This window comes from Camellia sinensis, chromosome 5 (assembly GCF_055761805.1).
Source record: "Camellia sinensis isolate YWXY chromosome 5, ASM5576180v1, whole genome shotgun sequence".
Lineage (NCBI taxonomy): Eukaryota > Viridiplantae > Streptophyta > Magnoliopsida > Ericales > Theaceae > Camellia > Camellia sinensis.
In genome coordinates this window covers 108843039-108981723 of record NC_138965.1, presented here as the reverse complement: position 1 = coordinate 108981723, position 138685 = coordinate 108843039, and the positions used below count along the sequence as shown (strand labels likewise).

The 138685-nt window shown below is 39.9% G+C and overlaps 4 protein-coding genes and 1 long non-coding RNA gene across 21 annotated transcripts; 2 read left to right on the top strand and 3 right to left on the bottom strand.

Annotated features, from left to right (window-relative positions):
* The first annotated feature begins 66973 nt into the window (after positions 1 to 66973).
* Positions 66974 to 83350, top strand: LOC145790787 (uncharacterized). The gene is made up of 2 exons (XR_014329963.1): positions 66974 to 69162; positions 83144 to 83350. It is a non-coding gene; the product is annotated as an uncharacterized LOC145790787 (long non-coding RNA).
* LOC114258170 (protein transport protein SEC16B homolog) lies at positions 68139 to 94327 on the bottom strand. 9 transcript variants are annotated; one of them, XM_082869494.1, is made up of 9 exons: positions 94059 to 94327; positions 93839 to 93967; positions 93478 to 93636; positions 85870 to 86021; positions 85357 to 85491; positions 85012 to 85103; positions 83841 to 83931; positions 83427 to 83686; positions 68139 to 68441 (listed from the first exon to the last, which is right to left on the bottom strand). In XM_082869494.1, exons 3-5 carry the CDS (start codon positions 93610 to 93612, stop codon positions 85464 to 85466), a joined length of 315 nt encoding a protein of 104 aa, XP_082725620.1. In that variant the 5' UTR covers positions 93613 to 93636; positions 93839 to 93967; positions 94059 to 94327; the 3' UTR covers positions 68139 to 68441; positions 83427 to 83686; positions 83841 to 83931; positions 85012 to 85103; positions 85357 to 85463. The 9 variants fall into 9 exon arrangements, with proteins under 9 accessions (XP_082725620.1, XP_082725621.1, XP_082725619.1 ...); XM_082869495.1 differs by having other exon boundaries at positions 85012 to 85141; positions 94059 to 94234; XM_082869493.1 differs by having other exon boundaries at positions 68139 to 68455; positions 85012 to 85491; positions 94059 to 94234.
* LOC114311759 (ABC transporter C family member 4-like) lies at positions 70371 to 75100 on the bottom strand. Of its 5 annotated transcripts, none has more exons than XM_082869482.1 (9): positions 74256 to 75100; positions 73575 to 73880; positions 73320 to 73383; positions 72965 to 73204; positions 72551 to 72639; positions 71902 to 72072; positions 71174 to 71315; positions 70917 to 71086; positions 70371 to 70669 (listed from the first exon to the last, which is right to left on the bottom strand). In XM_082869482.1, exons 1-5 carry the CDS (start codon positions 74403 to 74405, stop codon positions 72605 to 72607), a joined length of 795 nt encoding a protein of 264 aa, XP_082725608.1. In that variant the 5' UTR covers positions 74406 to 75100; the 3' UTR covers positions 70371 to 70669; positions 70917 to 71086; positions 71174 to 71315; positions 71902 to 72072; positions 72551 to 72604. The 5 variants fall into 5 exon arrangements, with proteins under 5 accessions (XP_082725608.1, XP_082725609.1, XP_082725610.1 ...); XM_082869483.1 differs by having other exon boundaries at positions 71174 to 71267; XM_082869484.1 differs by lacking the exon at positions 70917 to 71086.
* Positions 76581 to 81754, bottom strand: LOC145790785 (uncharacterized). Of its 5 annotated transcripts, XM_082869477.1 has the most exons (5): positions 80804 to 80991; positions 80564 to 80655; positions 79515 to 79564; positions 79223 to 79278; positions 76581 to 77931 (listed from the first exon to the last, which is right to left on the bottom strand). In XM_082869477.1, the coding sequence occupies exons 1-5, from the start codon at positions 80900 to 80902 to the stop codon at positions 76633 to 76635; spliced, it is 1596 nt and encodes a 531-aa protein (XP_082725603.1). In that variant the 5' UTR covers positions 80903 to 80991; the 3' UTR covers positions 76581 to 76632. The 5 variants fall into 5 exon arrangements, with proteins under 5 accessions (XP_082725603.1, XP_082725604.1, XP_082725605.1 ...); XM_082869478.1 differs by lacking the exons at positions 80564 to 80655; positions 80804 to 80991 and adding an exon at positions 81524 to 81754 and having other exon boundaries at positions 76582 to 77931; XM_082869481.1 differs by lacking the exons at positions 79223 to 79278; positions 79515 to 79564 and having other exon boundaries at positions 76584 to 77931; positions 80804 to 80851.
* Positions 94328 to 103417: 9090 nt separating the features above from the next.
* LOC145791607 (uncharacterized) lies at positions 103418 to 103819 on the top strand. Its single transcript, XM_082871982.1, has one exon. It carries the CDS (start codon positions 103418 to 103420, stop codon positions 103817 to 103819), a length of 402 nt encoding a protein of 133 aa, XP_082728108.1.
* Positions 103820 to 138685: the final 34866 nt, after the last annotated feature.

The following is a 138685-nucleotide window of genomic DNA, read 5'->3' as shown; positions in this document are numbered from 1 at the left end:
CTTGTGACCCAGCTGGCCACACTTGTAACAGGTGAAATCCCCCTGACCACCTCTCCCGGAGCCTGCACTCGGCACTGGGAAGGTCGATCTAACAACACCACCCTGCGACTGCTGAGGGTTAGAACCCCTCTGCCTCCTGCCATCACCCTGACTATCCTGGCTCCTCTTGGAGCCTCTCTGCCCCTCATCCTCCTCCTGCATCATGAGCTCCATATGAGCTGCAGCATCTACCAGGTGTCTATACTCTCGGATGTAAGACCCACCAACCCTCAACTTGAGGCCTCGCCTCAATTTCCGCTCAAACTCATAGCAACGGCGTTCCTCAGACGCCACCAGTTCAGGTGCAAACCTAGACAGACTGGTAAAAGTAGCCTCAAACTCGGCCACTAACAAGCCCTGTTGATTAAGCCGGCTAAACTGATCCCTCAGCTTCTCCCTAGCTGCTGCAGACAAAAACCTCTCCTGAAAAGCATTTATAAACGCCTCCCAAGTACTACCAACACGAGCCTTCTCGTACTTCCACCACTGACCCGCATCTCCCTTCAGTTGGAAGGATGCCAAGGTCACTTTCAGTGCTCCGTCCTCGATGCCAAGCATCTCAAACGTCTTACTCATTTGCTCTAGCCAGTCATCAGCCTTCAGTGGCTCCTTCGGATCCCCGACAAACTCATCCGGATTAGACCGGAAGAACTCCCTCTTCAAGAAAGAAGGCCCTGCCTCAGTTGCCTGATTCCCAGCTCTAAGAATACCGAAAGCTCCTGCTATCTCTCTGGCCAAGGCACCCATGGCCTGCTGACCCACTGGCTCGGCCACATTGGCCTGACCAACTCCCTCCTGCACTGCCGGAATCTCACCCGGTAACGGTGCTTCCTGCCTCGCAGGTCTACCACGCCTAGCACCTCTTCCTCGTCCTGACATCCTAATAAAGGTAACACAAAACATTAGCACATTCATAAATGTGCCGATACTAAACACTCACGTCCTAATGCATGGACAACTGTAATTCACTCCATGTAAGCACATAAACACATAAGCACTTACGAATTTCATTTCTGGATAATGATAGTCCCGAGGCGTTACTAGAGTTCCGGTTAGAAATAGCATTGATCAAGTGCTTTTCCAACAAGACTCCCAGAAACTCAAGAATCCAATCAACATCGCAGAAATTAAATCCCATACCCACATAGTCACATAAGCATGTTATCAATTAAGCACATAGCATATGATACTACATCTAAGTCTCTATCAAGCGAGACAAACCCATTGTGATCCTAATCACTTCCCACGTACCCAAAGTATTCGAACCCGGTACGCTCTGATACCCAGTTGTAACGCCCTCAAAATAACAACATTAAACCCATCAGATAAGACATGCATTTACATATAAACTATCCACATTCTTTTATTCATTAGAGTTCCATTACAGAAGTATTACATGTTAATCAAAACAAATTGCCCTACGGGCTTACAGCTTTCCAAGTTAACACTTGGTTACAACAAAAGAGTACTAACTCGTTTACACAATAAGCCCTTGGCTTGAAGTTACATGTAATACATCAAAGTTAAGCGACAAAAGTATGTCCGCCTCTAGCCTCCCAGCTATGTCCTTGGAGGTGGCATGCTACCCGCACCTGAAAATGATGTTCCCATATAGGGTGAGCCACAGCCCAGTAGAAATATACTAAACCAACCATGAACAATGACTAAAATATTAGCAATTGATAGATGGTCAACACTGATACAATCACATAAATCACATATTTATGTCATACGACTTATGAGTCCAAGTTACCTTTCATTTTCCCTTTTTCAACAGATAGGCATATAAACTCTATCCACATGCTCAACAGATATGTATAACAACGATATCCACATTCACAGATAAGCATATAAGCTATATCCACATTCACAAAGATAAGCATATAAGCTCTATCTTCACTTCTTTAGACAAGCATATGAGCTGTATCTACGGAGTTCATCCCCTATCTTCTCCCAACACTATCCGGTTTAGAGGTACATCCCCTATCTTCCCCTAAACCGCGGAGTACATCCCCCATCTCCTCCTCTACACTTAACGTATATAAACACATTGGTTCTATATACAATCACTCAATACATATATTTAATGTATTCTATCAACCGTCAAGTTCCATGACACACTTCATTGATTAGTTTCAGTTTGCCTAATCATCATGCATTGTCTACAACAATCACGACTATCCTCCACCGATAGCCCAAAGCAGTTATTTCTAAACAGAAAATAAATGCACAAATGGATATTCAATCAACATTTCTTTTCCTCATTTCTCACCATTAATTATCCCAATTAATCAAACAATGTAATTAGGCCATTTTCCATAATTACCATTTCAACCCTTAGGTCCCATTTTCATCAATGATTTAACATCAATTCCATTTCTCTATGCCAAACATGCATCTAGGTTTATTATGAATAAAACCCCAACTTTTGTAAAATTACACAAAAGCCCCAAACTTTCACAAAATTACCAAACCAACCCCAACATCTCAAAATACCAAAATTTAAAGACAAAATCCATAGAGAGGAGTAGGATATCCCTACCTCGAAGTTTAAGCCAAAAAGGAGAAGAAGACTCGAAGATCAACGTGCTCCAAATCCAAACTTTTTCAGATTAGAACGATGCTCTCAACGCCCTCTATCTTTTTAACAAAGGCTCTAGGCTAGATTCACACCCTAGGGAGATCAAATCTTAGAGAGGGTCTCGGATTTAGGGTTTGGATCAAAAAGAAAGTGAAAAAGTGAAGTTCAAAATCGCTACTGTCCACTGATATAAAACACTCTCGCTCGAGCGAAGCCTTGGTCGCTCGAGCGACCAGACACAGAAAACTCTCGCTCGAGCCAAGAAGTTCTCGATCGAGCGAAGAAAAATCCAGACCGCTCGAGCGAAGAAATCTCGCTCGAGCCAAGAAAGGCAACTCTCAGGTCCAGAACCAGATGCAACACTCGCTCGAGCGAAGCCACCCTGGCTCGACCCACCAGACACAAACTCAACTCTCGCTCGAGCGACAAACTCCTAGCTCGAGCGAAGGGCCAAAAATCTGGGCAGCAACACTAGGCTCCCAAGCACAACCAACCTGAAACAAACCTGCCCAACACATCCTATAACTTAATAAGAAGCAAAAAGGATGCAAACAAGATAATAAACAACTACCAACATCCACGGACACATGTCCGGATCACTGTACAACAAGGGTAAACCCGGGATCGCTATAAAGTCTGTTTGGAAGATTTTCAAGATACAGCCGCCCCACCAAGAGTAAAGACATACCCACTGGTGGACTTTGAGTCTCTAGTATCCGATATCTAATTTGTATCACAGTATCCTTCAAGTACTACTAGATATCTAGTATAATTAAGTCCAATGTTACGAGTAAATCGAAGATATCTAAGAACCCTTATAATAGCTTTCTAGTGTTCTACTCCTGGATTACTCGTATATCTACTTAATTTACTTACTGCATAAGCTATATCTGGGCGAGTGCAGTTCATCAAGTACATTAAGCTTCCAATAATTTGGGTATACTCTAATTGAGAAATACGTTCCTGTACATTCTTAGATAGAAACAAATTAACATCTACAAGTGTTTTAGCAAGATGATCATCATCTTTGCTAAATTTGTCAAGTATTTTCTCAATGTAATGAGATTGTGACAAAACATAACTGTAGACGCGCCCTTAGGCTTCATGCTACAGTTCGGACTCAAATGTCACGGTTTTAAATCTAATCGCGCAAAGTGCAATGCGAGACCGACAAATCACCAAAGAGTCCAAATCCGGCAAATCGTTTTAGAAAACTGATTTTTAAGAAAGAAGTGCCAAACATGGACTGCTTTGCCAGATACAGAGTCGCCACCTAGATGTTTTATTTTGGAGAATTTAGGAAACTCTGACTCGTTGCCTAAGGCCACGTGTGCGTCATCACCAAAGTTGCCTCGGCTCGGGAACTTGGGTACGATTTGGGAAGGTCATCTATGAGCACCCCTGCTCGCCCGATCAAAGATCGGCCTGTACTAAACATGATATTTTGTTTTGAAAACACATGTGTTCTTATTCTGGTGTATTAACCTAGAATTACTATGTGATGCGCACAACACACAAGTATAGACTAGATCGCCTAAGCTGGAACAAATCATCTCATGTTTGTTTGTTTGAAAATGGTTTGAAGGTGCTACTCGCAAGTAGGCTAAGACGTGAATTTGCCACCCTCAAATGGGCTTAGAAAACATGATTTTGCCACAATCAAGTGGGCTTTAAAACTCTCATTTCAATGAATTGTTCCAATTCAAGTAATCTAACCTTCACCCACAGGCATTCAGGCAGTTAATCACGTAAGCAAATAGCCTCATGGCAAGCATGCTGTTATGGCAACATTAACACACATGCAGTATGTTAAAGCGTAAACACTTACCTAGTCCTCCAAGCCAAAACAATAGCTAGTTAGAAATCATGCATGATCCTAGCTATGTTAAGATGGCTAATACAACACATGTAAAATGCAACTAGAAATAGGCTCGGCTATTCTAAAATGGCATATGGAATGCAACTTGACAATCATGTATTTAACTTGGAATTGAAATACTATGCAGTTAGTATGATGCGCCGAGCTGGTGCATGCAATACAAATGAATGATGCAAACATGCGAGCATAGGAATGCTAATTGAAACATGACCTAAAACTAACCACTGAAAGCAGGTAAGTAAAAGGGAGAAAGACGTGAGGTTGGAAGACATTCACACACTCACACACACTTATTACAAAGTTCACCCTCTCGACGGAGTGTCCGAAAGAATAATACAAATTGACTAATTAACTAACTAACTAGCTAATTAATTATTATACAACACTTAACTAATTAAAGAAATTAATTAAGCTACTAAAGCGGTAAAGAGGCCTCGGAAAGAGGGACAAATGCATGCATGCTCGGCTCCGCTCGGAAATCTATCACCATGTACATGCTGCCTTTGTTTACATTGCTCTGCACCTCTGAAAACTGTGCAAGTCTCAAGGATGCTTCTTAATCACCTTCTGGGTGCTGTGAGAGGCCATCGACCAAGGCTAACTGTTCATCGACCAATAATGGGGTTCTCGGCCAGACACATTTAGCCGATCAGCACTGAATATGGTCGACTGACCATCTATTCCTGCAGAATGCTCCTGTTAGAGCGGAGGACAAACAGAGCATGACAATGCATTTTTCAAGACAATGTTTGCACAATCACCCTCCCTATCATGTTATGAACTCAAGGGAGTGTAGTCCTCGACCCCCGGGCCATCAATCACGCATTTCAACACATGATGGCCAAAGGAGCCAAGTGTGCAAATGGATATGGATATGGAATGAATGCACAAAACACATGAAGGCCTCACACTCTATCATGTTGGATCAAGAGCGTCGGCGACTAAGGATTGAGGCATGTTTCGTCACTTCAAGTACGAACGTTCCCCGCTCCTCGTGTTTGGTTTGACACCCCAAACCAAACACAATGCAATGCATGCAAGTATGCCAAATACAATGCAACATAGAAATGTAATGCTATGCAACCTAAGCATGCACAAGGCTAAGGTAACAGGCATGCCAAATGCAATGCAACCTAATCAAGCATGTAACAAAATGCAAACTAGCAAGCATGCAAAATGCAACCTAAACGTACAAACATGCAATGTGATAGGCATGCGACAACAATACCAATAACAAGGATGTGACAACATATGATGCGATAAGCATGCAACGACACACAAACCACATGATCCATGGACTTACATTGAAAATGGATAGGCCTCAGCCACACCAAAAATAGTGGCCAAGGCGATAAAGTGATAGAATGAAATGCACAATGAGCATGCACATGCAATGGTCCAAGAGTTAAGGCATAAGGTCACAACACCCAAACATGAGCGAGGGGTGACAATCATGGTAGTATGGTGACACCATAAGCTCTGAAATTATGTTACGAGTGATGCCAAATCAAACACATAACACAAGCAAGGCATGCTAATGGACTTCAAGTTCAAAGTTAGCCAAGGTACTTGAACCATGGCCATGCCAACCAAGCCCCAAAGGACCAAGGTGACCCAAAACAGTCCCATGGAAGTCCAAAACAAGGCTAGAACATGCATGAGATGAGGCCAAAACATGCTAGAAAGGTGAGCACAAAACAAGACGCATACAAGGCCAAAAGGGGCAATTGAACTACACCTATTACAACCAAACATGGCATGACTTAGGCCAATAAAATCAGAGTTATGGCATGTTAGAAAGAGCCCAAAAACCCACTTAGATGGCATCCCAAAGGCCTAAGTATGATGGCATGCACAATGACCTATTCTTAAGGCATGAAACACAAACTATCCAAAGCATGGAATAGGTGATAAATGCAAGTGTGTGACCATGAAACATGGACTGAAATTACATTTCACATGATGCCAAATCATGAAAATACTTCAAGTGACACATGCTAATGAACTCAAGGCACAAAGCTTACAAGCTAGAATGAACCAAGACTATGCAAAACAATGCATGCATGACCAAGACAACACCAAACAGAGCTTAAACATGGTGAAACATGACTAAAAGCTCCTTTGAGTTGAGCCAAAACATGCAAGAATAGTGATCTAAACACAAAATGCATATTATGCCAACATGTAAGATTACTCTACAAGTATGTGAAGCATGCAAAATGCCATCAAACCAACATGGAATAGAGTTAAGGCAGGTCCTAAAAGCCACTAAAAAGTGCTGATATAGAACCAAGGCATGCTAAGTAAACATGCTACTCTTATAAGCTAACAACACAAGCATATGAGACATAAGGAGAGAGGGGTGTCCCCCCCCCCTATACAAGACTCCAAAACCACTTCTCCACCATTGAAAATCCTCTGGATTTCAGTGGTGGAAAGGTCAAAATAAGATGATCCCAAAGCTTAAAAGTAAAAGCACAAAACAATGCCAAACAAGGCCTAAGAGCGGGTAGACAATCCCCAACCAAAAAGTGACCTTAAGCAACCATAACAAGCATACCAAATCAAAACATTTTTTAGTTTAGAGTTAAGCTTAAAACAATATAGAAGTATGTGTAAAAGCTTAAGCCAAAATGGGGTATCAAAAGCAAGTTGACTCACCCTTGAAGAACAACTTCAAGAACACAACTCTAGCAATCTTCTTGGATCAAAAACAACCCAAGAACTCTAATATTAACCTTCTAGTGCCTCAGCAACCAAGGGTAGTGTAACTCTAAGTGTTTGTGTGCAATAGAAAGAACAAAACACACTTTTGAGCTCAAACACACACACAAATCTAGAGAGAGGGAGATATAGAGAGAGAGATTTATCTAACTTGTATGTCAGATTTCTAGAACCCCTGGAAAGGGAGAGGAGGCTCTCCTTTTATAGAAAAACAATTTTGCAAAGCTTCTTGGAGAAGCTAAGTAAGGCTCAAATCCCTCCATACACGTGTATGGAGGGGGGGAATTATGCAGCTGGCACAAAATATCTTCCAAAAGCAGATGAAAAGGGCTCGGCCGGAAAATATGGTCAATTGACCAACAAGGGTGGCCGACCGACCAAAAATAGTGTCGATCGGCCAGCACCTTTGGCCGATGGCAAGAAAAGCGGCCGATGGCTTCAAGCCTTGGCCGATGGGTTGAAGGGATGGCTAACAAGCCACCCTCTTCCCTCAAAAGCAAAAACACAAGTCTTTGGTCCACAACCAAGCACAAAACAGACAAGTTGAGAGATCTTGAGGCAAAGCGCACGGCCGAGACCTCCGGGAACTCAAAACGAACACGAGCATGGATGATCATCAAGTGTTCAGACGATGACGTCCAAGTCTTGAGGACGGTCAAAAATGGGGTGCCTACAGTTGCCCCTCTTTGACAGAACTCGAAAGTCATAACAATGATGGGAGTGAATGTCAAAGCTCAGAGACGACCCATTTTTGACAAGGCCGAAGACTTAGACAAGCATACAAGAAGCAAAGATATGTGCCTGTAGGCAGGGGCGAGATGCAAATGACATGCACAAAGCCGAACATAACTTATGATCATGCAAAGAGAGCTGTAACGAAGCAAAGCATGCAACAGTTTAAGCAAGCGAATAAGAATCAAACTACAACTCATGCAGAAAGGATGTAAGAGAATTATATAATTCTCGCTACGTCTCACGTGGAGAATATAATACCTATCCGGTTCGTCTGGTCGTGCCAGCTTCAAATGAACCGTACATACAATATCGTGCCTGAAAAAGAAAGAAACTTAACAGGTACAACATCGTTAGAAACATGCATGGCAACGCAAGTGAAGAGGTGCAAGACAATGCAATCCCAAGGGTGCGAGACAACGCGGGTAGAACATGCATAACAACGCAAAGAAAACATGCGTAACAGTGCAAGATAGAGACATGTGCGAAACAACGCAAATAAAACATGCGAGACAACGCAGGTTATAGAAATGCGAAACAACGCAAATGAAATATGCGAGACAACGCAGGTTATAGAAATGTGAAACAACGCAAATGAAACATGCGAGACAATGCAAGTTATAGGAATGCGAAACAACGCAAATAAAACATGCGAGACAACGCAAGTTATAGGAATGCGAAACAACGTAAATAAAACATGCGAGACAACGCAGGTTATAGGAATGCGAGACAACGCAAATAAAACATGCGAGACAACGCAGGTTATAGGAATGCGAGACAACGCAAATAAAACATGCGAGACAACGCAAATAAAACATGCGAGACAACGCAGGTTATAGGAATGCGAGACAACGCAAATAAAACAGCGAGACAACGCAGGTAAAACATGTTCAGGTTATAGGAATACGAAATAATGCAAATAAAACATGCGAGACAACGCAGGTAAAACATGCGTAATAGCGCAGATAAAACATGCGTAACAGCACAGGTAAAAGAAGAAGACATGCGTAACAGCGCAAGTAAAACAAGTAAAGCATGCGTAACAGCGCAAGTAGAAGAAATAAAACATGCGTAACAGCGCAAGTTGAAGAAGTAGACATGCGTAACAGCGCAAGTAAGACATGCGTAACAGCGCAAGTGCGTGACAGTACAAGATACAAGAGTGTGTAACAACGCAAGTAAAATGCGTGACAGTGCAAGATACAAAAGTGCATAACAGCGCAAGTAACAAAAGTGCGTAACAGCGCAAGATAAATATGCAAAACAATGCGAGATAGATATGCATAACAACGTAAGATAGATATTCATAACAATGCAAGATAGATATGCATAACAATGCAAGAGAGATGTTCATAAGAATGCAAGATAGATATGCATAACAATGCAAGAGAGATGTTCATGACAATGCGAGTAACGCGCGTGGCAACGCATGTGAAGAGTGCATGACAATGCGGGGGGAAGGGGTGCATAACAATGCAACCTAAGTGTGCGCATAACAATGCGATTTGAAACAAGCATAACAATGCAAGGAGGGCATAAACACATGCAAGTAAAGCAATACGCGACAACGCATGCAATGTATATAGTAGGAAAAGCATGAACACATGTAAGTAAAGCATACGCGACAGCGTATAGCAATGTGTATAATAGGAAAAGCATGAACACTTGTAAGTAAAGCATACGCGACAACGTATAACAATGTGTATAGCAGGAAAAGCATGAACACATGTAAGTAAAGCATACGCGACAACGTATAGCAATGTGTATAGCAAGAAAGACCTATGTTCAGCATAAGTATGGTGAAGGCACGTCACTCACGATGTTGAAATGCAACTTCAAAACAAGACAAGGCATTGTTCTATGCCAGACGCGTAACGAGCGCGTTTATTACAGTCAAAACAAAGCAATGTAATACAACATATTTAAACAGTTTGCGGAACTCGCAAGATACAAAAGGATACGAGAAAGGATACTCCTTGCGCGCACCGAGCATCACACACAGAAGACGCGGCTCGAGGTCAACACGAAGACCGGTTAAGGTTCAAAAGTGCACTTTCTTGCACTATCTTGAGTAATGAAGGTCCCAAACCACATAACTGACCCAAAAAAGGGTGTGGGAGGTGCATCGACCACAAGGGGAGGCCACTGGCCATCCATCAGCCACAAAAGGAGGTCATCGGCCAACTGTTTAGCCGATTGGCTAACAATTTGGCCGACCAGCCAAAAATGGCAATGTCGGGGCAGTTTTGTCCTTTGGCCACGGGTTTTTAAATATAAGGTTCCAAACCTTATATTTCTACTTCACCCTAGCTCGAAAATCCCTCACCTTTCTTCCTAGGTGATTTTTCTTCCTTTGATCCGCGTTTTTCTCTTGTTTTTGACCCTTTTCCATCGTTCGATTCACGAAACCCTTCCCGTTTCGCACACTTTGAACCGAACAAATCTTGGTTTCGGTTCCCTTTTCTTGGTTTCCACTAGTTGAGGTCTGTTTCCCCCAAGTCATACTTCAATCTTTGTGCTTTTTCTACACTCCGACCCTTTTCTCCCATTTTTCACCCTTTCGGGGTTGACTTTTGGGTTGACTTTTCACATTCTCGCCCATTTTCCGCACTTTCGGCCATTTTTGCACTTTTCTTGAGATGACAGACGACATTCCAGGCGGTGGGGCTCCCCCAGAGATGGACGTGGACCCCGAGGTCGAGCTTCTACCTCTTCGCATCCAACCATTCGACCCGGCGACCTACAGGCCGGCGATTCATGTGCTTCCTCTCGATGGCATCCGCCACTTTAAGAGCTATGCGCGGGGCACGCCATTGGAGCTTTTACTGCGCGAGCCTGAGTCGCATTTGTCCTACAGCGCTGCTGAGGTAAACTCCTCCTCTGTTTCATTTTCCGCAATGTAGAATGTATAACTGCAATAGTCAATATTGTTCTTTAACTGCTTAACCTAGACAGACTGACACACCACACGCTGTAGTTCACTGTGAACACATCCACACCCGAAGTCTGTGTAGTTTTGAACACATGCATCCGCACTGCAATTTTATGCATTCTGAACACATTCAAACACATGCACACACACTGCATTTTCAACTGAGTGACCCAAACACACTGATTCATCATATACTGAGTTCACGGTGAGCACATCCGCACCCGGTATTTATATAAACTTGAACGCATGCACCCACACTCCATTTTCATCAACTCTGAACACATTCAAACACATGCACACACACTGCATTTTTATCAATTCTGAGTGTGTTCAACACTGTATTTCTAACACTGCTTCGCAACTGATATATTTCAAACACAAGGAGATTCCTATGCCTTCCGGGGGTATGGGAACACTGTCGCCTGAGGTTGGTATATGGAGCTGCCCGACGCGGTCCGTCATATTGTCAACCAGGCCGGTTTTGAGACTTTCTGCATGGGGCTCTCGCGCCTCACTACGAGCAGGCCCCTTCTTGCTGCTTTGGTGGAAAGGTGGTGGGACACTACAGACTCCCTCTACCTTTCCGCCACCGGGGAGATGACGATGACTCCCTTTGACTTCTCCATGCTCACAGGCATCAGAGTAGGGGGTGATCCGATCCCCTTTGATACAAATATGGATGAGTGGGACGCCGCTCAGCTATACTTGCTTGGCACTCAGCCACCTCTTGCCCGGGCAGGATTCGTGAGGTACTCATGGTTCGAGGATCACTTCCGAATCCAGGCGCCTATTACTCGGGAGGAGGAGGAGCAGTATGCCTGTGGCTTCATCATGTTCCTGCTGGGGACCACGCTCTTCACTGATCGGGCGAATACTGTCGCCCTCTACCTACTGAGCGCACTTGTGGATGTGACGCGGATCCGCAGCTACGACTGGGGTGGCGCGGGCTTGGCCACCCTTTATGGATATATGAGCTCATCCTCCCGCCTCAGTGGGCAGTTGCTTGGAGGCTACTAGCGAGCCTGGGAGGTATACTTTCCCTTTCTGTTTTACGATTCTACTTTACATTATCTGTATACCATACACACTGCACACATGCAATCTGCTTTATCTGTATACTGCTTTATCTGACAAGCATACTCATAGCTGCTTTGTTACATTCTGTAGTTGTGGGTGTATGCCTACGTTCCTAGGCTTGCTCCAGTGCCGGATGAGGAGATGCCCCCCATGGTTCCGTTTTCCCACCGCTTTGATGTGAGATACGAGTGGAGGCCACGACAGTCCTTCATGTTCTTCCGTCGCTATTTTGACACCATCACCGCAGCCGAGGTATGCCAAACATTACAATTTATTTAAGCTTCCCTTTATATCGTACTCTCAATAACAGTAGATAACAAATTGTGTTTTATTTGCAGATCACCTGGCAGCCTTGGGCCCCATTGCCTGACGTAGTTCGGGAGCGGTATGTCAGTGCTCGAGAGACTGCCCGGTTTAGGGTCTTGCTAGAGGGTCCAGTCTACCGGGTGTGGTACTTGGGTGAACGCTTTTTGCAGCAGACCCTCAGCTTACCAGAGCAGGTAGTCCCGAGGCCGCCTCCTACCCATATGAGGCATACTGAGAGGTATACCTTTGAGGAGATGATGGATTATACGATTAGCTGGGACTCGGAGCGCTTTAGAGACGAGGCAACGGCGCCGACAGCAGGAGCACCGAGGGCGACTCAGGCCCGTTGTAGCAGTGGATCTCGGAGGGGACGGGGTGCTGCGTGGCCAGCACTACCCACGACGATCACATGCCGAGGGCAGGGTGGGGAGACTTATTAGATCCCTTTCGCTCCTCCTCCTACTGATTATGAGCTTGTCTGAGTCTATGGCTCGACCCCGGTATGCACTACTAGACTTTGCATTCTGTGCAGTCATTTCAGTTCATTTGATATCTTGCAGAATACTAATGACTTCAACACTTTTGCAGGCTTCTGTCGAGTACACTCGCCAGTCCCTGGAGTTGACAGCCTCAGCGGTAGGGATGCTACAGCGGTGCATTAACTTGTTGACCATCTACAATATCCCGGTAAGTTCTTTCAACCGCAGTTTCAAACCCTGCCTAATCTGTTTCATACATAATCTGATGCATCACACTATCAACACGACACTTGATACACAGCACTCACGGCACTGATACCTTATAACCCACATACTGCTCACAGCGTTGCTCACGGTATTCATACACTGGACTCATATACTACATTCTGTACTGATGCACTGCTCACAACATTTATATACTGTTTTGCGTAGCATGACTGATGCATTCGCTATTTGTGCTTTTCAGGCCCATTCCAGATTCTGGCTGCGGGAGGTGCTCCAGCTAGACCATCTGTTCCTGCTCGAGGAGGAGGGGGAGCCAGGCGGGGGATGACATTCCACAACTGAGGCAGACACAGGCGTGCCCGTACTGAGAGCAGTTCGCGAGAGCCTACTCCAGAAGACGATAAATCAGATGAGGAGGTAGAGTCATCTCAGGGCAAGGCTGGAGATAGCTCAGATTCAGACTGCGGAGCTGGCGGCGGTGATCCTGGACCTCATCCAGGAAGAGGACCAGGACGGACTCCCGTGCTCGAGATGACTGATACTGATCCAGACATTTGCTGCTTTTCTTCTTTTTTTGCTCTATTTAGACACTTTGTTGCTTTTCTCCTCTTTTTGTTTTGCTTTATTTTTCTTTTTACTGGTAGTTTGAGCACATTGTACTGCCTTAGGCAGGTTTTACTTTCTTCAAAACTATGTGCTTTTTGCAAAAGACATGATGAAATGAAACAGTTGTTTTGTTCAAAAAGTGTTACATTTGTATATTCTATGCATCGCATCGCATTATATAACAATGTAAATGAGATTAAACTTTTGTTTGAAAATTAAGCACTTGCATCGTAATAATCAAGTAGTGAACCGAGTAATGACAAAAACAACTCGATAATCAAAACAAAGAACTAGATAAGCTAACCAAGTGTAAATACAACTCGATAAGCAAAGCAAAGACTTAAAGAATGTGAAATACAACTCGATAAGCAAATGTACAACAACTTGATAATCAAAACACAGAAACGCAGGCGTGACTTTGCAAAATCATCAACAGAAGGCATTGGAAGTGGTGCCAATCACAAATTCTCAGCATGTTCAATACATAAGCAGCTCAGGGAACAAGAAGGAAGGCCATCGGCCAAAGGGAAAGCCCACTGGCCATAAAAAATGGCCATTGGCCACCATTTTTAGCCGATCGGCCAAAAGGGATGGTCGGTTGGCACTATTTTTGGCCGATCGGCAAAAAATGGCAAGCGCCTCCAGAATGTTGACACCTGTCTTCCACTCACCACCTTATCCTCTATAAAAGCCTCAACTTCATAGTTTTCCTCATTTCAACACTGATCTGCCCCAAAATGGAAGGGTTTCTTGCCTAAAACCTCACAACTTGGATTGCCAACTTGGATGGCTCGGAAAGACTGAATTTCTGGTGTTTCGGCATAAATGCACTATTCACGCTGGGCCGCACCCCGCTGCGCTTTTCATTCCTCCATGCCGCGGCAAGGTTTTGGAACCCGGTAACACATGTCTTTAGTTTTGGCGGTCAAGAGATGTGTCCCACTTTCGAGGATTTCCAAGCTTTAATGGAATCCGAGCGCGACGAGGAAATCTTGCCTCAGTTCCGGTTCGGCCATGTCCAAGCCTTAGGACGGATGTGCGGCCTTACTGTGCATGACGCTCGGTCATTGATTCACAATGGAGAGATGGACATTCCGAGCTTGGTTTGTCAAATTTCTGATGCTAGTAACCTCGACGACCATTATTGGCAGGGTTATCGACGACATGCGCTTTGCTTGTGCATGTTGTCCCATTTTTTACTTGTCCCAAGCTTTGGTGGGTTTAACACTCGTTTGATTGAGGTTGCCGAGGGCTTGAAAGAGGGCAAAAGCTGCATCGCCATGACATTGGCCAAGACATTGATGGGCTTAGACGTTTTTCATCGCCGGGAGACAGCTAGGTTTGCGGGGAGTCCACTACTATTGCAGGTAATGTTTCCCACCCCATCTTACATATGTATCTCACATCACACGGCCCTCAGGCTCGATTTTTCTCTCAAAACCTTCTGCTCACTTTTTCTCTCAACGTACATCTCTCTATTCTTTATTCTCTCATTTTTTATCCCTTCCCAGGTATGGTTGATGGACAAGTTAAGAGTCGTGGACTCGTGTCCAGCATATTCAGCTCGCGGCTATTTCTCCCGACGACGTCTAATTGATGTTCCGGATAAAGGATGGTGGTACAACTGGATGTGCAATTTGTCTACGGACCACATTGCTTGGCGCTGCCCTTGGCTTAACCTGCCGGCAATGAGTTACAGCATGACCTGTCAGCCCGGGATTTAGTTGATTGGCATGACACACTGTGTCTTCTATTTCCCGTTCCGGTTCTGGCGCCAGTTCAGACATGATCAGACTTGCCTAGAAGAGAGGATTGAGTACCCTGCTACATTTCCGGTCCGAGGCACGCAGCTAGCTCGGTATGCCGCAGCCTAGAGGACGAGAGAACTTCTGGCCCCTGCTCCTACTTTTAGCTACACCCTTTCTGATGAGTGCTTAGATTGGCTCAATGAAGATGCATAGATCGGGCCCAGCTTGGCATCAGAAGCTTCGACCGGCTCTGGGAGGGGACGCAGGAACACCTAACTATGCCCCGGATTTATTTGCTTTTAATCAGAACTTTCAATTTTTCTTTATGAATGTAATGAAAAGCAACTTCAATTTTGTATTCAAGAGCAGGAGGACTCTGTATTGAAATCAATAAAATTGGAGGTTGTGGGTACTGAAAATTCTCCGTTTGGTTCAAAAATGGTCTAAGTTATAAAAAGATTAATTTGAGCAAAATCAACTTTTATTAAAACTTTTCAAAACCATTTTCGATATGGATCAGAACTGGACACGCCTGAGATCTGTCACTGAGATGCACAACCCGGATCCCAGCATCTAGAAAGTTGCCCCTAGTCTGAATAGCACTGCACCGGAGATCACGACCGAGCTCTTGAATGCTGAATAGACAAAGATGACCAAGGCGATCGCATGGACAAAGTTGATTGGGGAAGTGTTTATGGCTGGACTTCAGGATGAAGTTGCCTACGTATCCCAAAGATGGGAATCAAGCCTTACGTAGTTCGGCTTGGGTTTACTTGAGTATTAACTCTCTCCTTTTGCGCTCTAACTTTTGCCAAGGCCGCCCTTTGCGGGTTTTCAACCTTGCGAGCTCAGTTTTTATAATTTCAAATTTCTCATGCTCTAACTTTTGCCTAGGTCGCCCTTTCGGGTTTTCGGCCTAGCGAGCCACTCAGGGGTAATATTTCTTCAACTTGTCCATGTTGATCGGTTGGGAGAACTCTAGGCCATCTAGGTCCATCAGAACGACAGCTCTGCCTGACCAAATAGACTTGATGATGTAAGGGCCAGTCCAATTGGGTCTGAACTTGCCCCTAGGGTCATGGATGGGAGCTCGGTTATCTTTGAGCACCAAATCTCCTTCCTTCAAATTCTTGGACTTAACTTTCTTGTTGAGAGCCCTAGCAATTCATCGTTGATAACCTTGAACATGGTACAGTGCTTTCAGTTGTCTTTCATCAAAGAGCATGAGTTCTTCGAATCTGCTCTGCTGCCAATCTGCTTCCGCTATCTGACACTCAGCCAGTACTCGCAATGACGGAACCTCAATTTCGATAGGTAGAACGGCCTCCATCCCATAAACCAATGAATACGGAGTCGCTCCAGTAGAAGTTCTAATTGACGTCCTGTAGCCCCACAGAGCAAATGGCAGCTTATCTGGCCAGTCCTGGTAGGTTTCCACCATCTTCTGCAAAATGTGTTTGATGTTCTTGTTGGCGGCCTCGACTGCTCCATTGGTTTGCGGCCGATATGTGGATGACTTGTGAAAAGCCACATTATATTTTTCCAACAAGTCGATCACTTCCTCCTTGAAGTGGGAACCATTATCTGAAATGATCTCGTTCGGGATCCCGTAGCAACAGATGATGTTGTTCCTGATGAACTTTGCAAAGTGCGACGCCTTCAACACCGCATAAGATTGGGCCTCAACCCACTTTGTGAAATAGTCCATCGCGACCAGAATGAACTCATGCCCATTGGATCCCTTTGGAGTGACAGCCCCGATCACATCAATCCTCCAGATGGAAAATGGCCATGGCGAAGTCATGTTATACAGCTTCGACGGCGGAATGTTCATGCAGTTTGCATGGATCTGGCATTTGTGGCATCGCCGGACAAAGCCAATACAATCCTCCTACATGGTGGACCAGTAATAACCCTGTCTAAGGATTTTCCGGGCTAGCATCACCCCGTTCATATGCGCTCCGCACTCTTCTCCATGGATGGCCTCCATTAGGCGCTTGGACTCTTCGACATCAACACACAACTTATGCATCCCGAGATGACCTCTCTTGTATAGCTTCCCTCCATAGACAATGAACTGAGCAGCCATTCTTCGGATTGCCCTCTTGTCTTTGGCATTTGCTCCTGGTGGGTATGCCTCTTTCTCTAAGAAGTTCCAGACATCGTAATACCAGGGGTTCTCATCTTGAACCTCATCTATGGTAGCAATCAGCTCATAGGCCAGCGCAAATTTCTGGTCAATGATGATCGGACGCATCTGGACTCCAAAAGGGATGTCTATTATAGAAGATAGAGTTGCTAGTGAATCTGCAAACCTGTTGTTCTCTTGTAACAGATGAGCGAAGTTCAGCTTCTCAAACCGAGGAATCAACAAGTCCAAGGTCTGGTGGTATATTCTCATCTTTTCTTCTTTGACTTTCCAATCTCCTTTAGCTTGAGATACAACAAGGTTCGAGTCCCCGATGACGTCTAATCGTTTCGCCCCTAATTCTAGGGAAGCCTCTAAACTAGCAATACATGCCTCATATTCTGCTTCGTTGTTCGATACTTTGAACCGGAGTTTGAATGCTAGAGGGATACGGGAATTGCCGGGCGCTATCAGCAACACCCTTATCCCATACCCGTATTGGTTTGACGCTCCGTCAAAGTACATCGTCCAAAACTCGTCTTCGACATGCAAAATGGCCTCGTCTGGGAATAGGTGCTCAACTGCTTCATCCCCTTCAACTGGGTGATCGGCTAGGAAATCTGCTACCGCTCTTCCCTTTACTGACTTGCACGTCACATATTTCAGATCGAATTAGGAAAGTAGAAGCAACCAATGGGCTAGCCTACCCGTAAGTGCCGGTTTCTCGAAGAGATATTTGATGGGATCTAATCTTGAAACCAACATTACAGAGTGAGCTAACAGGTAGTGCCGCAACTTCCTGGTAGCCCATACCAAGGCCAGACAAGCCTTCTCCAGCGGAGTGTAGCAGGTCTCATAATCCAGCATCTTCTTGTTCAGGTAGTAGATAGCTCTCTCCACCTTGTCCTCAGACTCCTGTGCAAGCATGCAGCCCATGGTAGTTTCAGTTACTGAAAGGAACAAAATCAACGGTTTCCCCGGCTTAGGCAGTGACAACACGGGTGGGTTCTGTAAATATTGCTTGATCTGTTCAAAAGCAGCTTGGCATCGGCCGTCCCATTGGAATTTCTTTCCTTTCTTCAGGAGGCCAAAGAGTGGTTCACAAGTCAAGGTTAATTTAGAAATAAACCGTCTTATGAATTGCACTTTTCCCAGAAAGCCTCGCACCTCCTTTTTAGTCCTTGGTGGTGGCATTTCTAAGATGGCCTTGATTCTGGAAGGGTCGACTTCGACACCTCTCTGTGTAATCAAGAACCCCAGCATATTCCCTGCTGTAACACCAAACGTACATTTCTGAGGATTCAGTCGCAATCGGAATTCTCTGATCCTTTGGAAGAACTTTTGCAAGGCGGTGTAGTGGCCCTCTCTTTCCTTGGACTTGACAATCATGTCGTCCACATACACCTCAACCTCTTTGTGGATCATGTCGTGCAATATTGCTGTCGTAGCCCGTTGATATGTAGCTCCAGCATTCTTCAGCCCAAACGGCATCACCCTATAACAATAGGTCCCCCACGGGGTGGTAAAAGTAGTATTCTCCCGGTCTTCGGGTGCCATTACAATCTGGTTGTAGCGTGAAAAGCCATCCATGAATGAGGGCAACGCATGCCCAGCAGTAAAATCCACTAACTCATCGATATGCGGTAGAGGAAAGTCATCCTTCGGATTGGCTTTGTTCAAATCTCTGAAGTCCACACACCCGAATTCTGCCATCCTTTTTCGGCACTAGAACTATGTTGGCCAACCAAGTTGGATATTCAGACACCAGCAGGAACCCTGCGTCAATTTGCTTGGTGACCTCTTCTTTGATCTTGATAGCCCAGTCCGGGCGGATCCTTCTGAGCTTCTGCTTAACAGGTTGGGCCTCTAGGTCAAGAGGGATCCGGTGCTGTACAATCTTAGGATCGATTCCAGGCATATCTTTGTAGGACCACGCAAAAACATCTTTGAAATCTTTTAATAAAGCGACTAAGCACTCGCGCTCCCCCGAAGACAACGTGGACCCGATCTAGACCAGCCGCGGGTCCTTCTCAGTACCAACATTAATTTGGATAATTTCATCAACCAGTGGTTTTACAAACCTCTCCTACTCCTGATCTAGCAAATATTTCAAAACCGGAGGAATTTCTTCCTCGTTGTTTTGAAAGTCTGAATTAATGCAATAAATCAAAGGCACAGAAAAATACTCAAAGGCCACAGCCATTCCATTCTCATTAATCACTTCCAAGTCGCTTGATTCCTCTGTTATAACAGACTCAAAGGAAAAAGAAAAAGACGATCTAGACAGGACTGTGGCATTCGGGTTGTCACCCCCAGGAATACCAGACTTAGACTCAGACGAGCTGGAACCTGATTCCGACTCACAAGACTCAGTGGAATCAGATTCCGGCTCACTACCTGACCCGGTGCTGCTCGATAAAAATCCCTCCACGTATTGCTAGACGAGGGAGGGTGCGATGGACGCATCCAAAATGCTTGAAGATAGGCCCGCAGCCGTTTCATTCCCAATCATGGACACTGAGAGGTCATCCCCCAAGCACTCATGTACGATTGGAGGATCTGATAGTAGACAAGCCAGTGCTACCCCCATTTCAATCTCAGTGCTCTCGGAATCCACTTCCTTACACTCTTCAACCTCAGCTGATGGGTCTGTCTGCTCCTCGGCAACATCATCCCCAAACAATTGTAAATCGAAGAAGATCTCAAAACCCGGCAGGCGTTTCTTCTCGGCATTCAACCATGGCTCTGGGAAGCCGCAGAATGGAAAGTCTTCTCTCTCCCGGACAAAGCGTCCATTCAGGGTACCCTGAATAGGTCGGTGCATCAACTCAAAATGTTTCCCCACCTGCTTAGCTCTGGCCTTTCCGGCCATTTCTTTGCCTTTCCTCACCTAGTCCTCATTGGTAGGCAGGTAACCTAGACCAAAGGTATGCGGGTTATGCGGCACTTCGGCCGATACTGCAATGCCTTTCCGGCCACTCTTTCCTAGTCCCATCCTAGGGATATGCTGGAGCTTGTTCATGAGGTACACTGACTGTGCGCTGACATATAACCCCTCATCATCAGCCAAGATATTTTGAACAACTCGGGCCTCGACTAGGGTGAATCTTGATAAGAACACATCCTCCGTGCCATGCTTGATTTCCAAAACCGATGTAGACACCTCTGGTGGCAGATGGATTGACGAATTCCCAAAAACTATAGCCACTTCCTTCCCGTGGGGGTATTTCAACATCTGATGCAGGGTGGAAAAAACCACCTTCACCTGGTGCAGCCACAGCCGCCCTAAGAGTAGATTAAAGGTCGCGGGAACGTCCAAGACATGAAAGTAAATCTCGTGATGTCCTGGACCAACTTGGTCTGAATCTGCACAGTCCCCATCACTTCTCTGCTAGTATTGTCATAAGCCCTTATCACCTGGGCAGTTGGCACAAAGTCCGTGGGATTCAACCCGATTGCATATGCCGTTCTCGACGGGCACACGTTAATGGCGGATCCCGTGTCGACAAGAACTACCGGTACCCACTTGTCTCTACACTCTACAGAGATGTAGAGCGGTTTGCTATGGTTTGCGCCTTCAGGCGGCAGTTCCTTGTCGGTGAAGGTCAATGTCAGGGAAGCTCCTCCCGGAAAAACCAATCCTACCAGCTGCTCAGGCGTGGTATCTATTGAAAGTTTGGCCTTGTCCATAGCAGAAATGACAGCTTGTCTATGGACTCGTGAAGCCATAAGCAGTCCCCAGAAGGAGATGTCTGTCTGTATCTTCTTCAGCTGTTTCAGTACAGCCTCCTCTTCGAGCAATTTATCCTTCTGCTTGTCTGCCTCCCTGTCCTTTCCGGACATTTCTGGTTGATCTAAGTGCAAGGGCTTGAAATACCGTCCGCTCTTAGTCATGTGATCAACTTCGCCAATATACCAGGTATCATCCGGCTGGTTACTCCCCCAGTCCTCATCTGTGTGGGCAAGACATAGATTATCATCTTCCTACCACATGCCATTGGCAGCCGACAGACACCTGTCCGACTCCGTTACAACTATTCATGTGCCCACAACACCTTCCATTCCTGTGCCCGCAGCACGCTCTGCTTCTGTGTACACAGCATGTTCTGTCCCCACAAGTGTGATACCCCTGTTCCGTAATATGCTAATTGGTCCTTAATTTAAACAAGATTATGTGCTTGACATGATTTTGTGTGCCAATTATGCGAATATATGTGGTTTTGAATTTCTATCTGTTCACCATAGGAATATCTGTTTGATTATTGGCTTTAGAGATTAAATTTGAGGCTTTATCGGCCACAGAACCCGAAATTGATTGCGCCATTGTGATTGGCATAATTTTTAGAGCCTACGGTGAAATTTAATTGAAAATTTATTCGGGTTAGATTAAATCGCTTAAATTGATGAATTAGTGCCCAATTGTTATTAATATTATAATGGACTTAGTGGAAGTTGTTGTAAAGAGAGGCACTGCACCTCAATTCTCCTCCTTTAGTTGCATTGTGGCTGATCTTGGACTCAAAATTGAGAGAGAGCCGACTATAGAGAGAGAGAAAGAAGAATTGTACAATTTTGGTCTTGAGACTTGGAGATTTGAAGTCTAACTCAAGATTTGATCATAAATTGGGAGGATTAAGGCTCCTAGGTGGGTGAATTTGTACATCTTAGTTTGTAATCATTGTGAATTCAAGTTGAATATTGATAAGGATCATAAGATGAATTGATCATGATGAAATTGAATTAGTTTTGTTAGAATTAAAGCTTGATATATGCATGCATGTAAGAAATTATTGAATTTGCATGCTTAAGCTTGAACCACATGATTCATGTAGGATTTTGGTTAGAACTCATGTTTTGATCACCTCTTCACCAATTAAGTTGTAAATGATGAGCATCTCCCACATGCATGTGCAAATAATGGGGGTGTAAGGCTTGATTGTTTGAATTTGAGCATGTTGGTGTTGAGTTTGAGTTAGTTTGAGTCATGCATGCGATTAAATTGTGAAATTAAGCTCCATTCTGATGTAATTTGGTGTTTGTACCATGTTAGTACATAAATATATGAAGTTTGAGCCAAAAATCATGAATTGAGACCTTTGAACATCGAATTTGAACTCCAAGAATAGTTCTGGAATTTCCAGAAAGTTTGATTACCGCTCGAGCGGGGAAACCGCCGCTCGAGCGTGAATTTCGTGTTGGCCTACCTTGGACTTCTCGAGGTATGGATTCTAGTTGGGTTGTAGTTGATTGACTGACTAAGTCTGCACATTTTCTGCCAGCTAAAACTACGTTTAATGCTTATTGATTGGCTACTATCTATGTTGAGGAGATTGTCCGTTTACACGGAGTTCTGGTGTCCATTGTATCGGATAGAGATCCAAAATTTATATCTAGATTGTGAAAGAGTTTGCAGGAAGCTATGGGAACAGAATTGAGGTTCAGTACTGCATTTCACTCACAGACAGATGGGCAATCGGAACGAACGATACAAACTTTGGAAGATATGCTTCGAATGTGTGCTTTTGATTTTCAAGGGAGTTGGGAAGACTATTTGCCACTGGCAGAATTTGCTTATAACAACAGCTTCCACACCAGCATCGGTATGGCACCATATGAGGCTTTGTATGGTAGGAGGTATAGATCACCTATTTGTTGGACAGAGGTCGGGGATAGGGCTTTGCTTGGGCCTGAAATTGTGCAAGACACTTCTGAGAAAATCAAGGTTATTCGATAAAGGCTCAAAACAGCTCAAGACCGACAGAAGAATTATGCAGATGTTCGGAGAAGACCTGTTGAGTATGAGGTTGGTGACCACGTGTTTATTCGTGTGTCCCCAATGAAAGGCCAAGTCAGGTTTGGGAAAAAGGGCAAGTTGTCGCCCCGTTACATTGGATCGTTTCAGATTCTAGAAAGGCTTGGTCCAATTGCCTATAGAGTTGCCTTGCCACCGGGATTTGAGCAAATCCATAATGTGTTTCACGTGTTGATGTTGAGGGGTTACCTCCAAGAGCCGTTTCATGTGATTGACTATCACCGGTTAGCTTTGGATGAGAATATGGAATATGCCAAATGGCCGGAATGAATTGTTGATCGGCAAGTGAAACAATTGAGAAGCAAGTCCATCCCAATGGTGAAAGTAGAATGGAAAGAACACTATTGGACGGATGCTACGTGGGAAAAAGAGGAGGAAATGCGATTACGCTATCCACATTTTTTTTCCGACGAAGGTAAATTAAGTTTGAAGAACCAAACTTCCTAAAGGGGGAAGACTGTGATACCCCTGTTCCGTAATATGCTAATCGGTCCTTAATTTAAACATGATTATGTGCTTGACATGATTTTGTGTGCCAATTATGCGAATATATGTGGTTTTGAATTTCTATCTGTTTACCATAGGAATATCTGTTTGATTATCTGCTTTGGAGATTAAATTGGAGGCCTTATCGGCCACAGAACCTAAAATTGATTGCGCCATTGCGATTGGCATAATTTTTAGAGCCTACGGTGAAATTTAATTGAAAATTTATTCAGGTCAGATTAGATCGCTTAAATTGATGAATTAGTGCCCAATTGTTATTAATATTATAATGGACTTAGTGGAAGTTGTTGTAAAGAGAGGCACTGCACCTCAATTCTCCTCCTTTAGTTGCATTGTGGCTGATCTTGGACTCAAAATTGAGAGAGAGCCGACTATAGAGAGAGAGAAAGAAGAATTGTACAATTTTGGTCTTGAGACTTGGAGATTTGAAGTCTAACTCAAGATTTGATCATAAATTGGGAGGATTAAGGCTCCTAGATGGGTGAATTTGTACATCTTAGTTTGTAATCTTTGTGAATTCAAGTTGAATATTGATAAGGATCATAAGATGAATTGATCATGATGAAATTGAATTAGTTTTGTTGGAATTAAAGCTTGATAAATGCATGCATGTAAGAAATTGTTGAATTTGCATGTTTAAGCTTGAACCACATGATTCATGTAGGATTTTGGTTAGAACTCATGTTTTGATCACCTCTTCACCAATTAAGTTGTAAATGATGAGCATCTCCCACATGCATGTGCAAATAATGGGGGTGTAAGGCTTGATTGTTTGAATTTGAGCATGTTGGTGTTGAGTTTGAGTTAGTTTGAGTCATGCATGCGATTAAATTGTGAAATTGAGCTCCATTCTGATGTAATTTGGTGTTTGTACCTTGTTAGTACATAAATATATGAAGTTTGAGCCAAAAATCATGAATTGAGACCTTTGAACATCAAATTTGAACTCCAAGAAAAGTTCTGGAATTTCCAGAAAGTTTGATTACCGCTTGAGCGGGGAAACCGCCGCTCGAGCGTGAATTTCGTGCTCCCAGCACTTTTTGCAGACATGGTGTTCGCTCGAGCGTTGGAGTTCATGCTCGAGCGTGGAGCAATGTAAAGAGGCCTTTCGCTCGAGCGCCAGAGTTCGCGATCGAGCGTAATTTTGATGCATCCAGTACTTTTGCAGGCCTTAAGGGTCCGCTCGAGCGGGGAAGTCCACGCTAGAGCGGGGATCCTGTTTTCTGAAATTTTATTTTTGCATTCTGTGTTCTTTTTTCCTTTCTCTTTCACTTGCTAGCACTCTTAGGCATATGTTAAGCATTGTAAATGAGTTAAAGAAATAAGAATGAAGCCTAAAGAGGAAAATGTGAATTTTGAACGGATTGAATTGTTAGTGACCCTTTTATGTTCATGGCATGTGTAGGGTCGAGTTCCAGGGCGAACCAATCAACCGATCACTGTGAGTAATATCTGACATATGTTATTGTCCAATTACTACTTCTATGTAAGTTTTGTAAAGTTCATTAATTTGAATGGTGGACACAGTTTGATATAAAGGCATATGAGCCACTCTACTATAAAGGCCTATGAGCCAGTCTGCTATAAAGGCCTATGAGCCAGTTTGATATGAAAGGCTTATGAGCCAGTTTGATATGAAAGGCCTATGAGCCAGTTTGGAACGAAAGGCCTATGAGCCAGTTTGAAATGAAAGGCCTATGAGCCAGTTTGATATGATAAAAGTTTGAAAAGGCCTAAGAGCTAGTTTGACATGAATGAATTGGGCCCAAGGCCGTCTGTTATATAATGTTGCAATGCATTCCCTTTACTTGATATTATTCACTAGGCTTTCACGCTCATTCATGTGTTTGTAGGTGAGCCAAGGGAGGTCCAGACCCAGCCCTAGTGAAGCTTAAGTGGATCAACATAGGTTTTGGAAAGTCAGCCCTTGTGTCTCACGCACGAGACCCATCTTCGCCCCTTTTGTTCTGTAATCGTATTTTGTCACGTTGGCGAAGTTTTGTGTATGTCTGTACATAGTTATCTAGGGTTGACTTACTTTTGGATGATCCTGTTGTACAGAATTTATGCTACTGTTTTGAGTTGTGAGTTATTAATGTCTATGCGTATGGTTTGTTTTGATGTGCCATGTAAGCACAGCTCTAAGGACAAAATTTTTAAAATTGCTTCCGTTTGGCCCCCATCAACTCTGTTAAGTACGTTTGGTTTAGATCGAGGCCGTAGGTAATCTCATGATTACTGGCCGGTTATGTCCTTAACCCACGGATTCGGGTCATGACAACAGGGGCCTTGGCCTTTCTGGCCCTCTCAGAATCCTCGATCCTTTCTCGCTCAAACTACTTCAGCGCAGCTTTTTGTCCAACACCTCCTATATTCAAATTGTTCGGATCTCGAGCGAAATTCTTAACACCGGCGCTCTCCGGTGATGCATCTAGATTCCGAGCCCTTCCGGTCATAGTTGATGTCCCCGTCCCTGACGGACCCTGTTCTAGCTGTGGTTGTTCAACAACATCCGGCTGGTCGTCAAGCCACCCAGTAGACTCTGCTGCCCCATTCAAATCAAACCAGTTGACTGTCACGTCTCCTGGATCTTGCTCGTTGAAAACTAAAGGTTAGTAATGTCCTCTTCTAGTTCTGCCAGGTCATCTAGCCCCTGATTAAGTCCACCCTCCCGTACTACACAAATCTCTACCTCCACTAGCAATTCCACATTCGGCCTAGCCTGGCCTGCTGATGTAATGTAACCGCTCGAGTTGTACATGAAGCTTGTAGACCTCTCAGGCTTTGTATTTGCACTCTCATCTGCCTCCGTAGTCGGCCCACTTCTATCTTCGATAGCTACCACCACCAGTTCAGGTTGGGTTTGGGAGATGTCCAACACGCACAAGTCAGTGCTGTCAGGAATGAACACCTCTGGCTAGGGTAGGTGAGAAGGGATAATATATATACTAGGGTCGTATGACACAACCCCTGTTTGGATCAAATTGATGCCTTTGGGAGGTGGAGCTTGGTTATGTGGTGGGAGAGGGTTGGTTGTGACATTCGGTTTCTCCGGAGGCACGATCACCCTATTGTCGATGAGATCCTGAATCTCATGACGTAATCGAAAGCACTGGTCAGTGTCATGACCATGTTATTGGTGATAGGCACAGTACTTGGACGGGTTATGGGAAACAGAGAGTCTGTCTGGTAGTGGCCGCGGCTCTAGGGGCTTCAAGTGCCCTTTCCTGATCAAAACCCCCAGAGCCTTGGACAAAGGCATGTATAGTGGGGTAAAGGTTCTTTGGCCTCTGGGTGGAAACTTGGTTGTTTGTGAACTACTTCCGGACACACCAGTGAATGGTGTAGCTGAAAGGGTGGTGGTGGTGGTAACCATACTCACATCTGAAGCTCTGGCAACTGTAGCAGTGCTTGTGCCTGCATTCGTACTGCGGTTGAATGCCCTCCTGGGCTGTTCTCTTTCATGATCAATGAGGCCTTGCTTCATAGCGTCCTCGATCTGCACCCCTATTTCATGTAAATCTGCAAAGGTAGGAAGGGGGAGGACGATCATCTTCTGCATAAACTTGGGCTAAAGGTTGCGCACAACCATCCGAATCTGATCTTTGTTGACAGGCCTGATGGTCATCATCGAGGCCTTGGCCCTCCATCGGGTCACGAAATCAGAGAAGCTCTCCTTCGGCTCTTGCCTAGTTGTCTCGAGATCATGAGTTGTGACCTCGATCTGATTATTATAGGAGTATTGAGCCACAAAGGCCTCAGCCATCTCATCCCAGTTCCTCTTAACAGAGTCTTCCAGTTTTGCATACCAAATAGCCGCTACACCCGACAGGGTCCGACCAAACAGAGAAAGTTTCTGCAATCTAGAGAGGCGCATCGGCCTTAGTATGTCCGAGAACAGCTGCAAATGCACCATAGGATCCCCAGACCCGTCAAAGCGGTCGATCTGCGGCATTTTAAACTGATCTGGCAGTGTCACGGCCGAGTCAGTGTATCCGTCCTCATTATCTGGAATGGACTTCACACCCTGAGATTTCTTGAACAACTTTTCAAGCTTGCTCACTTTCAACGCTGTGGGGTCCACCTCAAACTCAAAGGGAGAATCCGGTAGGTTGGTAGGTGTTTTGGATAGTTGGGGTAGGATTGGGGACGGAGCCGGCCCTGTCGGAACATCCGTATCTTCCTGGACATTTGGTGTCTCCCCGGGAATTGGAACTCTTGGTGGGGGAGGAACTTGGTGTAAAGCAAATGCTCTGATTTGCTGCTGTAACCTGGCGATTAATTCTGCCTATTGGGCCATGACTTCAGCCTGTTGGTTGGCAAATTCTGCTTGACGGGCAGCATGCTGCTGCATGGCTTTCATACTCTCCTAAAGCTGACGCATCATTTCTTCTACGCCTGCCATATCGCGCTGATCTATCTGCACAACCGGTATATCTATCCCTACAGTAGAAACTAAGACCTCAGCCTGACTGTCCACTGATGGGGTAGACCACTGATCTGACGACCGCTGTACTGATACACTGTGCCCTTTTGACCTCCGTCTGGTAACCAGGGGTAAAGAAAGGAACACTGCTTGTCCGTCTATCAGATCCCTAGATCGATTAAGTCTACAACCTCTAACCCAGAGTGCTCGGGGGATATCTGCTTGGTCGGAATCAATGGTGCTAAACTACCTTGCAAAAAGATAAGTAAAGCAATAATAAGGAAACAATGAACAGAAAAACGGATAGCACAATAGCTTAAATAAAGACAACACACAGTTGGCAAACACAAGCTGAATGAATAATCCTCAACCACTTATCACTGTTCCCAAATCACTGCCCCAAATCTGAATCTGATACCCGCAGATATCACTGATTCCCAAGTACTGATGCCCACAGGCCTGATACCCAAACTCGCAGACTAATACGTGCATTCCTGTAGAGGCCAACTCTAAAAGAACATAACAAGCAAGTGAGAGCCAAAACACCCCTATGTTGGGGTAGGGTTTCCCTGTCCTATTTTGTCAAGAGCTAGGGTTTCACTATGCACACAGCGGCTTCAAACAACCTGTAATCGGATAAGCAACCTGTCCTAACTTGGAATAGTCACTATGGATTCCGATATGCACTAGGTCGAATGGGCAAAAAAAAAGGGTGCCCCGATAAAAATCGACGTTTGTGTTCCCATCGTGGCAAAGCCCGCAACCGGTCAGCCTTATGGCATGCTTCTCAAAGCAAGCCTCCGGCAAACCGTTTAGGAATAACATATGGCAAACACGGTGTCCTAGGCGCACCAATGCAAATGCAATGCAAAGAGACACATAAGTGTGAACAAAACAAGATATCATGAGTTTGAGTCAAGTTCTCTAAATCCCTAGCGGAGTCGCCAGAAATTGTAGATGCGCCCATGGGCTTCATGCTACAGTTCGAACTCAAATGTCACAGTTTTAAATCTAATCCCGCAAAGTGCAATGCGAGACCGATAAATCACCAAAGAGTCCAAATCTGACAAATCGTTTTGGAAAACTGATTTTTAAGAAAGAATTGCCAAACATGGACTGCTTTGCCAGATACAGAGTCGCCACCTAAATGTTTTATTTTGGAAAATTTAGGAAACCCTGACTCGTTGCCTAAGGCCACGTGTCCGTCATCACCAAAGTTGCCTCGGCTTGGGAACTTGGGTACGATTGGGGAAGGTCATCTATGAGCACCCCCGCTCGCCAGATCAAAGATCGGCCTGTACTAAACATGATATTTTATTTTGAAAACACATGTGTTCTTATTCCGGTGTATTAACCTAGAATTACTATGTGTTGTGCACAACACACAAGTACAGACTAGATCGCCTAAGTTTGAACAAATCATCTCATGTTTGTTTGTTTGAAAATGGTTTGAAGGTACTACGCGCAAGTAGGCTAAGACGTGGTTTTGCCACCCTCAAGTGGGCTTAGAAAACATGATTTTGCCACAATCAAGTGGGCTTTAAAACTCTCATTTCAATGAATGGTTCCAATTCAAGTAATCTAACCTTCACCCACAGGCATTCAGGCAGTTAATCACGTAAGCAAATAGCCTCATGGCAAGCATGCTGTTATGGCAACATTAACACACATGCAGTATGCTAAAGTGTAAACACTTACCTAGTACTCCGAGCCAAAACAATAGCTAGTTAGAAATCATGCATGATCCTAGCTATGTTAAGATGGCTAATGTAACACATGCAAAATGCAACTAGAAATATGCTCGGCTATTCTAAAATGGCATATGGAATGCAACTTGACAATCATGTATTCAACATGGAATTGAAATACTATGCAGTTAGTATGATGCGCCGAGCCCGGTGCATGCAATACAAATGAATGATGCAAACATGCGAGCATAGGAATACTAATTGAAACATGACCTAAAACTAACCACTGAAAGCAGGTAAGTAAAAGGGAGAAAGACGTGAGGTTGGAAGACATTCACACACTCACACACACTTATTACAAAGTTCACCCTCTCGACGGAGGGTCCGAAAGAATAATACAAATTAACTAATTAACTAACTAACTAGCTAATTAATTATTACACAACACTTAACTAATTAAAGAAATTAATTAAGCTACTAAAGCGGTAAAGAGGCCTTGGAAAGAGGGACAAATGCATGCATGCTCGGCTCCGCTTGGAAATCTATCGCCATGCTCATGCTGCCTCATTTACACTGCTCTGCACCTCTGAAAACTGTGCAAGTCTCAAGGATGCTTCTTAATCACCTTCTGGGTGCTGTGAGAGGCCATCGACCAAGGGGAAAGGTCATCGACCAAGGGTAACTGTTCATCGACCAATAATGGGGCTCTCGGCTAGACACATTTAGCCGATCGGCACTGAATATGGTCGACCGACCGTCTATTCCTGCAGAATGCTCCTGCTACAGCAGAGGACAAACAGAACATGACAATGCATTTTTCAAGACAATGTGTGCACAACCACCCTCCCTATCATGTTATGAACTCAAGGGAGTGTAGTCCTCGACCCCCGGGCCATCAATCACGCATTTCAACGCATGATGGCCAAAGGAGCCAAGTGTGTAAATGGATATGGAATGAATGCACAAAACACATGAAGACCTCACACTCTATCATGTTGGATCAAGAGGGTCAGCGACTAAGGATTGAGGCACGTTTCGTCACTTCAAGTACGAACGTGCCCCGCTCCTCATGTTTGGTTTGACACCCCAAACCAAACACAATGCAATCCATGCAAGTATGCCAAATACAATGCAACATGGAAATGTAATGCTATGCAACCTAAGCATGCACAAGGCTAAGGTAACAAGCATGCCAAATGCAATGCAACCTAATCAAGCATGTAACAAAATGCAAACTAGCAAGCATGCAAAATGCAACCTAACGTACAAACATGCAATGTGATAGGCATGCGACAACAATACCAATAACAAGGATGTGACAACATACGATGCAATAAGCATGCAACGCCACACAAACTGCATGATCCATGGACTTACATTGAAAATGGATAGGCCTCAACCACACCAAAAACAGTGGCCAAGGTGATAAAGTGATAGAATGAAATGCACAATGAGCATGCACATGCAATGGTCCAAGAGTTAAGGCACAAGGTCACAACACCCAAACATGAGCGAGGGGTGACAATCATGGTAGTATGGTGACACCATAAGCTCTGAAATTATGTTAAGAGTGATGCCAAATAAAACACATAACACAAGCAAGGCATGCTAATGGACTTCAAGTTCAAAGTTAGCCAAGGTACTTGAACCATGGCCATGTCAACCAAGCCCCAAAGGACCAAGGTGACCCAAAACAGTCCCAAGGAAGTCCAAAACAAGGCTAGAACATGCATGGGATGAGGCCAAAACATGCTAGAAAGGTGAGCACAAAACAAGACGCATACAAGGCCAAAAAGGGCAATTGCACTACACCTATTACAACCAAACATGGCATGACTTAGGCCAATAAAATCAGAGTTATAGCATGTTAGAAAGAGCCCAAAAACCCACTTAGATGGCATCCTAAAGGCCTAAGTATGATGGCATGCACAATGACCTATTCTTAAGGCATGAAACATAAACTATCCAAAGCATGGAATAGGTGATAAATGCAAGTGTGTGACCATGGAACATGGACTGAAATTACATTTCACATGATGCCAAATCATAAAAATACTTCAAGTAACACATGCTAATGAACTCAAGGCACAAAGCTTACAAGCTAGAATGAACCAAGACTATGCAAAACAATACATGCATGACCAAGACAACAACCAAACAGAGCTTAAACATGGTGAAACATGACTAAAAGCTCCTTTGAGTTGAGCCAAAACATGCAAGAATAGTGATCCAAACACAAAATGCATATTATGCCAACATGCAAGATTACTCTACAAGTATGTGAAGCATGCAAAATGCCATCAAACCAACATGGAATAGAGTTAAGGCAGGTCCTAAAAGCCACTAAAAAGTGCTGAAATAGAACCAAGACATGCTAAGTAAACATGTTACTCTTATAAGCCAACAACACAAGCATATGAGACATAAGGAGAGAGGGGTGTCCCCCCCCCCCCTATACAAGACTCCAAAACCACTTCTCCACCACTGAAAATCCTCTGAATTTTAGTGGTGGGAAGGTCAAAATAAGATGATCCCAAAGCTCAAAAGTAAAGGCACAAAACAAGGCCAAACAAGGCCTAAGAGGGGGTAGACAACCCCCAACCAAAAAGTGACCTTAAGCAACCATAACAAGCATACAAAATCATAACGTTTTGTAGTTTAGAGTTAAGCTTAAAACAATATAGAAGTATGTGTAAAAGCTTAAGCCAAAATGGGGTATCAAAAGCAAATTGACTCACCCTTGAAGAACAACTTCAAGAACACAACTCCAGCAATCTTCTTGGATCAAAAACAGCCCAAGAACTCTAATATCAACCTTCTAGTGCCTCAGCAACCAAGGATAGTGTAACTCTAGGTGTTTGTGTGCAGTAGTAAGAACAAAACACACTTTTGAGCTCAAACACACACACAAATCTAGAGAGAGGGAGAGAGAGAGAGAGAGAGAGAGAGATATCTAACTTGTATATCAAATTTTTAGAACCCCTGGAAAGGGAGAGGAGGCTCTCCTTTTATAGAAAACCAATTTTGCAAAGCTTCTTGGAGAAGCTAAGTAAGGCTCAAATCCCTCCATACACGTGTATGGAGGGGGGGAATTGTGCATGCCAGCTGTTTCAGTTGGCACAAAATATCTGCCAAAAGTAGATGAAAAGGGGTCGGCTGGAAAATATGGCCGATTGACGAACAAGGGTGGCCGACCGACCAAAAACAGGGCCGATCGGCCAGCACCTTTGGCCGATGGTAAGAAAAAGGGGCCGATGGGTTGAGGGGATGGCTAACAAGCCACCCTCTTCCCTCAAAAGCAAAAATACAAGTCTTTGGTCCACAACCAAGCACAAGACAGACAAGTTGAGAGATCTTGAGGCAAGGCGCGTGGCTGAGACCTCCGGGAACTCAAAACGAACATGAGCATGGATGATCATCGAGTGTTCAGACGATGATGTCCAAGTCTTGAGGACGGTCAAAAATGGGGTGTCTACAATAACCTTCTGATGTTTTGGTAATTTTCATACCAAGAATTACATCAGCAATGTCCATGTCTTTCATGTCAAAATATTTATTCAACATTTTCTTGGTAGTTTTAATCATATCATTATTACTACCTATAATGAGCATATCATCCACATAAAGACATACAATGGCATAACCTTTGTCTGTGTTTATAATAAAAACACATTTGTCACAGTCATTAATTTTAAAATCATTGGACATCATTGCTTTGTCAAATTTCTCATGTCATTGCTTTGGCGCCTGTTTTAAACCATATAATGATTTAACCAATTTACACACTTTCTTTGCTTTTCCTGGAACAGAAAAACCTTCTGGTTGTTCCATATAAATTTCTTCATCTAACTCACCATTTAAAAAAGTGGTTTTCACATCCATTTGATGAATTTCTAGATTATATAGAGATGCAATGGCAATTAGCATTCTAATGGATGTTATTCTAGTAACTGGTGAGTATGGTCAAAGTAATCAAGACCTTCTTTTTGTCTAAAACCTTTGACCACAAGTGTTGCCTTGTATTTGTCAATTGATCCATCCGCTTTCGTTTTCCTTTTGAAAATTTACTTGTACCCAAGAGGTTTACAACCTGGTAGCAAATCCACCAATTCCCAAATGTGATTTTGCAAGATGGATTCAACTTCACTATTGGTAGCTTCTTTCCATAAAGGAGCTTCAGGACTGGACATAGCCTCTTTAAAGGTTAAAGGCTCATTTTCTAACAAAAATGTTAGAAAATCTGGACCAAAAGATTTTGAGGTTCTAGCATGTTTACTACGTCTAGGTTCCTCTTCCTCATCTTCATCTATCTCTTGCTCTTGATCTTGTTCATGATCATTACTAGTAATAGCATCAAAAGATCTTTTATTATTACTAGTCTCTTGTCCATTTGGAAACACATGTTCAAAGAAAGATGCATTTCGAGATTCAATAATAGTATTTACATGCATTTTGGAATGTTCTGATTTATGAATCGAAAACCGATATGCACTACTATTCTTGGCATAACCAATGAAAATGCAATCAATGACTTTTGGACCTATCTTAGTCTTTTTAGAACTAGAAATAGCCACTTTAGCTAAACACCTCCACACTTTTAAGTATTTGTAGGATGATACTCTTCCATACCACAATTCATAAGGTGTTTGATTCATTTTCTTTCGAGGTACTTTATTTAAAATATAATTAGCAGAAAGTATTGCTTCCCCCCACAAGTTCTGAGCTAATCCAGAACTTATTAACATGGCATTCATTATTTCTTTTAAAGTCCTATTTTTCCTTTCAGCAATTCTATTTTGCTGAGGTGAGTAAAGAGCGGTGGTTTGATGAATTATTCCATGTTCTTTGCAAAACTCACCAAAAGGTGATTCATATTCACCACCTCTATCACTTATTAGTTTTTTGATTTTCTTACCAAATTGATTTTCAACTTCATTCTTATATTGAATGAAAGTTTTCAAAGCTTCATCCTTGGTTCGAATTAAATAAGCATAACTATATCTAGTATAGTCATCTATAAAAGTGTTAAAATATTTTTTCCCACCTCTAGTTTGAATTGATTTAAAATCACAAATGTCACTATGAATTAATTCAAGTGGTTCCGTACTTCTTTCAATTGAATGAAAAGAAGTTTTGGATAATTTTCCTCAACGTAAATTTCACGTTTATGATTTGAATCAATGTCAAATTTAGGTAAACATTCTATATTAATTAATCGACGTAAAAATCCATAATCAACATGTCCTAATCTACCATGCCATAAATTTGAAGACTCAAGCAAGTAAGAAGAAGATGCATTTTTATTAATAACTGAGGGTACAACGATCATTACATTCATCTTGAAAAGGCCATCAGACATATAACATTTTCCTACATATATCCCATTCTTAGTAAGTACAAATTTATCACTCTCAAACACTAACCTAAACCCATTCTTACTCAGCAAAGATCCAGAAACAAGATTCTTGCGAATGTCCGGTACATGCAGCACATTGTTGTGAGTGAGTTCCTTTCCAGATGTCATCTTCAGAACAATCTTCCCTTGTCCTTCAACTTTGGAAGTTGAGGAGTTGCCCATAAAAAGTTGTTCACCGTTGTCCACTATAGAATAAGATGTGAACATCTTTTTGTCAGCACAAATGTGGCGAGTAGCACCAGTGTCCACCCACCATTCTTTAGGATTTTTGACAAGATTTGCCTCGGAAACAACTGCAGAAAGATTGATGTCATCTACACTATTGAAAATATTGTCCACTTCAATCATATGGGCTAGAGCAGGCCTCTTACTTGTTTTTCTTTTTCTTTTGCCATTGCTATGGCAATCTTTGGCCCGATGTTCCTCTTTATCACAGATGTAACATTTGCCATTAAACTTGTACATTTTAGCTCCCCCTCCTTTAGAGCCTTGTGATGAACTTTCTCCAGAAAACTTCCGTTTCTTTGCTTTTGGAGCATGTTCCACCACATTTGCCTTAGACTCCATAGGATGCTTACCAGCCCACTTTTCAAAATTGCAGTTGTCCTCCTCAATCCTCAAACGCACAATTAATTCTTCTAAAGACATTTCTTTGCGCTTGTGTTTGATGTAGTTCTTGAAATCCTTCCAGCCTTGTGGTAATTTCTCAATTAAGACTGCAACTTGGAAAGATTCACTGAGAGACATGCCTTCTATGTGAATGTCATGCAGAATGAGTTGGAGATCTTGAAATTGGTTGATCACAGTCTTAGAATCAACCATCACAAAGTCTAGGAATTTGCCAACCACAAGTTTCTTTGAGCCGGCATCTTCCGTTTTGTTCTTTTTCTCCAAAGACTCCCAAAGTTCCTTTCCTGTCTTGATAGGACTGTAGACATTGTATAATGTGTTGTCAAGTCCGTTCAAGATGTAGTTCCGGCAAAGGAAATCAGCATGTTTCCAGGCAACGACCGCAACAACCACTTGCCGGTCAGTTTTATCCTCATTCAAAGTAGGAGCATTCTCACGGAGAAAATGAGCCAGGTGCAAAGTTGTAAGATAGAACAGCATTTTCTGCTGCCATCTTTTAAAATCAGTTCCAGAGAACTTCTCTGGTTTCTCACCGTGATTTACCGATACTATCACAACAGGAGAGGGGGTTGGCGCAATTGCAGCCACCACACTAGTACTTGTTTGGGCACTAGTTTTAGTAGCCATGAATTCTAAATTATAAAAAAAATTATAATTAGAATTTATACTACACAAAAAATTAATCCAAATTTACATAATTAAATTCTGTAAAAATAAAAGAAACAAGAACGTAACTTTTATTTTTCAATTAATTTGGAAATAAAATAAAATTTTATTTAACCAAATTAATTTCACACAGAAAATTAAATTTCTGTAACACTTCAATAATTAAAAAAAATGAATTTATATTTAATTAATGAACACTCAGAAATAATTTTAAAAAAAAATCAAAATTAATTTTTGACAACCTTCACAAATAAATATTCTAAATTGTTAATGACACCAGTATATTACTACTAATTGTCAAAGAAAATAGACAGTATGTTACTACTATTTGTCAAACAATATATTACTACTATTTGTTTTCCAACCAGAATATTATTTTGTAAACTCACAGAAAATAATTTCTATAAGAAGAAGAAAGAAGAAAGGAAATAAACGAAACATTATGTAAATAGAATATTTCGATTCTGTCTTAAGATTATTGGAACAATCTTCTGTGTACAATAAATAAATTGAAACAAAATCAAACAAATAAAATAAAGAACGTACCGAATTTATTTTTACCGAACCAAATGAATATTTAAAGACCAAGTTGAGTGTGTACACTCCGTCCTTAAGACAGATTGACCCCGCTACGATGCTTACGGCTATGTGGTGTCTATCTCCCAAGATACAATGATCTTCACAAATTTGTAGTACCACTCCAAACAAATTTGTCCGGCGAACTAGAACCTAGTGTTCTATAACTCTCTAAAATTTTTCTTAAAATAATATGAAGAATAAAGAATGCAAGAGAGCAAAATGAAAGCAAGGAAAATGAATTTTCGGAATGAGAGACTGCTGGAAAATGGCCTGCTATTTATAGACCTAAACAGGTTCAATTATTCAAACTGAACAGGTGGAATTTGAATCCAACAGGTGCAGCATTTAAACTAAACAGATACAGCACTGTTTCAACAGATAACTGCTGGGCAGTTAAATCTGTTGAAACTGCAGTAGTTTAAAAACTTGTCTGGACCATTTTGAATCTGTCTGGCTGTTTGAAATTGTCTGAAAAATTGAATCTAATGAACCTTAGTTTGAATCTGTTCAATCTGCCTAACAGATATGTAACTGCTTTGAACAGATGTAGTTCAAAAAACTAGACATATCTACAGAACTGCTGGATAGATTTGAATCTGTCTGGGTAGTTTTCTAACCGTTCAACAAATGGGAAATTTAGTGGAATTCGGATCTGAAAAGAGGCACAAAAATTGGACAAAAATTTGAATTTCAACTTCAAATTTTGAATTAAATTCCTGCAATAATTTTTGAAAAAATTCAAAAGAATTTTGTCTAAAAAATTAATATTATGAACCGACCCACAACCGCGCCCAGACAGACGGCGGCGCGCACACCTGTGGTGGTTTGGGCTAAGGTTTCATTTGTCCATAACTCCTCTCTTCTACAAACTTGGGGTACCCCTTGGGGCCCAACCCAAGTATTATACTCTAGAGATTTTATACTTACAAAAGCTCTCTTAAAGTTTCAATGTGGGACAACCCATTTCAAGAAACCCACATTTACTTCTTTAAATTTCCCATTCCACGATCCCGAAAATGACGTCAACTTCCCATTCACTCATAAATGGTTTTGACGAACCGTCTTTACCGTGTGACTCGCCATGCAGCAAAGAACACGTCACCTTTTCAGACCCACCGCAAAAGACGTTTAGGCTCACTCAATTTGGGCTCAAAGTAGGCCCAAAATAAGCCTTTATAAAACCAATTTTCCAACATAACTAAGGCCTAGATCTAGAAGAAGATAATAGTGATTCAAGTTGTTCCTTCTTACGAACATGTAATTTATTTTATTCCAACATAAAAACACACATGCACTTAGTGCTTTTGATTCTGATTATTCCTATCATTCATTTTTTCCCCTTTTGATAGTTTTCTCTTTGAATGACTTGCTTGAATTTTATTACTTTCAGAAGGTGAAATTTTTTATTAGTCTGTAGTAAGGTTTATATTATTTCTTTTATTTCATCTTTGTTGCAATTTGATGTAGTTAAATTGTCAAATTAGAGCTCTAGAAAATAAACTAATGATTTCATAGATATATGAACAATGTATTTCTTCCTTTTGTATTTCATTTTATGCCAAAGTCATTTTCATATGTCCAAATCTATAGCTTTTGATTCCATAGACATATGAACAATGTTGTTGTCTGTCTTATTTTTGCTCATCTGACAAATTCTTACGCGTTCTCTACATTATTATAGGACTACTTCCTCTCAAACGAAGGAATAGAAGAAGATTTCATTTGTTTCTGAGGACAATTTTTTTTCACATTCTTATTTGCCATCCTACTGGTTTCTGTGTTATTATGAGAGGTATGTGTGCAAGGCTTGAGCTAAAATTATATCCAACCCTTCTTTTATCAAAGGACACATCATTCAATCAAAGGGTGGCTTGTCTTCCAAAAGTTTTGAGGGCCATTTCATTTATGTTTCCTTGAGTTTAATGAGGGAGAATGCAAAATGACATACACATATTGTCCTGGACAAATGATCTCTAGTTCTGGGGGTTTATCGCTGTTTTTCGACTTATTTGTGGATAGATTTCTTTTTGTTGGGAATCATGTGACAATGCAATACAAGTACTTACCTCTTTCTATTGTGAATGGTGAGTGTTTGTTCTCTTCTCATATTGCTTTCATTTCTTGCACTTAGGAGTACAAGGTGGTATGCCATTGTAAAATCTTTAGTGGAGAACATAGATGGTTTGTATTGTTTGTAGGTAATAACATGTCATGGAGAAGAATGAAACTAAAAGAAAACAATCTTTACTATGGGGATAGAACTTCAGTGTCTGTTGGAGGGGCTATTTATTACTCTCAAATGAGCAACCATATTTTTGCTATTGACGTTTCTGATGAAACTTCTCACTTCATCCAAGTTCTAAATGAATTTGTTAGGAATTTTTATAGGTTTCTTGAGCTAAGTATTTGCGTTGTCAAACATCAACCAGAGGTTCATGTATGCATATTGAAAGACTTGCATCGCGGTGAATGGGCTAAACTTTACAAGATTAAAGAAGCAATAGATGGATAAAAAAATTTATGTCCGACTTTCATTCCTATTGGTTGGCTAGATGATGGCCAAATCTTGGTCTGGTCTTCACAATGGAAAGTTGGTTGTGGGAGAGATAAGGCCCTTTCATGATTTCAGCTTTGATTTAATCCTGAAACACACCAATAACCTTGTTTTATGGTAAATATGCGCTCAAAACTATTAAGTATTTCTTTTGATTATTGGCTATGAAATCATTTTTGCTTGTACTTGCTGATCTTATGAGTCGAGAACTCGGCAGGATTTGTTGCCTATTAGAAACACATAAGTGGAGCACCATGGTCACAATTTTAATGTTCCGATAATCGAGAACAAATCCTAGCCAAGGGCCTTTGGTTCAACCAACACAAATTTAGGATACATGCAACCAACCCCTAGCCTTACATATTGACCACTCACTAGTCTTGCGTAATGATTGGTGTCAGCACTCAATTTAGCTTTTTTCTTTTTTATAAATTAAATGTAGAAATTTATCCAAAATGTTTTGCGTTTTACAAATTGAACCGAATGGAGTTAGAGAAAAAGAGAGAGTTGTTATTCTTATTCCCACTTTATCATAAATACAATCTAAAATTTGTCTTTAGTATTTAAAAATTGTGGATGACACGAGACTCATTGCATATTAGAATATAAATTTTGGAGTGTATTTATAAATAAAAAAAATGCGGTGAAAAATAATTGCAAAATATTTTCATTGATTCTACGAGTGAAGTGTAAATCTTTGCTTTTTTTTGTTGAACTAAGAGAGTGAAAACTTCTTTTGAAAACAAAAGAAAACACTTCCATTTTCTTTTCTTTTTTTGAAAATTTTAGAATTGACTTTACTTTTATGAAAACAAAAATAATATGTGAGAGGGTAATTTGTGAACAAATTGGGCCGAGCTAAGGAAGGGCCTTCTTTGTAAGGTCCTTCTTTGTAAGTTGGGCCGCACAAATGGGCCGGGGTAAAGGGATGACATAGCCCGGTCTTTGAGCTAACGAGTTAGACTAGGTGAAGTTAGACCGAGCTAAGCATCGTGCATAGTAGTGCCGAGCTAAGGTCGTCATTAGGTTCGATCAGTCTTAAGTAAAATAGCTCGGTTGGAGTATGCCCAATCGAGGTACAAGCGGTGAAGGGAAGACCCGAGCTAGGCAAAGCTCGGTCTAACCTGCCACTTGAGCATGGCAATACTAGCTCGGTCGTTTGGTCATACCACCGAGCGAGAACCATCTCACTTGGTTTATGCAGTGAGGGGAGTGTGAAAGGATAAGCATTATCTTTCAGGAGTGTGATTCCTAGGAGGACTCTACATGGAGAAATAAGAGTCCTACTAGGATTGTGCTATGCGGAACCTATAAAAGCTCACAACATCACCTATGTAGAGGTAACACAACTTTGATTCTCGAATACACAGAGCTTTTGTCTATTTGTCTATTTTGCTGACTTAGGCATCGGAGAGGTATCTGGCACACACCCGCCGGCTAGCTCACATTTGTGTTTTCAGGGAGTAAATCGACGACGTTTGGAGGAATACAAACTTGATCAACAGGATTATACGAGAAGATTATTTCGTGCTCGTACAATTGGCGCCGTCTGTGGGAAAATCTAGAAAAGAACAAAACCTTTTGATCGAGTTAATCTCTCCAGATAAAACCAATGGCACACAATGAAGATTTGTCGCAATCTGCTATCGACGGACAAACCCTAGAGGGAGGTGAGAGGCACGAAGGTTTACCTTCTATCCCACCCATGGCGGATCTGGAACCCCAGCGATAGAACCCCCGGAGGGATGCAAGGGAAAGACGAGGCAGCAGCCCCCGTCGCTCTCAAAGCCCTGAAAGACAGAGGCGGAGGTTGGACCCCCAGGTTCTGGAGGATCGCGTCAGGGAACAAGACGAGTTAATAAGAAGGATGACGGCAGACATGGAGTTAATGAAGTGTCAGATAAAGGGGAAAGGAGTGGCGACATGAGAGGGGCGCAAAGGCACCAGGCCCCCTTATCACTCTGAGGACCATGACAGGCAGCAGGTCACCCCGTCGCAAGCACAAAGCAGGAGCCTTAGAACAGGGGACACTCAGTCGAGGACTCGTTACTCCAGGTTTGAGAGAACGAGAACTGAGAGATCATGAACTGAGGGAAGCACCTATCGGCCCTCACACACCCATCAGACGACGTCTAGGCACACAGAGCTGCCTAGACCATCTAACTTACAAACAGTACTTGACAAAAGAGCCTGATAGAAAGAGGACGCCAGGGCTCGCGACCCATACAGAGTTTCAGCACTGCAGCAATTGGCACCCAAGACACATGGAAGTGTCGAGGTAGGAATGTCAATGCCTTGCCCTGCTTATGAACCAGTGGATAAGGTGTTAGCAAGGCTGTAGAGCTCGCCGTTCATTCCGGCATTTGAAAATGCACCATTACCTGTGGGCTTCCACCAGCCCAAATTCACCACTTATGAGGGGAAGACAGACCCTTACATCCACCTGAGCCACTTTCGCCAGGTTATGGCAATATACAGGCGGAATGAGGCCTTGATGTGTATCCTGTTCCCATCCAGCCTTGGCGACCTAGGACTAGCCTGGTTCGAAAGGCTATCAGAAGGTAGCATCGCCTCCTGGGCACAATAGGCAGAGGCATTCGTGACTAGGTTCAGAACAAACACCAAGACACCAGTAAAGATCGATCAGCTACTCTCCATTGACATGGGCGACAAGGAGACGTTGAGATCTTACAACAGTCGATATTGGGAAACTTTCAACCAGATAGGGGATTGCCCCACCAATATCGCCATCGTGCAATACAAAAGGGGTCTACCAGTCGGAAACAAGTTGAGGGACTCAATTACCATGTTACCACCCCTCACAATAGAAGCCCTAATGGAGAGGGTGCACCAGCATATCCGCGTGGAGGAAGATAGCGCCCGGGCTAAAACAAAATATGGCTCAACAGCGACGCCAGACAAAAAGACTATACCAAAAGTCAACACGGTGGAGCAACCAAACAGGAATGAGCGAGGCAGGCGAGCCAACAGCGAGGACCCAGAAAAGAGGAGGCTAAGAGTTCGCACTGCCATCACCACCGTGTTCAACAAACCCATTTACTGAATCCTCAGTGAGATAAAAAATGAACCCTTTGTTCGGCGACCAGCCAAGTTAGGAGCAGCACAGCGGGGTTACAATGAGAGGTCCCGTTGCACCTTCCATGATGAGAAGGGGTATCTAACTGAAAACCGCACGCCCCTGAAGCAACATTTGGAAGAATTAGTGGCTGCAGGTCACCTGGACCAGTATATCGAGGGGGGAACGCAGCCAGCCCCCCAGGACACCAACGCGCCAAACGGGATGCCGGTGGATGGACCACCCCAAGGCGTAATCAATGTTATTCATGGGATCATTGAACCGGAGCGGGTATGTGAACTCCAGGGGATGATAAAAAAGGTAGAGCACCTGAAGGAGGTATTAAGTGCACAACCCGCCATCAAAAGGGGCAAAATAGAAGCTACGAACATCATGTCTTTCTCTGACAAGGACCTAGCAAGGCTACATTGCCCTCACAACTACGCACTGGTGGTAACTTTGCACGTTAAGAACTTCGACGTCATGCGGATACTAATTGACCAAGGAAGTTCATGTGAGATAATGTATTATGAGACCTTCAAATAGCTGAAGCTAAAGGACAAAGACTTGGCCCCTGCAACATCCACCCTGGTTGGCTTTAACTCAATGCCAGAACGGCCAGTGGGCAAGATAATCCTCCCAGTCAAAGCTAGGACCATGACTAAGCAAGTGGAATTCTGGGCATTAAAGGTCCTTTCCACTTACAACATAATCCAGGAAAGAATATGGTTGCACGCCATGCGATCGGTAGCATCGACCTACCATCAAGCACTGCGGTTCCCCAAAGAAGCTGGAGTAATTGAAGAGGTCTTGGGAGACCAAATCATGTCAAAATAGTGCTTTGTCACAATAAATGGTAGTCGAGTTGCAAAGGGCTATGTACAAATGGTGGAGGAACCTGAAAGCAATGAGCAGTTTGCGGATGTGGGCAAAGCAGCAGAGCAAAAGGCAGTAGAAGACTTGGTTGAGGTAAGGGTAGATGAAAAAGACCCCAAAAAGTTCTTCCTACTAGGCTCATCTTTATCCAGCACTGAAAGAACCGAGTTAATGGAGTTCTTAATCTCAAATATTGAAGTGTTCGCCTGGACGCCATATGACATGCCAGGCATTGACCCAAAGTTCATCTGCCACTAACTCAATGCCCATCCAAATGCTAGACCGGTCATACAGCGCACTCGTAGATCGGCACTCCATTACGCAGAGATAGTGGCGGAAGAAGTAGGAAACCTACTGGAGGCAGGGGCCATCAGAGAAGTGCACTGTCCAAAGTGGATCTCTAACACGGTCGTAGTGCCAAAGAAGAATGGAAAATGGCGTATTTGCGTGGACTACAAGACAGGCAACAAGGCATGCCCAAAGGACAGTTTCCCCCTGCCACGAATAGACCAATTGGTGGACCTAACGGCAGGTCATAACCGACTCAGCTTTTTGGATGCGTATAGGGGTTACCATCAGATTACTATGTATGAGCCAGACCAGGAGGCCACATCATTTACAACACCAAGAGGACTGTACTGTTACAAGGTCATGCCCTTTAGCCTAAAGAACGCGGGGGCTACATTCCAGCGGATGATCACCAAGATGTTTGAACCATTGTTAGGCAGAAAAATGGAAGCTTACATAGATGACATGGTGGTCAAAAGCAAGGATGAGAAAGACCACCTCAAGGACCTAGAAGAAATGTTCCAAATCTTGAAGAAAAACAAGTTACGTCTAAATGCATCTAAGTGTACGTTTGGTGTAGCATCAGGCAAATTCTTGGGCTTTCTAGTGACCAACCGAGGTATAGAAGCAGACCCCTCTCAGATCAAGGCAATCCAGGACCTAGAGAGGCCCAACACAGTCAAAGAGGTGCAGTATCTCACTGGCCTAGCTGCCACACTTAACCGGTTCATAAGTCGGTCATCCGACAGATGTCGACCATTCTTCTAAGCATTGAAGGCCAAATTCGAGTGGGATAAAGAATGTGATCACGCCCTGGAAAGCCTAAAAGAGTACATGTCTTCTCCACCATTGCTAGTAACACCAGTACCTGGAGAAGAACTCTTTTTGTACCTGGCAGTTTCACAACATGCGGTCAGCGCAGTGTTGGTCAAAGCGGAAGGAATCCAACACCTACCTATCTTTTATGTCAGTAAGACCTTGCTGGGGGCAGAAACCAGGTACCTACCATTACAAAAGTTGGCCTTAGCCTTGATGATGGCCTCTAGGAAGTTATCGCATTATTTCCACGCCCACACCATAATCGTCCTGACAGCCTTTCCCATAAAAGCTTTATTTGAGAGGGCGGACTTTTCTGAGCGAATCTTGAAGTGGGCGGTGGAATTGGGGCAGTATGATATCAAGTTTCAACCCAGAACCGCAGTAAAAGCCCAAGCTTTGGCAGACTTTGTGGCAGAGTTCACCCCAGGAAGTCATCACATCTACCCAGTTGACTTGACTAGTACAATGGAAATGGGGACGGAAAGTGCCGCAGGAAATGCGCAACCCCTAATACAGGATACCCAGCCACATTGCAAACCACGCAGGCTTGAGGATCAGAAGGAATGAATAAACCATGCCATTCCCAGTGAGAACTCATCAACAAGTGAAAGCTTGGGGCAGTTAGATGGCAAAGAGCAAACCCCAACAGTAACCAGGGATTTGGAAGAAAACATCAACAACACTCACGACCCCAAGACATCATCCGACCCCTCCACCTGCTAGAAGCTATTCGTTGGAGAAATGTGGAAGCTCTTCGTGGATGGAGCCTCCAACAGGCACGGTGCAGGACTTGGCATAGTCCTTATCTCACCAGATGACCTGATAATGGAGCAAGCAATCATCCTTGGCTTCCCAACATCAAACAATGAAGCAGAGTACGAAGCACTTCTAGCAGGCCTAAAATCAGCACTCTTTATGAAGGCCACTGAGCTAATGGTTTATAGTGATTCCCAGCTGGTGGTAAACCAAATTTCAGGCAATTACGAGGCAAAAGATGAGAGGATGGCTAAGTACCAAGAGTTAATCAGGAAGGAGATCATGAAGTTTAAAGTAGTGCGAATAGAGCAGATCGGCCGAGACGAAAATAACAGAGCAGACGAACTGGCAGGTTTTGCCTCCATGGCAGACACATCTATCCCGCACCTATTACTGATTGACTTCTTACCCAGACCAAGCATTGAAAAACCCAAAGTAGCTGAGGTATGTTGTGCTGAACTAGGCCCTTCATGGATGGATCCCATTATAGTATTCTTAAAAGACGGCATCGTACCCGAAGACAAGAAAAAGGCCAACAAAATAAGAGCAAAGTCTCAACAATTTTGGCTCTCCCCATCAATGACCTTGTACAAAAAGTCCTTCACAGGACCTTACTTAAAATGTGTCCATCCCAGCAAGGTCGAGGCATTCTTGTTCGAGATACACGAAGGCGTATGCGGAAGCCACCAAGGGGGAAGATCATTGGCCTACAGAGCAATTTCACAAGGATATTGGTGGCCTTACATGTAAGCAGATTCAGAGAAGAATGTCAAGAAGTGTGAGAAATGTCAGAAGTTCGCACACCAAATACATCAATCAGCCAGAGAGCTTCTACCATTAACTAGCCCATAGCCCTTTGTGATGTGGGTCGTGGACATAGAAGGACCACTTCCAGCAGCACCAGACAACAGAAAGTTTTTTCTTGCAGCAACAGACTACTTTACAAAATGGGTGGAAGCAGAAGCACTCGCCTCAATAAAAGAGAAAGATGTGAAGAAGTTCATGTGGCAGAATATCATCACTCGGTTCGGCATACCCAAGGCTTTAATATCAGACAACAGCACTCAGTTCGATGGCAAAATTTTTAGAGGTTTTTGTGAGGAATACAAGATAGAATTTTACAACTCTACACCAGCATACCCCCAAGCAAATGGCCAGGCAGAAATATCAAATAAAGTCGTCTTGGATGGATTGAAGAAGAGGTTGGAGAAGGCAAAAGGCAAATGGGCTGAGGAGCTTCCTTATGTTCTATGGGCTTACCGCACCACACCTCAACGGTCAACTGGTGAAACACCTTTTTCTTTGGCCTATGGCATGGAGGCAGTGATCCCACTGGAAATAGGCCTCCCCACCATTAGAATTGAAAATTTTGACCTAGACTTGAATGGAAAAGCCATAGTCTTGGAACTTGATTTAGCAGAAGAAAGAAGAGAAAAAGCACTGGTTCACATTGCCTCATACCAACAAGAGTTGTCCAGAAAATATAACAAAACAGTGCACCCGAGGCAATTCAAGATCAAAGATTGGGTGCTGCACAAAGTAATGGGAAATACTCTGGTACCGGGAGATGTCAAGTTAAGGCCTAATTGGGAAGGTCCATACAAAGTGGTTGGCTTAGCAGGAAAAAGGGCATATCACTTGGGGGATGAAGACAACAAGGCTGTACCCAGGCCATGAAGCACTGCCAATCTCAAACTATTTTATTTTTAGCTTTTTATTGTAATTTTTCTTTTTCTAAATAAAACAAGTAGTTTCTCTTTCAGCATAAATCTTCCCACTGTAAAACAAATAGTTTGTCTCTCTATTGTAAGGTTGTTCTTAGACAGAATTAGCTAGGGGCAACAAAAGGAAAATTGGCTGGAATAACCAACTTTGAATACTCTTCAACCAGGATAAAAGCTGAAGAAAGGTTGGCTTGGAATAACCAACTTTGGATACTCTTCAGCCGAGATAAGGATCTAGCCTGAAGAGTGGTTGGCTGGAATAACCAACTTTGGATACTCTTCAGCCGGGATAAAAGCTGAAGAAAGGTTGGCTGGAATAACCAACTTTGGATACTCTTCAGCCGAGATAAGGATCTAGGCTGAAGAGTGGTTGGCTAGAATAACCAACTTTGGATACTCTTCAGCCGGGATAAAAGCTGAAGAAAGGTTGGCCGGAATAACCAACTTTGGATACTCTTCAGCCGAGATAAGGATCTAGGCTGAAGAGTGGTTGGCTGGAATAACCAACTTTTAATACTCTTCAGCCGAGATCCTTATCTCGGCTGAAAAGTGGTTGGCTGGAATAACCAACTTCTAGTACTCCTCAGCCGAGGTAAGAACCTAGGCTAAAAATGTTGGCAGGTATGGCCAAACAGATTACAAGATGAAGACCGAGATAGTTATCTCGGCCAGAAAATGTTATACTTCATACAGATTACAATTGAAAAATAAAGTGCAAGTATGGAACAGACCGAACAAAAAGAAGAAGATTTTCATTTAAAATCTAAGACAGGAGTACAAAAGATGGGGCCTCAGCCCGGTTACAAACTTTTTTGTTAAACAAAGAAAAGAAAAATCAGGAGAAAAAGTCTTCCAAGTCGATGTCCAAATCAACCCAGGCTTCACTCAGAGATAGGTCGGTTGTGGCAAGCACACCTTGGTTGAGCTCGGACGAAGGCGGGATAGAGACCAGTGGAGTAGGAGAGGTAGACTGGCGACTGGGTTGGGTGTTGTCTTCAGGAGCAGGATCCTCGTCATCCTCCCCTTCTTGAAGAATTTTTTGCTGAATAGCAGTAGCGTACTCCACCATGTAGCTCAGTATGAAATGTGGAGGGGGGTTTTGGATGACCTTGGTCTCTTGGCCGTGACCGAGCTTGGCCGCAGCCGCCTTCCATCCACATTTGAAGAATATATCTTTGGTGGCTTCGCATTGTCGGATGTAAATGGCCTCCTCCTCCTTGTAACCTCGGTCTTCAGCGTCTTCCACGCTCTTCTCCAACCGGGCGATTTCATCATTCTTCTTTTTCTCGAGCTTGGCCAGCTCGCGTAGATATTTGTCTTTCAACTCGGCCGCAGCCTTTTGCTTATCTGATTCAGCCGAGCTGACAAGACCGGTCAGGCAGGCCATCTCGGTATGTAGCTCGACCATTTTCTTCTTGGCCTCTTCTAGCTTGGTTGATTTAGCATTAGCCTCAGCCACGGCCTGCCGCGTGGTTTTTCGAAGCTCCAACACGCGCTTGTGAGCGACGTGGTTCTTTTGTAAGCCCTGCAAAAGGAGAGAAACAATTTTGAGCTGAACCGAGCGAACAGATATACAAATTAGGACAAGAGAAATGAGAACTTACCAGCACCATTGATTTTGTTGCCAAACGAATGGCCTTCAGCTCGGTTAGACGGTCATGGTGCTCTATATCAATTAGAAGACATACGCTCTTGGCAAGGTTAAAAGCCAACGAATGGTCTTTTTTGGCGACCACTGAGTCAGAGTCAGTGATAGATCGTTCTTGTAGGTGACCTTGGGTACCCATTCTGAAGGGCTAGCCCGGTCTGAACGTACTAGTTTTGGGCTAAGCTGGGTTGGCTGAGGAAGTATGGTGTCTTCTTCATTGACAAGGCGTGGCTTGGTTGTGGGGGTCCAAGTGCGCTTGCTTGGCCGTGATGTTGAAGGCTGGGCAGTTGGAAGTGCTACCACGGCCTCTGGTGATTGGTTGGCTAGTGGTACCTCGGTTTGGTTGGTTTCAGTAATGAGTGCTCTGACTGCCCTCTTCTTGGTCATTTCTTGCTCTTCTGTTAATGGAATGAGGTTGATTTGTGGAAGGGTTGGATCGAGTTCTGGTGATGGCTCTAGAAGGAAGTCTGTCACCCTGGTCTTCCTCCTTTTACTGTATCTATATGTCGGTTCAAAGTTGAGTAGCTCAGCCCAACCTCCATCGCAATATCTTAGTGCGGCGCAGAGTGCGTCAAGATTGGGGTAGCTGTACTGCGACTTTAAATGGTTCAAGTCTGCACGAGAAAAAAAGCAACGGTTAGCACGGTGCAAAATACATAAACAGGGTAAAAAACACACAAAACTGAGCCGAAGTATATATACCGGCTACTCCTTTATTCCAGTTAATTCGGTCGCCCGGGATCTGGGCCTCCTAGTCTTCAAAGTTGCTCGAGACCCAGAAAAAATCATTGTCGTTTGTATCTTTGTCTGGTGTGTTTTTAATTATTTTCTCTCGGCGGTGTCTTATTCTTAAATAATACACCCAGCCGTCTTCATTCTGGCCGAGGGAGTATTGGTGAAATAGCTCGGCTAAATCGAGGTTGAGGTCAAGCCGGCGGTTTAGCTCGGCAATGCAATTTATTATTTTGTACGAATTTGTGGAAAGCTGGGTAGGGCAAAGTCTTGTTTGTTTGAGGAATTCACAAAGAAGAGGCTGTACAGGGAATCGGAGTCCGGTTTCTACAATAGAAAGGAGGGTGAACGGAACGAAGCCCGATTTTCCCCAGGGAGTGGTGTCTAGTTCGGCTAAGCTAAGATGAACATCATCAGGGATGTTGTAGTCCCTTCGGAACTCGGCCATAGCCCTTGGAGAGTTGACTAAGAATCTGTATTTACCCATATGGACTTAAATTAGGTATAAATTAGCTCGATGCTGGGATGGTGATGAGTATCTCGGTTGAAGCATTCAAAGGAGTGCCTGGCCAACCTAAGTCAGTCTGCAAAGTGAAAAGGAGAAGTGTTAAGCACAGATCGATGGACTGTGCTAAGTACAAAGGCAAAATAAGTATAAGCCTAGCTCGGCTACATGGAATACTATCCGTTCTTAGTTCAGTTAGTGCAGAGGACTTTTCCCCGAATGAATGAAACTAAAGGTTTGGCATGAGGTTTTAGTTCGGTCACTAGAAGAGTTATCTACTTTGGCTAGGTTCACGCCTAAAGATACAAACAACTTCCTAGTTCGGTTGGAGTATTATTTTGGATCAAAAGCGTCGTTTCTCAGAATTGTTTGTGAAACTAGTGGTTATATTACATGGTTTTTAATGGTTACTTCCCAAAAAAATGAAAGCCAAAATAGTGTGTGCGTTTTGAGAAACATACGAGTATTATGCTACATACTTCAGAAATTGTACATACAAAAAGGAAATGGGAATAAGTTACTTACAATTTGAATGCAGAAAAAAGCAGATCAAAGCCGCAAGAATAGTGGGAAGAACACAAGCTTTGCAAGTGCTGAAGGTTGTGAAAATGGAGATTTAGAGGGAAAGAGAGAGAGAAGATGAACAGAAATAATGTGGTTTGAAAAAATAGGGTTTTTGTATAAAACCTTGGTTTGGGCGGGACTGTTCAAAATTCGTGAGATACAAAGTCAACGTTGACAGTTGTACTCAACCAGTAGGGGCCAGCCACGTGTCTATGGGAGAGCAAGCGATTCAGATGTACAACGTGACTGAAGAGACATTTTTTGACCGAACCACTCGGTAGCCTGGTGACAATCTAGCTCGGCTGTAAGACTAAAATTTTAGCTCGGCTGGAAAAAAGTAAACCCAAATCATGTTGCGCAGATGGAATTAAGGGGCAATTGAGAGTGTAATTTGTAAACAAATTGGGCCGAGCTAAGGAAGGGCCTTCTTTGTAAGTTAGGCCGCACAAATGGGCCGGGGTAAAGGGATGACATAGCCCGGTCTTTGAGCTAACAAGTTGGACCAGGTGACGTTGGACCGAGCTAAGCATCGCACATAGTAGCGCCGAGCTAAGGTCGTCATTGGGCATGGTTCGATAGCGCCGAGCTATGCAGTGAGGGGGGTGTGAAAGGATAAGCATTATCTTTCAGGAGTGTAGTTCCTAGGAGGACTCTACATGGAGGAATAAGAGTCCTACTAGGATTGTGCTATGCGGAACCTATAAAAGCTCACAACATCACCTATGTAGAGGTAACACAACTTTGATTCTCGAATACACAGAGCTTTTGTCTATTTGTCTATTTGTCTATTTTGCTGACTTAGGCATTGGAGAGGTATCCGGCACACACCCGCCGGCTAGCTCACGTTTGTGTTTTCAGGAAGTAAAGCGACGACATTTGGAGGAGTGCAAACTTGATCAACAGGATTATACGAGAAGATTATTTCGTGCTCGTACAATATGTTAAACTATTTTTCATTTTAAGTTTCCCAAAAACTGAGAACGAAAACAAAAATGAAAGCATTGGCAAACAACCTGTTCCCAACTCTTGTATTCATATGTAATTTGAAAAGTTTGAACTATTTTTGTCGATATGATTAATAATATATAAAATTACAATTTATGTGCAGATGACACGGTTATTTTTGTTAATATGTAGTTAATATTGTTTCCTCTCTCAGACACACACAAACAAATATATGATCATGATTTACAATATTTCTACTTTTATTTGGATTCTTAAATTTGTATATCCTTTATTTGTGTAAGTAGAGAACATATAGAAGGAAAGGACAAGAAACAGGGGGTAATCTCATCAACATGAAAGGTTAGTAGGTGCTGAGCAACATCATTTGGAGTTTATACCAGCTTGGGGGTTAACTTGCTTTCAACAATTATCAACGTCAAGTTTTTCATATAGTTTTCTTGCAATGTGTTTTTTCTTTTTGTTTTTTTGTGACAGTTTGTTTTCAGTAAGGTTTGGAAGTTGATTAGGCAAATAGTAAGGGTTTGAATGTGGTTTGAGCAGGGTATTAGCCTGACTATTAAAGACTTATTGCTAACTTGGGTTTGTTTTTGCTTTTGTATGTGATGGTTTGCTTTTGTTTATGTTGTGTTAGTTCATAAAACAATTCAGTAGATTTGTGAAGTTACCTTTTGCGGTTTGTGCGAGCTTTCTTATGAATGTGTTTGAGATTTTTTTGGTATGCTTAGGTGCCGTTTGGTAACACTTACGTTTTCAGTTTTCTGTTTATATTTACAAAAATTTTAAAAACTCAAATAAAAACTTGCTTGGTAAATTTTTGATTTATAAATCAATAGTCTCAGTTTATAAATTTGGCCAAAAAATGTAAACTCAAAAAATGCGTTTCCGTTTTGAGTTTTGAGTTTTTTTTTTTTTTTTACCACCTAACACTAGCCACCACCCACCACCCATCCAACACTAGCCACCACCCGCTACCATTTTCTACCACCGTCTTTTGCCACCACCAGCCATCCCCCACCACTACCCACCACCACCACCCACCAGCCACTCACTCACCACCACCACCCACCTCTCGCCACCACCACCACCACCACCACCACCCACCCACCACCACCGCCCGCCACCACCCACCACCACCCGCCATCCGCCACCTACCTACCTACCTACCACCACCACCACCACCACCCACTCGCTACCAGCCACCACCCGCCACCGTCACCCACCCACCCACCCGCCACCGTCACCCGCCACCTACCCGCCACCACCACCACCACCACCCACTCGCTACCACCCGCTACCATTACCCACCCATCGACCCACCATCCACCCGCCACCACCCACTACCACTCGCTACCCACCACCCACCATCACCACTTTCCACCACTGTCTTTCGCCGTCACTTGCCATCACTTGCCATTTCTCACTCTTTTTTATATTTTTATAATTTTTTAAATATTTTGTCAATTACCAAATGCGTTTGTAGTTTATGTTTTTCTAAAAATAAACAAAAACCAGTTTATAAAATTTTTGTAAATATAAATTGAAAATGTAAACGTTACCAAACAGACCCTTAGCTTTCTCTAGTTAAACATTTTCAAATTGAAAATAGTTTTGACTATCCAGGAGACAATATCTTGTTTTATCTCTTTTTGTTTGGATTGGACCATTATTTATAATAATGGTTTGCAATTGTATGGGAGTTTCTAGGGATGGCAATGGATAACCTACCCTGTGGGTATCCATGGAGACCCAACCCAAATACATGGGTTTTTCTTTTTTTTCTTGTCTGTCAGGTAAGGTAAGTGATGTTCTTTACATTTCCACTGGGTATGGGGCGGGGATGGGTACCCACTAATTTCCCCATATGTTTTTTTTTTTTAGGTACATCGAAAAATAATTTCTCTATATGTTTTCACTCAAGATGGCAATGGGGGTTAATGGGGTGGATATTAATTCCCGTCCCCATTCCCCTATAATTATTTTTCCCCATTCCCCATTCCCCATACCCCATAGGAACTATCCTCCCCATCTCCTAATGGGCATGGATTTTTCCCAACCTAACTTGACCCTTTTTTTTTTTTAATTAAGATTCACAACCAAAGCTAAATATACATTCAATCTTATTTTATTTTATTTGGCTCAACAACAAAATCAAATACACATTAAGTAATATTGTCACATTATTCTTGTCAAATTTTATGTATATTTAGAATTTTTTAAATTTATTTAGAAAAATTCTATTCTTACAAAAAAATTCCATCTTCTTTTTTAATTTTATGTATTTCCTTCTCCTCTCTATTAATTGATCTTCAATAATTTGAAGGTGATTTGTTGCTCTAATTTCCATCTTCTTCTCTCTCTTTTTTTAATTATTATTGGCATTCATAGAACGAATTTTCTTGTTTCAATATCTTCTGCAATTGTTGTGTTGGATTTCTCTCTGATTTGATGGTAAACTTAGATTGAATTTCCCAATTTTTATTTTAACTAGTGATCACCTTAATTGAGATTTTGTATATTTTTGTCTTCAATTTCTATGTTTTGGTTATGATTAATTGTGCATTTTTAATCGATAGTCACAATCTTGTCGTTGCTAGATTGTCGCCATCGCAAATCGCCGTTGATGTAGTGAGAGGATGAGAGAGAGTGAGAATTAAAACTCTACTTGTAAATAGAGTAGTGAAAACATATGGAGAAATTTTTTAGAACATCACTTACCCTACCTAACGGACAAGAGAAAATTGGACAACCCATGTATTTGGGTTGGGTCTCCATAGATACCCACATGGTAGGTTATCCATTGTCATCCCTAGTTTTCACTACTCTGTTTACAATTAGATTTCTAATTCTCACTCTCTCTCATCCTCTTACTACAGCAATGGCAATTTGTGATGGCGACAATTTAGCGGCGACAAGATTATGACTATCGATTAAAAATGCACAATTAACCATAAGCAAAACATGGAAATTGAAGACAAAAATGTACAAAATTTCAATTAAGGTGATCCCTAATTAAGATGAAAATTGAAAAATTCAATCTAAGGTTACCATCAAACCAGAGAGAAATCCAATAAAACAATTGCAGGAGATATTGAAATAAGAAAATTCATTCTATAAATGCAAATAAAAATTTAAATGGAAACGAGAGTAACAACTCACCTTCAGATTATCGAAGATCAATTAATAGAGAGGAGAAGGAGATACCTAAAATTAAAAAAATTAAAAAAAGATGAAATTTTTTTGTAGAAATAGAATTTTTCTAAACAAATTTTAAAAATTCTAAATATACATAAAATTTGACAAAAATAATGTGACAATATTAATTAATGTGTATTTGATTTTGTTGTTGAGCCAAATAAAATAAAATAAGATTGAATGTATATTTAGTTTTGGTTGTGAATCTTTAAAAAAAAAAAAATTGGGTTGGGGAAAATCCAAACCCATTAGAAGATGGGGAGAGTAGTACCCATGGAGAATGGGGAATGGGGAATGGGGAAAAATAATTATAGGGGAATGGGGATGGACAATTAATATCCACCCCATTAACACCCATTGCCATCCCTAGGAGTTTCCATGAATGTTTTTGTTTGTTCCTAGGGTTTCTTAAGGTGTCGGTATAACTTAAGTGAGGAATAAAAAATCTGTTTTGTATTTGGAGAGGCTGTTTTCAAGTTAGAAATTAGGATAAGATTGTTTGCATTTTGCCTTTCCTAGACATTGTTTTAGCGGGGAGTTTGGTTGCTCGGTTTAATAAAATGATTATTTGGAAAAAAAAATAAAAAAAAATTGTGGAACTTCAGAAGCAATACATGGGGCCATAGAGGCAGCAGGTAGGTTTATAGACAATATAGGACTGTGAAGGAGTTGGACAATGCTTCATCCTCCATTCAATTGCCAAGGTGTACTATGAATATGCACTCCACCTCAACCAGGGCTTCAATATTACAATTCTTTGTCTTGTCTTCTTGGCATTATTGAATATTACAAATTTCGAAGACATTATTGAATATCTAGTTGGGTCTCTAGACCTGTTGGCTCTCGAGGATGATCCAAATCTTATAGGGCTCTCCAGCAAATCATCCATGCAAAAAGGAAAATTTTATTTTTACATAAAATTTATACAAAAAAACTTGACAGGATTGATATGGCAATGCTATTGTTGTAAATAAATCTATTTTCAATTGTTCTGTTTTGAAGTGAAAGGTCCACAATAAGCCACATTATTATATATAAAAATATGTATAAATTTTTGGGAAAATTGCCAATCAGTGGAGGTTTCTCAAAATAATTACAAATTCATGAATAAGTTTATGACTTTAATTATTAAAGTTGATAAAGTATTCCACTAATTTGCAATTATTTTGAGAAGACTCCACTGATTTGTAATTTTTCCTAAATTTTTTGTGCATAACATTACTTATGCAAAAATTAGGTTGATTGATTCATAACCACATGACCATATAGTGTTTTACGTAAATGGTTTATTTTTAAAATCATATTTGCTTTCATTTTTTTAAAGAGAAATATGATTTGACCATGTGCTATAGTCATCTGATCAATTTTACTTTTTTCACGCATGATTCATTTGGAAAGTCTTACAAGATGAACAATTTGAATTATTGAGATGAATCTTGTGGTGGGCTACTAATTTGAAACACCTAATTTAGAAACACCCAGCTATGCGAGGCCATAAATTAAGTATGATTAATGCTATAAAAAATAAAAATAAAAATAAAAAATTCGTACATAATTTTCATAAATAATGATATAACTCATTGTGACCTTTCACTTCAAAACAAAACACATTGAAGATTAATTAATTTATAATAATGATATCGCCACATCATTCTTATCAAATTTTTTGTATGAATAGAATTTTTCATTAAGTATATCATTATTACTATCCTTGAACCCAAATAGCCCACAAAAATTATTCAGAAAATTCTTATGAAATATTAACAAAAAAAAAGAAAGGAGTGCCTTGCAAGCACATCAGAGTTGAGGATTCTCTATTTTTAACTTGTAATTTCCTTACAGTCATTGAACTACGTAAAAATTTTAACATGAAAAACCTCAAAACACAATCTAATAGTCGTAAGAATTTTAACATACAAAAATCTCAATGTTTTAAGCCAACAAATTACTTAGTTCAGTCTTGACTGGAGCTTTACTCAGCACCGGCATCTAATGACTCCACAACCCAGTTATCAACATCAAGGCATCACACAAAGGGCAGGCAAATACTCACACACACACGCACACACAGAATTCTAGAACAAAAACATTTCATCCTTTCATTTATGATATTAATATCTAATTGAACTTGGGGGAAAAAATGTGAAATTGAACAAAATTTGATTATATCAATACAAGAGCAGAGGACCCTGTTCTGAGAATGTGAACTAGTGATTTTTCTCTTCATCCTTTCATTTTATATTTGGAAAATGTGACTGGAGCTCTCTTTCAGATTTTCTTCAATCGTAAAGCAATCTGTCTTCAATATCAACATTGCCTGTACAAACAATTAACAATGCCAACAATTGTCTTCTTTCAGATGACCAGGCTTGCCAAATATAAAATCTTGGTTGGATGGTATGTATCTCTCTAACTACTCAAGCTCTTTGCCAAATATCAAAAACCCCAAGGGCCACTTGCACCATCGCTCATTCTTGATTTCAGGCAAATGGTCAAAAATGTTAATTGGTGTGGTAATATGCCGATTTGAGAGTGAATATCCACAATTTCTTGTCCATTCAAAGATTTGACATTTTCGAACTCTATTTGTAACTCGCTAGAGACTTGGGAAACAAAGAGAAGATATGTACAGACAAGATATCCAAAGACACCTCAAAGTTCAACTTCGTGGAGTTCATCACCGGGTATAAACAAAGATGGGGGCATACCTAGAACCTCGGCAAGAGGTTTTAGTTCGGTCATTTTAGGAGGATTAAATGTATCAGAAAAGCTCCCACTCCAAGATGTTGTACGCCTAGAATGAGGGGGAAGGGAGCTTCTACTATTTGCAATCGCTCCGTTTCTCTTGCTTACAATGTTATCCATGCTAGGAATCCGTTGCATTGTTGGCATTGACGATGTCGATGTCGATGTCGATTCTGATGTTAGTGGAGATGGGAATGAAATGTTCTCAACAGATGAAGCGGGACTTTCATTGGTAAAAACAGCTTCTTGCAAGTTTTCTCCTGTTGTTTGTACTGTCTTTGTTGTTCAAAATTGTGAAATTAAATAAATAGATTTATGAAGAAAACAAATTATATACCAAGAACATATGCTGATAATTACAACTAAATTTCAACAGAAATACACAAAAAACAATAAAGGGTAAAGAGACAAAACCGAAGCCTGCACGGAAGCAGTTTCCTTAAAACAGATTTTGCCGCCTCACGGGTCGAGTGCTTGAGGAAACCCGGCATCTGTCTCCCAGGATACGACGGTCAAAACCAGCTACGGCAGAAGCACTATCTGTCTAGCTTAGCGAACAAAACAATGGCAGCATTCTCTCACAATAGGAACTATCAAGCAAACTGACTTGTAAAATGGAAGCAAAAAATTTCTATATTGAAACTTGACAGGAGGGTCTCAATTTATACATATATAGGGGAGAGAGGAAAAGCCTCCAGCCTTTAAGGCTAGTCATTAAAACACCAAGCATCCATAGCCCCTTTCCACAAAAATGAAAAGTATGGATGCCCAAAGGATTCACACCCTTTAGCCAAGAAAAAAAATTTAAATACTCTTTAAAATTCTATTCATGAATCTAACATCATGAAGCAATTTCTTGGCAATTTCTTATTCAAAACCCAATGGTTTTTGGCTCACTTGGACCCAACACAAAAAATGGTTAGGACCCACTTTAATATTTAATTAAAGTCACCACACTTTAATACTAAATTAAAGTCCCCAAAAATCATTTTTTCCAACAATCCCCCACATGAATAAAAATTGACCGAATGACTCAACAAACAGACATCGTTCAACAATAAAGACTCTGAGAAAGAGTACAACGGACTAACTCTGACATCAGAGAAGGTAGCTGCTGGAAATTTGTGTTAATAATAAGATAGTGGCATGTATATAATATGATAGTGGTGTTGGTGGTAGATAGTGGCATGTATATAATATGTGATAGTGGTGTTGGTGGTAGATAGTGGCATGTATATAATATGTTAGTGGTAGATAGTGGTAATATATAATATGTAAGTGGCATATAATGGGTTATAATGATGTTTGTAATATCTCCTATATAAGGAGTGTCATTTGGTCTTGTAAGATAAGAAGTTTTGAATATAACAGAAATATATTCCTTCTTCCTCATATTTTTCGGAGTTCTTCTTCCTCATATTTTCTAAGTTGGTATCAGAGCAACAAAAAACACAGCAGCCCTAAAACCGTCATAGCCATGTCGGAAGTCACGTCCGAAACCACTTCAACCCCTTCCGCTGCGCCACTCTGATAAAATCCAACTCCTCATCCGGTACTCCTAGTGTTTTGTTGGCACAAACAGGTAGAAATCCTAAAGCCTTCTCTTGCCTAAACTTCTCTCCGTGGATCATAGATTTCGGTGCCTCCGATCACATGACTAGTTTTTCCCATTTATTTAGTACCTATTTCCCTTGTTCTGGTCATGACAAAATCAGAATAGCCGATGGTAGTTTTTCGCCTATTGCAGGAAAAGGATTTATTAAACTAACTGAGAAAATTAATCTCAATGTTGTTCTTCACGTCCCCAACTTAGCCTGTAACCTTTTGTCTGTCAGTAAACTATCTAAGGATTCTAATTGTCGTGTTACATTTTTTGAATCCCATTGTGAATTTCAGGACCAGAACTCGGGGATGATGATTGGGCGTGCTAGGATGCTTGAAGGTCTTTACTACTTTGATGAAGTACCTGTTAGTAATAAAAAAGCTCAGAGCTTTAATAGTACTAGTTCAATCTCTGTTCGAGAAAAAATAATGCTATGGCACTATAGGCTAGGACATCCTAGTTTTCTTTATCTGAAACATTTATTTCCAGAATTATTTAAAGGGATTGATTGTTCTTCTTTTCATTGTGAAAGTTGCATTTTTGCAAAATTTCATCGCTCTACTTATTTGCCAAAACCTTACCAGGCTTCCAAACCTTTTTATTTGATTCATAGTGATGTTTGGGGCCCTTCTAAAATCACTACTCTTTCTGGTAAAAGATGGTTTGTTACATTTATTGATGACCATACCCGCTTATGTTGGATTTATTTGATGAATAAAAAATCTGACGTGAAAAATTTATTCACAAATTTTTACAATATGATTGAAAACCAATTTCAAACCAAAATTGGTATTTTACATTCTGATAATGGAACAGAATATTTCAATGAGCAGTTGGGTGAGTTTTTGGAAAAAAAAGGAGATTTTTCATCAATCTACATGTCGGGATACCCCTCAACAAAATGGCATTGCAGAACGAAAAAATAAACATCTACTTGAAGTAGCACGTGCTATAATGTTTTACATGCATGTTCCTAAATATTTATGGGGTGAAGCAATTTTAACAGCCTCTTATTTGATAAACAGGATGCCTACAAAGGTGTTAACATACAAAACACCTTTTGATTGTCTCAAAACTTTTTTTCTTGACACCAGGTTGTTTTCTGATTTACCCGCCAAAGTTTTTGGATGTACTGCCTATGTTCATGTTCCCAGTCAATTTCGTTCAAAACTTGACCCCCGTGCTATAAAATGTGTTTTTTGGGGTTATTCCTCAAACAAAAAGGGGTATAAGTGTTTCGATCCTCAAACCAAGAAATTTCATGTGAGTATGGATGTGTCATTTGTGGAAACAAAATTCTATTTCCCCAACACTTCTCTTCAGGGGGAGACAAGTGGAGTAGAAGACCGTTTTTGGGATATTTCTATCCCGCTCCACAATGTCATTTATCCTACACAAAAACCACATCTGTCTGATAATGATCACTTAGGAGAACCAAGTTCTATGGTGCCTAGTCAAGAAGATTCTTGTTTAGGGGGAGAAGTACTACAAAATGATCTAAATCCTGAGCTTCAGGTTTATACTAGGAAGCGATTTCATCTGAGAAATAATGACCCGAATGTCCATCCTAATGACCCGAATGTCCACCCGAGTTCTGGCATCGAAATTTTAGGTAATCCTATTCCTTCTATTTTCGACCTTGATGTTCCTATAGCAATTAGGAAAGGTGTCCGAAATTGCATTAAACATCCTATTGCAAATTACCTCTCCTATCAAAGACTGTCTAAAAACCATAGAGCTTTCACATCTAGGATTTCACACTTGTTTGTTCCAAGGAATATATAGGAAGCATTGGATGATCCGAATTGGAAATTAGCAGTCATGGAGGAGATGAATGCTTTAAGGAGAAGTGGTACTTGGGAGATAGTTGATCTACCCAAAGACAAGAAAACAGTTGGGTGTAAATGGGTGTTTACGATAAAATGTAATGCAGATGGAAGCGTTGAGAGATTCAAGGTGAGACTGGTGGCTAAAGGCTTCACTCAAACTTATGGGATCGACTATCAGGAGACATTTGCTCATGTTGTTAAAATAAATTCCATCAGAGTACTGTTATCTCTTGCAGTAAATTCAGATTGGCCTCTACATCAACTTGACATTAAAAATGCATTTCTTAATGGTGATCTTGAAGAGGAGGTGTTCATGAGCCTACCGCCGGGATTTGAGCAGAGACTTGGAAGCGACAGAGTATGCAGATTGAACAAGTCATTATACGGACTCAAACAATCACCAAGAGCGTGGTTTGAACGCTTTGGGAAGGCAGTTATCAGTTGTGGCTTCTCGCAGAGTCAAGCAGATCACACAATATTTTATAAACATTCAAAAGACAGTAAAATTACAATTTTGATTGTTTATGTTGATGACATCATTTTAACTGGTAATGATGAAGCAGAGTTAGCAGCCCTCAAAGAGAAACTCGCAAAAGAATTTCACATTAAGGATCTGGGAGCCCTCAAGTATTTCCTCGGAATGGAATTTGCAAGATCCAAGGAAGGTATATTCGTTAATCAGAGAAAATATGTTCTTGATCTCCTTGGATAAACAGGTATGCTTGGTTGTAAGATGGTGGAGACTCCGATCGAGCCTAACTTGAAGTTACAAGCTGCTAAGGCTGAAGAAGTCAAAGAGAGGGAACAATATCAGCGACTTGTAGGGAAATTGATTTACTTGTCTCATACGCAGCCTGATATTGCCTTTGCAGTCAGCATGGTAAGTCAGTTCATGCACTCACCAGGGGCAGAGCACTTTGAGGCCGTTTATAAGATCTTAAGATATTTGAAAGGAACTCCAGGGAGAGGCTTACTGTTCAAGAAACATGGACATCTTCAAGTTGAAGTATACACAGATGCAGATTGGGCAGGAAGTGTTACAGACAGGAGATCAACATCCGGATACTGCTCCTTTGTAGGTGGGAACCTAGTTACATGGCGGAGTAAAAAACAGAATGTGGTAGCTAGAAGTAGTGCAGAAGTAGAGTTCAGAGCTGTTGCCCATGGAATCTATGAAGTAATGTGGATTAAAAGAATTCTTGAAGAATTAAAGCTTTCTCACCCGACACCTATGAAGGTCTATTGTGACAACAAAGCAGCTATATCTATAGCTCATAATCCAGTTCTACATGATCGCACAAAACATATAGAAGTGGATAAACATTTCATCAAGGAGAAAATCAATGCTGGCATAATCTGTATGACCTACCTTCCAACAGGTGAACAATTAGCTGATGTGCTAATGAAGGGACTACACAAGAAGCAATTTGATAAGCTGACTAGCAAGCTGGCTATGGAAGATATCTTCAAACCAGCTTGAGGGGGAGTGCTGGAAATTTGTGTTAATAATAAGATAGTGGCATGTATATAATATGATAGTGGTGTTGGTGGTAGATAGTGGCATGTATATAATATATTAGTGGTAGATAGTGGTAATATATAATATGTAAGTGGCATATAATGGGTTATAATGATGTTTGTAATATCTCCTATATAAGGAGTGTCATTTGGTCTTGTAAGATAAGAAGTTTTGAATATAACAGAAATATATTCCTTCTTCCTCATATTTTCTAAGTTGGTATCAGAGCAACAAAAAACACAGCAGCCCTAAAACTGTCATAGCCATGTCGGAAGTCACGTCCGAAAACCTATCGAGTTTACTGGCAGATCAATGAATAAGACATCTTAAACTGCTCTACCGTTTATGTAAACTAAGACAATAGATCTCACACGGGAATTACTCCTACCACCATTATGTTCTCACTGGTGTGTCCTGTGTGGCCCTGGACACTAGCCTGGTTCAGGGAGTGGTTTCAAAGAATCTTGGCCTGCCCAATTCTTCTAGAAGCGGCCCCACTTCAAACTCACATAGGTGACTCTACTAAAGTATCCTGCAATACTTAGCTCAACAGCTTAACACATAAGAGTCATTAAAAGCTCAGCTTATCCTCTACACTTGCAGGTATCACCAATAGAAGGAATGGATGGAGGTTTAACCTCCTCAGTGACATACCACCGTTACACGCAATTAGGTTGTCCCATTGAACCTAGATCTTGGGATCTCCAGTCAACTAGGTTGGATTTCCATTCCGGTAACTTCCAAAGGCCTTAACCCCATTCCTTTTGACGACGTTTCGACTAACACTCGACTTAACCCTTTGGTTAGCGGATCTGCAATGTTGTCCTTAGACTTTACATAGTCTAAAGAGACAACTCCATTCGAGAGTAGTTGTCGTATGGAATTATGTCTACGACGGATATGTCTAGACTTTCCATTATACTTATTACTCTGTGCCCTACCAATTGCAGATTGACAATCACAATGAATACAAATAGCTGGCACAGGTTTATACCAACGTGGAATATCTTCAATGAAATGGCGAAGCCATTTTGCTTCTTCCGTTGCTTTATCCAAAGCAATAAACTCTGATTCCATCGTTGATCTAGATATACACGTTTGCTTGGAAGATTTCCAAGACACGGCTGCTCCACCAAGAGTGAACACATATCCACTAGTGGACTTTGAGTCCTTTATATCTGATATCCAATTCGCGTCACTATATCCTTCAGGCACCGCTAGATATCGAGTATAATGCAGCCCATAATCCCGAGTGTAGCGTAAATACCTTAATACCCACACAATGCCCTTCCAATGAGAAGCATCAGGATTACTTGTGTATCTACTAAGCCTGCTAACCGAGTAAGCTATATCTGGCCTAGTACAACTCGTCTGATACATTAAACTTCCAATTACCCGAGAATATTCTAACTGAGAGACACTCTCTTTATTATTCTTGGTAAAGTGTAGACTTAAGTCTACAGGTGTCGATGACACACTCGTATCTGATCCACTAAACTTCTCAAGTATCTTATCAACATAATGAGACTGAGAAAGTACAATTCCGCCAGAGATTCTGGTAATCTTAATTCCCAGAATAACATCTGCAATGCCCATATCCTTCATGTCAAATTTAGAGTTTAACAACTTCTTGGTAGTTTTGATCATTTCATCGTTACTACCTATAATGAGCATATCATCAACATATAGACACAAAATGACATAACCTCTGTCAGTGTCTTTGACATAAATACACTTGTCACATTCGTTGATTCGAAACCCATTTGACAACATTACATTGTCAAACTTCTCATGCCATTGTTTAGGCGCTTGCTTCAAACCATACAAAGATTTGACAAGTTTACAGACTTTCTTGCTTTGTCCTGGAGCTGAAAACCCTTCAGGTTGCTCCATGTAGATTTCTTCATTCAAATCCCCATTTAAGAAAGTTGTCTTTACATCCATCTGGTGAATCTCAAGATTGCGCAAAGCTGCTATCGCAATCACTATGCGAATGGATGTTATCCTAGTTACAGGTGAGTACGTATCAAAGTAATCCATGCTTTCTCGTTGTCTGTACCCTTTGATAATGAGCCTCGCCTTATACTTGTCAATAGACCCATCGGCCTTCATCTTTCGTTTAAAAATCCATTTGCAGCCTAAAGGCTTACAACCTGAAGGTAAATCTACCGACTCCCAGGTGTGGTTTTGTAAGATGGAGTCAATCTCACTTTTGATCGCTTCTTTCCGTAAAGGACTCTCAGGAGAAGTCACAGCTTCGTGGAAAGTTTGAGGTTCGTTCTTAACCATATAAGTCAAGAAGTCTGGACCAAAAGATTTGGATGTCCTAGCCCTTTTACTCCGTCTGGGCTCATCTAAAACCTCAATTTGATCATCACCTGGATCATCAACATGATCATCCTCACTAGCAAGCTCATCAAATTGCTCCAAAGACCTTGGAACCCCTGCATCGGTTCGGCAAGGAAAAATGTCTTCAAAGAAACATGCATTCCTTGACTCCATGATGGTATTCCTGTGTTTGTCTGGAATTTCAGACTTATGAACAAGAAACCGATATGCACTACTATTATGTGCATAACCAATGAATATACAATCCACAGATTTCGGGCCTATCCTAACCCGTTAGGGTGTAGGAATCGCCACTATTACAAGATACCCCCACATTCGTAAGAATTTATAAGAAGGCTTAACGCCTTTCCATAACTCATACGGGATCTTATCCACTTCGCTTCAACACAAGTTTCACACTTGTGTTTCGTCAGAACAACCTTGTCGGACTCAAAAAAACCATGCGAAAACATGTTTACTGAGAAGAGACCTTGAGACAAGATTCTAACGAATGTCCGGAACATACAGGACTTCGTTCAAGGTTAGCTCTTTTCCTGAGGTTAACATCAGGACCACCTTTCCCTCAACAAATGAGGTAGTAGAGTTTCCCATAAACAACTTCTCACCGTTCGTAACCGGTTCGAAAGTTGTAAACAGTTTCTGCTTGGAGCAGATGTGGCGTGTAGCCCCAGTATCAATCCACCATTCTCTTGGGTTTGAACCCACTAGATTCACCTCAGAGACAACGGCAGACAAGTGCATATCATCCTCCTCATGGGAGTGCTCTTGTAAGTCTGCCATATGAGCACGAGGTTTGGTCTTGTATGGCTTCTTCTGCTTGTGGCAGTCACTAGCCCGATGCCCCTCGTTACCACAGTTATAACACTTCCCAAAGAACCGATAACCAGGTTCCTGCGGCTTGTAAGCCGACTTCTTTGCAACACCACCCCTTGGCCCCAGCTTAGAGCTCTTGTTCACAGGGGGCTTCTTCCTTATCCCAGAAGATTTGCCATGCTCAACGACATTGGCCTTTACTGAGGAGGTACTCCCTCCTTTCTTTCTATTATCCTCTTCAATCCGGAGTCGGACAACCAGCTCTTCAACAGACATTTCCTTGCGCTTTTGCTTCAAGTAATTCTTGAAATTCTTCCAACCATTGAGAAGTTTCTTGATGATCACAGCAACTTGGAATGACTCGTTCAAAGGCATCCCCTCAACATGAATTTCATGCAAGATCACTTGGAACTCCTGGACTTGGCTTATCACAGTTTTAGAATCTACCATTTTAAAAACAAGGAAACGGCCAACCACAAATTTCTTTGCCCCGGCATCCTCAGTCCTGTACTTTTTGTCCAGAGATTCCCATAATTCTTTTGCTGAGCTCTTGGAACAAAACACACTATAGAGTGAGTCTGTCAAGCTGTTGAACACATAGTTCCGGTAAAGATAGTCTGTATGCTTCCATGTGTCAAGCGCCATGACTTTCTGCCTGTCAGGCTCATTCTCTGTCACGGCTGGAGGATCCTTACTCAGAACCTTGGCAAGGTTTAGCGTGGGCAAGTAAAACAGCATCTTTTGCTGCCATCTCTTAAAGTTTTCCCCAGCAAATTTTTCTGGGCGCTCATGGTGACTAAGCGGTCCTCCCGGAACAGCCGGAGTAACACCAGGGTTGACCACATAGGTCACAGCAGTAGGGGTTGGCAATCCAGTTGCCCCGGGGTTCAAATCCCCACTAACATTAGCAGTAGCAGCAGCATCAGTGATAGTTTCCATTTCGAAAAATTACACCAGAATATCACTTCTGTGTTTCCAGAAATTAAACTTAACCCTTAGAAAATCCCTTAGAAGAAAAATTAATTCAAAAATTAGTCTCACCACAAAACCTAGAATCGAACATGGTCAAGAAAGTTCCCAGGAAGACTGGAGGGGTCACATCAGTCCCACGTAAAACCCAGTTAACCTTTTGACAAAACTTTTAAGAGCATGTTGACTCCTAGTCCGTGATAAACAAATTAAGAATTAAATTTTCTTAGGGATGAACTAGGTTAAAGCAAACCAGGGTCCAAAACTTTTACAAGCAATGTAAAACCATTGCTACAACAATATAAGCAAATAAAACTTGCTACTACAAATTGGTAAACAAATCAATTACATCTCAAGCAAACATGCTTCAAACATTTTTGATAAAATAGCCAATCCATAAGGATTCTATGTAGTCCAAAAGCTTTTCCACGCTTAGGTATTCCTATTCAACACAAACGTTAGTAGTCCAAACATTTTTGTTTTTACATCCCAAATTCTATTCATTTGGTTTTATATTTGTTTTTCGTATTGGTATCCCTACAAAGAAAGTTAGTATCAAACCACAACAAAATACAAACAAATAATCTAAAAAATTTAATTATAATAAATAATTGAAACCATCTAGCCAACTATTAATTATATAAGTAACCAACTAATATAAGGTACCAAAACAAAATACAATTTGTAACTTCAAAATTAAATTACAACTTTAAAATAAAGTTCAATACTCATGAGTCATGAATGAAATTAATTCATAATAAACATTTAAACTAATAACTCCAAATAGATAAGTCAAATTCAAAGTTAATGCACCCAATTAAATAATTCAGATTAATGCACCTAATTAAATAATTCAGATTAATGCACCCAAATAAATAATTTAGATTAATGCACCCAATTAAATAATTTAGATTAATGCACCTAATTAAATAATTCAAATTAATGCACCTAATTAAATAATTCAGATTAATGCACCCAAATAAATAATTTAGATTAATGCACCCAATTAGATAATTTAGATTAATGCACCCAATTAAATAATTCATATTAATGCACACAATTAGATAATTTAGATTAATCATGTACACCATTCATAAAACTCTATAACTCCAAATACATTAAATTATGTAATCTAGCCTAGAAAATAATAAGCATGTAACAAATTGAGACTAGAATAGAATTAGCATGTCAAAATTGCAACATCCATAAATTATATTTTATAACCTTAAAATTCATGCAAATCATGGTAGGGAAATGATGAACCATACGCATAAAACAAGATCATACTAATACAATTAAGTATGCAAATTATAATAGAGCATTCTAACTAAACTAAGCAATTAGAGAGTACCATTGCATAATTTACAATTATTGAAATAGTGAGCAATTCCGCAACAATTCCCAGTAACATTATGCAAAGCTAACCTAATAGTCTATATAAATCTATTCAATCAATTTCATAGAAAAGATATATAAAATCTGTTTTAAGCTTGTTATTCAAAATTGTGAAATTAAATAAATAGATTTATGAAGAAAGCAAATTATATACCAAGAACATATGCTGATAATTACAACTAAATTTCAACAGAAATACACAAAAAACAATAAAGGGTAAAGAGACAAAACCGAAGCTTGCACGGAAGCAATTTCCTTAAAACAGATTTTGCCGCCTCACGGGTCGAGTGCTTGAGGAAACCCGGCGTCTGTCTCCCAGGATACGACGATCAAAACCAACTACGGCAGAAGCACTATCTGTCTAGCTTAGCGAACAAAACAATGGCAGCACTCTTTCACAATAGGAACTATCAAGCAAACTGACTTGTAAAATGGAAGCAAAAAATTTCTATATTGAAACTTGACAGGGGGGTCTCAATTTATACATGTATAGGGGAGAGAGGAAAAGCCTCCAGCCTTTAAGGCTAGTCATTAAAACACCAAGCATCCATAGTCCCTTTCCACAAAAATGAAAAGTATGGATGCCCAAAGGATTCACACCCTTTAGCCAAGAAAAAAGATTTAAATACTCTTTAAAATCCTATTCATGAATCTAACATCATGGAGCAATTTCTTGGCAATTTCTTATTCAAAACCCAATAGTTTTTGGCTCACTTGGACCCAACACAAAAAATGGTTAGGACCCACTTTAATATTTAATTAAAGTCACCACACTTTAATATTAAATTAAAATCCCCAAAAATCATTTTTTCCAACAGTCTTGTCTCCCGAGGCCACCAGAGTAGGGATGAAAAACTTGGCATTGGGGCCCACCGGACCAGCCCCAGATTTTGCAGCTAGAAGAGAAGGTGACTGAAATAAGTTTGCTGGAGTCCCACCATCCTTGTTGAAAGTGACTACATACCCGAATATTTTCAATGAAAGAGATTATTTTTACATGTGGTCTCAACCAAGAAGGATTACAAAGCATTCCCTCGACTTTTTGGGCTATCTTTCAAGTGTGCACACTGCAGGAAATTCAGCTTTTAGCGGCGTTTAAAAAACGCCGCTATAGGTGCCAAAAACGCCGTTAATTCTTTTTGTGGCGCTTAGCACCAAACGTCGAAGCTGCGGCCGTCGCTATAACATTAGGGCGCTTTAAAACGCCGCTAAATGTGATACATAACGTTAAACTGACGTCATGACTGTTTTTAGCGACGTTTTAAAACGTCGTCATTGCTTTTTTTTGGATTTTAAAAATATAACCGTTGACTGTATAGTGACATTTTCAAAAACGCCATTATATCTTTATTTTTTTAATTTATTTTTTTTAAATTGTGCTAATTCTATGTGGGTGAACCAAAAAATACCTGTAATAAAATTGAAAAATAATACTAATATGAATCAATAATTCCTGTTCCTATTCAAATGAACATTTGTCAAAAGATAAACCAATTATATGAAAAGCTACCAAGTAGCAAATACAACATTAATTCACTTTTCTATTCAATTTAATATACAATTACCATTTAACTACAAAATAACATATCCACAAATTATGTTCTAACATTCGCCAAAAAATAACAGGAAAAACATTAAGACAAACCCCCTGAGTTTTGATTTAATTTGATGTCTTGTCCTTGATACTAAATTCACTGAACCCAGTTGATATAGCATAGAATCTGTAATCTTCACTGGTCTGGAAGCCTGTATCAAAATATGGAAGCCAAATTAGGTAAAGTGCATAAATTAATAATGGTAGAAGTGTTACAGCTATAAAACATAAGGTGTACATTACAACCACTGCAGGAAATTCGACTTTTAGCGGCGTTTAAAAAACGCCGCTATAAGTGTCAAAAACGCCGCTAATTCTTTTTGCGACGCTTTGCACCAAGCGCCGAGGACGCGGCCGTCGCTATAACTTTATGACGTTTTAAAAACGTCGTTATATTAGTATTTTAAAAACGCCGCCAAATGTCTTAACTGACAATATCATGACGTCATTATGATATTTAGCCACATTTTTTAAACGCCGTCATATCTTTTTTAAAAATCTAACCGTTAATATTTAGAGTTTAAGTGGCGTTTTTAAAAAAACGCCGTGATATCTCCTTTTCTTTTTTTTTTGAAATTGTGCTAATTTATGTGATTAAACTAAAAAAATATATATAATAAAACTGAATAACACTAATATGAAATAATAACTTACATTCAAATAGCAAATGCATTATTAATTCACTTTCCCATTCACCAATCACCATTACCCACAAAATAACATATCCACAAATATTACATAACAGTAGGGTGTGAAAATACACCATTAATATTTAAGAATACTTGGTTACATAACAGTCTCGTATCCAGAATACAAAATTGCTATCATTTGATCAATTTTCTCTTCATCTGTTAGATTATATCTGTTTTCTTCACCCCCATTCATTAGGTGACCAAGCATGTCATGTTTGGTTTCTTGGCAAGCTCTTCTTTCTTCTACGAGTCGTCTCAGCATGCTAACAATGTTTTCTTGCCTGTGAGACATCTCAGTTAGACAAAACATACATACAGAAATATTTAAAATTGTAAAACATCGCTTCCAAATTTACGCCTTCATGTTAGTTGTTGGTTTGTTTTGAAATGAACCAACCGAGAGCCAAATATCCCTCCTCCTGTTATTAATTTAGACTAAAGCACAAATTTTAAAAATTGATGATTAAACTGTAACATATCGGATACTTTAGATATCATTAGTTTACTTGACTTAAAAGCAACATGTACTTAAGAAACAAGTTGTTTACTTGGAAACCGCGGTGGTAATTTGTTCTGGGAAAGTTGATAGGCAGAGAAAGGGTTCCCAACACCAGCTTAAAGAATTCAGGCATGAATTCCCCAGACATTGACTCCCATTCAATACTTGCAATTTGGTTACGCGATGACAAAAATGCCATCTGAACAACAAACAATGTGCAACACAAGTACCTTAAAAACAGTTCAACATTGTGAAAAAAGAAAAAGAAAATGACTAAATCAAACACCTCTTTGGTTTTTTGTTGAATGTCAATGAGTGTGTTGTCCCAATTGCTGAGGTGGCACCTCATGAAGTCATCAAGTTTGGGCAAGAGTTGGGACCTGATGATGGAGGGGCACAGGAGAGAAAGCAAAGCAGCTCTGATGTGCCTGTGGGTGGAGCCATGAACAGCAGCAAATATATATATGTGGAGCTGAGGTTTGATTATGATAAAATAAAAATAAAAAAGCGACACGACAAACAGAGATAGCTGCCCCATCGCTTACATATTCATAGAAATTAAAGTAACAAGTCACAAATATATATAACAAAAATATCTTTATTCAAATTTAATTTAAGTTAGATATGTGGTCGAGTAATTAATGCCAACTACATCCACTATACCTCAACAACTACAAAGATGTTTAGTCATATATATGTCAAAATGATTTGATAAAAATCTCGAGACATAAATTTTATATGGCTAGAAATGCATGTGGTAGAACGATATGGCTAGAAATAAAAGTAAACAATATATATATATATATATATACTCTTGTTTATTATTCTTAATTTTGAGGTGAATCACATTAATCTTATGTGTTTGTGAGTGGGTGTGATTTATACTCTTGTTTATTATTCTTCTCTATTTTTTCATATCTCACCTATCTTGATTAGGTGTTTAGGTGTTCTACAATTCTTAACATGAACAATGCACAAATATACTATGCAAAGCATGTAAAAGAGGCTACTTACCGTACAAAGCATCACCCTTCTCAGCATGTTCAAATTCAGAAAGGGTTGCCAGTATAGAGTGTAGTTTAACTCTTCCTCCATGAAATCATTAAGGTATTAATGATGAAAGGAAAGCATCACCCTTCTCAGCATGCTCATTAATCCGAGTGGAGTTCCAAAGCTTCAAAACCTCTGGAACAAAATTTCAATATCAGAATCTCAATATCAAAATTTCAATATCAGAACCTCTAGAATTGATAAATTAACTGGTAAGAAAAGCAGAATGGGGTCTCAAAGACTTACAACCATATCGCCTTCCTCACCCATAGCAACAGCTGCACGTACAGCTACCCATCTTATATAATGGAAGAAAAGCTTGTGCCCATTAGGAAGAGGTTGATAGCAATCATTCTCTCCATGTTTCAAAATCTTTTCATAAATTTCTTTTAGAAACAAACCCCCTTTCTAGAAAAATTTCAAAAACTGTTTTAGCACAAAACGAAAACTAGGTGTTTTGAACTTTATATTGTATTCATTTCTCAAATCACAAAGAAAAAAAAATAAAATGAAGGCATTTGGATTATATTTTTGGAGACCAAAACTTTCTAGTTTCCAGTAGATCAATCAATCAAGTAGCATTAATCTAAAATTGAGGAATTCATGAACCAACCTGGATGGTTTTATGATTCCATTGACATCGTGAAGTATCTTGATAACCCTTTTCTTAGATCAAGAAAGCCCAACCATTCCAATGATTCCCTACTCACATTACAATTCAACATAAAGAGAACAATCTTCAGATATCACATTATTAAACTTAAGATGATACACTACACTCACAGAAAGTTTTTTAAGAGAAAATAAGCAATTTTCTGCATAGTTTTCAATCCACACAGCAGATATTTGAATTTTACATGTGCTTTTAGTGATAATTTCTGTGAAATTGTAAACTAAGAACAAAACTCACTGCTTTTTTTTTTCACCCAAACAGCCATTTCAAAATTCACAAGACATCAACCTGCATCTATAACCAAAACTTTTTCAGTTGAAGGATGGGGAAAGAGTTAGGTAAAGAAACACTAACCTGCATCTGTAACTAAAACCCTGTCACAGTCCATGACTGTTGGTATTCTGTGAGCAATGCTGATGATTGTACGGGCTGCAAAATCCTCTCGGATGATCTTCTGAATTACAGCATCAGTTTGTGAATCAACAGAAGCTGTTGCCTCATCCATAAACAAAAGCCGGCTGTACTTTAGCATTACCCTTCCCAAGCAGAGAAGTTGCCTCTGCCCCACACTCCAATTGTCTCCGTTATCAACAACTGAGAAATTTCCAAAAAGAAATAAAATGTTTACCTTCATTCACTAAATGGGAAACACCAAGTCAAGCAAGTTTTGGTGCAGCCTAGTGAAGAAGCGATGAAGTATGAATATTACCTGAAGAATCAAGTTTACCCGGCTTTGCAGCAACCACATCTTTAAGTTGACAACGGTCAAGGCTCTATAAAAATTGTTTTTTCATATCACTGAAATCACAAGAAAAGCTCAAATTGTGTATGCTTTGGTATTGAATTATGAACCAAGAAAATGAAACACAACAGAAGAAGTGATGTTCATGATGCAAACTTATTCTTTTCCGACCTTCAAAAGCCAAAACTGGTTTATTTTAGGAAATAAGAATGGAAAATGTACCTTCCATATCTCTTCATCTGAATACAGCCCAATTGGATCAATGTTGCTTCTGACAGTTCCTTCAAAAAGGACAGGCTCTTGAGGAATGATCCCAAAGCGAGACCTAAGATCATGAAGCCCAAGCATGGAAATGTCAATGCCATCAATGATTATTCTCCCTCCTGAAGGTTCAACCAACCTAAAGAAAACCTGGATCAGAGTCGATTTTCCACTCCCTGTTCGACCAACTACACCCATCTTCTCTCCTCCTTGAATATTGAGAGTAATACCTTTAAGAACCAGAGGGGTATTTGGACGATACCTAACCTGTTCACCAAGTGTTCAAGTATGTCTTATCAGAAAGGGTTCCAAAAAATATTAGAACAGAATATTATTGTAGCTCAAGTCATGCTAATAAAGACCCAAAGTTCATTGACGACACACTTGGACATTTTATTTTTAAAAATTCCATTAATTTATAAATCAAGGCAAAGTGGTCTGTCTAAATTTCAGATCATATCATGTAGACATCATAAAGCCTAGTTATCTTGTGAAATTTTTCTCTATTTTTGTGTTGCCTGACACCATGCACGCCTTACCGGAACAATTTAGACACAAAATATTTGTTATCAAGAATAAATGACTTCAAAAGTAAAAAACAATGTTACAAATTTGAAGTAAAATGGGTTTAAGGCAAGTTACCTGCAAATCTTCGAGGTCAACATTGCCGTGGGTAGGCCAATTAGCAGAGGGCAGACAATCTTTTTTTTCCCATTCAGCTTCTGATGGAATATTTGTGAACTGTTTTACCCTCTCAACAGAAACCATTCTATTTTCCACAAAGCAGCTCATATATACAGCCCAAAATAACACACCATTGAGGGACAAACCATACGAGAGAGTTAATCCAACGTTTTCTGGGCAATACAGAGAAAAAAAGCAGAAAACAGAGTAGTAGAAGGTTGGAAACTAACCTCATCATCATCCTCCATACTTGTTTTCTCGCTTCTTAAAAGCTGATTTTAGAACCAACAAACAGGCAATTCCAAGCGCAAAACCAGCCACTCCTCCCACCACAATAGCGACTGTCCTTTGCCAAGCTCTCTCTTCTTTATTTCTCTGCTCCTGCATATAATTTCCAAGCTCTCTACTCTCTTCCAAATTTATACATTATTACCAAGCTCTCTGCTCTCTTTCAAATTTACTGGGGATATGTCAGTTCCTTGTTAGATCCTGTTCCCTGTTTCTTGAATTTATTATCACTCTCTCTCTCTCTCTTTCTTGCATTTCTTGCATTTAGTGAACAAAATTCCCACTGGTCTTTTCCCAACTCGGGTTTCATTGTAAATGTAGCTCAACTGTTAATTGAATCTCTGATTTTTAATTCAATCATGGGAAAGATTAGAGAAGGCTCTTGATTGAATGCAGTGAAAAAGGCTTTCAGGTCTCCCACTAAAGACACCCAGAAAAGTAGTGGCAGAGGGAGATTAGAAGACAATGAACAAGAAGAGGAAGAGAAGGTAACAACAATCCTGCTACAACATCATTCTCGATGTGTTTTCTATAAATGAAATTTTTTGTCGAAGAGAGGAAAGCGAAGATGGATTTTTTGCAAACCATCGCATCACGAAACCACGATAGAGCACAATGAAGCTAAGAACTTAACTAATAGTAATGCTGCTAATACTTGTGATTCTAAAAATCCTGTCCCTGAGGCTGCCGAAGCGGCGCAAAGATTATGAGACAGATGATTACACAGATAACACCCCTTTTAGATTAGCAGAAGATACTGTTTATTTTACAATAAAAGTTGAACATCATTTTTATTTTCTAGTGTTTGGGTAAAAATTAAAAGATAAAATAAAAATAACAAAATTTTTCCATTGACACATTTTATCTAACATTTGACATGCAAGGAAAATGATACAATAAGAATCACAATATCAACAAGCTATTCCAACAAAAAAAAAAAAATCCATAATTTTTTTTTTATGTCAGTAGGATAAGAATCATAGCATCAGGAATACTAACCTCAACTACAAATCGGTCATCATCAACATGCGTAGGAGAGCACCAACGAACTAGTCACCAGCACCAATTTTAGAAACTGTTTTGACATTTTCTATAAGGAAAATGTGATAGAGTGAGAAAGATAATGAGATTCAATCAAAAATAGAGAGGGAGAGAGGTCCAAATCTCATAGAGCAATGAAGAGAATACGTGAAATTCGATCGGAGAGATTGAGAAAGCAGATTTGATATTACCATAATAGCAGGTCGGAGAGACAGAGAGAGCAGATCTGATCGGATAGAGAGCAGATCTGAGAATAAGATCTACATCTCTACGTCGTTGTGCTTGCTTCTACTCACTGTTGCTAACGATCCAGATCCAACACTGCTTGCTTATCTTGTACATGATTAGATACATTAACATGGCACTCAAAACCTAGATAAATCGATTCGAAAAAAGAAAATACAAAACAGAAGAAAAGAAACTAGAAATCAACTATAAATCGTTAGTTTAAGCCATGAAAGTCTACGGATCTTGTGTGAATGTAGTAAATCCATATAAAAAAACTCTAACCTTGAGCCCTAGATCGACTTAGATAAGAGGGATTCAAACGATATTACAGACAAACATTCAAATCAAGTGTAGAACAAGAGTTTCCAGATCATACAACCAAAGAATCGATGGAGATGGAAGATCCAAGGCCTTGATTTCTCTCTCTGCCTTTCTCTCTCTCTCTCTCAAAAGTCACGCTCTGTTCTCTGAAGTCACGCCTCTGTTTTGATCAGAGAAGTCTTGCCTCTTCCCTCACAAATAAATGTTATTTCACAATTTTGTAATAACGGCACACAAAACAAGATGGGATAATTAAATTTGCTCAAAAAGTAAAAATTATAAGAGATTTCACGACGTTTTTCAAAAAACGTCAGAAAAAAAACGTCGTAATTTCCTATTTTTCTTGTAGTGAACTCACCATCTGTTGAAGAAGGTTTTGTACCTGGAAGAACAATTTAAATAAATTAGTCATTTCTGAAGCTTTGAAATTGTAGAAAAAGTCAGAAAAAAAAATATTTTAACATGCTTCTTTCAGATAACTATTGTTATTCTTTGAGCCATCGTCAGTAGGAGACGAGGACGTAACCTTCAAAGGCCCACATGAAATGGAAAAGCACTGTTCAAAAATGTTTTCTGTGTACATTAAGACGAACCCATCAATTGAAACACAAAATGAAAATAAATCCGAGGATGAGCTCCCAACATCTGAGATTGGATCCCCACCAACAAGAGACTGAACCTTATTCACTGGGGAGATAAAAATTGAAATTATTCCCATGCTTACACTGAAGCAACTTTGTGCACAAAAATCTTCAGAAACAACTCCAAACTGTTCATCAATCTGTGGATGATCAGCAAAAAATATATGCAGAAGCAAGCTTATTAATGAGTTGAATGTTCTGCATATAACACTCCAAATAAGTTTTAGGAGTATAAGGACCCTACTGAAGAATTTGAAGCGACTGGTGACTAGCAATTTATTAGAACAATTCTTCGTCTGTTGAATACTTAATGCTGCTCTGTAACGAGCTATTCGCCGTGCCCATGCAATAGCCTCAGCAGGCAGCTTCTTTTCAATTTCAGAAACACTCCTCCATTGTTTTTTAACAGCTATTGCAAATATGTCATCCTCAGACATCTTAACAGAAGATCTTTTCATAATGTCATCCACAGGATATCCAACTAATATAAGTAGATTCTCATAAGCATTGACATACTGTAACCACAAACACACAATACCAACCAATTTATACAATGACCATCTACGAGTAGAAATCAGAGAACTGATTCTGCTTGCAGCTATGTTCCATAGGTGACTACCATTTCTAACAGAATTGGATTCATAGGATGAGAGTGTATAAAACACTAAAATAATAGGAAGCTCTACCGGAGAAATTGAAAAACTTAATTCTGGAACATTAAGATTGAAGTCCATAAGCTGAAGATCTTTCAATTTGAGGCGAGTGAACAGATCCAATAAAAGTATAGGACAGCTGATGTGATCTCTTCTCTTCAGCCCAATCTGAAAACCTTTCAGATCAAGACTGAAAGAGCTCTCTTTCGAAGGAGCAAAAAGTGAACTGATAAGCCCTCCCAGAAAACACCGACCCTCAGCATACAGAGATTTTGCATTAAGCTCCTTAGTCTCACACAAACATCCAAAGGAATCATTTGAGACAGGAAACTGAACTAGCAGATGAATGTCATGCATCTGCAACTGACAACGTTTAAGTATAACATTAAGGAGAGAAGCCTTCTGATTTCTTGAGGGATTGATGTCTGATAACTTTTGCATAACTTCATGCAAAGAAACACCCTGAAACCCAATAAAGACTTTGTGACTACTACTGCATTTTGCGGCCAAAAAAAAAAAAAAAACAAGCATGTTATAAGAAACCTAGTGTTGATTGTACTCAAACATGTATAAAGGTCTCATAGTCAATATTAGTTCAGTATTGAAGAATATTTAGACTTCGATTTGCATGCATTAATGCTCCAGCTAATTGAATGGAAGTCGATTATAGGCTAGAGAGCAGTATATCTTTTCTTTTTTTTTCTAAAAAAATCCACATCTTGTTTTAACATATAAAGGCAATTACATTTTATGACACCAGTGGTGGTTGCTTCCTCCTCCAATTTTCTTCCAGCATTGAATCACAAAGGTTCAATACGAACTGATATCACCATATTAACTGATTCGCACAATAGGAAGTCAACTCCATTGTAGTCTCTGGCCATTTTTTTTTAAGAGCTTTATAAGCATAAATGCTACCTATACCGTATGATTAACTTCACAAGACAGCCTATATAAATGCATCTTACTTTTTTAATTAATCTTATCTTTGTTACCAAAAAAAAAAAAGGATAGAGAATTATCTACTTTGTGGTCCATTATTTGTTAATTGTTTAAATGTTTATAACTTTCTCACATGATACAAGTAGCTCTCACATAATATATTTGTACCTTAAAGCTTATCTTTATTCCTTACCCATGAGAAGTTGCTTGTTCAATAATGGTAGAATCTGTAATCAAATTATCTTAAAATTAGCTAGAACCATTTGCAATCTCTAGTTCCACAAAGCAGATTTTGACTCTACTAGAACTACTCTATTCCAAATACATGTCTAAACCAAATAAATAACTACTGATCACTCAATAGATTGACAAATATTTGCATCAAACCATAATAGTTGACACTTGCAATAACATAAATGGTGTTCGTCGAACTAGTCCAATTCTTAAGGACACTTGCAAGATAAATCAGGAATGATTTAATTTCAATTATCAGGATGATCTGAACTTGGTAATTTTGGTCTAGCATATTAAAGAGGACACAATTAAACTTTTATCTTAATGCATGTGCATAACTCATCTATCAAATGCACAGAAAATGCCGGCACTAATGGTATACAAACAAATTGTCAACTTTAAATGGAATCTCACAGAAATGAAAAGCTGCTGCACAGTATAAGACTGGAAGGTTTAGAGTTCAGATTGTATACTACCTGGAACCAATTGGGGTTCTCTGGGCTTTGTTGAGCAGCAAGAACTGCAACAAAATTGGTAAGTACAGAAATCAGATCCTCAAGTTGTGATATTTCCTTACCTCCAAACTTTTTAATAATGGCATGCCGAGGAACTCCAGCTCTAAAAAGCATATATCTGAAATTGGTAAGTACACAACTATTTCCAATGAGAGATTGTAACAGAAAATTCAAGGTGTTCTCTCTGCTCTAGATATCAAATGGTGACAACAGCCTCCCGTGTTGCCACAAATGACTTGTACTAAACACAGAAATTTAACCAATATATGCACAGCCAATGCAGTATGTAACAAGATTTGAATAAAAATAGAATTCAAGCATCAATCTAAATTCACATGATAATGATAGACATACCCTGGTTCTGAAACATATACAAGGCCACAGTGGAAATGAAAATTTCTCGCCTGTCACCAAAAAAACAAGAGAAAACAAGTTAAGACATATTTACAACAATAAGTAGAGCAGGTTATCTTAACAGCAGATAAGCTACAACTAAAAAAACACTGGTATCCAACCGAAATTAAATAAAACATAATTATATTTTTTTTCCCTAGCATCAAATGAGAGAATATGAAATAACTAACATAGAATGATATGCCTGAATGTATTAGAAATGAGATCACCTTGAAAAACTGTGATGGAATCAAGAATACCCTTCCCACCAGGGTAGGGAAATCATGTGCACCAAAAGCTACAAATTTGTGCAGGTCATGTTGCCAAAATGCAATGGTGGTCCAATCATTCATTTATTGTAATGACAAGTGATGAAAACATTACACAAATATGTGCCTAGTTTTATGAGCTTAGAAACCATAAAATAAATGCAGTAGAAAAAATTAAATAGAAGGGATGAAATATATCTCTTTGTAATGGAAGAAAATAGATGAATAAGTAACATTTTCATATTAACGGAACATCTGAAGTTATAAAAGTAATGATAAAGATAAAAATTCAGATAAGTGTAACACTTGTTAGCATACAAAAGCAACTTGAGGTGAAATCCTCAAATCTTGGGCCTTCAAGTTTAATACCCAAGTCTTCAGGGCATCCACAATCAACCAAATACCAATTAGATTCATTTTTTGTAACTATATCAGGAGGTTTTATTATGCATGATGTACTTACTCTGCAGAAATTTATAAATACAATTTAAAGTCTATATTCACTATTAAGTGTTTCAGCATGTTTCTACCAGTTTCCAGGTTTGACAACACCTATACATAGGTACAATGAAATAGGATTCAGATAGCAGGATGAACAGAAAGTTGGAAAGAAATCAAGTTTTAAGCACTCTCCCTCTCTGAGTCTCTCTTTTGTTTTTGTTTACCATGTAACCGATCATTGTGCCTCGTGGTGAAGAAGCATAAAGTATCTCCAAAAAACTACAAAGCACTTAAACTAACCTGATATCTGGATCCTTCAAGGAGGTGATGATCTGTGATTGATACCTTTTAATAATGTCCTGAACATCTGAGACCATCAACATCCGGATCTCCTGCATCAGATCAATCCATAAATCATGCAACCGATGAAAACTACCAGATCAAACCTTCCAAATTCTGACATTTGCATACTACAACTTGGCATGCTTTGAACATAAGTTGCATCAATGAGATAAGAACTGTTGTGTTCCCGTAACTTACCAAACCAAGATATTGAATATTTGGCTCACGAACAGCAATGAATTTCCCAAGCAAGGCAACACACTGAGACATCATTTCTTTCTCAGCATCAAGATGCATGACCTGTGAAGGCGATTAGAACACATAAAACCACAAAGTTCTGTATTTGCAGTTTCTTGAGCAATGTTTGTTTTTGAATCAGCTGGAAGCTGGTGCAATTGGACTATTACACTGGGGGCAACCTTGGAAACATTCACTGAACCTTTATTGGCCTGCTTGCTATTCTTTTTCTGAAAATCAGCATGATTAACAGAGGTCATGTAACGATTTTAGTAAAGAAAAATTAATAACATTTGTAGCAGAAAGTCCAAGCCATCCAGCAAATCTAACTATTAAATTCAGATATTTGAGTGGGAAAGTTCATGGTCACGATGAACTTTTGACTCTGTTCTAGTTATTGCTGTCAATGACCAGAAGTTCAATAACCAATTTAGTCTTCTCTATACTCAAAAATGCCGCTCAACTCAACTATCCCAATTTTTTGGTAATGCTTTTATATGCTCGGGCAATCAAAATATCTATCAACGATTCAACATTTCATTTTTTTTTTTGTGCATTAAAGCAGCCATTTTTTATCTCTGTTAATGAGGAACAAACATACTTTCTTATTTAATTTTCTTTCAATTTACAACAATTTCTTACATTAATTATATAAATTCAGCAAAAGGGTAGTGTACAAACCGGAATTTTAGCTGCAATGAGGCAGTTTTTATAGGAATTTTCACAGCAAACATTTGTGACATCCTTAAGCACTGCCCTCCTCTTATGCTGAACAGGTGCAGCAGCAGAAGCACTGCTATTCATCTCATCTAAAGCTGCTCTTTTTGAACTTGTCCGTAAAACCTGCTTTTGACCTTGCTGCTTCAGTGCTTCTGAAGGTGGAATCCCTCCAAATGCATGACAAGCAGCAGCTCAAGCTCGTGTCATTCTAACAGTAGGCTCCCCAACATTAGCAATAGCAAGATTTTCTTCCTTCATGTTTACTGGTCTTAGAGAAGAGCAAGGCAAGGGTTTCTAAATTCAGATAAGACTCATGAAACCTGCAACAAAATGCATATCGGGACAAAGTGAAATAAAGGACAAGCTGCTGAAATGAGAAGGGGCTCCAGAATAGGGAACTCACAGGCTGCTAAAGAAATATCGTAAGCGAGTAAAAGTACAAAATAAAGCATAACAACCTAGAGCATCTAATTTTCCAGATAATCAAAGTAATGTTTGTCTTTAAAGACACCAAAACAGATGCACAACCATGTAGAACTGGTGTATAAAAAGCTACACACTGCTAGGGAGGTAAAGAAATGGTTCCAGAAAAGACTCTGAATCTAATAGAATGAAATAAAAGGCAAATATCTTAAATTCAAAAATCAAGAGTGAAATAAAGCCATTAGAATCCAGTGCTGGAAAATATTGTTTTCAGCTCCTGAAACTGCTAAACATTGCAATTTGATGATTCTAAATGAAAATGATGATTTCCAATCAGTGATTTGCATACTCTCAAACGGCCAAGGAAAGGCCAGTGACGAAGGAACTTTACCCCAATCAAGACCTAGAAGAGACAAAGAAAGACATTTTCTGTTAAATGCAAGAAGAAATTACTAAGCATTAGTCATTTTTTCGCAATCAATGGCACATGACAACTATTCCAATTTTAAAAATCATTACAAAACATTGTAGATCGATTCTGTACTCTACAGATTACACATTTCAGATGCAGGGAGAAAACATGAAATTAAGAACAGTATAACAAAGGATAACTCATTATAAAGGTACAATCAGGATGAGATCTAGAGAGAGAGAGATCTAGAGAGAGAGAGAGAGATAGTGGAGCTGGCTACCTCACCGGTGCAGATGACGGTGGTGATGGAGCTTCGAAATCGCTCTGAACAGCTGATTGATGTCGATCTGAATCTTCGAAATCACTTCGAAATCGCTCTAAACAACCGGTGGAGCTTGTGTTCTTTGAAGCTCTCTTCAAGAACAGAAGATTTATCTTTCAAGAGACGAAGCTTCTTCGTGGAGTTATCTCCACCGTCTTCTTCGTCGCTGAGAGAGAGAAGTCTGCATATAAGATAAGAGAGTATAAGAAAGAGAGGGCTTAGATTAAAAAATAAGGGTTTCAAAAAAGGGGCGCGTGTATGTACGGCATTCGGAGGCGGTTTTAAACGCCTTTAAATACAAAACGGTGCCGTTTTGGTTAAACAAATATGCGACGGTTATAAAACGTCGTTAAAAATAAAAAAAAAAGTGACGTTTAATAAAACGTCGTTAATTAAACGCCGTTAAATCCCTGATTTCCTGTAGTGGCAACTAAACCCTTCAATGGTATAGAGTCAAATGCTAGAAAATTCATTTCTAATAGGTAATGCTATTAAGAAGTGTGATACCATAGTTCCAAATATTCCTATGATTGGATCATTCTCTGAAGTGAAATTTTGTAACGTGTTATGACATCCCATTCGTAAGCCAGTTTGGGCCGATTGAGTGAAGAAAAATAAAAATAAAAATAAATAGGAACCCATCCCACCAAACATGAAATGAAACAAAAGAAGGGGGGGAACCCAGAGAAGCTATATGCTGTGCATACCTTGCACAAACACCCATACGTCCATGGGTAGAGAAGTGGTTTGAACTGGGCGGAATGGGCGGGATCCCTGAATTCCATTCGTAACTGTTAGAATGTAAATTATCAATTTTAGGTCCTGTGTAGTCTGTTGTTCTGTTCTGCAAAGATGTACTTGGTGGAGGTGGCAAGGCTGGTTCATCACCAGGAGGTTCAGCCCCTTCTTCTAACCATCTCTTAAGATTTTCATCATAATAAAATTTGTTTTTCTCACCCAGCTTAGCCTTCATAGAAAAACAGGAAAGTATTTAAATGACCAGGGTGGCCACCAAAGGAAAAAAATAAAGAAAGAAAGAAAGAAAGAAAGAAAGAAAAGATAATCCATGCATATGAATTCAAAAGAAGGTAGGTTAGATCTGGGTGGGAACTAAAAATTACCTGTCAATCTGAGCGGGATCTTAATACCAACCCAACTGTCTTTTGGAATATTGTGAGCCAATACGACCTAAACAAGAAGACCCACCTGCACCTGATGCTTTTTCTTGCATATCAGGAGAACTTCCCTCCTTGGATGAATCAATCACAGAATTCGAAGATATGCTACATCTAGATGATCCATACATCCCATACATTAAAGAATTCGAAGATATGCCAAAAAGGGCAGGCTAACACATTGTGCAATTATCTTCAAAGTGTTTTTTTTCCCCTCTCTGCCTTAAGTAGCATCAAAGGTAAAATCATTTACAGCCGCAACATCCAAATGTGAGTTGCTAGAGCCTAGAGAGGAAATTGCTACATTCCGGGGATCCTATTCCCCTATCTGGTTTTGCTGTGCTTGAGGGCTTCTAATTTTGATAATTGTTTCCCTCTTTGTAATTTAGGCTCTTCATGACGAGTTTTTACTTTTACAGTTGGGTTATTGTTCCCACAACCGATTTGGGTGGGGATGTAGCTAGGTCTACACATTCACAGTTCTTAATATAAGATGATGATGTGACAAAGTTTGACGGGTGATAAAAATTTATGAATTTAGTAATACTTAATTGGTATAAAATATATTTGATTCATTTTACACCAAAGTTATGGGACTAGGTCAAGATTAGTAATTAAAAATTAAAATGATAATATAAACTGTTTCTTTTTTTTTGTCCATCTTACCAACAAACCATTAATGGTAGAGAAGTTTCTACTAAGATAAGAAGGGGTGTCCATGTAATTTCATAAACCACAAGGGAGGTCCATGTAATTATTAGACACCTCAGAGGGTGTTAATCGAAATTACCCTTCAAGTTTCAAAAAAATTGAAAACACGGATACTTTTTACCTATCTGGCTATACCACTATGCTTAAGCTTAACCTCACAAATGGAAGAAAAGCTTCGCCTCAACCCATGCAACTATAATGCATGTAACAATACTCCATTCTACAATTGTATATGTTGCTTCAATGCTAGGCTTTAGTAATTATATTCACATAAGAAAAAGGTGGTTTACGAGAAGCAGAAAACAACAAGAATAGGTGCAATTCTATTCATCTAAAAACACACAAGTAGTTTATTTAGGTAAGCAAGAGAAATTCTGTTGGCAAAAACAAGAAAAAGAATATTTACCTTTCATGGTGTTTTACCAAAATCTGGCTCTGAAATGCTTCTATTGTGCATTGACCGGTTGTTCCCACCTTTCCATTCACTTTCTGTTGATGCTGAAGGCATCAAAGAAGACATGGCCATTGTTGATTGACTGTTAGAAAGTGATCAAAATTCACAAAGCAGATGAAGACCATAGATTTATCTACCACGTAGTGCAGAAAGTGATCAAAATAGTGCCATTCATAAAATATAACAAAAATGTAAAAATATTCCCCATGAGCATTAAAACAAAATCACTAGAAGAATGTATTAGAGCATTTGCCCACTCTACTGTTATATGCAAACAATAAAAGGGAACTGCAGCACCTGAATAGCCTCAGGACTAGCATATGTTCTAGGGAATTTCAAATGATCTGCACCAATGAGACAGATTCATGCAGTGTCTGAATATGACTTGCAGTTTGCTTCAGCTACTAAATAACAAATGTGGGCAGCAGTAACCTGCAGAAAATTGGTCTTATTAACTAAACACAGAAGATAATCATCTTTCAAGTGCTATTTTATTGCTAAGATGTTGCATAAAAAGAAATTTAATAATAAAATATTAGATTTTCATTCTTTGGTGCCTGTCAAAGAAAAAACCTCTGTTCAATTGAGCTTAACAACTAATTGGTTTACTCGCCCGTGAAGTAAATCATCACACCTACGGTCCAACCAATTGGAAGAGAATCAATATATTCATTTTTGAATTGAGAAATTCTTCAGAAACAAAAACAACATAAATTATACTCTCTTTTTTTTTTCTTTTTTAATATTTCCTCAATTTTCCCTGCAGTGATAAGTAAAATTTTAAGCAAGAGAGCAAAAAAAAACCTAAACCTCAAAAGAATCCAAACACAGCATTCCTCGCCCGTCTCCTTCCATAAGCAATCTCCAAGATGAATAACCACAAGCTCATCATCTTTTGTTCTGTTTGCGGTTATGATGGCTAAATTCTCCTCCCATTCATCAAGCATACAGGTAGCTCCAATCTGTAGTTCATGCAAATCTAAATAAATAAATAACTGAATGAACAAAAAATTAAACAGTTATGCAGGTGAGATTGTGCCAGGGAAATCTAATGCTATGACTGCAGCATGGCTTGAAAGTAGGACATCATATTACTATTAGGTTTCTTTTTCTACAGTTCTCATACAGAGTTTACAGAAATATAGGAGAAATCTCGAATTTGAGTTGTTAAACCTATATAACTAATTGATGCGGTAAACATACTCCAAAAGAGAATGTTTCAAAGGCTTTTTGGGATTGGGAAAAAGAATCCATACCATCATTAGCTTCAGTGGAAATATAGTTTGAGTGAAACAGAATTTTAATAATGTACTATTAGAACTGCATGGTATCCAAGTTGGTGTTTGGTTATGTGGTTTTTTATATTTTATGTTTGGTAATGCGGTTTTTTATATTTTATTCTTGACTAAAATTTGTTGATCCATTATAGAGGTTTAGAAGATTTATTTCCTCAAATTTCTTCATCTAGAAGTTTCTAGTTTTATAGATCTGTTACGTAAGGTAGAGTTCCCATATCATAAACATTCAAATTTGAGTTGGGTTAGAAGCCTATTCTTGGGTTGTAATCATGTCTATTAGTAACTTCCAACCTTTTTCTTATGATGGAATTGAAGACTAATTTGGATGAAATTGAGTGAATCAATCTATATTCTGCAAAGGTCAATTTGGTCTTTAAAATTTCAAGAATTTATCATGAAATCCCTTGATTTAAGATGCAGTTACAAGTTAAAGAATGGTTTCCTTAGGTTAACGAATTAATGATAAACTCCTCTATTGTTTTAAGTACGAATCTCAAACAAGTCATGTGTTAAGTAATGCACTTATCTCTCCATTTCTCTCTTTCTCTTCTTCTTCTTTCTTTTTTTTTTTGGAATAAATAAAACAAGCCTTTTTTTTTTGCAAAGAATACAAAAGTTAATAACCAAAAGACACAGCACGTAAAAAGCAAAACAGAAAACTCAAAGACTAGCTAATCAAGCCATCCACAAAAGTCAACAAATCTAGCTCAATGGAAAGCGTGACCCAACTATGAAGCACCAATAATAACTGGCTTTCCAACCATGTAACCGAACAAGTTAAACCCTGAAAATTGCGCCTATTATGTTCCAATCAAATCAGCCAAAATAAACAATGGGCAGCAAGTAACCACACCTTCCGATGCAGTTTCCCAACCTTCCCCCCACCCCAACTCTGCAACAACTCCATTCATGGAACCATTTTGTTTAAGCAAATAGATACAAAAAGCTTAAAACCCATAGGCATATGCACCATCAAGTGTGGCAACTAAGATCACTGGTGTGGTTGCAAATTTGCTTTAACAAATTTGCTTGAACTGTTTTAACAAATTTGCTTCTCCAATGTGAGGTAAGTACAGGCCCTTTACTTTTTCAAGGAAATATCTACCATAGACCTATGGAAATTGAGTTTCAACCCTCAAGATTATCTTACTCAAGTTCCAACCCTAAAATTCAAAATGCTACTTCCTTTGGCCTCCTTTTGCTCTTTGTTACATAGGTAAAATATATCCACTAAAGGTGCCAACCAAGTCAAGATAAAAAAAATTATAAAAAGAAAATAAAAAAATCCACAAAATTGAGTTCACCTATAAAATCTACAAAAGCAAAGGAAGATAAGTCAAGAATGAAAACTATGAAGGGAAGACATCTTTAGCCCAGTATGCTGATTCCTCGCCCTTCACACGCTACATCAAGCACATAAGTGCTAGCATCCATACTTTCCCCATCCTCTGGAAGTGACACTCACCTACGCAACACTCGTATAACTAGAGGATTAATCTAAGAATGACCAACTGTATACCAGAAGTAGAAAATAACATTCCCCAAATCCCTAACCAACTCATTCTAAAGTAAATAATCCACACTAATTCATTGGCTTTCTTGCACCAGCAGCACCAATTAGGGAGCAAAAAACCCCTCTTCCCCAAATTGTCAACAAGGATAGTAAACAAAAAACGACACTTTATAGGAACCCCCATCTTCCAAATGCTACTCCATTGAAATTTACTGTTAGGATTTATACCGTATCCCGCTGACTCAAACAGAAGCACACCCACCCACACACCAAAGAGAAAAACAATCCCACATGGATTTACGTGGTTTAATCCAAATTGCCTACATCTACAGGAGAGAGAGCTTCCACTATGAATAAAATAGAGAATAATATAAGATGGCCAAAATACTCAAAACCTCTTACCCGAACTCCATGCTCAAGGGTAGTCGAGCCCTTGCTCACCCCGGTACCCACGGTATTTTTTCTCTCACCCCTTACATCTCTGTTTTTTCCTTCAGCTCAATCTCTCTCAGAGAAACCCTATATTCCACATGACTATTTATGATAGTCTACCCATGAGAATTCTAATTCTACACAATTAAGTAACCAAATCCTACATATAATAGGTTTCCTTGTAGATTCCGAATTCTACTATCCTAATCCAAATACATGTATAAACCAACCTAATAACCGTATGGAACCCACCTTTATCACATGGGTGGACTAATCCTAACAATCACCCCCATCCACCCATGTGGGATAATGTTATATGCATCCTAACCTGGATGTCCTGGTTTGCGTGATACACTCGACCCTCACCTAGAAGACGTTGCACCCCCTCGAACTGAGTGCCCACATTATTTGCACCTCGCGCAGTAGTACTCAAGCGTGTCCTTCGTAGCTTCCTTTGCCCTCATACTCACGCTGGTCCCCATACTAGCCCATGAGAACTGACGCACCTCTCTAAGGTGTCTCTACTGCCACGAACCAAAGCCTTCATAGAAAAGAGACCCGCGTCCTCCCTTGGTGTACACCATCTTGTCGTGAAACCGTCTCAGATTTTATGCCCAAAGTTTCCTTTTGTGAACATTCAGCAACCCATTATCTTCCTCTTTGTGGCCACCAAATATCCTTGCAATTGTTGCTCACCATTGTTCACCCATAACTCATATTACTCGTCTAATGCTTGACAATAGCATCCCTCTTGTCGCAACATACTCCACGAGTCCGTACAAGTGGCCAATCATGATATCTAATCAAACAAACACTGTCAGATTGACCCCACAATGACTGGACTTCCTTGTTGATTGAATTAGATTACTTCTGGATCACCTAGATCACATGCAATTACCTTTGATCACCCTTGAATCTGTCCAATCCCTTTAAACTTGTTTAGAATCTGAAAATTCTGACCAAACTAATGAATCCGCAACCCCTGAAAACCTTGAGATCCACTTTTGCGGTGAATTTTTCTACCATGTTTCTTTTTGGGGAAGCCTTCACTAGATTTGAGCCTTTTTTCTTCTTCTTTTTTCCGTATACCACCGCGATTTCTTTATCTTTTGTGCAAGTCCTCCATATGCAGTAAATGCGTCCTCTGCTAACCACACATAGGATCAACAACCTTTAGCTCCAATACCACTTGTTGGGATTTATACCATAACCCACTAAGGCAAATGGAAGCACACCCACCCGCCCACACACCAAAGAGAAAAACAATTACACACAGATTTACGTAGTTGAGCCCTTGCTCACGGTGCCCACGGTATTTTTTCTCACCCCTTACATCTATATTTTTTCCTTCAGCTCAATCTCTCAATCTCTCTCAAAGAAACCATATATTTCACATGACTATTTATAATAGTTTACCCATGAGAATCCCAATTCCACACAATTAGGTAACCAAATCTTATACATAATAGGTTTCCTAGTAGATTCCGAACTCTACTATCCTAACCTATGATGCACGGACACGGATACAGGACACGACAAGAATACACGGACAAGAAAATTTTCAAAAAATGAGGGATACGACACGCTGGGGACACGTTCAATATATATAGTTATATTTATTTATTTATCGTATGTCTAAAATAAAAATAAAAAATCATTAGAAAGTAATTAAAAATACAAAATAATATAAAAACCAATGGCATGCTTAACAATCAAATATTGGTTCCTATAAAATTACAATAATAATAAAATTAATAAACACAGTATCTAAAAGATTTTTTTATTGTTGTATAGCATTTTAATATTAAATTATTATATATATGTATATATATATTATAATAGAAGATGTATGAAGCTGAATGCATTATTGAGGTGAGTGGGATGGTGACACAAATCTTAGTGGGCCCCACAAACCTATTTTATATATATTAAAATAAATCAACATTGTTTCCACTGACTGACTTGGTAAGGAAAAGAAAACAAAGAAGAGAGAGAGAGAGAGAGAGAGAGAGAGGAAGAAAACGAAGACACAGACTGAAGAAGAAATACGAAGGTAGCAAAAGAAGAGAAACGAAGAAGACAGAGGAAGAATGAAGAACAGAATAAACAAATCGAAGAAAAGAAGAACAGAATGAAGAACAAGTTAGGGCTCTAACGGGTTATGTAACGGCCCCAAAATGCGTGTCACGATGATCGCTATGTAATTATGAATTAATATGATTTAATTTGAAAATATCTGTCCGAATTAGGAAAATATCTGTTGGGGCTACGACCGGAACTAAAATTGACGACCTTAATGGGTTCAGAAACTGAAATTGGGTACATGGATATGCGAATGGAAATTTTTAGCTATATTTGGAAAGTTTAATTGAAAATTGATTTCGTCTGATTCGCTAAGTTGTGTTTGGCTCATCATTTATACAATTATATATGTATATGTAAGATATGAGCTCATCCTTATCAATTAAGAGCCCAAAATATCTTAAGAAAGAGGGAGAGAATTCTAGAAAAAACGAGAGAAAGGAAGAAAGAGAGAAAGAAGAAGAAAGAAAGAGAGAGAAACTAAGAAGAATGTGTAGAAATTGAAGGAGAGGCTCAAGATCAAGCTTGTATTCAACAAGATTATGCAAGATTAAGTAGCTATGAAGGCCCTATGTAAGAATCTAACTCTCAATTCTTGAAGATTAAGTGTTATGGAGATGGATTTATGGATTATGTGTGAGTTTTGCATGTATTTTACTATAAAATGTTAAGAACATGTTGTACCCTCATGCATGGCATAGATTCATGAAAATCATGTTCATAAACTTCTTTTTCTTGCATGATTCTTGAGATTTGAAAATAAACTCCATGGATTTCAAAGATTGGAGCTTAATTTGCAAAAATGATGGTTTTGTATTTCAACTCAAGGGTTTGAATGTTTTGTATGAAATTTAAGCTCCACTTTGAAGTTATGATTTTGTTTAAAGCTAGATATGTTACATTCAACACGTTTTTGAAGAGTTTGGGCCTTGATTTCCATGATATGATGTTGAATTAGGCAAAGGAAAAAGGGTCCATGTTTTCAGCATTTTCGTCCTGAAATTTTACCTAGACTGCTCGAGCGGCCCGGGCCACCGCTAGAGCGGCCAAGCCTTGATCGCCCGAAATTGCATACTGTTTTCTGCCACTAGTGCAGCCAAGCCACCGCAGCTGTGGCCAACAGGGCAGTTTTCAGATTTTGATTTCTTTCTATTTTTCCAACTTCCTGGCCCTGTTTACATGGTTTTCAAGTGCATCTCATATGCATTTAATGATCATAAAGGAAGTTAAAGAACGAATTGGATTAACCGAATGAATAAGTAACAACTGAATACATTTAAGGACTAATGGACCGATTGCATGTGTAATGCTAAGATTTGTATTGTGTTATGCATATTTGTGATTGTAGATCACGAGTCGAGGACCGACTGACTGTTTCTGGAAGCCCACTGTGAGTAACATTTATGTAAAGATGTGTTGATATGCACTATACTTGAAATGTTATACGAAATGCTATATGATATGATATGTTTCTGAAATGTGATTTTGATTCTGTGAACGAATATCCGGTTTGCGAATCTAGTATGGCATCCAAGGATAGTCTCAAGTCATGGGGGACGGCATGTTAGTGCGGGTCCATGACATACATGTGATTACGAGATCTCGTTAGCCACTTCATTGTGGTGATACGTGTTTAATCGGTGTCCAAGACTGATTACTCTAGTCAGAAGACGTTACGAAATGTTCCTTTGGATGTACCATTATTATGTTCTGATATGAGACTGATATGATAGATATGTATGATCGGTTTTCTGTATATGATATGATTTGGAATTCGTTCACTAACCTCTTTACTTTAATGTTATTCACTGGGGTTTAGCTCACTGTTTTATATATATGTATAGGTGAGCGTCATGGAGAACCAACTTAGGGAGAGAGTTGAGCCACCCTTTAAAGCCCTACGCGGTTTGGTGCCTCCGAGTTGAGGCTAGGTCTGGTAGACTGATATCGAGTTACTGTTCAAAATGTTGGGCTTTTGTTTATATGTAAAATCTACAAAAGCAAAGGCAGATAAGCCGAGAATGAAAACTGTGAAGGAAACATATCTTTAGCCCAGTATGCGGATTCCTCCTCGCCCCCCACATGCTACATCATGCACATAAGTGCCAGCATCCATACTTTCCCCATCCTCTGGAAGTGACACTCACCTACGCAACACTCATATAACTAGAGGATTAATCTGAGCAAGACCTATTGCGTACCAGACGTAGACAAACAATTCTAATTCCTTGGCTTTCTTGCACCAGCAGCACCAATTAGGGAGCAAAAACCCCTCTTCCCCAAATTGTCAACAAGGATAGTAAACAAAAAAAAAGACACTTTATCGGAACTCCCATCTTCCAAATGCTGCTCCATGGAAATTTACAACCCATGCTACCCAAAAAGAGAATGAAAGAACCTAATTGAGAATTTTCCATCTGTTTCCTTCCACTTCATCACATCTTCCATTTCTCTAGGATCCATCCCATGCAGGAGCTCAAATTCACTGCCTCCAATTCCCAAGCCTATACCACCGTAGCTGATCAAAAGGAGAAAAGAAATACCTATACCACTCTAATGAATTAAGGCTCCCTTACACTAAGATTGTAAACCAAACCCAAAATAAGGATCCAGTCTCACTTTTGAAAAATTAAATCCCTTCTCCCATTGAATACTTAATTTTTTTCCTCAACCCCACTGAGACTTCATTTCTATTACACACGCACAGACAAAAGGACGCTAACCCAAGATCTACGTGGAAGAATTTATTTTTCCAGAGTATTAGCATCAACTTGATAACCTATTCTCAGTAAACATGTATCAATCTTCATGATAATGCATGGTCATGGTTAATAATCAGTCATATGGATCGATTGTTGCATTTGGAGTCCAAAAAAGGGACTGAAAAAGACACTGCTGGTGCAGTAATAAATTGAAGCAAAGTAGTTGAGATATAAGCTTTTCCTAATAGAGTTGGAACTAAAAGTGACACTACTGACATAAATAAGATCAAATGGAATGGAAAAAAAAGAAAAAGAAAAAGAAAAAAAGCATTGGCAAGAAAATAAGATGTCTTTTCAAGTTTTCGGCAATAGTTTCAAGCTAAGATATCACCTCAGAAGAATGTTGAGATATTACAGCACCAAGCAGACTGCTACTACTCGTATCAGAAAATACATCTGCAAGTTGCCTTGCAATTAGCAGGCATAATGTCCGCAAAGGGGATCCCACTATTAACTGAAGAGCCATTTGTTTCACAGAAGCACCATAAAACTGAATAAAGTCAAAAGAAAGATGAGAGTGTTAGCCTCAAATAAAAATTCAAAAGAAAGATGAGAGTGTTAGCCTCAAATAAAATACACTGATATATCTTTCTCCATACATGGACTCGCTTGATAAATTAGGGACCAAGTCATTCCAAATATGTCTGGAGGACACCAAATGGAAGAGAAAAAAAAACAAACAAACAAACAACCTGATCACCAAGTTGAGCTGCAAGAACAAGGGCTGGCCCTCACAATTGACCTTCTTGTGCACATTGTAAAGCCTCTCCTATTCTACCAGAAACCAGAAGCTTCTGGACCTCAAAGGCAGTAGTAGTAACCTAGGGAACCAATAAATATTTATTAAAACGAAGAAATACTTGAACTCTGTGACAAATATTTGGAGAAGCCAAGCAGAAGAGACTTGTCTACCTGAATCTCTCCTTCAGGTGGCAAGTTCTGCAAGCAGCGACTAGAAGCACCATATTCACTAACATTCCTCTTCTCTTGGCAGATGCAAAGAGCTTAGCTACAGCAGATTCTAGACAATCACTTTCCTAGTAAAAATAAGCAAACCAGAAAAAAGCCATTTCTCACTAGTCAAAACTAAAAGAGAGCTGTCAAAAAAGAGGAAATAAAAGGGTAAACCAGTGGGTTCTTGACTTTTTGTGGTACACATCATTTAGACAATAAAGCACCAAAATATCTATGTTTTCATTAAGGATGGCCAGAGAAAGTAAAGAATATACCCATGTGGTGCACACCCACATGGGGCTGCTTGAAATATGCAGCAGTCATATATAGGAAGTTACTGATGAAACTTATTGACTGCATTTGTACTTCTTTTATATTAGATCTGGAATTTTAACACTTGTGTTTTATGGTGTCGCCCTTTTACCTCATCCACAACTCTTTTTTATTTTTTAGGTTCAATGGCAAGGGATCCTAACTGACTTGCGTGCTTTTCAACTAATCTATTTCCCGATCTGGTCAAAGCCAAGCCATTTATGTCAGGACTAGAAAATTCACAAAAAAATTCTTTCTTGTAACTTAACTTGAAGAGTTGAACCTTGATCAATTGTGTGAAGAGAATACCCGCCAACCCTCCAACTTAGCTCATTCACAACTTTGCTTCCTTGGCTCTTGTTGTATGATTGGGTATTTGGGTTCGATTTTTTTTTTAACTGATTTTTTTCTTTAAGTTTAAAATAAAGAAAAAAAAAATTTAGAAATGTCCAAAAAAAATTCAAAAACAGTTGGCTTTTTTTTGGTTTTTTGTTTTTCTTAATTTTAACTTTTAAGATTTATCTACACAAGATGAGTAAAAAAAAATTTGACACAATTTTAAGAAAAAAAATCATTAAAGAGATTTTTTTTAATAAAAAAAATGTCACTTTTTTAGATTTTGCAACCACCCACTCATTACATGCATTTAACTGCACGCAAAGAATCAAAACGAATATACCCAAGAAGAGGGTAATATATGAATTAAAACGTACAGATCAATGCCCACATCAAATTCCTTTTTAATTGTTTGTGTTCTTGAAAACAAAATTTGTTTCGTTTTTCCTAGTTCATGGCACGTCAAATTCAAGCAACTGCTCTCATTTTTGTTGGATACATATATATATATATATGGGGGGGGGGGAGTGTTATTCGGGTGATTATTCAGTACTCCCGGAGTATGGACACGTGGTGCTCCATAATGTTTTGATTGGTGGAAAGACACAAGGGCGCACGATTTATGTTGGAGATGGGGGGACAACATAGGGCTAACTAATTGGTGATTGGTTTGGAGTATGGACACGTGGTGCTCCGGGAGTATTGAATAATTTCCCGTGTTATTCACGTATGCCCTTAAGGAATATGGTAAGCAAACTTAAAATAATTATACATTGTTTGTTATTTACAATTTTATGTGAGACGTATAATATTTTTAAACTTTTTAACATGTGTTTTAAAAGTACATATTAATAATATATATATATATACTATATTATGCGACCAATTTTTTCTGCACTATGAAAGTAAATGTTATGCGGTGCGCTTCTCTTTTTTGATTGTCTTTGACAATTGCAATAGGTATATCAATATATGTTATCTATGAAAAAAATTAATTTGACCCTATAATCATAACATTTCATTTTATCGTTGTTATCTCTAAAAAATAGACAATAGATACATTTTTTACCATTCATTTTTTCGAGATAGACACAATAAAATCAAAATGTTACTATTATTGAATCGACATAATTTTTTTTATGAATGATATACAACAATGGCCCTACAAAATAAACAATTCGAATAATCGAAACGAGACTCGTGATAGTCCTCATGAACCTTTTAAGTTCTCTCATATTGCAATGTAGGAGAAGCCCAACTCCAAAATTTTATCCTTTTTTTTTATTTATTTAAAAAAATAGAGTTTCATTGTCAAAATAGATCTTAATGTAAAAACTCTTTAAATATTAATTTGAGAATGCTAGCGACACCAAACTTTTTACCAACAAATCTACCAAATCACTCACATCCACACCCATGTAAGTGATTTGCTAGATTTGTTGATATTCCTAACATTTTTCTTATTAATTTTATTAAAAATCAATATATACATAAAAAATTATGAAAATTTAAAATTAGACAAGTTATACTAGGAATCCTTACATTTTGTTACTTGTATCATTTTGGTACTTATATTTTCAATTGACTTGACCCTTAATTTTAAATTTCATATCAATTTGGTCCAATTGATAACTCTGTTAGGATTTTTAATGAAAAATTATCACTAAGTTGATTGAGAATAAGTCACTAAATTGATTATGTTTATAATTTTATCCCTAAAAGCATGACGCATGGCGCTTATGTGCGCATTTTTCATAAAAAAAATATTAACAACTAGAATCAATTAGACCAATTTGAAATAAAGTAAAACATTTCAAGCCAAAATTGGTCAATTGAAATTACAAGAAACAAAATAATTCAAGGATCAAAATACAGGCACTAGTAATGTAATTTGCCTTTTAAAATTTTAAAAAATTAAAAGAATATTTTTATGTTATAAGTTGTGTGCTTCTATCCTTAGCGTGCCAAACATCAAAATGATGTCTTATGCCTATGAGATGTTGTTGATGAAGGGCATTTGGTCAAAACCTCAATTTCAAAAATCATTCTAAGATCTTATAATAAAAGGGTAAATCTAAAGTTGCATTCACATAATTTGTTCAACTTCCTATTCATGAATTTGAGTTGCCAATGACCAAGTGATAGGATATTTAACTCACACCTTAAGTGCTAGATTGTAATTTGAGAGGGGAATTTGTGCCAGACAAATGGGTTGAGCAAAACCTATGTGCCTTGACTTGGCAACTGTCCCACAAATTCCTCGGCAGATGAGATCGAGCCAAGTAGTGGATTTGAATCTTGGACCGAGGTAGTTGAAGCGAGTGTTGATTCTAGCTGAGCTACAGATCTTGGCTGGGCTACATCAGCGTCCCCCGAAATGGGGTTGAGAAGTGGTCAAGTTTATGTGATCCTCGGTCGAGCTACAAGTTGTAAAGGGTTGCATAAGGCTAACCAAGATGCAGGCCGAGGAAACTTGGCCTATGGAGTTGCTCACGATGGTCTAGCAAAGCTAGTCCGGTTCGCAAGATGTTAAGGCAGACTAAGCTATAATCAGCTCGGTGGATGTATGCTACGTAGACCAATTGGATTGGGAGAACCAGTCTATCGTACGCGTCAATATTGTTTGGAAGTTTAGCTAATGCTGCTTCGTAGTATTGACGTGTACATGTGTAAGGCAAAAAGAGAATAGTACGTCGTGTCCAAGAAAGAACGAGCAAGGTAGTGCACGCGCAAACTATATAAGCTTTGCGGCACCTCCATATAAAAGGTTTGTAACTTTGCTTACTGAGAGCTACCTTTGCTTTTATCTTTCTTCTCTCTAAAAGGGTGCTAACTTGATCATCGGAGGGGTTTTCTGGTTACACACCCGCCGAATAGCTCACCGTCATTGTGCTTTTAGGCTAAGCAACGTTATTCAAAGTAACTTGGAGCTTGGACACAAGGAGTACGGAAGTAAAGAGTATTTACTCCCCGTACAATCAGTGCCGTCTGTGGGAATCTAACATACGAAACCTTGTCATCCAAGCTTTTCTGATCACCTTACATGGCGAACAATGATGACATTTTGATGTCCACCGTCGATGGGATCATGCCAAAGTTTGTTCAAAGGCGCGATGACTTGCCTGCCGTTTAGACCATGGTTGGGTTGGAGACCTCCGTAAGAGGGTTACACGCAGATACATGAGATAAATGAACATGGAGTTCAAGGCATTCATAGAGCCCTAAAGGGAGCAGGCAATGGTACGGGTCTCACACATAGCACCTGGAAAGCAAGCTGAGAGACCAAGACGCCATCATCCGCAAGATGGCGACAGAGATGGAGGCCATGAAGTGCCAACTAAAGGAAAAGGGCGTTGTTGGGGTGGGAAACCACAATAAGAGCACCAAATCCCACTACTTTGGTAGTCCGAGTTGACGACCAACTCCTTCACTCTCTATCTCGAGGAGTTTTAGAGCCACCAACTCTGGCACACCAGCAGAAATGTCTAACACTCGAGATAGCAGTTATCATCCTTCGCGTTCATCGACGACATCGAGATACTCGTACTTCGCTCATTCGAAAGATCTGAGAGACATTTTGGAGGAGTAAACGTGTCAACAGGAAGTGCTAACACTACAACAGTTGGTCCTCGGAGGGCTTCCAAGTAAGGAGGTCATAACTCCGCCGCCACGCTTGGTGGCACACATGTCACTAGACAAAGACTTGGCGAGGGTGTGCGCCACTCCTTTTTCCCTTGAGATCGGGAATATACTGCTCCCTGTTAGCTTCCACCAGCCAAAATTCATGCTCTATGATGGAAAAAATGATTCATACATGCACGTGAGCCACTTCCGACAAGTCATGGCTGGCCATCGGCGGAACGATGCCTTAATGTGCCATATTTTTCTATCGAGTTTAGGTAAATTAGGCAGGAAATGGTTCGAGAGGCTGCTGGAGAAAAGTATCCAAAGGTGGCAACAACTGGCGGAAGCGTTTGTCATTAGATTCAAAACAAACCCCAAAACGCCCAAGGAAGTCGATCATCGTTTAGGAGTCAAGATAGAACCGGGTGACTCTTTGAAGGCGTACAACGCCAAGTATTTGAAAACTTTTAACGAGATCCTTGACTACCTGGCCAACCTAACAATCACCTAATGTAAGCTTGGTCTTCTAGTCAGACATAGACTCTGAGACTCGCTTATAATGAATCAACCGTCGACCATGGAGTTGCTTATGTAACGTATCAATGAGCACATCCGAGTTGAAGACGATACAGCTACAACTACCATGAAGGCAAATTCAATAGTAATGGACAAGAAAGTAATGGGCAAGGTTCATGCAATTGGCAAAGGGGAAAATCGTCCAAACAACCACATAAGAGAGCAAACTGTGGGAATGGCCGCAATAACAAAAGTCGCAACTCTGACTAGGCAAACTACCTTCGTGATGTTGCGGATGACACCAAGAGAAAGCTGACCACCCAAACTGCCATCACCACAGTCTTCAAAATCCTAATTTACCATATCCTTAGTGAGATTCGTGACGATGCATATGTCTGGTAGCCGGCTAAGTTAGGCGACTCCCAGAGAGGTTTTAATTCGAAGTACTGTTGCACTTATCATGACGAGCGAGGGCATCACATGGAAGATTACGTCCCTCTGAAATAACACCTAAAAGAGCTGGTGGCAGCTGGGCATTCAGACCGCTACATTGACGGAGGCGTCAAAACTGCACCCCAAGGTCAAGCGAGCCTAATAGCCTAGCCGCCTTAGACGCCCCTCCCCAAGGTATTATCAATGTAATCCATGGAATCATCGAGCCAGCACGGGTAAATGAGCTCAGATGGATGATTAAGAAAGCTGAACATATAAGGAAGGTTCTATTCGTTTAGCCTGTCGTGAAGAAGAGGAAGACCGAGGTGAAAGGTATCCTCACTTTCTCAAGTAGAGACGTGGAACGAATCGAAACCCCACACAATGATGCACTGGTCGTCACGCTGTGCGTCAAGAACTTCGATATCAAACACATTTTGATTGATCAAGGCAGCTCGGTCGAGATAATATATTATGATGCTTGCATGCAGCTCAAGTTAGAAGGCAAAGACTTAGCTCCAGCGACCTCACCTCTGGTGGGCTTCAACTCACAACCGGAATAGTCGATTGGTAAAATCATCCTACCGGTCAAAACGAGGTCTGTCGTCAAGCAAGTAGAGTTTTGGGTATTAAAAATACAATCAACTTACAACCTGATCCTAGGCAGAGGATCACTTCATGCCATGCAAGTGATGGTGTCAACTTACCAACAAGTAATAAGGTTTTCCTCTATGACTGAGACGATAGAGGAAGTATGGGGTGACCAAGTGATGGCCAAGTAATGTTTTGTGGCAGTAAACGGAAGCAGAGTAGCCAAAAGCTTCGTGCAAATGATTGAACGAGCAGAAGATCAAAATGTCCTAGATGATGTCGGTAAGAAAGCTGAAGATAAGGTCGTTGAAGACTTGGTAAAAGTAAAAATTGACGAAAATGATCCGAGCAAGTTCTTTTTGCTCAAGTCATCTTTGTCCACCCAAGAAAAATTAGAGATTATGAATTTCTAGGTGGCTAACATTGAAATGTTTGCATGGATGCCCTACGATATGCCTGGCGTTGATCCAGGCTTCGTCTGCTACCAACTCAATGTCTTTCCAGATACCCAACCAATCATACAAAGAACACGATGATCAGCACTTCATCATGCCAAAGTGGTGGTAGAAGAAGTTAAAAATTTGCTGGAAGTAGGGGCAATCCAAGAGGAGCATTACCCCCGATGGATTTCCAACATGATGGTGGTACCCAAGAAGAATGAGAAATGGCGAGTTTGCATTGACTATAAGACCGTCAATAGGGCTTGTCCTAAAGATAGCTTCCCATTAGTACAAATCAATCAATTGGTAGACCTTACGACCGGGCACAAGAGACTTAGCATCTTAGATGCTTACCGCGGCTATCACCAGATCGCCATATATCTACTAGACCAAGAGATAACTTCTTTCACAACCCCAAGGAGGTTATTCTACTATAAGGTAATGCCCATCGGGCTGAAGAATGTTAGGGCCACATTCCAAAGAATGGTCGCCAAGATGTTCGCTCCTTTACTTGGCTGAACTATGAAGGCGTACATCAACAACATAATGGTCAAGAGAAAATGCGAGGCCGATCACTTGATTGACCTAGCTGAGATGTTCAACATTCTTAAGCGGCATAAGTTACGCCTTAATGCGTCTGAGTGCTCCTTCGGCGTGGGATTTGGAAAGTTTTTGGGTTTCTTGGTGACCAACAGGGGAATTGAGGCAGACCCCTTCCAAATCAAGGCCATATAAGAACTTGAAAGGCCAAACTCAACAAAGGAAGTGTAACACCTCACCAAAATGGCAGAAACACATAATAGATTCATAAGTTGGTCATCAGATTGTTGTCGCCCTTTCTTTCAAGCCCTGAAGTCAAAGTTCTCATAAGACGAAGAATGCGACCAAGCATTGGCAGATCTAAAGACGTACTTGTCATCCGCTCCACTTCTCATAACGCCAAAGCCAAGTGAAAAACTCTTCTTTATTTGGCCGTCTCCCAGCACACCATCGTGTGATGCTTGTCAAAGCCGAAGGCATATAGCACCTTCCAATTTTCTATGTGAGCAAAACCTTGTTACTAGCAGAGTCAAGATACATGCCGCTGGAGAAGCTCGCTCTGGCACTCATGATTGCTTCTAGGAAGTTAGCACATTATTTTCATGCCCATATAATCATTGTGCTAATAGAATTCCCATTGAAGGCCTTGTTCGAAAGGGCAAACTTCTCTGGTCAAATTCTAAAGTGGGCAATCAAACTGGGGCAGTCAGACATCAAGTTCTAGCCTAGATCCGCCATCAAAGCCCAAGCGTTGGCCGACTTTGTTACAGAGTTCTCACCTAGGACTCACCCGGTTTGCTTGGTGGATCTTACCGACGCAATCGGACAAAAGAGAGTGGGCGCTGCAGCAATTACAAAGCCTACTGTCCCTCCATCCAATCCCACCAAGTCAACCGAACAAAGTGGAGAAGGCACTGCGAAAATCACAAAGCCTACAACCTCTCTAATCGATCCCAACCTACCAAACGAATAAAGCAGGACAAGCGTTGCGAAAGTTGCATGTCTGATCATAGAAAGACCGCAAATAGAACCTAACAATGTGTTGATGAGTTTGAAAATATCAAGACAACCTGCTGGACCCAACGACGCATCACTAGAGGAAAAGGAGGCCATACAAGTTGCAATCTACGATGACGTGCTCGAAATGGAAATAATTGAGCCGTCAAGCAAAGATCTGGACATTCAATCAGCTACGTCGAACAATACAAAACAAAGAAAACTTGAATATTCAAAAATCTCAAGATCCCTCAGAATGCTAGAAGCTATTTGTCAGGGAAATGCGAAAACTTTTGTCGATGGCGCTTCGAACAAACATGGTGTCGGATTGGGTATCGTTTTGATCTCACCAGATGAACTGACCATAGAACATGCAATCACACTTGGGCTCCCAGCATCAAATAACAAGACCGAGTACAAAGCACTACTAGCTGGGCTAAAAAGTGCGCTTCGACAAAGAGCAATCAAGTTAATGGTCTACAGTGATTCAAAGCTCATCGTCAACCAGGTGTCCGAAGAATACGAGGCCAAGGAAGACAGAATGGTCAAATACTAGACCCTGGTAAGGAAAAGACTCAAGAAGTTTCAAGCAATCAGAGTCGAATAACTTGGTCACACAAACAGCAGCCGAGCAGAAGAGCTGGTCGGTCTGGCTTCCATGGTCGACAAATCAATGCCTGGCTCCCTACTAATTGAATTCCTTCCAAGGCCTAGTATTGAAGAACCGAAAGTAGCAGAAGTACTTTATGCCGAGTTAGGGTCCACCTAGATGGACCCTGTCATAATCTTTCTGAATGACCGAGTTTAGCCCACCAACAAGAAAAAAAAAAACAAAATTTGGGCTAAGTCTAAGCAGTTTTAGCTCTCCTCGTTTGATGTTTTGTATAAGAAATCTTTCATTGGCCTATACTTGAAATACGTTCATCCAAGCAAAGTCGAAGTCTTTCTCTTGGAAAGCCATGAAGGCATGTGTGGAAACCACATTGGGGGAAGATTTCTAGCTTACCGTGCTATTTCACAAGGGTATTGGTGGCTATGCATGCAGGCTGACGCGCAGAAATATATGAGAAAATGTGAAAACTGTCAGAAGTTTGCATACTAATTCATTAACCGACCAGAGAACTCCTTCCCCTAATGAGTCATTGGTCATTCGTGATGTGGGGGTTAGATATATTGGGACCACTCTTAACTGCACTAGAGGTTAGATATATTGGGACCACTCTTAACCACACTATGCAACCGCAAGTTCTTTATCGTTATGACAGATTACTTCACCAAGTGGATGGAAACCAAACCTTTGGTGACCATCAAAGAAAAAGATGTGAAGAAGTTTGTCTAGAAAAATGTGATCACCCGATTCGGGGTTCCAAAGGCTTTAATCTCAGATAATTGCACTCAGTTTGATGAAAAACTCTGCAGGGGATTCTGCGAAGAATTGAAGATTGAATTTTACAATTTCATGCCGACACCCCCCAATCAAATGGCCAGGCTAAAAGGTCGAACAAGACCATTTTTTATGGATTAAAGAAAATGCCGAAGAAAGCAAAGGGAAAATGGACTGAGGAACTTCTTAATGTTCTCTGGGCTTATCGAACAACACCAAGACGTTTAACCGGGGAGACGCCTTTTGCCTTGGCTTATGCCATGGAGGCAGTCATCCTACTTGAGATTGGCATGCCTACCATCCGGAGCAAAAAATTTGAACCAGACCTGAATGTGGAAGTTATTGCTCTAAAGTTGGACCTCATGGAAGAGCAGAGAGAAAAGGCACTGATCCATATTGCGACATACCAATACGAGTTATCCAAGAATTATAACAAGATGGTTCATCCTAGACAATTCATGATTGGGGATTGGGTCTTGCGTAAGGTGATGGGTAACACCCTCGTATCGGGTGAAGGAAAATTAGGGGTAAATTACAAAGGATTTTAAAAGATCACCGATTTGGCAGGCAAATGAGCATGCTACTTGGAAGATTTGAATGGCCAAGCAATACCGCGACCATGGAACACGACCAACTTGAAGTTATTTTTCTTCTAGTTCAAATCTTAATGTAATTTTTCATTTTTTGATGTAACTTCAACTTTCGAGAATTGTTCGAAATAGTAGTTCGCTTCGTGTGCAAACTGTTCTATTTTGGCATCCTTTCATCTGATATAATACTGCGATGGAGGGACAATAAGTTGCCGGACCACTTTTTGTTGAGCTGATTTTGCTCAATTCCAAGCTTCTTGCTGAGCTGATTTTGCTTAGCAAATTGAGTTGATGTTTTGTTCAACTCAAAGCATTATGCCGAGCTGATGTTTTGTTCAACTCAAAGCATTTTGTTGAGCTGATCTTGAGCTGATGTTTTGTTCAACTCAAAGTATTTGCCAAGTTGATTTTGCTCGGCAAGTTGAGCTAATGTTTTGTTCTACTCAAAGCATTTTGCCAAGCTGATTTTGCTCGGCAAGTCGAGTTGATGTTTTGTTCAACTCAAAGCTTCTTACCGAACTGATTTTGCTCGGCAAGTTGAGTTGATATTTTGTTCAACTTCAAACTTCTTGTCAAGTTTATTTTGTTTAGCAAGTTGAATTGATGCTTTGTTCAACTCCAAGCTTCTTGTCGAGCTGATTTTGCTCGGAAAGTTGTGTTAATGTGTTGTTCGACTCAAAGCATTGTGCCGACCTGATTTTGCTCCGCAAGTCGAGTTAATGTTTTGTTCATCTCCAAGCTTCTTGCTGAGTTGATTTTGCTCGACATGTTGAGTTAATGTTTTGTTCAACTCAAAACATTTTGCTGAGCTGATATTTGCTTTACAAGCTGAGTTGGCGTTTTGTTCAACTCAAAACTCCTGGCCGAGTTGATTTTGCTCAGCAAGATGAGTTAGAGTTTTGTTCCTCAAACCCCTTTGTTGAGTTGATTTTGCTCAGTGAGAACTAAAGTTGTTTTGTTCAAAGTTCCCTACCGAGGTGTCGATGCTCACCTCAAAGTAAAAGCATGCATCAATTTGGAATCACAGATGGCAAAAGTTTATGAAATTTCCATTAATAGAAAGTTAAGTACAAAAGTAGAGGCATCGAGCCCAGTTACATCCATTACCAAACACAAAAGAAAAGGAAAAAAGATAAAAACAAAGAATTTAAACTAAGGGAGAAAGATCATCAGCAAAATCATCTCCATTCTCCTGTTTGGCCCCATACCGAGCTCCTTCTAGGCGGCATCATCCTTTTTTGCGGTTTCCTCATCTTACAGTGCCTTGAAAACATCCTCGGTATAGAAGGTCATGTAGTTCAGTAGGAAGTGAGGGGGATGAGTGGTAAACACCTCGGCCATGGGCCTATGTCCGAGCTTCTCACAAGCTGCCTCCTAGCCGAACTTGAAGAAGATGTCTTTGGTGGCGTTGGCCTACTTGATATAGCTCTTCTCGACCTCCTTGAAGCCCTTGTCTTTGGCTTTCCTTCTCGGTATCAAACTTCTCTTTCCTCAGCTTCTCTAGCTCAGCCTTTGCCACATCTCTATCTTTCTCAGTGCCACTGAGTTGGCTGAAAAGCTTAGCATTGTCAACGTTAGCCATCTCTAGCTCGATCTCTAGATACTTTCCTTCTGCCGTCCTATCAGCCACTTTCTGTTGAAGATTGACAACTCACTCCATACTAGATGAGTCTTCTGAATTGCCTATAAGATGAAAGTGTTAGAAAAGAAAGAAAAACCGAGCAAAAAGTTAGACGATTTTTGCAAAGCACTTATGTTGGACATGGATTTCACCGTGGATTTGACTATCCGGGTGTCTGGAATGTGGTCTCTTTGCATCATGTCAGCTGGCAGCAACAATGCCTTTGACAGGTCAAAGGCAATTAAATGCTCTTTGTCCCCATTAATGGAAGCATTCGCAGGGATAGCCTTGCCTCGGTGCTTCAGCTTGGGCTGCCAGGGGGGGTGTAGGTTCAACTTTCTCAGCCGCTTGTTTAGTACTCAGCTTGGCCACTAGTTCAGCTGAGGGATCAGTTGTGCGAGCCCTCTTGCCAGCTTTACACGACTCTAAAATGCTGGATTGGGCAATGGTGGAAGCCAAGGCCAGCATGGTTCCTGAACTTTGACCGACAATTGGCACGGGCGACGATGAACTGGTCGGTGGTTTAGAGGAAGTAGCAGTAATGAGGTTTTTAATCCTATTTCCTTTCACCATTTCCTCTTCTTCGATTAAGCATATTAGCGGCACGTCAGGAAGAGTTGGATTTGGCGAAGAAGAAGGTTCAGCAAGGAAATCAGTCACTTTACTTTTGCATTTTGCCGAATACTGATAGGTCGGTACATAACCAAGGAGATCATGGTTACTATGCTTCTTGTACGTTAGCGGGGCCCTCACCGCATCTTTGTTCAGATAAGGATATAGGGCTTGTAGCTCAGTAATAACTGCGAAAGAAGATTAGTTAGCTCGGAATAACAAATACCAGTTAAAACCATCATTTGTGTGGCCGAGTGTATATTGGCGTAACATCTCAGCCAAACCTAGATTCAAGTCTAACGTGCAGTTTAGCTCGGCAACTCCGTTTATTATTCGAAAAGTGTTGATGGATACTTGTGTGGGGCACAACCCGGTTCGTCTTAAGAACTCACAGATCAAGGGTTAAGCCAGGAAATGGAGTCGTCCTTCTACTATGGACATCATGGTGAAGGGGCAAGCATTCTCTCTGCCATAAAGAAGTATCCCTTCCTTGCTGAGCTTGAGATGTATGCCGGTTGGAACGTCGTAGTCCTTGCGAAACTCAATCAGTATGCCCGGAGTGTTTACCAAGAAACGATAGCGCTGCATAGAGCCTAGTGTAATCTACTCGGCAGAATGTGTTGGACTAGTTATGATCAGCAACTATTTGGCCTTTGAGAGTGCTTGTGTTGGTGTGCCTAGTCTTCTAGGACTCTGTATGGTGGAAAACCAAAGTTAAGTGCAAGTGGTAGCACAGGTGATCTTAGTTTTTGCTCAATCGCGCAGATAATCCGGGTATTAGCTTGGTCGTGCGTAACATCTAGATGTTACCTTTGTTGTGCAGAAGGCTGTAATCTAGCCTGGTCGGCCAGCTAAGCTAGATTTTAGCTCGGTCGCACAACTAAGTTGGGTTTTAGCTTGGTTCTATATGATATCGTTGCAAACTCCTGGTTTGTTTGGTCCTAGTCAATTTTTAGATCAAAAAATGAAATTTTGCCTAGTTTGGCCCAGATCCTCCCATGTTCATCTCAAAAGATGAACAGTACGTTCAAGGATGAAGAATCAGAGACACTTTAACACTAAAGATGGTATGAAACCATAGTTTACCCAAATTTTTTTAATGGTTTAAGACGCTATTACTCTATTTTGGATGCAGGTAACACAATGGGCGCTCAAGAATACGAAGAACTTCATGAAGAATAATAAAGAATACTAATGGATATGAAAAACTTACGGGTTAGAGCTCTAATCGACGCTCCAATCGGTGAAAAATGCTCCAGAGGTGACGACGAAGTAGAATTCACAAAAGGAATGCTTCGATTTGGGCACAAGATGCAAGAAATCAGGGATAGGCGCTCTAGGTCACTGAGTTTTTCGTCAGAAAAGATGATAAACAGTGAAGACGAAAGGGTATAAGTAGTGACTATATATGTAGAAGGTAAAATAGTGCTGTAGACACCCCATTTTTAACTGTCCTCAAGATTTGGACGTCATCGTTTGTGCACTCAGTGATTGTGCTTGTTTGTGTTTGTTTTGAGTGCCTGAAATCCTCGTCAGAACGCCTTGTCTTTAAGCCTCTAAACCTTGATGTTTTGTGCATGTTTTTGGACCAAGAGCTTGTTGTCTCTTGCCTGGAGGGGAGGGTGACCTGTCGGCCAGCCCTGGGACCTACTGGCCATGGATTGTTGTTGTCGACCACCAGTGGTGGCCGACGGCCATTGGTCTCCCTTTTTCAAATATTTGTTTGCTAGCTGTGCCAGCTGTTGCTCACTGAGCTGCATCTTCATACACATGTATGGTAGGATGTATACAAGCTTAAACCTTGTTTTTGTATATATAGGGGGTGTCCTCTCCCATTTTGGAGGGTTAGACATTTCAGACCAAAAATCTCTCTCTCTCTCTCTCTCTCTCTGGAACTCTCTCTCTCTCTCTTGTTATTTTGTGCCTTAAAGTCTAGTTTCTCTACACTTTTGCACATCAACCCTTAACCAAACACTCTCACCATTGAGTTGAGGTTACTTAAGGCCCTCTTTGAGCTCTAGAAGAGGATTTTGGTTTGATTTTGGCTTGTTTTGTTGCTCTAAATTGCATCTTGTCTTCAAGAGGTAGAATACTTGTATTTTAAGCTTATTTTAAATACTTGTTTTGCCATCTTTGCATACTATTTTTGAGATGGTTTTGAGCTCTAAAAACTCTATTTTTGTGGTTTAAAAATGGTGGTTTGAGACTTATTTTGAGTTAGGGGTAGTCCATCATTCTTGTTGCTTAATTGTTAAGCTTTTGTGCCATCTTTCAAGGCTTTTAAATCAAAATTTTTTGGGCCTTTTAACCACAAAAATTCAGAGGTTTTTCAGTGACAAAAACCTTTTTTTGAAGTCCAAAATTGGAGAGGTTAGCCTCCCCTCCTTGTTGTCTTGCTTGCAAGCCTAGTTGCCTTACATGTTAGCATGTTTTTATAGCCTAACTTAGCTTTGGTCCAGCATGTTTTTGCTATTGTTTCGACTTGTTTTATCTTTGTTTTGGGCTGGTTGAGTCCTTTGAGCCTTGTATGGCATGGTTGTAGTGTTTATTCCTTCATTAGCTTCGTGTTTTAATGCTTTAATCATCATTCTTTTGAGTTAAAAGCATGTTTTAGGGTTATTTTGCACTCCAGTTCAGCACTAAAATCTCTGCAATCTCCCTCAATTCTTCACTTTTTTGTTTACTTTGAAAGTAGTTTTAAACCACTTCTTTTCTTAAGTGTGAAATTGAGACATTCATGCTTAATGGTTTAATCCCCTCAGGGGTTCATTACCAACGGCATGAGGTCTCTTTCATGCCCAAGGCACTTGTGGTTTAAGCCCTCTTTCCATTAGAGGACACTCACTTTTGGACTTAACCGATTAAAGAATTGATTGGGAATCTAAAATGAGTAAACAAAACATGACAAGCAAAAGAGGCAAGATAAGCATCTTTCATGTTGTATTGCTTGTGTTCGGATCGGACATTAATTCGAACACGAGAAAAATGGGACATTTCATACTCAAAGTGATGAAATGTGTCGTTTTCCTTAGTCACCATCACCCTTGATCATGCATGATAGGGTGGTGGTCTTTTTAAGTCTTGTTTTGCGCTCATTAAGCTTGTACAAGCTTGGTTCTTTAGCCATCATGCATGAAAAATGTCCGATTGATGGTTTGAGGGCCAAGAGTTACACTTCTTTGAACTTGTGTGATGATAAGAAGAGTAACAGTACAAACAAACCTTGAGAATACACTATTTTGTCTCTGTTTGCTCTCTATTGTAGAAAAAAAGGAAGTTCGAGGCAGGGGTAGCCAACCGGCCACCAACAGTAGCCGACCGGCTATCAATGAAGAAAGTTGCTTAGTGTGTTTCTGAGGAGGAGCAAAGGTGTTCTGGAAGTTGATGCAATTTACAGTGATCAAAAAATGTGCAAACAGAGGATACAATGGCAAGGCAGTGGCATTTTCGGGTGGAGAAGCCGAGCATGCACGCATCCCTCGCCCCTCGAGGACATTTACTTTCTTTGCTTAATTAGTTAGTTGTAGCTAATTCATTCATACAAGTGTTGTAATTACTTAGTTAATTAATTCGTTTTGTAATTAATTAGCTTAATTCGGTTTGTAATAATTAGTTAACTAGAATAGTTAATTAGTTTTGAGTTTTGTAATAATTAGCTTAATTAGCATAGCTAGTTAGCTTATTTATTCGGACCCTCCTTCGCGAGGGCGTAATGTTGTAATAAGTGTGCGTACGTGTGTGTATGTCTTCCAACCCCACGTCTTTTCCCCTTTTATTTAATCACTTTCGATGGTTAGATTAGAGACATTTTCGATTAGCATACCTTATGCTTGCATGCTTGCATCCATTCATTTTGTCTTACATGCACCGAGGCTCGGCGCATCATTCAAACTACATTGCAATTTCAATATCTTCTTTGAATATGTGTTTAATCGCATGTTGTTCAAATTGAATCATATGCCATATTACTAGCCGAGCCTATTAATTGCATGTGTTGCATTAGGCATCTTGTATAGTTAGGATCATGCATCTTTCTAACTAGTTTTTGTTTTGATTTGGAGTACTTGGTGAGTTTTATGCTTTAGCATACTTTCATGAGTGTGATTGTCATATTGCCATATCTAGCATGCTTGCCATGAGGCTATGTGCTTAAATGCTTAACTGTATGAATGCTTGTGGATGAAGGCTTTGTTGTTTGAATTGGAACAATTCAATGAATGTGTGTTTTAAGAACACTTTGTTAAAGTGGCAAATCATGTTTTAAGCTCACTACGTTTGGTAGCAAGTTCGCATTTTTAAGCCCACCTGAGGGTGGCAAATTCAAACCATTTTCAAAAATAAACATGAGTTGAGTTGTTCTAGTTCTTGCAATTTTAGTCTATACTTGCTTGTGTGCATCACATAGTAATGTTAGCTAAAAATCACAACAAGAATGCATAATGTTTATAAAACATTATATCATGGTCAGTAGAGGCCGATCTTTGATCAGGCGAGCGGGGGTGCTCATTTCAGGACCTTCCCCTCTCGTACCTAAGTTCCCGAGCCGAGGCAACTTTCGTGATGACGGACACGTGGCCTTTGAGACGAGTCAGGGTTTCTTAAATTTCTAAAAAATAAAATATTTAGGTGGCGACTCTGTATCTGGCAAAGCAGTCCAATTTTGGGATTATTTGATTTAAAATCAATTTTCCAAAAAGATTTGCCAGATTTGGACTCTTTTGTGATTATCAGTTTCGCATTGCACTTTGTGAGATCAGATTCAGAACCGTGGGAGTCCAAACTGTGAGGCCTTTCTTTTCAAACCCTTTCTGAAAGGTGGGGTGCGGAAAAAAGGCAAGTCCACAAGTGCCATGATTTGAATTTTGAGAAAGAGTACACACGAGGAGTTGCCACGTGTCTGTGAAGAGACGTGATGTTTGACGTTGGAGAAAATGTCGCTGAGGGTTCTCGAACCGAGCAAGATTGATGACCGAGCATGGAGTTTAGCTCGGCTGGGAGATGTAATTCCTGTCACGCAGATGTAGACGAAATTAAGGACAATTGATAGGGGAATTTGTGCCAGACAAATGGGCCAAGCAAAACCTGTGTGCCTTGACCCGGCAACCGGGCCACAAAGTCCTTAGCAGATGAGATCGAGCCAAGCAGTGGATTCAATTCTTGGACTGAGGTAGGTGAGGCGAGTGTTGATTCTAGTCGAGCTACAGATCTCGGCTGGGCTACATCAGCGTTTCCCGAAATAGGGCCGAGAAGTGGTTGAGATAATGCAACCCTCGGCCGAGCTACAAGTTATGAAGGTTGTATAAGGCTAAACAAGATACAACCCTCGACTGAGCTACAAGTTGTGAAGGGTTGCATAAGGCTAACCAAGATGCAAGTTGAGGATACCTAGCCTATGGAGTTACGCACGACGGTTTGGCAAAGACAGTTCGGTCTGCAAGGTGTTAAGGTAGACTGAGCTATAATTAACTCGGTGGATGTATGCTACGTAGACCAATTGGATCTCAAGGGAGAGAATCCGCCTATCGTACGCATCAATACCGTTTGGAAGTTTAGCTAATGTTGTTTGGCAGTATTGACGTCTACACATGTAAGGCAAAGAAAGGATAGTACATCCACGCGTCCAAGAAAAGACGAGCATGGTAGTGTGCACAAACTATATAAGCTATGTGGCACCTCCATGCAAAAAGTCTATAACTTTCCTTAGTAAGAGCTACTTTTGCTATTGTCTTTCTTCTCTCTAAAAAGGTGCTAACTTGATCGTCGGAGGGATTTTCTAGCTACACAACGACCGGGTAGCTCACCATCATTGTGCTTTTAGGCTGAGTGACGTCATTTGGAGTAACTTGGAGCTTGGATACAAGGAGTGCGAAAGTAAAGAATATTTGCTCCCCGTACATAATTTATAGAGATAAAAAATTTAACATAAATTCTCTTTTAAAAATATATTAGAGGTGTAACAATCCGAAAATTTAAGTTGTCCCCTAAATTTTATACTAGTATTATGGTTGTATGTGAGGATATATCATTAAAAATAAAAATAAATAACAATGATAATAATAATAATAATAATAATAATAATAATAATAATAATAATAATAATAATAATAATAATAATAGGTGTGGTAGTAAAATAAATAATTAATTTTTTATTGGTATAGGATAGAGTGTAATTTAATTAGGGATTAGTTTGTGTTTTTATCAAACGAAGGGGGAATATAATTACTTTAAAGAATTGGGGCCAAAATATAATTACCTTAAGTTAATAAGATAACTATAGATCTAAAAAGATTTCAATCCAAATCTTAGGAGGATTGCCATGGACACGTGGAGGGTAATGGAAAGGCCTGCCTCCCTATAAATGGAGAGGAGATCAAGATCAAAGAAGGAAAAAAGGAAAAAAAGAAAAGAAAAACGCAAGGGTAGTGGAGATAGGAAACTAAGAAGTAAGGAGATTTGTGATAATGAAAAGTAAAGGCTAAGGGTTAATATTAAGGTGAGTTCTATTATACCTTGAGTTACCATAATATATTTTACGTATATTTTGACTTACCATAATTTATTTTGTACAAGTTGTATTTTATTAGTTATATTAATACAAGTTATGTTTTATAAATATTTCAGTTACGTGGATTAATTTCTGAACTCTATTTGTTTAAAATGAAACCCATGGATATGTTTGTTTAAATTTTAAAGAATATTTGACTATGACTTTATAAACAATTATATTTTGTAAGTACCACCATGGGAGTCTCACGCCTTGGGGGACTTAAATAACCATCGACTTCTATTTGGTCACTTTATGGCCCTCTATTGTCATGCATCTATTGACCTTTGTTCTGTGCGAAATAAAGTGTTGTGCAGAGATAAGTGCTACACTATTGTGGGAGCCACCTCTATAATCCATACGAGCCACCTATTGAATTCGTATCTCTGTTCTGACTGTCACTCCTGTGACCTCTGTTCTGTTCTGTCTGGTACCGTGGTTATGATTATTTATTTACATAATCTTAATTTTGCTACTTAAATGATTATTTGTTCAGACTGAGTTATCTTAAATATTTTAGTTACAACTATTCATGGTTATTTTGTGTCCCTTATACTCTTGGCATAATATTTCTCACTCTGTCATGTGCTTATAGCTATTTACCAATTTTCAGGAAACAATGCAATTCAAAAATAGCTTTTGGGAAGTCTTAGATTCGGGGCTGCGGAATAGACACACACAGCACTTTTATAGATATGTTTATATGTAAATATCAGCCTTTTTAGTCAATAAATTTTGTTATAAAAATAAAAGCTCCAATGATTATTTTGATACCCTCACTTAAATATTATTTCCGCTCGCGTTTAGTAATTTGTTTAAAAATTTGCCGGAGGTAACCTCAGTTACTGGTCACCATGATGCTTAACCCTTGGGTACGGGGAACGAGTCGTGACAAGAGGAAATAAAATTAAAGGAAAGTTGAACTAAGAATTGAATATTTGAGAGATTTAAGATAAAGATTTCAAAGAATATATGAGAGATAATCAATGACAATCTATCTATCTATGGAAATGCAATTTACATTTTCATGATACATAGGATCAAGGGGTTGTTTGGGATGCTACTAAAAAAGTATATTTTTTGTATTTTTTTTTTTTTTTTTTGTTGGGGATCACATTACCTTTTCACGTTTCTACATATTTTTTCATAAAAAATCAAAAAGTTACTAAAATAACTTATTCCCAAACAAGCCCTACGATTGTTTTTTTTTTTTTGTATTTGGAAAATTTATCTAGAAGTCACATCCTAAAAAAATATGTACTGAAAAATTTCATGAATTTTCTTGTATTCTATTTAGTCCCATTGAATTTGAAAAAGATACACCGTAAGGTTGTTTTACAATATTTCTTAGAGATTTCAAATGTTGAGTATATTTCATTTCTACATTATTATCTTATTAAGCTTTTATCTAAAGTTGTATTCACATAATTTGTTCAACTTCCTAATCATGAATTTGAGTTGCCAACCCACCAAATGTTAGGGCATTTAATTCACACGCTAACTACTAGATTGTAATTTATAGAGATAACATATTTAAGATAAATTCTCTTAAAAAAATATATTAAGAGGAAATAAAATTAAAGGAAAGTTGACTAAGATTTGAATACTAGAGAGATTTAAGATAAAGATTACAAAAAAATGTGTGACAGATAATTAATGACAATCTATCTATCTATGGAAATGCAATTTACATTTTCATAAAATGATATATAGGATTAAGATTTTTTTTTTTTTCCCCATATTTGGGAAATTTACCTAGGAGTCCCATCCTAAACAAATATGTATCGGAAAATCTCATGAATTTTCTTGTAGTCTTTTTTTTTTTTTTTGGATCAGATTTCTTGTAGTTTACATGTGCTAAAATAGCACATGTCATTTAACAAATTATCTTATTTGGGTCACATCAATTTTTTGTCACATCACTTCAAGCCCAACCCAGATTTTATATTTTTTCGTAAAAAGTTAAAAAATATACTAATCTAGCACTTCTCAAACAATCCATTAATCCCATTGAATTTGAAAAAGGTACACCATAAGGTCCTTTTACTATATTTTTTAGAGATTTCAAATGTGGTATATTTCATTTGTGCATTATTATCTTATTAAGTTTTTGTCAAATGTATCATTCTTCAAATATGGCAATGTAACATTATTTTAATATATGCACTATTGTTTTATTAAACTTTTACCAAATGTGTCATTACTCTTAAAATGTTATAATGAGACATCTGTGCACTATTGTCTTATTAAATTTTTATTAAATGTATCATTTTTAAAATGTGACAATGTGATATTATTCTAATATGTGCACTATTGTTTTATTAAATTTTTACCAAATATGTCATTTTTCTTAAATGTGATAATAAGATATTTGTGCACTATTGTCTTATTAAACTTTTGTTAAATGTGGCAATGGGATATCATTATATTTTAATGTATGTACTACTATTGTAAATCATAAAGTATTATAACGCAGCGGGAAAAATATTTAGATCATACCTTTAGGTGATAGAACCTCGTGGGTAAATCACGTGCTTCCAGAATCCGAACAACGAACCCAGCAGTGGAATGATACTACAAAATGAGTATCACCCACACAAGTCACAGTGCAAAATGGCTTGATTGTTGTTTAATGGGAGAGAGTCAGAGAGAGAGTCTGGGAAAAAAGGTTATGGGTAAAAACCACATAACGTATCTGATATACGTATCTGATATATCAATATATTATCTAAAATATATAATCAGATATATATCCACCAATATCTATCTATCCATCTATCCATATCTATTGATATGATAGATATAGATATCCTGAATGGTTATCCAAATAAGTTTTGAATTCAAATTCAAACTTATATGGATAAGGTTCAAAAGGTTCACAAGGTTCAAAGGGTCATGCCACATAGGCGCCCAATTTCTAACATCTCCCACTTGCACATGAGTTGGCATGACACTGCCACATCTCTATCTCAATCGCCCCAAAAATGAACAATCTCATACTAGCCAATGCACCGTGCAACTGTTGAGAACACCTACATGTGGGAGCTCTATACTAGAAACTCAAAATGAGCCAGCATAAAGACATCAACCCAAAAAGAACAGAATAAGTGTCTCATATACCCTAGACCAATCTAATTACACCGGTCCAAAAAACATCTCTAATCCCTCAAAAAAGAGCATATTCGACCCTCTCAATTCTTGCAATATATTCACACTCAATTCGCGTCTCATACAGAGCGATGTGAGTTGCCGGCAGTGAATATACAATAGTGGTGTAATACTAGATGATCTTCCCTTTGCCCCATGCCATTTAGTTTAGGATTAACCGCTTTCCCAGTGATGTCCTTTAAGGCCGAATCATACATGACCGCAAGTAACATACCAAAGTAGCAGAACATCAACCCCTTACCTTATGACATAGTCAAAAGTCACAAAAGGGTACATAAATGAAGGTCATATCAATAATGACATGTAAGACTCACACGGTGAGAAAACAGGGATCTATTCTCTCACCTCATTACTCGGTCGCCAAGCACATGTAGTATGAATACATGTTACGGTGGAGTAACTCTTCTAAAAGAGTGACGTCATACTCGATACACCGTACAGATCTTAGTCTAGTCGCTTTCTAGCGCCCAACCTGAATTCTCTATTTGATCGCCTTCCAGGCGCCAAATGAGATCTCGCATATGGCTAATCATAACAGGCACAACATAGAAAGTGGGTACTGACATCCATGTTTGGTCCTTAACACGACCTCATCTTAGTTGTAACCAAGGCGACATACATAGTGGATAATTTAAGCCTTTCTTGGGCTAAAAAATAAATAAACCACTAGTCTCATTCTTGCTCGCTCCCAAGCGCCAAGGGCGATTGTTCGTGTGAGTGAGCCAATTTTGCCTGCTGACATCATCATCTACTAATCATTATGACACAAACCATAATAGGGTCAACATCCTATCATGTAATAACAAATAAGTGATCGATTTTTTTTTTTAAAAAAAAAATGACCACAGCTTGCGCAATTCTAGATTCCAAACATAAGCCTTATCAGCACCTCTTGCAATAAGCATATACAACGGAATCCTCCATGTGTGCCTCACATGAAGTGATTCAAGATCACTACCTCTTGCGCAATAACCTCTCTAAAGATATTTTGGTGACCAATTTGCGTTCATTCTTGATGCGCCCAACTAGCGCATTGAATCTTACAATGATCAAATTAATATACTACTAGTAAAGCATTCTATCCATAGTCTAATGAGCAAGGTCAATGTCTAAACAACTCAGTTGACCATTTACCAAAGATAACACTTATTATGCCGAATACGCCCACATAGCGTACTTTAGGCTTCCACAACAAAGAAAAGATCAAGGAATATAGGTCATCTGTTTCTCCCAAAGACAATCCGAGGATTCACTCAATAGCTAAGGCTTTGGCTTTTACCGATAGGTAAGTCAATGGGTTTGCAATTTTGCATCTAGAATCGTTCTAGGATATTTCTTATGTAAATCATCGAAGACAAAACAGGAATTCTCCCAAAACAATCCCTAAGGATCTTACATCCGAGCATATAAATTACATCACCCATGTCCATCATATCTAAAATAGAGGACTGCCCACCCTAGGTGGCGACAACCCTATAAACTCTTGGCTCATAATGACTAAGTAAGGAAAAACTTCTTTTGGACCATTGATCATGCCTCAGTGGTCTTCATCGATCATCGTTGGCCTATCATGGCTTGACGAAATCTAAGAACCACTATTGGATAACTGTTTTAGGCTGTAAAAGATTTATTGGAACTAGCAATCTTTTTGCACTCCTAACTTTTCACCATAAAAGCAGAAGATAAATCCCTATGGATCTACTTATCCAATTCTCTAACGAGAAAATTGGGTCACAATGTCCACAAATCAATGTTCCGAACTTATGTCAATCATAGCCTAAGTCGAAATAACCTCACTCCCCAGGAGGAAGTCTTCTCATGGTCTACACTTTTCTCAATGGTGCGACTTTTCGGTATCTAGCGAGCCTTATGCCTCAACAATGACTATCCAAATTGTGCATAACCTCAGAACAGTTTCGCGTCATAATGGAAAGTCAACCAAATTATAAAAATTGTTAATCCTCAAGGACTTTGTCTTAAACTGCGCAGCATTGATCCACTTTCTAAAAATAGGGGACTAGAGCCTTTGGCATTATCCTAAGCTTTTTATCATCTTGCGGAGCAATCATGAATGTTTCCTTCTCAATCACCTAGTGATGACGTAGAAAATTTTCACATTCGCTACCACGCAACTAAGAATGTAGAGTATTCTTCTCTAATGGAGTAATCCATTAGTAGGCACGTCGCTCCCACTGTCCCTAGGATATTGGAAATTTCTTTCCATTCTCAACTAGGCTACATAAAGTGCTATGCTTAGAATTCTCTATCTTATAGAGTTTCAAAAACTCTATTCACGTCACCTTTACTAAGAAAACTTTATGTGACTTAGTTACACTCCCATAAAGGTGCTTACCTATATGCACATGACCCGGAGGGTTTACATGACAGCATACAATAATGCGCCTCGTGACCCTATGTGTTTACAAGACAGCATACAATAATGCGCCATAGAACTCTAGGTCTTAACTTCGCAACCTTATGAGAAGTAAAAATAAAGATAAGCTGCTTAACGGTTACAGATCGCCCATAGATGGTTCTCCACTAACCCATTACATAAATGGAGTGTAAAAATTTGATATGGAGGGCATTTAGTTAGAGATATAGGCAACAAACTAAAGTGCAATTCCCAATTGGGAAACATTTTGCGCCATCATCCACCTAACATTAACAATACTTAATTCCTTATCTCTACTACACCATTGTATTGTTGAGTATTATGAATAATCAATTTTCTAAGCATCCATTTCTCTTCACAGAGTTTTTTCTAAAATAACTCAAATAGATACTCGCCACCTTGGTCAAAACTAAAAGCACAAAAGCTGTTATCTAATTGATCTCAACCTCATATGTGCAATGTCAAAAATCATCTCAAAACTTTTGACTTATGGGAGATCAAATAGTCTTGACTCAGATGCGTATCGTAATCTATAAATGTGTCGAGATTGAGACTTAGCTATCATACCCTTACACATATCTAGTCACAAATATCATAGTGGACTAAATGCGCCAAAACAAATGACCTTCTACGGCTTTCCTACTTACTTGTGCGCACTCATTGCGAACAAAGTTACACATTCACATGAGAACAGGATGTCATAAGCGAGTGGGCCCGAGAAGGCCTACTCAAACCATCGTGTCATTATCTCATTAATGTGATTAAGTATAATAAGCCACTGGTTCATGACCAGTGTCATAAACTAATTCCAATCATCTTAATGTGTAAGTTCTCGAAAACAAGTTTTAAAGGTTTAGGCCCAACTAGGTAATGACTCACGACTAATTGATATTCACTAGATCATAAAAGGATGTCATGGAGATATCAAGTGCGCCTAAGTCACAAATTTAACTAGTAAGTACTAATCTCATGCACCTTCAAGTCAATTTTATTCTCTATACACTTTACTGCATCTAGTTGAAAGATGACGATACTCCTCTTGCCATCTCTGTTTCTCGCTTCATAGTTACTTGCAATTAATTCTACAATCCACAAGAAGGAGAGAATAAGCTATCAATCTATGACAGCTCCTGAAGTAACTTAAGCACAAATTAGGCTAAAGAGTCTAATTCAACACAATGCTCTCACAAGCGATGCGTCAAATTCTTAGAGTCATAACAACCTTGTCAGCCTTGACCTTTTCATTACTATGCTGCAACGTTTGCGCTTAGTGGTAAACGTTATTCAAAACAAAACGTTAGCCTAGTAAAGGAATCACACAAAGAAGCACCTCATCATGTCTCACACTCAAGTGTGGAAATAGTAAGTGTCCAGACTTAGACAAGTTGGCCATGCTAATAGATTCTGCAGCCACTTGGCGCTAATCTTTTCACTTAGTGTTAATAGATTTTGTTGCTACTAAACGCTAATCTTTTAACTTCAAGTGATACTTCAATGCACACTATTATAGTGCGTGAAATTTTACTCCATCCATTTCTAATAATTGGGTAGAGAGCAAAACACTGCTCATACTGGCTACTCATCTTACACTTAATGACTAATTTATTTAAGCTCGTATTTCTTAGATGGCGTGACTCTTGAATGTTACTTCATCTAATGATGCAACATCATTACAAGTCAAATTACAAAGTCAATCTGCGCAGCTCAATAGTCAAGATCATATATAGATCTATTGAGGGCTTAATAATTTCATAACTCCAAAACTCGCCAACCAAAACTACGTAGCATGCCGCTAACCATAGCGCACACATTAGTTTTTATTGTGCCAAACAAGGCAACAAAACCACGGCGACTTTGAGTCATGTTTCCTTACTTTGGCTCAATTAAGGTCTAACCTAAAGTCTCCAAGACTTTTGCTCATCTAAATAATAGGATTACATTGTTCATATTTGAACATCTCTACTAAGTCTAGGTCAACCAATTAACTTCCATAAGCTGAGTCAATTTAGAGAGAAATTCACATTGGGATTAATTTGATTAGCATAATATAATTTTGTCACAAAAATCTAAATTAAATAGTGACAATATTACACAAGTCACAAGATCGAAAATCCGCTATGCTCGTAATCATCTCTTGCGCCACAGATGACAATTATCCAAAATTTAATTTAATTTATGCGCAAAATATTGATTTTCGGGAGTTAATCTACAAAGATTTCTCTCAACCGAATAACCTCCCACTGACTATGACATGTCTAAAAGCATGATAAAAAATTTTAATTCCATACAATAGCATCATAATGTAGATCCACAACCAACTCATGCTATGCCACAATTAATAATGGAATTTAAACAAATAACAATTAATCATACTATTCTAATTACAACATATTAGAAACTCTAGGCAAAAAATAATAATATGCTGTGTTTAATATTCAAATCATGCCATAACAGAAAGTATATCACTTCTGAAATTTTCTGGAATTTTCTGGTATTTTCTGGAATTTTAAATAACTAATAAACACACATAAAATTAGAAATAAATATCTCAGAATCCGGTAAAATGCAATAACCATACCAATAAATAGTAAACTACAACAGTAGTCTACAATAAAAAATTCAGCCCCAGAAACTTAATCATGCAACACCAGATGCATTCTAAAGCAGAAAAAATGAATTATTATTTCAGGAAAAATATTTTTTATTTTCATAAAATTTTGAAAATTTTACAGAATATAGAAAATTTAATTCTGAGTCTAATGGTCCCAACCACGCTTAAAACAAAGCTATAATGAATTACTTATGACCATTTAACGCGATTCAGAATTTAAAACAAAACAAACAGCGCCTTAGTACCAGCAGCCAAGCCAGCCAAGTCGCGGAGGAAAAACGGCGCGGCTCAACAAGCGGCTCAGCGCGTGGCTCAGCGCCGGCGCGCCCGTGCGCAGCGTGGACAGCACAGGAGTGAAAACGTGGACAGCGCGCGTGGACAGCGCGCGCGTGGAAGCGCGTGAGAGCTTGTGGCGGCGTATCTCAACGTGTGAGAGCGCGTGGAGGCGTGTGCCCGCCGTTGACGGCATCACCTGGCGCGTGAGGCACACGCGCCGCCTTCCGAGGTGTTTTCTGGTCCAATTTCGGTACTCCCGAACTCTATTTTTCACAATAAAAACATTTATGGTCTCAAAAATAACGTTTAATGACCATAAAAATAAGGTGTTTTACACTCTCAATCTAATGAGATTGGACATCTTCCTCCTTTATTAATATTCATGCATATATCATGTATATATATTTATATAAAAATATACACATATTTTAATACATAAAAATAAGCACGAAAATACTCATATTGGCTCTGATACCAATGTAAATCATAAAGTATTATAACGCAGCGGGAAAAATATTTAGATCATACCTTTAGGTGATAGAACCTCGTGGGTAAATCACGTGCTTCCAGAATCCGAACAACGAACCCAGCAGTAGAGTGATACTACAAAATGAGTATCACTCACACAAGTCACAGTGCAAAATGGCTTGATTGTTGTTTAATGAGAGAGCGTCAGAAAGAGAGTCTGGGAAAAAAAGTTATGGGTAAAAACCACATAACGTATCTGATATACGTATCTGATATATCAATATATTATCTAAAATATATAATTAGATATATATCCACCAATATCTATCTGTCCATCTATACATATCTATTAATATGATAGATATAGATATCTTGAATGGTTATCCAAATAAGTTTTAAATTCAAATTCAAACTTATATGGATAAGGTTCAAAAGGTTCAAGTTCAAAGGGTCATGCCACATGAGCGCCCAATTTCTAACCTATCTTATTACATTTCCAAATATGGATATGTTTCATTTGAGAGATTTTAATGTGAGATACGACTTATGGTTTTATAAGAATATTTATGGGATTATGGTCTATAAGTCATGAATATATGATTTATTAATAAATACCCAAATAATTTTATATGTACATAAATAATTTAGTTAAATTATTAATTTCATATATACATAAATTATTTTTATTAAATAACTACAAATATGTTTATTTAAAATTATTTTTCTGTCGTCACCCTTAGCCCATGTGCCTCGTCACCCAATAACCATCATTAACACAACTCCACTGCTGTCGACCCGCTAGTTTTACGATCCCTCCACCCTTGCGATGCACAACTTTCGTTGCTCCACCTCTGCGATGTACTCTCCGAGATTTTTCCCACTTTACAATGTACAACCCCTACCTCTTGCGACCCTGCTTTATATACAGAGAGAAAAATAAAAATTTAGATAAAATAGGAAGGTATTAGTGGTTGAAGGGTAAAAGATGGCAGGTTGCCAACGGTGACAGCAACGACGACGACAAATGTTGACTAGGGTTAAAGTCAAATGTTCAAAATTGATGTAGCTAAAGAATAATATTCAAAAATTATTAATATGAATTGAGAAAAAATAAAAAATAAATAAATAAATAAATTTGTATTTTGTGTGAACATAGTAGTAGTTAGTGTGTACTAAGATATTCTAAGCTGTATATAAATCAAAGTTGCCCACATAATGTGCTAAATCAAATTTATCTCATAACTTTATTGTTCTTCCATTTTGTCATATCGGTGGAAAAAAAAAAACCCAGGCTTTGAACAATTGGGTTAGGATTCAAGAGGAACAAGAAAATTTGTTTTCTGTTTTCAAGTAAGTATTTAGTTTTTTCTATCATTTTATTGATTGACATCCTTTACCTCATGTGTTGAGTTCGTGAATAAACATCTGTGTATTTTTTATTTTTTATTTTTAAATTGATCTGGTTATTTTATTTATCAAATTTTTTTTTTTTTTGATCTTGTTATTTTCCATTTTTTTATTCATTCGAATTGTAAACATCCGTGTATTTTTTTTTTTAAAAAAAAAAAATTATCTAGTTATTTTCCAATGGGTTTTTTTATTTTATTCATTCCGGTTGTAAAATTTAATTTCATATAAAAAAATGGTTTTCATGGATATTTTTTAAAATTGATTGGTAGGTTTTTTGGAACTTTGAGTTGTTATAAACCCATTCTTCATCCCATCGGTTTCATAGGGGTTGGGACTGAAAAGGAGTGAGAGCCATGCCTCCTCAGTCTTCAAGTAATTTTTCCAAGATCCAGATTTCACTATTTTGGATTTGCTATTGTTTTATTTTCTAAATAGGGCAAATTGCGATCCCTCTACTTTGATCCTCACAATTTCAATTGACTTGATTTTTATCATTATTTTATGACTTTATCTCAAATTTGTCCAATTAATTACAATTTTTAGCATGTGTTATATTTTTAATGGCAAAATTATAAATTTGCTCAACTGAGTAAGTTAACATCAACCAATTCATTGTTAATTTTTTGTAAAATTGAACCAAATTGATAAATAAAAAATAATTTTAAAAAATTCTAAAATTAAGTGTAAAAAATGAGTCGATTAAAAGTGCAAGGATAAAAATGATGACAAAATGTAGAGACCATCGGTGTAATTTGCCCTTCTAAATGTTTTCTAATGCTTGGAAACAAGAGTAAATGCTTTTATATCTTCCCTTTTCTTTTTTTTTTTTGGGTAATAAAATAGGTTTACTTGGAACTTTGGAAATTTTGATGGCATGAGTGGAGTCGGAAAAAAATAAATAAATAAAGGTATGATTTACTTGTCAATATTCTTTGTGAATTTTACTTATTCAATTAGATTTAATTTTTTATTTTTCGTATTTTATATTTACGTTGTATTTGGCTAATCTCGATAGAAATTTGGATAGGCAAAGGAAAATAAAAACGGCAAAAAAATTTAACTCATATTGTATTTCCAAAAATTTCCAAAACATTTAGGACTTGAAAATAAAAATGATATAAATATGATAAGTAATTTAACTCATATGCATGAAAATAAAAACTGTTCTTTATTTTTTTAGATTGGGAATACTTCACATTTTATCATATAAAAATGATAAGTAATTTTCCCCATTATAAATATTGGGAAAGAAGTATGAACCCAAAAAAACATAATATCTATTTTAGAAAGTTATCTGAAGTCACAAATTTAAAACATGATGGGATAAGCTAGTCATAGGTTGTCCCCTTATCTCCGAATCAAATGTGACCCTACTCTATCACTAGGCTACTCAAAAATTGTTATCTCACGACAATTGATGTCATAACACCATGGACTAGTATAACATTGACTAAATTTTAAGGACATTTAGGTTTTGCAATATATTAATCGTGGCCTTAAGTTGTTTCTTTTAAAGGTACTAAAGCACTAATTTGAATCACATTCTATCCTTAAATGCTTTCTCTGACTGTGATAGGGCACCATGTGAATTAGACCAATTCTAGTCTGTCTTGGATATGGTACGAACTTGCTCATTATACATTGGGTCAGATTCAAATGTAGGATGTAGTTCTTTTTTTGCTTTTCTTTTTCTCACCTTAATTGATTCAAATTTGTTCAAGTATTGTGTTATTGAATTGTTCTATATGGAACTCATGGATTTAAGTCAGTCTATATATATACACACACATACATTGTATTGTTTTATGAGTTTTGAACAGTCTAATTTGTGCAATGGAATCCATGTATTTCATACATAGAGGTTAGGGTTAGTAAAGATTAGCACGTGAACGAATGCGTTTACGGATCTGGTCGAGATCTGGTTGGAATTTGGTTTGAATCTCTCTCTCTCTCTCTCTCTCTCTCTTTGGGTTTGGTTTGAGATGGAGGTGGCCGATTATATTTTGAGTGATGATGATGATGATGATGGTGGTTGGGGATTATGGTTGTGGAGTTGGTTCGGTGGTGTTAGAGGGAAGTAGAGGTAAGGGATTGGGACTGGAGTTATTGACGTACATCAAGGGTACGGCAAAAATATATTTGTGCTTTAGAGATGCTAAACCAGTCTTGGAAGGCTGTACGGATTTAGATATGACAGGAGATTTTGATGGTAGAAGATCTACATCAGGATTTCTGTTCACTTTGCAGGGGGAGCTGCGTCTTGGCAGTCCAAGCAGCAAAAGTGTGTTGGCACCATGCCCCTAGTTCAGAAGGTCCTTCCCAAGTGCTTTCGATAATTATCCTAGTTGAGACTAAGATTCATCATTCCAACCATCAGTGCTGGCATCACTGCTTCATCAAGCTCGAACTCATCAAGCTCTAGTAAACTTTCCATCTCTTCAAAGATTTTGTTCCTTTTGCTCAGATCGAAATTAGAAGATTTAGGAATGAACACAATAGGTTTGGGCTCATTGGCAGGTACAATGTGTTGACTAGGGTAATGGCTAGTTGTTGGCAAGCTATGGGTGGGTTTTATGTTATGGAATGGCAATCTATTGCTGCCAGGGAGAGGGTTATTGACAGCTTTGGGATTTTCAAGTGGGGTGATGACTTTGTTATCAATCAAATCTTGAATTTCATGGCAAAGGCGAAAGCAACAGTCAGTATGGTGACCGTACTGTTGATGGAATGCGTAATATTGGATAGGGTCGTGTGTAGGTGGGAGAGGATTAGGGAGAGGTCGAGGATTAAGCGGTTTGAGATACCCTTTCTCCATCAGCACGTTCAATGCACAGGTTAGCCTCATATGGTGTTGGACGAAGGTTCATTTTGGAAAATGGAGTGGCGGGTGTTGGTCGGGTATTCATAGGCTTGGGACTGGAATTAGGATGGGTGTTTTGGGTAAAGCATCCATTTCCATTGTTTGCGCACTGATTCAAAATGCTCTCATCCTGAACGACAAAACTGTAATCCACAATTTTTGCAACAACTGCAAGCACTTGCTGTTTGTTCAACCCTTTGACCTTCAAAGTCTTAATAGCCCACCAGAGTTGCGCATAAGGATCAATACTTGTCCCGGCTTTGTTCTTGCCACTTGCTTCTGCTCGGCCAAGGGATTGGGGGGCTATATCGAAGCGAGGCCCATTTATTGTCAATCTGTCATCACCCAGACTTGAGATAGTTTTAGGTTGGCCCTTTTCAACTGCAGCTCGCCGCAAGATTGGGGAGCTTTTTGACGGGATCGAAACCCCAAATGTTAAATCTATCACCGTTCCTTGAAGGTTTTCAATCATTCCTAACATCTCAGCAGTAGTGGGTTCACCCATTTGGCTCCCTTGGCGTACCTGAACTGGATTAGGTGCATCCATCATGCACAAATCAGTACTTTTTGGAATGAACACCTCAGGCTTGGGTAAATGGACTGGGGTGATGTATATGCTAGGGTTGAAGGTAGATGGGAGTTTATGAATAAGGTTAAGGTGGGCAGGAGATATTCGGTCATGAATGGAAAGTGAGTTGGTGGTAACATTGGGGTCTTGAGGTGGAGCTATTATCTGGTTGTCAATGAGATTCTGAACCTCATGACGAAGGCAGTAGCAACTATCGGTGCCATGACCGTGTTGCTGATAATACACGCAGTATTTGGTGGGGTTATGTCTGGAAGAAAGTGGATTAGGAAGAAGTTGGGGATCAAGGGCTTTGAGATACCCTTTTTCGATCAGGACTTTTAGTGCATTGGTTAGTCTCATATAGAGGGGGGTGAAAGTTCTGCCTTGAGCTCGGGTTGGGCTGGCTGTTTGTGTGTTGGCATTGGCAAATGGGTCGGCCGTTTTGGGAGTGGCAACGGTGTTGATTTCAGTGGGTTTGGGAATAGCATTTGTACTCCCGAAAAACACCCTTCTTGTTGGTTCACTTGTTTTGGGAATAATCCCTCTGTTAAATGCACTCTCAATCTGATCCCCTAATTCATGCAAAGTTTTGAAAGGGAATAGTGGAGCCACTATTAAATTTTGTAGCATATTAGGCTCAAGGTTTTGCACCACTATCCGCACTTGGTCCCTCTCAGAAGGTCGATCTGTCATTTGTATAGCCTTTGCTCTCCACCTTGCAACAAATTCCACAAAAAGTTCTCCAGGATTCTGGTGGGTTGCTTCAAACTCTTGAATGGTCATTTCAAGTTGGGTGTTGTAAGAGTACTGATTGACAAACGCCTTAGCCAACCTTTCCCAATTTTGCTTCACTTTAACCTCCAACTTGGCATACCAAGTGGCTGCTATGCCTGACAGGGTTCTTCCATACAAAAAGAGTTTATGAGGCTTAGTCAAATCCATTGGTTTCAGTACGTCCAAGAAAAGCCCGATATGTACCATAGGTGATAGTTTTACATTTAATAAGTCTAATATTTGCTATTATGTTTATTTTCGCATGTCGTCATTCTAGGTGATAGTTTGGGACAATTCAATAGTTTCACATTTAACGGTTTATTGGGTTCTTTGTGCGGAGTCCCTTGTTGCACTTGTGGTGATTTTTGGGGCACGTACAGATTCATGCAATGCTGAATCTTGTGTTCTACTTCGAATTTCCTAGCTTGTGCAAGGTCTTCTCTTCTCATTTCTAAGGCTTGGGACTATGAAAACTTATTGTAAAACATCCAAAACTTGTAGAAAAACATGAAAACATTATTTATTTCAAGTGACAAGATCAAAACATAGTTTTTCATTAAGAATTCTCATCACTCTAATCTCTTTTAACTTCACCATAACTTAATCCTTCCCCAACTTTTACTAGTCGTGATGATCAAAACAAAGCATATAATGAAGAACTTACTTCAATTCAAAGGTTCAGGTGCTAAGGTTCAAGATCTTCAAGCTCAAATTCTTGTTCTTCCTTTTCTTTCTCTTTTCTTCTTCATGTCACCTCTCTTCTTGCTTTCAAACTTCCAGCAATTTCTCTCTCCTCTAAGTTGAATTTTTGAATATATAATTGAAGAGAGACACTTGTCTCTCAAGGGTACAACCTAACCTAATCTTCTGAGTGGGAGGTGTAAGGAACCTAGGTGTGGTGTGTGTATTCTTCTCCTGTGTGGATGGTTCACCTTCTTGCATGCTTCACCAAATTTCTAATACGCCCTCCTTAGCTTAGCTAATCAAGCTTAGTGTTAATTAATCAAGGTTAGATCTTAATCACTCCAATTAGTTTAATTAATCTTGATTAGGACTAATTAATCCTACTTAGTTATCACTAATCTTAATTAACACTTCTCACTTAACATCAAATTGTCAAGAACATTAGTCTAAGTTCTTTAAGCTCCTTGATTAGTGAATAGGACAACTCAAAACATAATCTAAACTTGAAGTTATTTACATTAGTTGAGGATCTTTAAGCTCCTTGATTAGTGATTAGGACAACTCAAAACATACTAAATCTAAACTACGGGATTTTTTTTCAAAACATGCATGTTTAACTGATTTTAAAATTTTAGATTTTGTACAAGATGGATCTGATCCATATGTGCAAGAAAGCAGCTCTACTAATAGCTCAACAAATTTTCTTGGTATGATTACTACCAATTAGATTTTTTTCTATTCATTAGGTAGTGATATGTTTCTGATGCCTCACCACTCTTGATCACAGGACCAGTTTCAGTTGGAATTATTCCTTTACAAGGAGGTAAAAGTTACTTTACCTTTTTATTTTTATGAAAACATGCGTGCTTAATTGATGTCAACCTTTCAGATTTTGAAAACGAGGAAACTAGTCCATGTGTGCAAGAATACAAAATTGACATTACCCACATAATGCGAAAGGAAGACAACCGCACAACAGTTATGATCCACAACATTCCCAAAAGGTATGTAAAATTTAACTAAATATATATACTAATTTTTGTGCACATATGTTGCATGTGACATGTTTTATGAAAGCTTCTTGTGATTATATATGTATTAATGAAAAAGAGTACATCAGACGCCTATTAACATAGTGTACTTAACTAAAGAGCATGATGAAAATAAGCAGTCCCTACAATATAAGACTAATTAGCAATTTACCAATAAACCAACCAACATCGTCCATGCTTCCTTTTGTTTGTCTTTTGGAGAATGTTGTAGCACTTGTTCTTAGTAGGTTATTCCTTGAAACCATGTCTTTATTTTTGCTTGCTTGGCCTTCTTTACTGGAGTCCTTAGATGCTATACATTTAATTGCTACTTTTTTTTATTTGTTCTTACTACTCTTTTGATTGTTGCTATCTTGGAGAAACAATGCAGCATAAGGCATGGCATACATTTAGAGGAGATTGTCAATATCCAATATGACCCCAAGACAAAAGTCTACCTGGAACTTGAGTGATTAGGTAACTTAAAATGATCCCAAAATATAGAACAATGTCCCACAACCTCTAAACTATGTTAAAAAGACACCGTTTATGCTCTACTTCCATACATTGTCCTTTTGTGACAAATTTCTCTCTCTCTAAAGTGCATACTTATTGTTGATAATTGGTTTGAACATAGAAATACATAACCTCACAATTGCACACTTCTACTAAACAAACAATAAAAGAAGAAAATAATTTTATTATCTCTCTATTGGTAATTTGTAATAGAGAAGAGACCATTTGACGTCTAATGAAAAAAGATAGGCAACTTAAAATCTACTATGCTTATGAAAAAGAAAATGAATATAGCATCTAGATGAGAAGAAATGCTCCAAATGCAAACCTCAAAGCACAGTTAGAGTGCAACCCAAATATCTAATGACCTTGATATTCTTATTCTTGTTTACTTAAATTTATTTTTTTACAAGAAAATCCGGGTCATATACATATGACGATGATCATCACTGGATAATTGAAAATATAGCACGAAAATAGCCTATGCAATGGTAAGCATTGTTACACTTCAGTTTGTAATGGTCACATTTGTTGCACTCGGGCAGGGAGGTGAAATGTGCTTAAAATATATCACATTGATTGATTGACTGATAGTGAGAGAGAGAAAAAAGGAAACAACATATTTAAACTGCTTAAAGATGTAGTTTTGTAACCCATATCATCAGTGTTGTTGGTCATATTTGTGCTTGCTGATATTGATTGAAATTGTAGCTAGGCCTCGAATAGCAATTTACAATAACGTAGCATGAGCATAAATTTTCACGCTCGAGCGAGACTTTCTACCCACCAATAGGGAACGTGATCTGGGTTTAGACCATCACGAGACAGGTTAGTTTTACCCTACTGATGACAGTGTCGCAATAATAATTCAACCTAGTATGAGAGAAATCGTTGATTCACACAATTGGTCATCGTGCTTGGTTGTAAAGCCAGTGGCACAAAGCTACCATGCACTTGATTATGACTGAACGCCTCTAAGTCAAAATCCGAGCTAGAAGCAACGCATGCGCTCGCCACCCGCTTGCCGACCCGCAGTAGGGGGCGTCTGGCCCCCAACGGCACGTGTCGTTGGTGAAGTCCGCACGACGGATGAGTCGTGCGTGCCGCCTTGAAGTACAATTCCTATCTAGAGTGGTGGGTAGAACCCTTTGCAGACGACTTAAATACGCGACGGGATATTATAAGTGGCAGAGTGGCTTTGCTGCTACGATCCACTAAGATTCAGCACTGCATCACTCTAATTCGTTCCTCTCCGCCCCTTTTGTGACCAATTGCCCCTAAGGCTGAAACAAATAATATAGCCCAAGTGTGCGCCTTGATACACAAAAACGATTTACGTGCTTGTCGAAACAAAATTCCTAAGGCCTAAGCGGAATGCTAACACTTTACAATGTGTTATGCATCGACAGCACATGTTGAACGAAGTCTTTCATCTGCACGACGGCTTGGGCTATAGTATTTGGCAAGGCCATGGCCTGGGTATTAAGCGCGCGGCCTGCACAATGGCCAAGGCTGCGGTAATTGTCAGCGCCACAGCCCGTGCTACCATACACGCGGCACACGACAAGGCTGCATCCTTGTTTGCATGCGCGCAACAAGGCTATAGCACTTGGCAAGGTCGCAGCCTCACTTACAAGGGTGTGGCCTGGGTGAAAACACTTGCCAAGGCTGCGTCTGTAGACACCCCATTTTTGACCGACCTTGAGACTCGGACGTCACCAGTTGAGCGCTTGGTGATACTGCATATTGTGCTCGTCCAGAAGTTTCAGAGTCTCGGCTGCGAGCCTTGCCTCCGGACTTCCGGACTCTTTTGTGCTTTGCCTCGGTTTGCGAACCAGGCTCAGTTTTCTCTGTTTCTTTTCCTGAGGGGAGGGAGAGGTCCCGTAGACCATCTCTCAGTGGCCGTGGGCTACATTTTGTGGCTGTAGGCCATTTTGCCCATTTCGGAGCCCGGTTCCTCGGTTTTCGGAGTTGTCAGGCCGTGTGCCTTGGTTCGGGACCGCTTAACCATCTCCTATTGCTCCGGTTTTTGGCATGCATCTTATTTCCCTCCTTTTGAGGGATACTGAGGTTTGAGAGACCCACTTCGTGGTCGAATGCCACTTTCGGTGCTTAACAGGCCGTTTTCGGGGCCCCGAACTGCGCGTTCTGGCCCCCGAACATTCGTTTTGCATCGGTTTTCGTTCATTTTTGGTAGGTACCTCTGTTTCATCACCAGGAAGGCCGTAGAAGGGTGGGAGGCCAGCAATTGTTCCAGCAACCAGTTATATTCCTCCGGCGCCCTCCGACGCCCGCTTTTTCTCACTTCCAAGCCAATGTTGAACACCCTTGGGCCATTTTCTTGAACTTTTAAACACATATTTGTGATGTACACACATGGGAGGACACCAAAAGTTGGTGGCCGGCCAGTAATTCCACCTGACCCTTTTGAACCCTTCCTAAAAATGGCCTATTCTCTCTCCTGTTTTACAGTTGACAATTTTGAACCACAGGGTTGTGTTGAGGGCACCTGGGAGGATAGTAATTTGTGGTGGCCGGTCATTAAATCTTCTTGACCCTTTTGACCCTTGGCCGGCCGGCCATGGGGGGTGGCCGGCCGGCCACCTGCAACTCCAAAACCTGGCCGGCCATGATCCTTGCAGTGTGTATATTCCAGCTGTATATCTGTTTTCCCTCCAAAAAACCTGTATCCGGGGGACAACTTTTGGGGGGAAACTTGGCTTGTTTTCCCCCCACTTTTTCCCTCCTTTTCTCCCCCTCTTTGGTCTATATACTTGGCTGGCCAGCTCTGTCCCAGGGGTTAGAAAAATTTCCCTCAAGCCCTTTGCATTGAATCTCTCTCCCTCTCCATCTCCAAGCTTCCATCCTTCCAACCCTACACCATTTTACACTACACCACCAACCCCCACCCTTCCATCCTTCATTCCAGCAGCTGGAGGCTGTTCTTCAAAGCCTAAGGAGCCACAAACTCAAGCCAAGAAGCTATCAAAGTTTGGTCTTCAAGGGTGAGTAACATTCCCTCTCTTTTGAGCTTTTTCTTGTATCATTTCTTAGCCATACATGCTTGCTGTTTTGAGCTCCGGCCCTAACTGAAAGTGGCATTTTTTTGAGCTCTTTTTCACTTTTTCTTAAGGGTCTTTCACTGTTTAAGGCCCCCTTGATGCACTTGCTTCATTATTCTTCTTAAATGCCATTATCTTGCATAGTATTTTTGACCTATGTGTGATCTGTTTTGGAGCATGATATAAACTGTAGGTGATGTTATTTTGAGCCCTTCTTCAACATTGAAGAAGGGCTCATTACTGTTTGGGACCTCCATGTGCCACTTGTCATTATACCCCTCTTTGGTCCCCATTTTTGCATGATTTGGAAGCCCATTGTGCTTCTGTTTTTGGGTTCTTTTCAGAACTGAAAACAGTCTTATTTTGACCCATTCTTCATGTTTCATTAAGGGTCTTTCATGGTTTGAGGCATATTTTATACACTTCTTGTTATATCTCTCTTTTGGGGCCTCATTTTGCATAGCATTTTGGACATATTTTCATACTGTTTTGGGTCCGGCCATCAACTGTAAAATGCATTATTTTTGGCCCCTCTTCAACATTGTTGAAGGGCCCCCTTGTGTTTAAGGCCAGAAACTACTACTTGCTTCTTTGGCCATCTTTTGGCCCATTTCTTGCATGAGAGTTTAGTCATACCTGTGCTGATTTTTGTGGTTTTCCATAAACTGTAAAAGATCATATTTTGGGCCCCTCTTCAACTTTGTTGAAGAGCCCTAATCTGTTTGGGGTCAGCAGCTATGAGTTGTTTCTTTACCTCACATTTAGGGTCATTTTTGCATGCTAGTTTTGCCATATTTGTGCTTGTTGTTTGGCCATGCTTTGAACTGTAAAAATGCTTATTTTGGGGCTGCCTTTCTTCTGTCTTTTCATTCCATGTACCAATTATGCATGCATTGCATAGCTATAGGCCATTTCATGCGCCAAAATTCATGTTTCGGGAGAAATTCCATGCATCGGGTATCATTTCGCCTTGTTTCGGGGCTGTTTTTCCCCTCATTTTGCTACTGATTTTTGCATGTTTGCATATCATATTCCATGTCTTTGCCATGTCTCATTAGAGTGGCATTTCGATGCCTGAGGGTCGGTCCTCGGTTTGCGTGCACGCGTACACGCATTTCGAGTTGTTTTGTTTTCATCTGATGGCCTCCTATGCGAGTGTGGCTGAGGCTCTCTCATGTTGGTGTAAGCCCATTATTGCATTGCGTATGCCATTCCGCCCATAGCATTGTGTATGCCCGGTTGTGTATTACCTCATGCAGCGTGTATGCCATTCCATAACATTGCGTATGTTAGGATTGTATCTTAGTCGCATTTCATGCATGTCATGCATATTGCATCGTGTTCGGGATAGGAGTTAGCCTGGGCACGGGAAACGAGGTACGTTTCGTACTTCGAGTGAGGGAACGTGTCTCAATTCCCTCAGTCACCGACACTCCGGATTATCCATGATGGAGTTAGGTTCTTGTTGTGTTTATATGTGCATTCATTCTACATTGAATTGCACAATTTGACCCCTCGGCCATCATGCATCGATATGCGTGATTGGTGGCACGAGGATCGAGGCATGCATATATCTGTGAAAATACATTGCCATGCCCCTTTCCTGCTCTCTGTTACAGCAAAATGAAGAATCAACAACTTTTCGGAGCTTGGCACGCATTTCAAGAATAGGCGCAAATAGAGGCTAATTGGGGCATCGTCATGGATTTTCGCGCAAAGGCAACCCGGGCATGCATCATTCATCATCCGAAATGGAATCAAGGCAGTCCCTGGCTTGCATGCCAATTTATTTATTTTCTTAGTTAATTTGTTAATTAATTAGGAATTTGTACATTATTTGGACTGTAATATTTGGACTGTAATATTTGGACTGTATTATTCTTTCATTTGGGACTGTATTATTTATTCGGACCTTCTGCGCGAGGGCAATGTTGTAATAAGTGTGCGTGAGTGTGATGTATGTCTTCCAACCCCACGTCTTTCTTCCCTTTTATTTACCTGCTTATGATGGTTAGATTAGGACATATTTCAATTAGCATACAGTATGATAGCATGTTTGCATTCATTCATCTGTTTTGCATGCACCGGGCTTGGCGCATCATACTAACTGCGTTTGTATTTCAATTCGAAGTTGAATACATGTTAGCTGTAGCATTCCATATGCCATGTTTAGAATAGCCGAGCCTGCTATAGTTTGCATTTTTGCATGTGTTGCATTAGGCATTTCTGTATACTTAGGATTCATGCATGATTTCTAATGAGTTTTTGTTTTGGCTTGGAGTACTCGGTGAGTTTTATGCTTTAGCATCCTTGCATGCGTGTGAGTGACTGCCATGAATAGCATGCTTACCATAAGGCTAATTGCTTATGTGATATAACTGCCTGAATGTCTGTGGGTGAAGGTTGGGTTACTTGGATTGGGACAATTCATCAATGTTTGTTTTAAGCCCACTAGATAGTGGTAAAACCACCTTTTCTTAAGCCCACCTGCGGGTGGCAAAATCTGCATTTTAAGCCTACTTGCGAGTAGCAAACCACCTTTCAAAAACAAACATGAAATGTTTTGTTCCAATTCAGGCGACCCAGTCTATACTTGTATGCTGCGCGCATCACATAGTAATCTAGGCTAATAACCGGAATAAGAACACACAATGTTTTCAAAAATTGATATCATGGTTAGTAGAGGCCGATCTTTGATCGGGCGAGCGGGGGTGCTCACGAAGTGACCTTCCCCAATCGTACCCAAGTTCCCGAGCCGAGGCAACTTTGGTGATGACGGACACGTGGCCTTAGGCAAACGAGTCAGGGTTTCCTAAATTTCCCCCAAAATAAAATATTTAGGTGGCGACTCTATATCTAGCAAAGCAGTCCATGTTTGGCACTTCTTTCAAAAATCTGTTTTCTCAAAACGATTTGCCGGATTTGGACTCTTTGGTTCAGACTTAGAACCGTGACAATTTTAGAGTCCTGAGCTGTAGTGACCCCAAATGAACAGAACGGGAGCTCACCCTCCCGGGGCGTTCGGGGACGTCTACAGTTTCTGGCGACTCTGCTGAGGATTTAGAGAACTGGACTCGAACTCATGATATCTGTTTTTTATTACACTTATGTGTTTCTTTGCATTGCATTTGCATTGGTGCGCCTAGGACACCGTGTTTGCCATCTGCTATTCCTGAACGGTTTGCCGGAGGCTTGTCTTGTCAAGGCATGACCATAAGGCTGACCGGTTGTGGGCTCTGCCAGTATGGGAGCACAAACCCCGGTTTTACCGGGGCACCCTTTTTGACCATTCGACCTAGTGCATATTCGGATCCATAGTGACCATTCCAAACTAGGACAGGTTGCTTACCCGTTTATAGGTTGTTTGAAACCGCTGCGTGTGTATTGAAACCCTAGCTCCTGACAAAATAGGACAGGGAAACCCTACCCCAACATAGGGGTGTTTTGGCTCTCACTTACTTGTTATGTGCTTTTTGGGGTGCGTCTCCATACGAATGCATGTATCAATTTACAGGGTTTGGGCATCAGGCCTGCGGGCGTTAGTTCAGTATTGTGGGTATCAGGCCTGCGGGCATCAGTCAGTATTTGAGAATCAGTTATCTGCGGGTATCAGATTCAGATTTGGGGACAGTGATTCAGGGATAATAATCAGTGATTGAGGACAGTGTGTATTCAGCTTGTTAACCGTGTGTTGTTATGCCGGCTGTGTGTCATGCATTTATTTCAAGCTGTTATGCTGTCCGTTTATCTGTTTATTTATTTCTTTTTCGCTTTATTTATCTTTTGTTAGGGCAGTTCCAGCACAATTGCTTCCAACCCAGCAGACATTCCCCAAGCACTTTGGACACGAGGTCGTCAACTCAATCGATCCGAGGATCTAATTGACGGACAGCCAGTTTTTTTCCCCGGAATGGGATTGGGAAAGAGCGGCCGAAAAGGCGTCTCAGCATTAGCCGAAGTGCCACACAACCCTCACACCTTTGGATTGGGTTATCTGCCCACCAAAGAGGACTGGGTGAGGAAGGGTAAAGAGATGGCCAGAAGAGCCAGAGCAAAGAAGGCTGGGAAGCCTTTTGAGTTAATGCATAGGTCCATCTGGGGTACCCTAAACGGATGCTTCGTCCGAGAGGGGAAGACTTTCCATTTTGCGACTTCCCAGAACCATGGCTGAACGCGGAGAGGAAGCGCGTACCTGGTTTCGAAATCTTCTTCGACTTGCAATTACCTGGGGATGACGTTGCCGAAACGCAGACAGACCCACCAACTGAGGTTGAGCAGTGTAAAGCAGTGGATTCTGAGAGCACTGAACTTGAGATGGGGGTAGCACTGGCGTGTCTACTTTCAGATCCTTCGATCGACCAAAAGTGCTTGGGAGATAACTCCTCGGTTTCCATGATTGGCGATGAAACAGCTGCGGGCATTCCAGCGATTATCTTGGATGCATCTATTGCACCCTCTCTCACTTGGCAGTACGAGGAGGGATTTTTGTCCAGCAACACCGGGTCAGGTAGTGAGCTGGAATCTGATTCCACCGAGTCCTGTGAGTCGGAATCAGGTTCCAGCTCGACTGAGTCTAAGTCTGGTAATCCTGGGGATGATAACCCGGATGCCACAGTTATGTCCAGGTCGTCTTTTTCTTTCTCATTTGAGTCTGTTGTAACTGAGAATTCGGACGATTTTGGTTGAGCTTAATGAGAATCAAGTGACTGTGGTTTCTGAGTACTTTTCTGTGCCCTTAATTTATTGCATAAATTCAGACTTTCAAAATTTTGATGAAAACGACGAGGACGAAATTCCTCCGGTTTTGTAACGTTTAATTGAGCAGGAGCAAGAAAGATTTGTCAAACCCTTAACGGATGAAATCATTACCGTGAACATTGGTACTGAGAAGGACCCGCGGCTGGTCCAGATCGGGTCCACGCTGTCTTCGGAGGAACGCGAGCGCTTAGTCGCTTTATTAAAAGATTTCAAAGATGTTTTCGCGTGGTCCTACGAAGACATGCCTGGGATCGATCCTGAGATTGTACAGCACCGGATCCCCCTTGACCCCGAAGCCCGACCTATTAAGCAGAAACTCCAAAAGATCCGCCCCGACTGGGCTCTCAAGATCAAAGAAGAGGTCACCAAGCAAATCGATGCAAGCTTCCTGCTGGTATCCGAATACCCGACTTGGTTGGCCAATATCGTTCCAGTGCCGAAGAAGGACGGCAGGATCCGGGTATGCGTGGATTTCAGGGATTTGAACAGAGCTAGTCCGAAGGACGACTTTCCCTTACAGCATATTAATGAGTTGGTGGACTTCACAGCAGGGCATGCTTTGCTCTCATTCATGGATGGCTTCTCAGGGTACAATCAGATAGTAATGGCGCCAGAAGACAGAGAAAAGACTGCATTCACCACCCCGTGGGGGACTTACTGCTACAGAGTAATGTCATTTGGGTTGAAGAATGCCGGAGCTACTTATCAACGGGCCGCGACCACGATATTACACGACATGATCCACAAAGAGGTTGAGGTGTATGTGGACGACATGATTGTCAAGTCCAAAGAAAGAGAGGGCCACTACACTGCCTTGCAAAAGTTCTTCCAAAGGATCAGGGAATTCCGGTTGCGGCTAAATCCTCAGAAATGTACTTTCGGTGTTACAGCGGGAAAAATGCTTGGGTTTCTGATTACACAAAGGGGCATCGAGGTCGACCCTTCAAAAATCAAGGCCATCTTAGAAATGCCACTACCAAGGACTGAAAAGGAGGTGCGAGGCTTTCTGGGTAAAGTGCAATTCATAAGACGGTTTATCTCAAAATTAACCTTGACTTGTGAACCACTTTTTGGTCTCCTGAAGAAAGGCAAGAAATTCCAATGGGACGGCCGATGCCAAGCTGCGTTTGAATAGATCAAAGAATACCTACAGAACCCGCCCGTGTTGTCGCCATCAGAGCCGGGGAAACTGTTGATTTTGTACCTTTCGGTGACTGAGACTACAATGGGCTGCATGCTTGCACAAGAATCGGAGGACAAGGTGGAGAGGGCCATCTACTATCTGAGTAAGAAGATGCTAGACTACGAGACCCGCTACACTCCGCTCGAGAAGGCTTGCTTAGCTTTGATATGGGCTACCAGGAAGCTGCGGCACTACTTGTTAGCTCACTCCGTAATGTTGGTTTCACGATTGGACCCCATCAAGTACCTTTTCGAGAAACCGGCACTTACGGGTAGGCTAGCTC

What these genes read in the sequence shown, in the direction of transcription:
- LOC114311759 (XM_082869482.1), bottom strand. Translation starts at nt 74,405, where the DNA reads ATGAGCTGCTTTGTGGAAAATAGAATGGTTTCTGTTGAGAGGGTAAAA. An exon ending in TTGACCTCGAAGATTTGCAG is followed by an intron (nt 73,881 to 74,255) that starts GTAACTTGCCTT and finishes CTTGGTGAACAG; the next exon opens with GTTAGGTATCGTCCAAATAC. An exon ending in GGGTAAACTTGATTCTTCAG is followed by an intron (nt 73,205 to 73,319) that starts GTAATATTCATA and finishes GAAATTTCTCAG; the next exon opens with TTGTTGATAACGGAGACAAT.
- LOC145790785 (XM_082869477.1), bottom strand. Translation starts at nt 80,902, where the DNA reads ATGCATCTTGATGCTGAGAAAGAAATGATGTCTCAGTGTGTTGCCTTG. An exon ending in GTATATGTTTCAGAACCAGG is followed by an intron (nt 79,279 to 79,514) that starts GTATGTCTATCA and finishes TACCAATTTCAG; the next exon opens with ATATATGCTTTTTAGAGCTG. An exon ending in CATTATTAAAAAGTTTGGAG is followed by an intron (nt 77,932 to 79,222) that starts GTAAGGAAATAT and finishes ATTGGGTTTCAG; the next exon opens with GGTGTTTCTTTGCATGAAGT.
- LOC114258170 (XM_082869487.1), bottom strand. Translation starts at nt 93,612, where the DNA reads ATGGCTCTTCAGTTAATAGTGGGATCCCCTTTGCGGACATTATGCCTG. An exon ending in TATCTCAACATTCTTCTGAG is followed by an intron (nt 86,022 to 93,477) that starts GTGATATCTTAG and finishes CATGAACTACAG; the next exon opens with ATTGGAGCTACCTGTATGCT. An exon ending in TGGATTCTTTTGAGGTTTAG is followed by an intron (nt 85,492 to 85,863) that starts GTTTTTTTTTGC and finishes AATTTTCTGCAG; the next exon opens with GTTACTGCTGCCCACATTTG.
- LOC145791607 (XM_082871982.1), top strand. Translation starts at nt 103,418, where the DNA reads ATGCCGAAGAAAGCAAAGGGAAAATGGACTGAGGAACTTCTTAATGTT.